The sequence below is a fragment of the Cnephaeus nilssonii genome (genome assembly GCF_951640355.1).
Source record: "Cnephaeus nilssonii genome assembly, chromosome: 17".
Lineage (NCBI taxonomy): Eukaryota > Metazoa > Chordata > Mammalia > Chiroptera > Vespertilionidae > Cnephaeus > Cnephaeus nilssonii.
The window spans coordinates 671,847-778,577 of NC_137088.1; the positions used below are offsets into that span (position 1 = coordinate 671,847).

The 106,731-nt window shown below is 51.8% G+C and overlaps 2 protein-coding genes across 2 annotated transcripts; both read right to left on the reverse strand.

The window, feature by feature from the left end:
- Positions 1-1,308: 1,308 nt before the first annotated feature.
- CSPG5 (chondroitin sulfate proteoglycan 5) lies at positions 1,309-11,227 on the reverse strand. The gene is made up of 5 exons (XM_079794950.1): positions 10,969-11,227; positions 9,183-10,275; positions 5,820-6,008; positions 3,581-3,656; positions 1,309-1,826 (listed from the first exon to the last, which is right to left on the reverse strand). The coding sequence occupies exons 1-5, from the start codon at positions 11,060-11,062 to the stop codon at positions 1,665-1,667; spliced, it is 1,614 nt and encodes a 537-aa protein (XP_079651076.1). The 5' UTR covers positions 11,063-11,227; the 3' UTR covers positions 1,309-1,664.
- Positions 11,228-15,084: 3,857 nt separating this feature from the next.
- On the reverse strand, positions 15,085-99,165 carry SMARCC1 (SWI/SNF related BAF chromatin remodeling complex subunit C1; the record flags this gene model as incomplete). The annotated part of the gene is made up of 28 exons (XM_079794846.1): positions 15,085-17,292; positions 19,437-19,613; positions 23,814-24,066; positions 28,434-28,568; positions 35,071-35,225; positions 35,823-35,937; positions 37,342-37,397; positions 48,390-48,551; positions 49,236-49,494; positions 52,020-52,079; positions 55,587-55,700; positions 57,300-57,453; positions 57,987-58,100; positions 60,520-60,591; positions 61,613-61,734; positions 62,868-62,905; positions 63,850-63,909; positions 65,631-65,755; positions 67,910-68,031; positions 69,932-70,057; positions 73,047-73,122; positions 75,558-75,627; positions 80,069-80,138; positions 83,111-83,203; positions 84,307-84,388; positions 85,040-85,125; positions 91,886-92,005; positions 98,971-99,165. The coding sequence occupies 28 exons, from the start codon at positions 99,163-99,165 to the stop codon at positions 17,210-17,212; spliced, it is 3,294 nt and encodes a 1,097-aa protein (XP_079650972.1). The 3' UTR covers positions 15,085-17,209.
- Between the last annotated feature and the right edge of the window lie 7,566 nt (positions 99,166-106,731).

The following is a 106,731-nucleotide window of genomic DNA, read 5'->3' on the forward strand; positions in this document are numbered from 1 at the left end:
TGAACCCTTAGTTCTCTCCCTAACCCATCCTCGTCCTTCGCCCATGTTGCTGCGATCCCCTCTGCCTCACCAGCGCCCAGAGGTGTCTCCTGCTCAGCCGTGTTCACGGCCTTCGAGGCCCTCCACAGGCCATGCTAACGGGCCCTGCCCAGCCTGGGCCCCGGGCCGTCCCTCCCACAGCCTGTCCGTCATAGCACGACTGCCCTAAGTCTTATTCAGCTCGAGGGCCTGGCCCCAGCATGGCCCCTGGCCAAGTGCGCGCTGAATGAATACCTAAGAAGGCAGGAAAGAGGAGTCCACCTCCTCCTGCCTTCATTTCATTTTATTTTAAAAATATTTTTATTGATTTCAGAGAGGAAATGAGAGAGAGACATAGAGACACCAATGATGAGAGGTCGGCTGCCTCCTGGATCAAGCCAACGACCAGGGCATGTGTCTTGACCAGGAATCGAACCATGACCTCCTGGTTCATAGGTCAACGTTCAACCACTAAACCATGCCAGTTGGGCTACTTCCTTGATTTTAGAGACAGAAGAAGAGGGAGGGGGAGAGAAACATCGATTTGCTGTTCTGCTTACTTGGCATTCATTGGTTGACGCTTGGATGTGCTCTGACTGGGGATCGAACCCGCCGGCCTGGTGTGTAGGACGATGTGCTGACCAGGGCCAAGAGTGGGCTTGATAGTCGGTGCTACAGACTAAACTGGCTGACTTTGTGTCCCCCGAGCCGTGTGCTGAAGCCCTAATCCCCAATGTGATGGTATGGGAGACAGGCCCTGTAAGGTTAAATGAGGTCATCAGGGTGGGACCTGACCAAATAGGACTGTGTCCTTATCCGAAGAGAAATACAGACCTCTCTCCCTCCCACCCTCTCCCTCTCTCCCCTCCTCTCTCTGTCTTTATCTCTCTCTCTCTCTCTCTCTCTCTCTCTCTCTGTCTTTCTCTCTCTCTGTCTGTCTCTGTCTGTCTGTCTCTGTCTGTCTGTCTGTCTCTCTCCCATGCACAGAGAAAATGCCACATGCGGACACGGAGAGAAGATGGCTATTTGCAAGCAGGAGAGAGAGGCCTCGCCAGAAACCCGCTCTGCGGCGCCTGGGCCGTGGACGTCCCGCCTCCAGAACTTAGAGGAACAGTCCAGTCCCCTCGTCCAGGCTCCAGGGCTGCGGTGTCAGTGACGGGAGCGCGCGGACGCCTCAGACACCATTTCTGGGACTCGCACGTCTGCAGACACGCCCCGTGGGAGAGGAGACTCCAACTCAGACGGACAAGAACGGGAGGGAGTGGACACAGGATGCTGGAAAGACGGCTTTTTAAAAAGTTTTATTTCAAGAACTGTTGTTGTTTTTACTGGTATTTCAAAAAAAGGTGGATCCAAGTACAAAAAGAAAAAGTCAGTTGAATGACAGCAGAGGCTTAGAAACCACAGCAGCAGAAGCGATGGACGGACAGACGCACAGACAACCACCCACGGACGCGGTTCTGCTCGGGCTCTTGGCTGGCTGTGTCTCCCTCCCGTACAACACACACGAAGCATGCCATGAGACAGAAAAGGAAAAGCTGGACGAACAGCTACAAAGGAGCGACCGTGACCTCCTCCCCCGAGCGACCTTGACCTCCTCCCCCGCCCCGCCCCCTCTCCTCTCCCCTCGCGCCGGCTCCGCTCCCTCAGGTCAAGTTGTTCTGAAGACAGTTGGCCTCCAGCTCCGCGGGGTCGCCGCGGCCGCCCTCCAGCTTGGGCGACAGGGAGTTCTGGACGATGAAGGGCTCCTCCTCTTTCAGGCAGGACTTGAGGACCTCCTGGATTTTGTGGGGGGCGCTGGGGTCGTCCTGCAAGAGGGACAGAGGTGAGGGAGGGGCAGGGCGGAGACAGAAGGCGGGAGAGGGACTGAGTGACCCGCTTGAACTTGACGGGAGACTGGATCGCAAATACCGTTCTTTCTTCCTTTGTAAAAAGATATATTTGTATTGATTCAGAGAGGAAGGGAGAGGGAGAGAGAGAGAAACATCAATGATGAGAGAGAATCACGGACCGGCTGCCTCCTGCAGGCCCCCCGCTGGGGGTCGGGCGGGAAGGAAGGCTGGACCAGGACAGGATGCTCGTCAGGCAAGGGGCCGGGTGAGGTGGGGGTGGAGCCCCCAAGAGCAGCCACCCCTTCGCCCCCAGGGCCTGCATCCTTGGGCTGGTCCATGTGGTCAGGATCCCAGGACCGCCCGTCTCCTTGGCTCTGATGCCCACCTTGAACTTAGGAGTGTCTTGGTGCGTACCACGTCCTCGAATCCCTGTTCTTCCTGTGCCCTTCGGAGCAGACTGCTCACGGTCACCCTCCGCTAACCCCTTTCCTTTCCCCTTCGCTCCCCCGCCCCCCCCCCCCCCCCGAGGTTTTCTTTTCTGGGTTGGTGAACAAGGACTCATCACTCATTCTCTCCCCACCTGGGCTACCCCCCCGCCCCCCGTCCGGAACACGGGACCGTGGCCTAGATCTGTGCCCCACACGGTAGCACGGCCCCTTCCCGAGCACCCCGCGGCCCGGGCGCCTGGTGGCGCCTGTGGTGGGCGTTGCAGCGATGGAAGCTCCGTGGACGTGGGCAGCTCTGGCCTCCGCGGGGAGGCCCCAGCGAGCGCTGGCGCTCTGTGGTCCATTATTTCAAAGAACGTCCTCCGGTTTCCTCCGCCGCGGCTCCATCGGAGAGCTCCCTAGCTCCCTGTGTGCGCGCTGGCGCCTTCCCCTGGCGGCACGGAGCTCGGCGCGTACAGAGTTCCGGGATTGGGTGGCTTCTGTTTTACTTTTTTTCTTTTAATTTTTTAAAATATTTTTTTAATTGCTTTCAGAGAGGAAGGGAAGAGGGAGAGAGAGAATCATGGATGGGCTGCCTCCTGCACGCTCCCCACTGGGGATTGAGCCCACAACCCGGGCCTGTGCCCTTTTCCGGAATCGAACCCGGGACCCTCGGTCCACGGGCCGACGCTCTGTCCTCCGAGCCGCACCGGCCGGGGCCTGGTCTCTGACCGGGGAGTCTGGGAGCACACAGTGGCAGGGTCTTTGTAAGAGCCGGGTGGGACGTGCACTGGTTTCAGCTGGTGTTTAATGAGCCCACCCACCTCCGAACAGGACTGACCCGGACCCATGGGCCCCCCTCAGCCCCAACAATGGCCTAGAAGTCTGCCAGGATTTAGGGTCCCAGAACAGCGTCAAGACGTTTGCCCAGTCCCCCCAGAGGGCAACCCCTCTGGCTTCAGTGACCCCCAGGCATCCCCCAGCAATGAAGGCCGAGCTGCCTCCTCGACAGAAAGAGCAGGAAGACAAAGCACCATCATCCCAGGAAAACCCCTCTGCACCCCCGCAGCTCCGCGAGTCGGGGAGAGATGCTCCATCAAGCCCCCCTCCCCGCGCCCACGGCCCCAACCCCGCCGGTAGCCCCCCGCGGACCCCCGGAGCTGAGGGGCGGCTCCGCACCGAGACACACGCAGGCCCAGCAGGGCTGAGCACACACGGGGAGGGAGGCCTGAGGAAGGCGTCACCTGGCCCATAAGGTTACAGGGAGCGAGGCGCGGGCGGGTGCGGGCGGGCCCGTTTCCTTACGTTTGGGTGCGAGCCCTCGGCAATGGTGGAAAGGGAGAAGTTGTCGTTGTGCAGCTCAGACGGGGTCCGGAACTTGCTGGTGGGGAGAAGAGAGAAGGGCCACGTGAGGGAATGACGGCGGCACACTCGGAGGACGCGCAGGGGCCCAGCGCGGCATCTCAGCGACGCCGTGGCCGGCAATAGACGCGCGGCTGTTCGCTGCGCCGCCGAGGGAAACGCCTGCCATTATTAATCTTTATTTTTAAATATATTTCTATTGATTTCAGAGAGGAAGGGAGAGGGAGGGAGAGAGAGAAACATCAATGAGGAGAGAGAATCAGTGATCGGCTGCCTCCTGCACGCCCCACACTGGGGATCAAGCCCACAACCCGGGCCTGTGCCCTTGACCGGAATTGAACCCGGGACCCTTCAGTCCGCAGGCCGACGCTCTGTCCACTGAGCAGCACCGGCCAGGGCTCCCTGCTACCATTTGAACCGTGATCCAGCAGCGTCTTTATTACCGACGCCACGTAGCTCATCGAGACGTTCGATGGAGAACTGACAAGGGGATGAGCAGCTGTGGCCAGGCGGTTACAACCACATCGTGCCGCCATCTCGCCAATGGTGATCGCAAGATGCCAGCGATGGTAAGACACAACCAAAACCACCCCGTGTTTCCCAGAATTAACGAACCGCGCAGTCGGGCACGGGCAGTGGTCGGAGTGGGGCCAGGCGGGGGAGGCAGGGGGGACGAAGAGGGAGACGGGGGGGGGGGGGTACAGCAGGCGAGCTGACGGGGTGGCAGGAGCCAAGCTCTGTTCAGAACACAGCCAGCTCGGGGCAGGCCTAGGGCGCGGCTCTGCCCGTCACAGCCCGGCTTCTCCACACCCAGGGCAGCCAGGGCTCCCCTCTCCCCATCCTCAGGGCGCTGGCTGTCCTGGCAGGGGGCCCCCTCCACATCCCCTCGGGGGAGGCCTGAGGAGCCCAGGGCCTGGCTCCTGGTCGCAGGCGCAGACGCTCCACCTCAGCGCACAGGCACAGTGAGAGGCCCGGGCCCCAGGGCAGGGCTTCAGGCACATTCTCCTCGGGAGCCTCGGGCGGGGGCGGGGGCAGGGTGGGGACTGATAGGGCAACAGGTGGCAAGGGCAGTGGGCACAGTTCTGCGTGAATTGTCTCCTGGGCCCCAAGGGAGCTGGACTCCCATCTCCTCCTTTTGTTTTTTGTTGTTGTGAATCCTCACCCGAGGATGTTTTTCCATTGATTTTAGGGAGAGTGGAAGGGAGAGGGAGAGACAGAGAGAAACATCGATGTGAGAGAAACACATCGATGGGTTGCCTCCTGCACGAGCCCCCCAACCAGGCCCGGGCCGGGGAGGAGCCTGCAACCGAGGTATGTGCCCTTGACCGGAATCGAACCCGAGACCATTCGGTCCGCAGGCCGACGCTCTAACTGGCGAGGACTGGATGCCTTTTCTCTGAGCAGCCTCTGGGGGGGAGACAAATGGTGCTGGACAGCGGCAGTGCGCACGGGCGCAGCCTCTGCTGCGATTCCGGCACTTTCTGTGTAGGAATGGATATGCCCGGGAGGGTCTTTGGTATGAAAACACAATTGGGGCCTGGCCGGCGTGGCTCAGGGGTGAGTGTCGACCTATGAACCAGGAGGTCAGGGCTCGATTCCGGGTCAGGCACAGGCCTGGGTTGCCGGCTCGATCCCCAGTGGAGGACGTGCAGGAGGCAGCCGATCCATGATTCTCTCTCATCATTGATGCTTCTCTCTCTCTCCCTCTCCCTTCCTCTCTGAAATCAATAAAAATATATTTAAAAAAAACACACAAGCCCTAGCCGGTTTGGCTCAGTGGATAGAGCGTTGGCCTGCGGACTGAAGGGTCCCAGGTTCGATTCCGGTCAAGGGCATGTACCTTGGTTGTGGGCACATCCCCAGTGGGGGGTGTGCAGGAGGTAGCTGATCAATGTTTCTCTCTCATCGATATTTCTAACTCTCCATCCCTCTTCCTTCCTCTCTGTAAAAATCAATAGAATATATTTAAAAAAAAGATTCTCCCTCATCATTGATGTTTCTATCTCTCTCTCCTCTCTGAAATCAATAAAAATATATTAAACACACACACACACACACACACACACAACTGGGGGTGGAGAGCTGGGTCCCAAAACCCTCAGGAGAACATCTGGTCAGGAGGAGGGCGTGGCCGCGGGTCCGGGCGGGGTTGGGGCCCAGGGGGCGGGCGGGGCAGACTCACTGGGTCCGGCGCAGCTTGGTGTTCTCGGTCCGGAGCAGGTAGAGCTTCTTGGCGAAGAACACGGTCATCATGAGGAGCAGGAGCAGCACCAGGGCGGCGGAGCCCACGGCCACGCACAGCACCTGGAAGTCGGTGATGACGGACTCGCAGCGCGCCCCCTTGTGCCAGACGTAGTCCTGGGTGTTGCACCTGCAGCAGCCAACGGGCGAGGCCAGGTGGTGGGCGGGCGGCCCTGCCAGGGTCCTAGGACCGCCCGCCGGGTCCTAGGGCTGCCCCGCTCTGGGCAGACCCCACCGCTGATATTCCGGCCCGCCCATAGCCATCCAGGCGGCGGGTCAGGCCGCTCTGGGGCCCATGACATCAAGGTGACCAGGGCCGGAGACGCTGAAGGAGCTGGCCGTTCGCTGCCTGTGAGGCGGCCAGGAGCAAAGGGAGCCTGGTCCCACCCGCAGGGTCCGCTCAGCAGCCCGCCCCCCGCCCCCCCCCCCCCCCCCGGCCTGGGCTCCGGGGGAAAGAAGACGAAACGCAAGATGAATCGGATCCCGGCTACCAAGTCGTAGGACCCGCCCAGCACAGGCACCTTCTCGTTGCTCTGCAGTCCCATCTGGCTCCTGTGGCGAACCAGACCCTGACAGGCACGCGGACGAGGGTGCCCTTCTCCCACCTCTGCCCCCCAACGCTCTGCCCCCCAACGCTCTGCCCCCCAACGCTCTGCCCCCCAACGCCGCCGGCCCGTCCCCGTGAGAACCGCCCCCGGTGGGTTCCTCCTTTTGTGGAGTGACTTTCGCCTGCCCTTGGGGACATTCCCAGGCTCCAACTCTTCCAATGACATTGCTGTTTCCATGGGAACCAGGCTGCTTCAAAGAGGCAAGATGGGGAAGGATACAGAGGCAGGCAAAGCAGGGAGGACAGGAACCTCAGGGTGAGCGCCAGACCAGAGCAAGGAGGACGGGCTACGCCACACCCAGAGCGGAGCAGGGTGGGGAGACCGGGCTAACGGGGGATCCCTTCCCTCCCCGCCGACCCCGGGGCCGCGGGAGGCCCATGGCGTTAGCCCGCTGCTCGGGAGAAGTTCTGCCCGGCCCCCGGGCCTCTGCAGCGGGTCGGTGGCAGAGACAAAGGCGCGCAGTCTGCAGCTGCAGGCTCAGCAGCCTCCTGTGCGCGGAATGCAAAACCGTTCCCAAGCCTCAGCCAGCCCGGTGTGCGCAGCGGGGAGGGAGGCTGAGCAAGGGGACCTGGGTGGCCTTGACCCTTCGGAGGGAGGACCCCCGGGGAGCCGTGGCCACACAGCCATGCAGCCCAGGGAAGGGACCAGGGAACCCCGAGAGCTCCAGGGGGTGCGGGGACTCTGCTAGGGGTCCCCTCCATGGCGCTCTCTGCAGGGGAGCTTCCTGTGAAGGTGAAAACTCAGACCTCCACTAGGATGGGGCCCGCCTCCCGGGCTCAACCCATCGCTATGGTCTCCCCAGTGACGTCTGAGGAGCAAAATCCAAGGTGCCCCCATTTCCAGTGGCCCTTAACCAACCACATGGCCTGGTCACCGTTATTTCTTTCCTTTTTTTGTTTGGTTTTAACTATATTTTTATTGATTTCAGAGAGAGGAAGGGAGAGGAAGAGAGAGACAGAAACATCCATGATGAGAGAGAATCATGGATCGGCTGCCTCCTGCACGGCCTGGAATAAGCCCGCAACCCGGGCGTGTGCCCTGACCGGGAATCCAACCGTGACCTTCCTGGTTCCTAGGCCGACGCTCAGCCCCTGAGCCACCGTGGCCGGGCCACCATTATTTCCTGGTCACAGGTGCCCCTTTTGGCCGTGGCTGGTACCCCCTCTCAGACCGGTGTGGACACACCCTCCCGCGAGTGACCTGAGCGGCATGATCATGTGCACGAAACCACTTCACAGGAAGGAACTGGGCGTCAAGTGTTAATGCCAAAGGCACAACATTCATGCGTTCTACATGTTACTCTCCTGTCAGAACATCAAGACCTACAGGATCTGAATTCTTCACACGCCTCCAAAAAGACCAAGGAAAAGACACACTGGGAATGACACTTAAAGACGTCCAGGCCCTGGCCGGTGTGGCTCAGTGGATAGAGCGCCGGCCTGCGGACTGAAGGGTCCCAGGTTCGATTCCGGTCAAGGGCACATGCCCCGGTTGCGGGCTCGATCCCCAGTGGGGGTGGGGGGGTGTAGAAGGCAGCCCATCAATGATTCTCTCTCATCATTGATGTTTCTCTCCCTCTCCCTCTCCCTTCCTCTCTGAAATCAATAAAATGTATTTTTTAAAACGACACCCACGCTATGGAAACGCTCCTCCCAGGACCATCAGAAACAGGTCCCCGCGGAGCCTGAGGCTCTGCCGCACGGGTGGGGCTGGAGAGGACGAAGGCGGCTCACCGGCCACATCGGCCGCCTCACGGATCTTCCAGGACAAGCCCGCGCTCTCTAGCAGGTTACCCACCTCCCGGGGAGGGTGGGACAGAGCAGTCACCGAGGAGGCATGGGGTGGTGCTGCCGGCCACGTCCTTAGAGGCACCGGCCGCTCGGTGTCTTTTCTGGACGGGGTTCCGAGGAGACAAAAACCAAGGTAGAAGGGGAAAAGCCACGACCCCAAACCCCACCACCTCTGCTGCCGGGGAGACGGCCTCTCGGCCCCAGTGCCTGCTCTCTGGCTGGCCTGTCCCCGTGAGCAGGGCCTCCCTCTGACGTGACACCCCACCCCCGACTCGGCCCTGCCGGTGGCTCAGAGGGCGTGGTCCGCAGTGCTCTCTCCTCTGAGTAGGTTGGAGGGCACACTCTTTGCTGGTATAGACAGAACTCCCCCCCAAAACGCCTCAAGCCAGCAAAGGCCCCATTCCGAAACCCTTCCCTTTGCCTCTATTTAAAAATATATATTTTTATTGATTTCAGAGAGGAAGGAAGAGGGAGAGAAAGATAGAAACATCCATGATGGGAGAGAATCATTGATCAGCTGCCGCCTGCACGCCCCACACTGGGGATCGAGCCCGAAACCCGGGCATGTGCCCTTGACCCGAATCGAACCCGGGACCCTTCGGTCCACAGGCCGACGCTCTGCCCACCGGGCCACACCGGCCAGGGCCCTTTTGCCTTCAGAGTCAGTGGTTGGGTCAAGGACACAACCCTTAGAGGAAATACAAAATCTCATCCCCGAGGACGCTCTCCCAGGGACGGGGTCGCGGGCAGCGCGTTCAGGCAGGACTTCCGTGACGGTGCCTGAGCGGACAGCTCTTCCCGGGAGGCCGGGAGCTGGGCCTGGGCCTCCCCCTCGGCTGCGCGGGCCTCACACACACTCCTCAGGGGCTCTCTCCCAGCTCCCGGCACCTGCCGGCCACCCCTTACCTGCAGAAGGCCCCGAGGCTCTCCACCAGGTAGCACTGGCCGCCGTTGTGGCAGTAACTGGGGAGGAGGTCGCACACGGACCGGCAGGAGCTGTTGTGCCGCACGAAGCCGCTGCGGCACGCGGTGCCGTTCTCGCCGGGGGCCAGGTCCCTGCCCGGCTCCCCCGGGCGCGGCCTGAGTGCGATGCTGCCGCCAGGGGCCGTGCCCAGGGTGTGCTGAGGGGGCACGGCGTGCCACCAGCTGGTGGGCTGGCCGGTGCCCGGCCCCAGGCCAGGCTTCCTGCTGGGCCCCAGGCCGTCCTCGTCTTCCAGGTCGGCACCTGCATCCCTGCCCTCCTCCTCCCCCTCCTCCTCCTCCTCCTCCAGGTCGTCGTAGAAGGACGTGGTGGGGTAGAAGTCGGACTCGTCGAAGGGGGTGAAGTCGTCGTACAGGTCCAGCAGGCTCCAGGAGGGGGTCTCGCCCCCGTCGTCGGGGTGGCGCTCGGAGGGCCCCGGCGGCTCGGGGAAGCTCCCCAGGTCGGCGCCGCGGCCTTCGCCATCCAGGCCTTCGAAGTAGTCGATGTCAATGACCTCGGACCCCGGGGGGCGCTCCGGGGCGCCCTGGAGCGGGTACGTGGGCTCCGGCCCCGGAGGCTCAGGGGTGCGGCCCCCCAGGTTCAGCCACACCTCCGCGGGGCCCCCCTCGGGGCCCTGGGGGCCTGGGCTCAGCGGGGGGCCGGGGGCGGGGGAGGGCGGCCCACCGGCCGCTGTGGCTTCAGGAAGGGCGGGCGGCAGGGAGGACGGCCCAGGGGCCCCGCCCGGAGCCGGGGGCGTGGCGGGCAGAGCCTGCGTGTCCCCGCTGCCCGCCTCCGCCGTGGCCGCGCCCAGGCCCGGGCTGTCGGCCTCCAGCCAGGCGGTGCCCGTCACGGCGGCCGATGCCTCCAGCGCGTCCTCCGGCCCGACCCCGGGGCCCCCCGGGGGCCCGTCCACCGTCCAGGCCTCCTCCCCGGCTCCGGGCGGGCCCGCCTTCTCCCGCGTGTCGTTGGCACGCGGCTCCCACGCCGCGGTGGTCTGTGCGGGCTCGTCCGCCTCCACGGCGCTGCCCGCCTCGCGCGCTGCGGGGCAGAGGGGCGGGGCGTCAGGGCCCCCCGCCTTCACGGCCCCGCCCCGTCCCGCCCCGCCCGCTGTTCTCCTGGGCCCCCAACCCCACCGCGAGGCCACGCCTCACCTGTAAGCTCCGCCCGCCCCCGCCCCAAGCCGGGTGCACCTCCCGCCAGGTTTCCGGACCAGGCCCCGCGCCCACAGGACACCAGTCTAACCAGGCCCCGAACTCGCACCCAGGCCCCGCCCCAATGCACATCCTCAGGCCCCGCCCCGAACTCGCACCCTCATGGCCACGCCCACCTCAGGCCACGCCCCAAATGCACACCTTCGGAGCCCCGCCCACTCCAGGGCCCCGCCCCCGAACTCGCACACTCAGGGCCCCGCCCACCTCAGGCCCCGCCCTGAACTCGCACCCTCCTGCACCCCCTTCACCTCTAAGTCGGGCGCTCAAGTCTCACCCTCAGGGCCGCCCACCCCGGCCCCTCCGCCGCCGGCACCTAGGCCAGCACACCCAGGGAGGGGCCGCCCACCCTTCGGCCTCCCCAAACCCCCACCTCTCGCGCACCCCGTCCCCCGCGCGGGCTGCAGGCCAGGCGCTGCCCCGCCCCCTGGCCTCCCGCTCGGGGACCCTGCTGCACCCGAGGCCGGGGTCCCTGGCTCCCGGGGAGGGCGAGCCCGCTGGGTCCCGGGCAGTCGGTACCTACCCGGCGCGGCCCCGGCGACCAGCACCAGCGCGGCCGCCAGGAGCAGCAGCGGCGGCGGCCCCCGGCCCGGGCCCCCGCCCCTAGCTCGGCCCATGGCGCGGCCCCGAGCGCTGTCCACGGTCTGTCCCGCTCGCTGCGCCTCCGCTCGCGGCCGCCGCGCTTCCCGCCCGGACTGCGGCGTCTCAGCCCGCGATGGGCAGCGCGAGGAGCCGCATGCCGCCGCCGTCCCGGTGCCCGCCGTCCCCGCCGTCCCCGCCGCGCCTCCCGCCTCCCGCGCCACCGCTCCGCGCTCGGCGCCGCCCCCACCCCGCCCGCCGCTCCCGCCCCGCGCACGTCGCTCTGACGCCGGCCGCTCAGGCCGCCTGCGGGCGGGACAGACAGACCCCGGCTCGGCGCTGAGACCCACGGACGCCGAGTGGCGGGCAGCCAGGCGCACAGCGCCGCGCGTGGCGGCGGCCCACAGGTGCGCGGGCGGGAGGCCTGCGGGCGGGGTCGCGGCCCCGCCTCTCTGTGGAGCGCTGGCGGGACCCCACCCGCGAGGAGCCCACCCGCCACGCGGCGAGCACGGAGGCGGGGGCCAGGCACCCGCAGACTCGGGGCGGGGCTCCGAGGGGCCGCAGGGGCGGGAGCCCGAGCCGCGCGGTGGCCACGAGCCGAGCCCGGGGTGCGGGGCGCCTCTCGGTGTCTGCGCCAACCGCGTGCTCGGGCGGGAAGGGTCCGGGGTCTCCGGGTCCCCACGAGGGCCGGGCCAGGGGCGCAGCGGCGGCGGCCCGGCTCTAATCGGATCAGCCCTAATCCGTCGCAGCCGGAGCCCAGACTCGCTCAGCCAGGCCCCCGGGAGTGCGACCCGGGGCAGGGGAGACCTTCCTGGTGCCGTGGCTGCCTCGCCTCCCCTGGCAACCTGGGGAGGGTCCCGTCTATTCCTCCCTCCCGGGAAGCATCGCCCCACGGGCCGGGTCACCGGAGCTCAGGTCCTGGGTGGACCCAGGGGCCTAGACCGCAGCCTGGGGACGCGCGGACGCCGGGCCAGGCATCAGTCCGCCCAGGACGGCTCATCCCGGAGCCCTGCTGGGCGGGGCCGTGGCCACCTGGCCCCTTGGTTTATCCACCAAATCAAAGCCAACCTCCCGATGTGTTACTGACCCGCGTGACACTTGGGGTCACAGCCGAGAAGTGGCAACTGTTACTGAGACCCTCCCGCGTCTGTCCCTCGGGAAGGCATCGGTGACTAAGAGGAGATCCAGCGCCTGGGAGGGGGTTGCCTTGGCTCAAACCTGTTTCTCTCACTGGAGCACCTACTGCTGCAGGGCTTCCTCCTCTCAGCTCTGCCTGCGAACCCCGCACCCTGGGAGCTCAGCTCCCAGCTCCCTCCCCATGAAGCCTTCACAACCTGTGGGGCAGACACCATGCCCTCGTCCCTGCGAGCAGTGCCAGGGGAGGGAGGGCTCCCAGGGCTCCGAGGAGGCACAGGTGGATGAATGGCAGCATCCACTCTCAGCCCAGAACCATGGGTCTGGAGCTTCCTGCAAAGGGACTTTTTATGCTTATTTTTTTCATTTGACTTTTTATTGAATGTATTGGGGTGAAATTGGTTAATAAAATTATATAGGTTTCAGGTATACAATTCTACGTCATCTGTATATTGTGTTCACTACCCAGTCACGTCTCCTTCCATCACCTTCCCCCTTTCCTCTCCCCCTCCCCCCACCCCTCTTCCCTCTGGTAATCACCGTCCCGTCCCGTTCCTATGCGGCTTTTCCCGTAATCCCTTCACCTTCAGCCAGGCCCTCACACCCTCCTCTGACAGCTGTCGGTCCGTTCTCTGCATCCGAGTCTATTTTGGTTTATTGTTTAGATCCCACATAGACGTGAAATCACACGTATTTTTTCTGACTTCATACTGCCTCTGGGGACAGAAAGAGGACCTTCTCTGAGCAGAGGCTGGGGGGGGGGGGGCTTCGCACTCCAACCCCGCTCTGCCTCCCCCCACGGCTTCTCTGTCTCCTTGACTCGGGCGGTGGTCAAGGGGAGGTGGTGAACATGCCTGCCTGCCGCCTCCTTCCTGCGGCCGCCTGCGCGGGAGAGGCCTCGTGGATGGGCCTTGGCTGTCGTCTGGATGGGGTCCTTACACCCACACCTTCCTTAAAACTCCGACCTGCTCCCGCGTCTCATTGATCTTGTCAAGATAAGCAAGCGCCCGGTATAAAATAGGGCGCGTCTCCTTCCCGAGCCAGCCCCTTCCCTTCCGCGGGGACAGGTTCTGCTAGGACTTCCATTTTGGGATTTTAAACCAACTGTTGCCATTCCGTTCCACTCTGATCCTCCCTAGCAGGTGCCACAGCAGCTTCAGAAGGGAGGGCAGCACCCTGGCTGGGCGAACGGGAAGAGCAGCTTGGAGAGCCAGTGACCCGGGTCTCCTGTGCGAAAGGGGTGACACACTGCATCAAATGTATGAAACGTTTTCTCTGGGCACAAGGCCGGGGTAGCCTGAAGAAGGGGAGAGAAGATACAGGAAGTGGATGTGAAAGAAAAGGAAATGGTCTACCAGGTCCCCACGTTCAAGTCCCCGCACTCGGGCACCAGGGGTGCTTTGCGAGGCAATGCTTCTGCGCGCCTGAGGCTCTCTCTCACTGGGTTTGGCCTCCTGCCCCAGCACCAAGGCCCATTGCCATGGCGATGGCCAGCTTCCCTGTGCAGACACCCCTGGCTTCACCCGGGGCTGCTGTCCGGGCAGGAGCGGGTCCGGCTGCCAAGGCCGGGACACACCTCAGGCGGCACAGGAAGACGTGGTTCCTGCGTGACGCCTCAGGCGCGACCACGAACACCTCCGAGTGCTCTCCCGGGGTCTGGCTTGCCTCATTCATAGCCGCATACGCACGTCTTGCAGACGGACACCCCCCTGCCGGTGGGAAGGCCTGGACTAAGCTTTAGACTTCACACCTTTTCGTTACGTGTCTTAACGTCACAAGAGGCTTCAGGACGCAGAGGTGGGGCCTCACTCAGAATGGGGGTCCTGCCCCTTCCCACAGCACCCCTCCACGGGCACCTGAGTTAATGCCGTGATCTCTAAATCCCGACGACGTCCTAGAGCCTAGATCCGTGGTCGGCAAACCGCAGCTCGCGAGCCACATGCGGCTCTTTGGCCCTTTGTGTGTTCTAACGCCACTTCTTCAAAATAGACTCGTCCAGGCCGACTTCTGCGCATGGGCCACCAAGTTTCAATCGCACTGTACGTGCGTGCCCGCACGTGGCATTTTGTGCAAGAGCCACACTCAAGGGGCCAAAGAGCCCTGGGACCAGAACCCTGGGAGCCCGTTAACCACGCCGGATTCCAGAACGCCCGAGGGCCGGCCCAGCAGCCCGTGCGGATCCTGCAGGGGATCCGGATCCGCGTGCAGAGGATGGAGACCCGCTGTTCCTAATCGCACCTGGGGGAGTACTCCACAGCCAGGGCCTCAGGAACCGGAGACTGACTGCGCTGGAGAACTCACACTGAGAGCTAGGAGCCAGGCTTGAGTGCAGTTTACCTCCCTGGGAACCCGCAGGGGAGCAGGCGCTCCCGGCCCGCGGCTCTAGCACTCTTCACCACGGGCGGAGCGGGTGGGGTCAGGAAGCAAAGCACACCAGCCCGTGGCTTTCCCCAGGGGCCGGCGCTCAGCGCCTGGCAGACAGAGTCCACTCCTTTTGCTTCCCGGGTTCGTGGCCTCTTGAAGACCATGGCTTCCGTTTCCTGAAAGGGCTTCTCAAAGGCTGTCCTTAGGAGTAAGTACAGCAAGGCTCGAGGACTCATCGGCCCACGAGGCCTGTCTCCACCTTGGGGCCGCGTCTAAGCTGCGCCCTGATGGACATCCTCTAGCTCAGCGGTCGCCAACTGGTGGTCCGCGAGGCCCGAAAGGTGGGCGACCGCTGCTCTAGCTCACGAGCAGAACTAGGCTCCCCTGCGGCTGCCAGCCACCCTCCTGGGGGAACTCCCACTTGTTTCACCTCAACCAGGAAACAAACAGCAGACGAGCCCCGTTTAACTGTGTTGCTCAAGGACGAGGGAGGTGGTTGGTGTGCCGACCAGGACCAGCTGGGGCTGCATGTGTAGGCTCCTCACAGAACCAAAGAAGAAACGGGTGCAGAAATGCAGAGAACGGACTGGAACCTGGAAGTGATGTTCCATTTATTCACCGAGAGGGAGGGCAGCTAGGCCTTCTCGATCCATTTCCTCCAACCTCCCCAAACTCCCTCTTCATTTTCCCCAAAATAACAACACAGAGAAACATGTTTGTACAAAAACCACGTATTATTCCCCCTCACAAAATCGAGTGGCTGTATTACAGGAACGAAACCAGATCAAAGACATGAAAAGAAAAAGCCACTACTTAACTGAAACACAACAGTGCGGAGTTTGGGTTCTGTGTAGAATTGTCACCAGCGCAGTAAAAATAGCCCCACCCGGATCTTTTAAACTTGAAAGTGATCACATTAAAAACCTGAGGTTACAAGGGACCACAGTATGAACCAGAATTTCATTTTCCTTCTAAGACCCCAGTGGAAAGGTAGGTATTTGGAATGAGTTTCCTTTGGGAAAACGGGCGGGAAATAGGGAAAACCCGGCTACTGTCAGAAGGCACGGGGGCTGTTCTGGAGGCAAACGCACGGGAACGGGACGCCAGCAACAAGCTCAGTCCCACTCCGAGCCCCGAACAAACCCGAGGAGCAAGGTCCTGGCTCCAGTGCCGACGGGACCAGGGCCCCCGTCAGAGGCCACACTGAAGGCTTGAAAGGCAAATCCTAACTGGTTTTCTCTTGTGTTATTTGCTTTCTGATATGAAGGGGAAGTTCTAAGGTGCTTTACAAACACCTACCTACACCTCTCATACGTAAAGCCTTATACACTGGGTAGAAAGATCCCCAAAAGGTGGTCCACTTGGCATTCTGCTGACACTGCCATCCGAGGCTGTGATGGAGGCAGGGGCTCTGGGCATCGGATGGGGAACACGTTCCCACACGCACACAGGACGGGGGGCAGGGAGGGTCAGTGGAGAAACCAAGAGTCTCAAGTCATCTCGAGTCACTCCTCAGCGGGGGCAGGAATGGGCTCAAGTGAAGGCATCTCTGTGGCTCTTCCTCTGGAACGGCGTCCCTCTCCCGGCCGAGCACCTGACCCTCCAGCTCGATGCTCTGTGGCCATGTGAGCTCCGTGCCCGCCCCCCCCCCCCCCCCACCTCCTCGCCAGAATGTGAGATCTCAGAGAGGGAGGGGAAGGTATGAGGCTGCCGACCCGGCTCCCTGCTGGGCCCCACCCCAGCCCGAAAGTACCGCTCCACCAAGTCCCTCACCTGCTGCTGCCAGAGGCCGCGTGGGGACCCGCTCCCGGCAACCTAGCCATGAGCTCAGTGTCAGCACTATCTACTTCCTTTTTTTAAGTTTTCTTCTTTTTTTTAAGAGAAAAAGCATGCACACAAGCAGTGAACAAGTGGGCTGGGTTCACAGGGCGGCCGTGGCCCTCGGCCCAGAACCGTCCTGGCCCGCCCCAGGGACGAAGGGATGCCTCCCAGGCCAGCCCAAAGCTCACTCGGCTCAGAACACAGAAACACGCACCGCAGCCCAGCAAGCCGCCGAAGGACAGGGCGGCGGGCCTGTGGGCCGGAGGGGAGGGCGCGGCCCGCGTCCTCACTAGAGGGAAAGCCCAGTGGGGTCCCTTCCCGGTCCTCTGATTCGGGCGCATCTATGGGTGGCCAAAGCCTCAGAGACGGCACCATCAGCACCGTTCTTAGCTCAGATGAGCAGGAATAAGGTCACTTGTAATGCCTTAGGGCCGTCCCTGCTGGCTATCCCTCTGTCCATCACCAGTTTTTGGTTCCTATTAACTTTGAATGCTCTTCCTTAAAGCAACGAAGGAAATAAAGAGAAGTGATTATAGAACATTATCCACAGAGGCGTAAGACAAAGCAAGACCGCAGGACAACAGAAATGATGGAGCCTGGAATACCCACACCAGGACAGAAACAACTAGAATGCCCAGGGCATCCTGTCACCAGGGCACCCGAATGTGGGCCCAGGACCTAACACCAGGGGTGCCAGGGCTGGGGCGGGGAGGCAAGAGGAATGGGGGAGAAGGGATATGGGACGCATGCTTGGGCCGTGAGAAGAAAAATCCTGAAAGAAACCCAGGAGGCTGAGGAATGTGTCTGTCAGTCATTCCCTGCGGCTGGCGGTGACGCGGGGTCAGGTGCTCCCAGCAGCCCCCGGGCTAGGGCGCGGCCGGGGCGGGTGGGCCTGGAGCAGGAGGCGGAGGGACTCCGTCTGCAGGAGGCGGCTGCGGCGGCGGGGGATCTGCAAACACATCCAAGAGTCACTGGTCACTGAGGAAGCACAGGGCTTGGGAGGAACGTGACAAGGAGGGCAGGTTCCCCAGGCAGGCGACGAGGCTGCAGGGAGGCGTCGAGCTAGCGCCTGGCCTCTGAGGGCCACAGCCTCGGGCCTCCAGGCCCCTGCTCCCACCCCAGGCGGCTGGGTGGTGCCTGAATCTGTCCCGCTGCTGTCAGGCCCAGCTCTCCCGGGAATCCCCCAGACCCTCTGAGAGGTTAATTACATTTGGTTTGACTGTGTCTTAACGGTTCTAATTTTACTTCTTTAGTTGGATAGCTACTCCCTGGGCAAGTTCTCCTTCTGTTCCTCCCCCAGTGCTCGCCTAGCTGGGTGCAACGCAGGGCTGTCCCCGGCCCCCAGGACCAGAGCGCCCCTCAGCTGCCGACAGCTGGACGGTCCTGCAGGCCCCACCGCGTGGACCGCAGTCCCTGGGCTTGGGGCCCTGTCTCGATGGGGCCTGCGCGACTGAGTGCGTGTCTGGGCTCCCGCCCATTTCAGCTGCAGCTGCCTGCTCGCACACAGGAACCCACAAACCACTTAACCGGGGCTTTAAACGTCTAGATTTCACCAGAAATGAAAACTGAGACAAATAATTAAAGTGCAGTCTTGCTCGCTAGTCAGTTCACCACCCTCCCCAGGAGGCTGCATCCACCCGCCAGGGCTGTCAAAGCATGAAGCCCCCAGATCCGGTCCCTTCCCATCTTCAGGGGAAAATACGGCCGGAAGAGGGGTGCACGCGCCTGCCGAGGCCTGCCCAGGACCAGCAGCCCAGGACCCCGGAACACTCATCTGTGGAAGGAAGAGGGGAGGGGGCTCCACCGGGGCCCTTTGGGTCACAAATCGTGGGGCCGAGTAAAGACCAACGGTGCCATCTCGGCAGCACGGACGGCAGACTGGGGGTCCCCTGGCCGCACATTTGCAGGGTGCCTGCCAGCGCAAGGCAAGCATTTTCCGCCAAGGAGACGGAACCTGCTCTACCCTCCAACCACAGCCTCCAAGGGCCTCTTCTGCGTCAGGACGCTGTCCGCACACCCAGCTCAGCTGCTCCTGCTGCTGCGCACCTGCTGTGTCCCGGCTGCGGGGTCTAGAGAGGAGGCGTGCCTTTATCCACGCTGCGCCCTGGGGAGTGGCCACTCAGGCTCTTCAGGATCGCATGGACCCTGGGAAACCCTGTACTACCAACCAACCACTCATTCCCACGCGGCTCCCGCAGGCCAGGATCCCTGCCCAGCCTCGCTCTCCACTGTGAACAGGAGCCAACCGCCTGGCATGCGCGCGAGCTTCTGAATGACCCGGGGCAGGCGTGGCGGGGCACCTGGCCACAAAAGGCTGCCGTTTGGGGCTGTCTCACTGGTCCGGTCTATAGGGAGAAAGGGGAGGCCAAGGTGAGAGCCAAGGTGACCTGGCCCCCCACACCCTCAGAGGGACCGGCCGCCAGCACCTCTCCTGAGCCTGCTGGGGCCTCACCTCCTCCTGAACCAGGCTACGCAGCCCCGCCAGCGGTCAGAGCGGCTGTGAGGAACTGCCTGTCACTCCTGCCCTAGACTGGTTCCTGTCCTTTTCTTTACACCCACTTCTTTAAAAATATACATGTTTACCGATGTCAGAGGGGAAGGGAGAGGGAGGGACAGACAGAAACACCAATGATGAGAGAGCATCATGGATTGGCTGCCTCCTGCACGCCCCACAATGGGGATGGAGCCTGCAACCTGGGCCTGTGCCCTGACCAGGAACGAACCATGACCTCCTGGTTCATAGGTCAACGCTCAACCACCCACTACTTCTGAACCTGTGTTGATCTGAGGCTCCTGTAGGGAAAAGAACCACCAGCTGCGCTGTCTGTCTACGAGGCGCACACTGACAGGCTCAGTGGACAGGAGGGTCAGGGAGAGGAGCGTCTTCCCGGCTTCCTCAGACCTCGGGTCACGAGCGCGCCAGGAAGGCTGTGCACCGTCACCTGCCCCAAAACTGACTTTCTGACCCCACTGTCCCAGGCCGCACTGTCCTTCCAGGGACCTGCCAATCACAGAGAACGAGCCCCCTCCCCCCACCTTGTCCGAGTCCTCCCAGAGACCCCGGGGAACGCACCCCCAAAGCGTGCTACTTACACATGCCGTTGGGGGCCGTGAGGGTGACCCGGGGTCCTAGGATGCTTCCTGGCATCGGCGGCATCCCAGCAGGGGCGGGGCCACTCCCGGGGGGGTGGATGCTGGCTGCGACGGTGGGAATCATGCGGCCTGGCAGGGGCTGCCCCGGCATCATGGGACCTGGGCCTGGCATCTGACCTGGGAGGGAGAGTTGAAGTGCTGAGGTAAGTGCACTGGGAAGAAAGGGATCAACTCCTACCCAAGACTAAATACAAACACCCAACTCCCAAGAGGATCTGAAATACCCACGGAGCAATGTCTGCAATCATCTCTTTGCCCAGTTTTTATTTTTTTATTTTTCGCGGCAGAGGGAATAATGGAGCAGGTCTGTGGAGTGAATGGCCACCCGAAACCCGGTGCAGGCAGGTGGCCACAGAAGCAATTACCAAAAAGCACCCAGAGCAAGCATTCATCCCGGTGAGTCAGGGTGAGCAGGGACTCAGGATCGCCCTGGGACAGACACCAGGTGCCCCGCAGAGATCTGGGGGCTGGAGAGAAGGGTGTCAACAGCGAGTCGGTGTGCAGTCCAAGGCCAGCAGCTCAGCCAGGACCGAGCTTCTCGCACGGGCTTCACGGGAAGGTGTGCTGAGAGGGTGTAGGTCACTACTGTGAAGTCACCATTAAAAAGGGATTGGAGTGGAATCCCCAGGTCCTGGTCACACACCAATCTCTCCCTCTGTCCCACCAGGAAGAACCCTGCAACCTGGAGCACCAGGGGTGGGGGCAGAGGGGACAGACAGACAGCACTCCGTCACCGCCCCCTGGTGCTGGGAACTAGCGACAGGAGCTGCTGGCCCAGGACAGGAGGACACCTCCTCCTGCACAGGATCCCTTGGAGCTGCAGCACTTTCCGGAAAGAGCCAGACAGTGAACACGTGGGCTTTGCAGGCCACAGAGTCCCAGCTACGACGACTCAACATTGCCATGGCAGCGTGAAGGCAGGCAGAGAGGATATGTGACAGCAGGTATGCTGTGTCCCCATACCCCTTTATTTATGGACTCGCATATGGGAACTTCACGTCATTTCCATGGGACATCCACCTTCTCCCTCTTTTGAGGGCTCCTCTCCTATGGAAACTGTTAACCATCCTAGCGTGTGGCCACCTGGAGCAGGAGCGGCCGGGGCCCACAGGCCGGAGCTCGCCATCCGGTTCTAGAATGATGGGGCCTATTCGCTCCTGAACTCAGTGGTGTGGCTGTGGGTCTTGGCTGTGAAGAGCTACAAACAGAGGGAAGGGGAGTAACAGGCACACACCAGGCTGACGCTTTTATGTAAGGGCACGTTTTACTCCACAGCAAGCATGTCAAACTCGTGGCTCGTTTATTTAAACAGAACTTAAAGTCTGAGACAGCTGGCGATCGGAATGCTTGCGGTCCGATCTGGAAAAAATGCAGCTGCCGGAGACTGGACCTCTAGCTCCCAGAACTGCGAGCGTGAACTTTTCGTTACTTGGTCACCAGGCATGTGAAGGGAGACACGACGGCTGAGGAACCCACCAACGTCATCAGTGTGAAGGGGACCCTGTGGATGGAGGCGAGCAGGGCCCTCCCTCGCAGCAGCCAGCGCAGGGCGAACCGTCCCCGGACCAGCAGCTGGGGGGTGTGTGTGGGGGAGGTGCGTCCAGGAGAGCAAGCGCCTGGCAGAGGAGCGCCGCGGCGATGGACACAGCCGCAAGGTGGCGGCCACACGCCCGCACCGCCCAGGGTGGCCTGTGGCTTCTGCTCCAGGCCCAGGCCCCGTGCAGTTCCCAGCGGCCTCAGCGCCGTGGCCATTTCCCTACTTCCCTGCATCTTCCCCGCAACCGGCTGGACAGGACAGCTTCAGGGCTCCTAGGGCGGCCAGCCCACCAGCCGACAGAAATCTCTCCTTTCTCGCTGTGAACTCCAAACCTCTGGACAAGGAAGACCTCTCCTCCCGTCCCCAACGGCAGCACCTCCCTGGGACGGGCGCTGAGTCCCTGGAGAGGCGGCAGCAGTGGGGGGAGCCGGGCAGGGGACCTTGCGCAGTGCTTCTGGGAAGGCAAGGCGCCGAGCAGGAAGGGGAGCCGGCCCTGCGCCCGCAGAGGGCACTGCTGTCCCCGCTACTGGACTCGGGGCGGGGGAGCCGCGGGCAGTGGTGCAGAGAGCAGACGCGGGAGGGACAAGAACCTCTGCCTCAGGGCGTGCCTTGCCAGGCGACAGCTGCTCCCTGCCCCCTCCAGTCCATCAGGAAGACTGCCTGACGGGAAGGACCAGCGTCAAGGCACGGGAACCGCGTGTCAGGGGCCCAAAGTCACAAGGAAGCAGACTGAGCTGAGGCTCACACCCAGGCCTGCCTGACCGGGAGGCGCACTCCCTTCCCCGTCGCACCCCCTGCCGTAAAGGAGCGTCTCTCCTCAGAAAAGCTGATCTCAAGGGTCAGGTTTGATGTGGGGCAGAAGGTAAGAGGATTGGGGAGGCTACAGATCCATTTCTTGTAAAGCAAGCTCTATCCTTCTGAAGTCTAAACATCCTTGTGCTTTCTCTGGAGTCTGATACTGATCTTGCCACTTCTAAATGGATGACAACGTCTGAGGGCGCTTCCATTCACCCTGCTAACCGTGAAGCAGCCTGGCCCGCCTCGACCGGAATGCCCAGGAGCAGCCTTAACCAGCAAAACGAGAGTGTCCACGTGTGGCCTGGCGGCGTGTCAACCAAGGAACCAGGAGGTCAGTTTGATTCCAGGTCAGGGCACATGCCCGGGTTACGGGCTTGATCTCCAGTAGGGGACGTGCAGGAGGCAGCCAAATGATCAATGCATCTCATCATTGATGTTTCTATCTCTCTCCCTCCTTCTCGGAAATCAATAAAAAAATATTTTTTTAAAAAGTGTTCACGTATATATTTTCCATTAAAAAACTATTCAGGTATTTCCTTCCCCGGCAGAGAGGGAGGTGAGAGAGCAAGCTGTGGCTTCAAAACAGCCGTGTCCCAGCCCAGCTGGCGGGAGGCTGACCTACATACAGGATTTTTTTTTTTTTTTGAACAGCAGGCATCCGAAGCCTAGAAAATGAAAACGTTTGCTAAAATTAGGAGTAGCCTAGTGGAAAACCCCCTCACACTCTCGGGTTTATTAGCTCTTTTACTAAAGCGTGACGCCCACCAAGCCTAATGGAACGTAGGGAAGGACGGGATCTTTATTCTTTAGGATGGGACAGCAGGCAGGAAGGAGCGTGAGGGGGAAGGAGGGAAGGAAGCCGACTGCCAGCCTCCCACGGCACATCCCCGGCCGAGCGCCTGGAGAACAGATACAACAGGATCAAGGCCAAGCGAGGGGAAGCCCAGCCCCCCGAGACTGCCTCCGGGGCGCCTGTGAGGGACCCTGCGGCCCGGCAGCCCTGGGGCACACGACGACAGATGAAACCCTGGCTGCCGGGTGAGCGGGCCTTCCCGGGCTGTGTGGGGCCGAGGCCGCGGTGGCGGGCGGCGGTTACCCTCCCTGCAGTCCTTCCCACGGGCAGCCTGGTGAAGCGGCCCACCTCAGGGGCTTAACGGCCGAGCGCCAACGCCTTGGTTAGATTTCCCCGAACCACCAACCTTCAACCCAGTGATGCAGAATGCCCTGGTTCCAGCACTCACACCTTCTCCACCACGTGTGCGTTCCCATCAGATCAGCCCGCTCTGACTTGTAAGGCACTTCCAAACTCTTACACACGAGCAGCAAGGACGCCCTACGGCTACCCAAGCCACTGTGCTTCCCTCCACTTTCCCACGAGGCCCTGACGTGACAGCTCACAGGATCTGGGATCCCCACCCGAATGCCCCCGGGCTGGGCTCCACTGCACCCCACACTTCCCTTTGCCCCACCGACCGACAGTTCCTCTTCCTTTAAACAGGTGCCACGGCCACTGGAGGACTGACCGCCTCGCCTTAAAGGAGACGCCCAGCAGTCAGGGCACCTCTTGAGAGGCAGCCAAATCAAGGGCACCCAGGAAGCAGCCACCGCTACCAAGCCACCCGCGACTTGGTGCCCATGTGCTCAACGACCCTGGCCTGGGTGAGGTCAGGGATGCTGGGCACGTGCTCCAGGACCATGCCCTCCTGCCTACTCACCCGTGCCACCCGGAGCTGGGTCAGAGAGTCCACTGTACCATCCTTGTGTGTTTGTCTCGTTTTGAAAATTTCTGTAAGTTTTTTAAAAAGCGCAGACAATCCAAGGATGCGTGTAAGGCACTCTGGGATACACTGGCCGCGCAGGGCCGATCTACCTGAAGAAAGGCATTGTGCCAGGGACTCTGGGGGAACATGGGAGCCTGAGGTACCCATGGCTACGACGCCCATCTCCTGGGCGACAAGTTCCTGCGGGCAGAGCCTCCTCACCTGGCTGGGGCGGGTGGGGCGGCGGCATCTGGTGCTGCATCAGAGGGTAGGGAGGGGGCTGCTGGTGAGGCAGCATGCCGGGGTGCCCTGCTGCTCCCAGCGGCGCCAGGCCCGGCCCCCCCGTGTGCTGGTGGCCCTGGTTCTGCCCGTGCTGCTGCTCCATTTGCTGGCGGGCTCGCAATTCGGCGTATTTCAGCTGCTCCATGTGGAAGTTCTGGCGCTCAGTGAGCAGCTGCTGCCTCTGCTGCTCTAACTGTTACGGAAGGGAAGGGAAGGGAAATGACGTCAGAACAGGGTCTCGGGAATGGTGACACAGGGCCCCCCTGGCCCCCAAGTCCCCCCAACATCCAGAGAGCAAGAGCAGGGTTTCTCGAGGAGCAGGTTCCCATGTGGACACCTGTCCCGGTCCGAGGCCTTCTCCGAGTCAGGTACAGGCCTGCCCTCCTCAGGCCTTCGCCGGGGGCTATCGTTCTCTGGGTCCAATCAGGACACACGTCACCTGCCTGACAGGCCTCAGGTGGTAAAGGTCCCCACACCCGCCTCCGTCTCCCCAGCAGGGAAAGCCCCTCCTGCCTCCCATGGTCCCCGACGGAAGGTGCACGAGAATCAGTCCACAAATCTGGTCTGTGGCAGAGAAGTGCCTGTGACCCTGAGTGAGGGGCATCGCGGGTCATCAGGAGGGGGGACCAGGGAAGGTGCGTGGATGGGTGGGGCAGGAAGCAGGCCGTGGGCAGCGTTCGGTCGCGCAGCCAGGTGACGGGAAGAGGTGGGGTGCTAACGGTCCTAACAGGCCGGGCGGACTCTGCCTTTTCTAGGGAAGGGCGACCCCAGGAGAGCCTGGCCCCGTACCTGCCCCCGTTTGCAGGATGAGGAGGGAGCAGCAAGCTGCAAACAGCAGAGAATCCTGTGGAGGCCCAGTCTGGCAGGAAGACTAAGCGGTGAGATAGCGTAAGAGGCAGACGGATAAAGACGGGATTTACAGATTCGCACCGCAGGCCCGGGCTCTGCTCTCTTCTGACCCTTCTTTCTAGGAAGTACAGCGCTTTGCCGAGGCTGCCAGGAAAGGCCCTCCCACCTGGGCTCCTGCTGAGCCCCTCCTGTCTGCACAGCTGGCTCCGGCCCTGCGTCAGGTAGAGCCGGGGCTCAGGGCGAGGCCAGCTGGATGAAGATGCTGCAGCCACTGGCGGGAGGGCCGGCGTCTCGGAGGGGGTTTTAGCCTCTGCATTACCTACCTTAGCCGTTTGTCTTTTTAAAATTTGTTTGCTTTTAACTGAACCCGCCTTTCTTTGGGAGCTGACCTTAATATCAAGGTATTCACCCGGGGGAAGTATTGCCCCCATTCCTTGCCACAAAGGAACTAACCGTAATTATACTCTTTTTTCCTGAGTTTCTTTTGTCATTTCAGAACAGAGAAGGTAACTAAGAGAAAGTAATTAGAATTAAACAGGATGAGTGGTTAAACACACACACACACACACACACACACACACACACACACACACGCTGGAAGAGAGCCCAGTCTAAGCTCCACTGTGGGACGACCAGGTCCCAGAAGCGAGAGCGGCGCCCAGAGAGCAGCCCCCAGGGCACAGCTCCGCCTGGGCTCACCAGCCATGACCGGCTCCTGCAGCAAACAGAATGCCACGAGCTGCCGAGGTATATGCCACAGACACCCCGTCTCCCCTCTCCCTTCTCCACTTCCTGGGGCGGAGGCTCAAGTCCCAGTAGCTGAACTGACAGTGCAAACGGCTCCCCCAAACCGGCTGAGAAGGGATCTGCCCGCCCTCTTCATGGCTCCACTCTGGCTCTCGGACCGGCTGCAGAGCTGCCTGTGCAGGTTCCAAGGCACATCCGCCAACGCCCCCCCGCCCCCTGCATGGGGTCTGCACCGGCCTGAAACCAGACACAGCTGCAAGCGCAGCTGAAGTTCACACAGAGCCTCCCCAACCTCGTCTGCATAAGGGGAGGCGGGGGGAGGAGTAAGAGAAGGCACGTGGTGGGGGGGGGGGCGCCCACAAAACCCACCCACACTGCCAAGAACTGGAATACCAGCCGAGACGCGAAGCCCCCACGACGCGGCTCAGAACTGAGGTGAACAGTCACCCTGTGCGGGAAGGTGTGGGGCCAGTGAGCAGACCGCCACTGGAGAGTGGCCAAGTCCAGACAGACACGCGTTCCTCCTTCCGCCCGAGGGGACAGCACAGCCTGCCTGCGCCCCACGGGGATCCGTGGCTCCAGGCAGACCGGGAGGCCCGGCTGCACCGATCACTGTCCCTGGCAGTGGGCTGCCCCAGACGCCGGGCGCGTTCTCATTCAGAACTAAACCTGCTGCCGGTCCACTCCTCCGTCTCAAATGAACCCCGTAGCGTGACGGTGCGTGTCCAACAGACTCATTCCACGGCAGGCAGCACAGGGATGAGTTACTACAAACCAGAAAACAAAGCCGAGCTCGAGCCTCCTGCGGCGTACGCACTCCCTCTGTGGACTTGCTCTTGCTTCTTGAATTTGTCATAAAGTGCAACCAACTTTCCTAGCCCTACACCCTGTCGGTGTGACAATACCTATCAGCAACCCTTTCAGCTCTGCCCAGAGCTCGACCGTCTCTTCCCTCGGGCCGCCGTCCTGCACAGCCACCACACGTGGGCTGCCTCGGCCTTGGCACAGCAGGTGGCGTGTCCCTGCTACCCCGCGAGGAGGTCGCACCGGTTCTCCTGGCTGCGCAGACCGGCCCTGCCGTCCTTCCGCTTCAGAGTCAGAGGCCATGGAAAGGCCGGAGCAGCCTGGCAGGTGGCTCTCACCCTCGGCAATCACGCCATTCCCGCCACGGTTCGGGATCGGGGCCTTTCCTCCCGCGCAGCTCAGCCCCCCTCCACAGGAAGCCTTCCCTGACCGGCACACCACACGGCCCCCTCCCGACTCCACAGCCCTGCTCCCGCAGAGCACGTGGCCTGTGTGTCCGGGTCGCCCCCTTAAAGACAGGTCGGGGAGCCCCAGCTGTGTCCTCGATGGCTGGGGTCTGAAGGTGAACCACTCCCACACGCCAACCCCCTTCCCAGAGGGCAGGAGTGCCCAGCGACTCCTCGATCGGCTCACAGACCCTCTCTGGCCTCAGAACTGTTGGCAGGGCCCAGCCCTCCACGTCTCTCCGGCGGGCCAGCCCCCAGCACAGCCCACTCTGCCCGGCATCCTCCACGGCCTCTCCCCGTCCCTGGTGGTCCTCCTGCCCACAGGAGCTGAGCTCACGGTGCTGCGTCTGTTTCCTTAACCATTTCAGCAGCTAAACGAGGCCCCACAGGCCTTTCCCAGGGTCCCAGCTCGCCTCTGACTGGGAGGCCGGCCTCCATCCATTCAGGACAGTCACACAGGGGCCTGTGATGGGCCAGCTCTGTGCTAAGAGACACTTGGTGGATTCTCCCCAAAGCGTCCCCTGGGCATGGGAGTGGGCACGTGAATTAGCAAGTACCACACAGCGAGTGCTGTTAGGCTGCCATGGCAGCAAGTGGAGGGCTGTCATTCAAGGTGCAGGGCGGAGGGAGCAGGCACGGAGGGGCATGGCGGGTGCGCAATGGGGTGGGGGTCAGGTGGGGTGGCCAGCAGCCTCGGGAGGAGGCCCAGCGATGCAGGGGACGCTTCTGAGGCCAGGGAACTGGGTGTCGTGCAGGGTGTGGACGGGGCGTTGCGAGCGGCTCTCGGTGCTCACAGGGCCGTGCTGTCCACGAGCAGAGCTGGTGGTGGGACAGAAGACCAATGAGCTATTCTGGCCGTTGGGGGCGAGGCGTCATGAAGGATGTGCCAGCACTAGGGGCAGCTTGACAAATATAAGCAGATCCTTCACTCTTCTCATCTTAAGATTCTACCATTCACAGACACCAATGTCTCGTTGTCTCGTATACAGATGGAAGTCAAAATAACAAAAAAGACACCATCCTAACTGATCCTCACATTGAGCCCGTTGCTTAGAGTCACCAATTCCTTCTCTAGTCAACTCATTAAAGAACTTCCCAATGATCTCAACCCGTTTTTCCTAAACTTCCCTCGAGACACCACACGTTCCCTGCCCGTTCCCATCATGTTCACGCTTCCTGCCCCACCCTCAGCCCCTTTCATCCTCCTCTTGGTCCTGTTTGGACCACGTCCAAATGGGAGAAGTGTCAGGTCAGAGAATCTCCGTAGGGTCAGCATGGACGACTGCACCCGCCCTCCCCTCCCCTCTCTACCCTTCCCCCAGAGGAGGGAGGAGACTGAGCCGGGTTGGGTCTGAGGAGGGTCTGGTAAAAGGGTCGGAAGCAAAGCTCCTCACACAGTGAGAGAAGCGCCTACTTTCTGACGTTTAGGTCGAAGGGACAGGGACTCGAAACTAGCCTTGAACCAGGTAGCAAGCAGGCAAGTCAGTCTGGGGGCCTGAAGCCCCCCTGGGCCTGGAGAGCTGGGGGCTGAGCAGGGGTTCGAAAGCAGTTCAGGATGTGGGAGCGCCCTCCCCCGCTGCCCTCCCCCGCTGCCCAGACCGCCCTGAGAGGGCAGAGCAAGGTGCAGGCCAGAAGCCGGCCGAGGGGCAGGCCACCACCGTCTGTGGTCCTGCACTGAGCTCAGTGGCCCCGAAGCCCCTGCCAGCGCACTCACCGCCTCTTTCTCTCGGTCCATGATCGTCTCCAGCTCCTCGAAGTGCCGGAGCTTGATCTCCAGTTTCTTCATCTGCGTCTCCACCAGGAGCGCGACCAGGGACTTGATCTTCCTCTCCTCCACGGCAGCCAGGTGCTAAGCACAAAAGAGCATCATATGATTAAACATCTGCTTACAGAGTAACACAACGTTGTAGCAGCTGTTCCTGCAACGTGGGATTAGTCGTTTACAATGGTGCCCTACATGCCCTCTTTGCATGTTTCTATGGAACATTTATTTCAACTTACATACCAACTGTCCACATTTCTGGTCCCTATAGGTACAAACCAGCCCTTCCCCAGAGGAAGGAAACTGTGCTGTGGCGAGCTTCTCCCTTCACAGCCCATCAGGGAGCAGAGGCTGAACCAGCGCCCTGATGGGCAAAGAGGAGGACGCAGGTGGCCTGGGTGGCACGTCCATTCATCACCCCATCTGCCACCCTCACCTACAGCCTGGCCTCCCTCCCCATGAACTGCACGGGCAGGAAAGCACCGCCCGCACTCCCTCGTATTAAATCTGCTGAGCATCGGCCCTTCTTGCTTCTACCCGAGGTTTGGGAAGTGATGGAGGGTGGTCTACCGATCTCTGTTTCTTGCAGAATCTAGACGGAGCTACAGGCAGGAGGGCTAACTGCAGGCTTTTGGGAGAAGTGATAGACAATATTTAAACAAGAGCCATGTCTCCCTTTCACTGCTGAGAAAGGGCGGTCTTAGGAACTCTCTCCAGCTATTAATGTCTGCCTCCTCAAGGACTGCGTCACACCGGTAACACCCAGTCCAAGGGAAGATGGGAGTCCGAGCCTGCCGCGGGGCAGCGCAGGCTGTATGTGTTCCTGAATGAGAGACGCACGCACAGGACGTAAAACGGGAAGCTCACAAGGTGCCCAAGAGCGGAGTCGCCCTCTCCCTTGCGCTGTCTCCTTCGGGGGAGACCATGCTATCAGTTTCTACATGTTTCCATGAGCCTGGGGCTCCTAGGCTTCTGCTGGCTTTGGCAGGAAACATTCTATTTTCTTGAGAATTATGCAGGAATGTGGGACATCCCCAACTAGTAGGAAATAAAGACCACGAAATTTCAAAGCAGAAAGGACCATCAAGTAACAAGAAAAGAAAGATTAAAACAAGACCACAGCTTGAACCATCGGGGGACCACTATGTAAAGCACGTGACTGTCTAACCACGATGCTGTGCACCTGAAACGCAAACAAAATCATATCGAAGGTCAACTGTAATTGAAAAATAAAAATTAAAAAATATCGGAAAATGATAAAAATAAAAGACCCACAGCAAGGGACAACTTTGGAAATGTAAGAACATGAGACATCGTGAGAATCCTAAACGAGTTCAAGATCATTATGTTTAAGAAAATGTAGAAAATATGGGTAAAACAGAATTTCAACAGATTTAGAATATATATACATATATATATATATGTAAGAATGAATAATTGGCTAGAAAATATACTAAATGAAAAAATAACTCAATGATTAAGTTTAAAAGCAGAAGATTTGACTAGTGAAGTGAAAGATAAGCCAACAAAAATATTCAAGCTGCAGCAGAGGGAAAAGAATAAAAAGGAAACCAGAACCAAAGATAAGAGACGTGGGACACCCGGCAAATGGTGTAACGTTTATGTAAATGGAATCACAAGAAAGGATAGCCCTTGCCGGTTTGGCCCAGTGGATAGAGCATCGGCCTGCGGACTTGGGGGTCCCGGGTTCGATTTCTGTCAAGGGCATGTACCTTGGTTGCGGGCACATCCCCAGTTAGGGGTGTGCAGGAGGCAGCTGATTGATGTTTCTCTCTCATCGGATGTTTCTAACTCTCTCTCCCTCTCCCTTTCTTTCTGTAAAAAATCATTAAAATATATATATTTTTAAAAAAGGATAGAAAATGAGAGAGAAGCAATAAAGAGATAATGGGCATAATAGGAACCTACATAATTTTATTAACTAATGTCACCCCAATAAATAAAAGAGAGGTAATGGGTGAGAATTTCCCACAATAAGTGAAACAAATCAACTGAGATATTCGAGAAGCTTAACAATTCCCAAGGAGAGAAAATACAACAATAAAAATTGTATTAAGGTACAACCCAGCCAGAGAAATAAAGACAAAAAAGAATCTTAAAAGTATCGACTGGAAAGAGCATACCAGCCTCGATTGGCTCCAGTGGCACAGCATTTGTTTAAAAGTTGGGGAAATAACGGACAGCCTTGCCCTCTATCCCACTGAATATACACTTCAAAAATGAAGGTGAAATCAAGTCCTTTTAAAAGAAACAAAAGTCATTGCTAGCAAGGCTGCACAGCAAAAAGTTCTAAAAAGAGTTCTTTAAACAGGGGGGGGGGGGGGGGGAACTAGTCCATTAAAGAAGACGTTGGAACTGAGAAAGGAACTGAGAAGCAGTCAATAGAATTGTGTTCTACCATTAAAATAGCAAAAGAATTTAGATTAAATAGCAAAATTCAAGAATGCCATCATGCAATCATTGGAAAAACACACTAAAAGAATAACCTAAGTATGTGTAATTACCAAGATCACAAAAGAGAAAAAAGAATTAAAATATTGGATTAAAAACAAAATTTTAACGGGAGGAAATTGGTAAGTAGTACACAGGATGACTCTGCAATAATATTTTTGCAACGTCTCTGAATCTAATTATTGTTAAAGGGGTGGGGGAGCCTGCCCAGACTACACAAGGCCACGCGGCAGGAAGGGGCTGAAGCTGTCGGAGGCTCCACAGGGACCTGAAAGTGTGTGGGCAGGAGAGTGAACCAGTGGCCAACTAGGCAAATGCTATTGACTGGCACACGCACCAAGGGCGGCGAGAATGTAAGCGAGTCCTTAATGAGATGTTTAAAATGCTCTTTGAGTTCTGTATGTGCTCCCTTGTCTCCTACACGGAGCTCTCTGACACGGACACCCTGTGACCACCACGTCTGTCCTGCAGGCTTCACGCCAGAGGTTAGTACAGTGATGGTGAACCTATGACACACGTGTCAACATTGACACGTGTAGCCATTTCTGATAACACGCGGCCGCCTCAGCGGCCGCATGCCGAGGATGAAACATTGCTGTTCCTGAGGATGAAACATTTGCGAAATAATGTTTTTTCCTCAAAGTGACACACTACCCGAGTTATGGTCAGTTTTTTGGCGAAGTCTGACACACCAAGCTCACAAGGTTGCCCATCACTGGGTTAGTAGGAAGGGTGGAGGGGAAGCCGGCCGCTTACTGCCGGTATAACTGGCCTCGCGACCCCGCCTGACTTTCACCTGCGACCTGGAAACAACGGTAGCTACGGGATAGATGGAGGACTGAGTGCTTGCACAGGCCGCACACAGTGGTGCGCACCCTGAGCTGTGACCCCCCCCCCCGCCCCCGCCTCCACCTATGGCCACGTCAGCACACCTCCAGGTCCAACTGTCATTGGTGTGGTTAATAACATCTGGGTTTCTAGTGGAAACAGGAGGAAGAACTCATGTTGCACATTACATGTGGCTTTCTCCTATTTCAGTTCCAAGAAACGATTCTGACTTCCTTTGTACACGTATCAAAGCCAATGTCGGCTGAAACCGGTTTGGCTCAGTGGATAGAGTGTCGGTCTGCGGACTGGAGGGTCCCGGGTTCGAGTCCGGTCAGGGGTATGTACATTGGTTGCGGGTACATCCCCCGGTGGGGGGTGTGCAGGAGGCAGCTGGTCGATGTCTCTCTCTCATCGATGTTTCTGGCTCTCTATCCCTCTCCCTTCCTCTCTGTGAAAAATCAATAAAAACATATTAAAAAAAAAAAAAAAAAAAGCCAACGTCGGCTCCGTTCACCCTGGAGCGGCCAGGTCGTGTGCTGTGTCCTCTGGAACTTGCAGCCATGAGCTTGGGAACAAGCCAGTCTTGTCCCCGTGCTTCTGCAGCTGGAGGAAGAGCCTCCTTTTGTTCACGTCACTTCCTGACTCTTCAGTTTTACTGGGAAGAGGTTCTCATCCGGGAGAAGGCAGCACAGTCCTCTCTCCTAGAGAGCGTCCTTCCTGCGACCAAGGCCAAGACATTTTGCTAATTTATGGACTCGGTGACATACATGTACCATGTCAATCCAGCAGAAATCAGAGGCCTAGAAGCCGATTCTGAAGGGAATCCCACCCCTCACAGGGCCTCCAGCGACTGCATGGCACCAAGCACTGGGGCAAAGTCGTTAACCTCTCCAACACCACTCACGTCTGCTTAGGGGAAACCGTAGAGGGTGCTAAGAGTGAGACTCGCTGGGGCACACATCAGGGGACCAGAGGGTGCCACTAGGTCATCAGCACGTGTTTCACTCCAGACGCATGGTGCTGTCACCTGGCATTTCCATGTTGCTTCTACTGATAACTGCCAAGAAACCCACTGTCTCCATTCTGCGTAGCATCAAGTGAAGCTCAGAGCTAATGCCTCGCCAAGGTGGCATTTCTGAGGCGCGCCTGGAGGAAGAGTGGGCAGTGAGAAGGTGGCACACGGAGACAAGACTAGTTAGCGATGTTTATAAAACAGTCGGTGTAACTGCTTCCTTCATATTCCTGTTATTTTCTTGTTCTTAAAAATTAAAAACCTAAACCACAATTGGTATACCAGAGGTGCTTAAAAAAAAAGGCAGGTACTTCTGAGCAGGCTGCTGGGTTTGACGAAGACGCTGGGCGCATTTCAATGCAGGAGAACTTTACCGATGGTGGCCCTGGGCTGGCTGCGATCACCAGGCCCTGGCCAGGAGGTCGGGTTTGGTTCTGTCAACACACAAGGAGCTTCCCCGGGCCTGGACGGACTGAGCGGAGACCTGACCACAGCCTGAGCCTCCCATTCTAGACAAGGGGATGCCGCCTTTGCAAGGGGGATGGCTGACTGTGACCAGAGGCAGACCGTGGTGGGTGAGGTGACGCCCTCCGTCTTGGGTGGCCTTTGCTGTCCCGTCTTGAATTTGGACAGAACCTTTGCCAGCTGGTGGGGAAACATTATGCAGCGCCAGGGAGGGGTCCAAGCCACAGGACACCGGCAGTTCTCCTCCCTGTCGCCGGGGCCACTTGCTCTTAGTTAGAAGCTGCCACGAAGAAGTCCAACCATCTGCTACCCCCGGACACGAAGCAGCCAGGTAACTGCTGAGCTGGTCTGTGTGGACAGCGAGCAGCCAGCCCAGAGGGTCTCGGCTCCGGGCACACGAGCAGAGTCACCAGGCCCTTCACAGGAGCCCCGCCAGGAGGGCAATACTCAGCGAACCAGCCGGTGCCCCCGGAGCAGGATCTTCCCAGCAGAGCCTGCCCGAGTCTCACTTGTGCGATCATGAGGCAGAACACCGTGAGGATGGTTTAAACCACCAGGTTTTGCGGCAGCTACACAGCAACGGGTGAGCAGCAAGGACAAGGCTGGTGCTCGGGCTGTGGATTCTGGGGGTCTGGCAGCAGTAGCAAGCAGAGCCTCCCAAACTAAGGGCTAGAGAGCCCCCCTCACAGATCGGCTTCATAAAACCTAGGAGGAATGGTGAGGTCTCAGAGTGGGCCACAGATGTATGGAATGTAGGAGAATCAACCTAAAAATAATCAACGATAAGAAAAAAGTGGAAGTTCTGGTCCAGATGGCCGCACAGGAAGAAAGAAAGAAGTAACTCGAGGTGGGGTGGGTCTGTCTGGAACTGCAAGGAACCTGTCAGAATGACGCCTGAGAACTGGGAAGGGTCCTGAGCATGAAAACGCCTCAATTCCAGGCAAAGAGCTTGAATTCTGGCCTGAGAGACAGGGAGGTGGTTCACTGTCTGTGTCCCAGGCTCCTCGTCCTGCCTGAGTCCCTCTAGAGGAGGAGCTAAGGCCCGGTGCGGAGAGAGGAGGAATCGGCTGGAGACACGCGGTGGCCTGGGGACTGCAGGCCGTGAAACCTCTGCCAGGGAGGAGGGCTCAGGACAGCCCGGCCTGCCACCTGCCAGGACCGCTCTCCACGTGCTCACCTGCTACGGACGGAGCCTCCCCGAGGGCAAACTGGAGAAGGGGAAGGTGCTTAAATGACATATTCGTGCCTGGAATGTCTCAAAATGTTAAATTAACACCAAGTGAGGGGAATAACATTCTCCTTTCTTCTTAAAGATGCTGTGAAGCCAATACTGTGTTATAAATAGAGAAAACCACCCCCAGAAAAGCTGGCAAATTCAAGGAGAAAAAGAGCTATTTTAGGTCCCCCCGCTCTCCTTCCAGTCTGTAAGAGCAGGATGAAGTCTTTATACAAGGAAACAGATTCTGTCTTAAAAATCACAAATATCTCAATCTGGTAGAAATTGGAACCACAGTCCAGTCAAACTCTGCAGGCAAATTAAGAGAGACTGCAAATCCCACCTTCGACTGCAGCCTGCTGGGCCGCGTGAAGACATGGGCGGCCGCGGGGAAGGCAGTTGGTCACCGCAGGACCAGCCTGACCCGCATCCGCCTGCGCAGCTCCTCACCCAGAATACCGTCCAAGCCAACAGCGGCCTGCTCCCGGGTGCCCCTGCTCCCGGGTGTGGGGCTCCTTACACTAGACGTTCCCAACCAACGGGAACAACACGGCCATTCAGGCCGAGAGCGCGCGCGGGAAGGGCTGTCGGCAAACCTTGGCTTTGGTTGCAGCGGAGGCGAGAGCAGCTGCTGCGGCCGTGGCCACGTTTCCCTCGGAAATCTCGTGTTCTACTTTCTTCTTCCCGAGCTCGCTTTCTCTTTCTTTACAAGTATCAGTGAGTTCCTTGTTCTCTTCAGACTCCTTTTCCTCTGAAAGAAACCAGAAGCTTCCTCAGCAGTGTGGCCTTTCAATAGCCATCTCACGGCTCCCCTCCACCACGGGACACCCCGGCCTGGCGCACAAAGGGGCCTCAGTGCCGTCCCTGCCTGTGAGGTGTGTGCTGGACCGCGCGAGCCTATCAGTGCGCCTCTATCTGAGATGGGTTTGCTAAATGTGCCCTCTGTCTTCCCTTTTCTCTCAGCTCTGTGTGAGGTTCCCTTGGATAGGAAGGGAAATTCAGGGAGCGAAGCCCTAGGGCAAACATGTCTGTTCATCGGTCAATGAGGCGCTCGCGGGAGGAAATCAGGACCAAGGACAGAGCTTCCGCACCTGCTGGCCCTGAAGGGAGGGAGGTCGGTGTGGTGCCTCAGGGACCCCATCGACCTGTCTGTGTGCACGACTGTGAACACGGCAGCCACCGGCATCAGCACAGGTGCCGGCCACAAAGCGACATGCACACTGCACACTGATGGCCACATCAAGAAACCAACTCAAAATGGGACATCAATTCGACAATTAAACGGCCCACATTTCTCCCCCGGTTTTCAGCGTTACCTAATGAAGTCCAAAGAGTTTCCTCAAATTACCTGACTTGATATCCTCACTAACTTCACTATCCTGTTCCTTCTCGCTGGTTTTTTCATTGTCTCCATCCTGGGCTTTATCACCTTCATCCGTTTCGTTTTCCCCTTTGTTTTCTGCCTGAATAGGGTACGAAAGAAGAGAAGGAGAGTGAGGGGGAAAAGGCCAATTTCAGTGATATTATCATGGAATAACTGAAGGTTCTGCTATTTCTGACAAGCAGACTAGGCTCAGAAGGGAAAAACTGGAAACCAAATTAACAACTTCACAGAAATACATTTCACTGCCTCAACACCTGTGTGCTCACAGGACAATGCCCCCGGGGACACGGTCCCGGTCGCGTCTGCTGTGAGGCCACGGCCACAAGGCCCTAAGGAACGTCGGGAATTCATTTATGACTTACTGGCTGAATAGGGAAATATTTATTAAATAATCAAACTGTCCAAAAGGACCAAGAGCATTGAAAATGCACATCATCAGCCGAGAAGCAGGATGAAATGCTGCTGAAATGAAAGCTGACCAAGCCTTTCCATAGCCATTTGCTCACGGTTTGTAGGAAGAGCCACAACAGAGCACCAGCGAGCACGCTCTGGGACCAAAAACTTCAAGTCCTCTGCGTGGCATCTGGCACCACTTGCTGATTCTGAAATCCGTGACCCTGGACAAACGTTTAACATTGTCTATAAAATGATTTGATGAGGCTGTTTTAGGAATTAGGTGGATTCATAAATGTAAAGTACAAAGCACAGGACGGTAAGAGCTGGAACTAATCTTGCTGTCACCCTCTCCTTATCCACAAACAATCTAAAACAGCGCTGGTGATTAAAGCCCTGAGCCCTCCTGTATCTGTTCATCCCAACGGTGACTGCCGACTCACCAGGAGCCCTGGCCTTGAAGAGGCTGTAAACCCTGCTTTGCCCCGCTCACCCCGCACTCAGGATCTCTGATCCAAGACGGGGATCGGGTCAGGAACACCTGGGCCCTTTGATGCCCTCGGAACACTGAGCACTGGCTCGAGTGTCTCCCCGCCCCTCCCAGGTGGAAACTTCGATTCCCTAACCTTCATTCCATTCTTTCTCGCTCTACCTGCTCTTTAAAATCTACTTCAAATGTCACCTTCTCACCAAGTCTTTTCTAAATATTTTTCTTCTGGCAGTTCACTCTTAGAAAATCCCAGATATTATATAATTCTCTTCTGGCACAAGGATAGGACTTAAACCCCACAACTCAATATTCTTAAGAACGACAACTCTTATATTCACAGTCCCAGCTGTGCCTGGAGGGGCTGGCACAGAAGAAGAGCTTGGGAGTGGACAAATCTTTGCACGAATAAATGAGAAAGGCCCTGCATTATGCTTTGTGAGAACCATACCTTAAACCAGCAAAGTCCAAATGGCTGACAGAAGGAGAGTTACTTAGAGCCCCTTGAGAGGGACTAAGAGGTCAGAATAAACCCAAACCATGACGCTCTGAAAGGCATCCTCTGTGGCTTGTCTGTTGTGGGAGAACTCAAACAGAATTCACCTTTTCAGGCTGCTGACCATCAGCATCTGTCTCCATTTTTTCCTCTTCAGCTCCTTCTACAAACAAAAGAGTAAGAACAAGTAATACAACCTCGACCAAAAGAAAGGCCATCAGATAGCTGTGCGTGTTGGAGACACCACTGCACACAGCACCATGGATGAACCTTACAGCCACATGGTTGGCATAAAAACCCTGACATAAAGCAACACATACTTAATAACTCTGTTAACTTAAAGGTCAAAAACAGGTGTTAGAAATCAGAGCAGCCGTTAAGCAGGGAAGGGTGCAGACAAGGCAGGCTCAGGGGGCAGGCCCGGGGACTGGTCTGTTTCTTGATCTTGAGGCTGCTTCGCAACGAGCTGCCCACTCTTCTGTTTGCATAAAAATTAAAAGTTCAAAAAATTTTAAGTAAAATAAGCCCCAAAATGTTGTTTTTATCGAACGGCCATGAGCACAGCACATTCGGAGGCAGGCGCTGGAGAAGCGGCTGAGCTTCGCCCTCTGGCTGGAGGACACCCGCGGGTGCGCGTCTGGATGCTGTGGGAAGCAGGGGCGCCTGCCTCGCCAGGAAGGACACAGGACCGCACTAGCACTTCCTAGGCCGCCACGGCGGGGCGTGTGCCTGTGGCGGTGGCGGCACATGCAGAGACAAACAGACTCGGGGTGCAGGGAAAATGTTTGTCACTGGTGATGCCGAGAAAAGGGAGGACAGAGAAATCAGAGTGGGAGAGAGTGGTGCTAAGGTGCCATACATCCTGTGGAGAAGGTGATGGGCTTTTTAACTTCTCAGTTCCAGCTGCCATTCAATCCTATCTTAACGTGCAGAGTGCAGCGCAGTGGTCAGACTTCACACAACGCGCGGCGTGAAAAAGTGCAGAAGGCTTCCAGACTCGCTGTCGGCCTTGCTCAGGGGCCTCACTAACCCTCTGTGCACCGTTCCAATTTCAGTGCCTGTGCCGCCGAGGCCAGCACAGCTGCAGGACTTCACACAAAAACAAGTACAGCCCACATGTTAAATATATCTCCCTCTTGTAAACAATGAGACCAGTACAGATACTTAAAACAATCTAGCCTATCTAATAAAAGAGTAATATGCAAATTGACCATCACTCCAACACACAAGATGGCTGCCCTCATGTGGTCAAAGATGGCTGCCCCCATGTGGACACGAGATGGCCTCCACAAGATGGCCAGCAGGGGAGGGCAGTTGAGAGGGACCAGGCCTGCAAGGAAGGGCAGTTGGGGACGATCAAGCCTGCAGGGGAGGGCAGTTAGGGGTGACCAGGCCAGCAGAGGAGGGAAGTTGGGGGTGACCGGGCCTGCTGGGAAGGGCAGTTGGGGGGGGGGGAAACCCAGGCCTGCAGGGGAGAGCAGTTGGGGGGGAGGAGACCAGGCCTGCAGGAGAGGGCAGTTAGGGGTGACCAGGCTGGCCGGAGAGCAGTTAGGCATCAATCAGGCTGGCAGGGAAGTGGTTAGGGGGTGATCAGGCTGGCAGGCAGAAGCAGTTAGGGGCAATCAGGAAGGCAGGCAGGGAAGCAGCTGGGAGCCAGCAGTCCTGGATTGTGAGAGGGATGTCCGACTGCCCGTTTAGGCCTGATCCTACTGGGATCAGGCCTAAACGGGCAGTCGGACATCCCTTGAGGGGTCCCAGATTGGAGAGGGTGCAGGCTGGGCTGAGGGACACACACCCCCGTGCACGAATTTCGTGCACCGGGCCTCTAGTCTGTATATAAAAGCCCAGCGACCGGAACAGCAGAACGCCCAGAACACCCGGTGGCTATGACGCACACTGTGGCAGCCAACCAGTCTGATCCGCCCCCGATTGCCTCCCCCCAATCGGGGCAGGGCCAGCTGGCCAACTGCCTACAGCCCCTCCTCCCCTCCAGCCTGGCCTGATGGGCCCCCGGCCGGCCAGACCCCACCTGTGCACTAAACTAATTTGTGCACCAGGCCTCTAGTGTTTAATATGGACTAACACTGTTAATGAATAGGAAAATCCCCTTTTCTCTAATCCTTGGGAATGAATGATATCAGGTGATCTTGCCCCCAGGGTTCAGGCTGGCTAGGAGCTCCCAAGTCATACTATTTGGGACACCGAGTCTCACAGGAAGCTTTATGGATCATCGCCTTCCCCCAATGCCTGCAATACCGGAGGTGGGGTGAAGTGTGACAGGAGGAGGGCTGGTCACCTAACAGCTCAGCACCAGAAAGCGGAGCCCTGGCCGGGCCCGGTGCAGGGCAGGGCAGGACGCCGGGAGGGACCCCCACAGAGCAGCCCAGTGTGATCTCGGACCAGGGGCAGCCCTGGGCTCCCTGAGGCAGAACCCTCTGCAGGCAGTTTTCTCCGTCTTCATTTCAGCCAAAACGAGGTCCAAGCGATGACTCACAGAGAGCGAACACCAAGGAAGAAGCCCACTAACACCGACACACTGACCGACAGATTCGGAATCCAAGGCGCGCCAATAGGATGCGCATCAGATCCTGCCTCTCCAACCGCCGTGGGTGCAATATGAAAATAAAGATCTCTAACCAACAAGAGAATGTAAGAGGTAATCAAAGATTTAAAAATAATCAAAAGATCAAAGCAGTGCAAACAAGGTGAATTACAAAACTGTAAACCATCCTAAAGAAATGACCCATACGTAGGACAAGATGAAAACTCCGCAAGCATGGAAAACGTAGGGCAGGAAAATGAATCCAGGGAATGGGTGCCTTCCCATGGTATTGGCCAATACAAGTAAGAACAGAGCATTATCAAGCCCGGCAGCGTGGCTCAGTGGTGGAGCCTTCACCTATGAACCAGGAGGTCACAGTTTAATTCCTGGTCAGGGCACATGCCCAGGTTGCAGGCTCGATCCCCAGTGGGGGCGTGTAGGAGGCAGCAGATCCACGACTCCCTCTCATCATTGATGTTTCTATCTCACATGTTCCCTACCTCAGGAGCGGGCGGGGGGGGGGTGGGGAAGGAGGGGAGAAGAATAGAGCATTATTAGAAATAAGGGTAACAACATAATGAAGAAAAGGTTTAATTACTAGAAAATTATTAATTTTTTAGACTTTTAAGAACCGAATAAAAGAATGCCAACAGAATGGCAGGGAGAAAATGAAAATGTACATCATAGCGGGGGTGGGTGTGTGTGTGAAGATCCTTCTCTCAATTACGATACAGGGCTTGTGAACACAGCATGATGGTGCAAAGGCACGTGTGCAGAATTCTACACCCACCAGTGAGAGAAGGCACGCATACACATCACTTTCAGCTCACACGAAGTGCTTAATAAATACTGGCCACAAATTAGGTCATATAACAAGTTTTCGTCTTCTCAGGGAAGGAGGGAAGAGGCCATGCTGGGAGCTCCCTCAGCTCTTGTCAGGCCACTCCCTGCACCAAAGGCCAAGCACCCCACAAAGCCGCCTCTGCATCCACCCAGGCCCACGAGCCCGGCAAACACCTATCCGGCTCCACCCTACCTTTGCAGGCTGCTCCTTGCTCACCTTATTTGCACTTCCTGTCTCGGCCAGCCTGGGTTACTTCCCTCCCTCTACAACCTCCCATTTCGGACCCTGCTCCTTCGTGCATTCTGCTCTACAGAACCGAATACGTCTCCGATCTGGCTCAGTGACATCCCAAACCTCTTTTTCAACATTCAGCTCAAATCCTACTTCCTTTGTAGCCTTCCTCAGTCTAGAGTTACATGTCCCCTTGTGTTAATTCTTACAGCACTTCCTGTGTACAATCCTCCTGGGACAATTAAGACCATGCTTCTTCATTATACCCCCAACCCTCAAATACTGAATTATTTCTCCATGTACTTATGTATAACTCATCACAAAAACAGCCCCAATTTTTACTTGTGTTTTGTATAACTGCGGACCAGCACAAGATCTATATAAAGGAACCAAAATGCCTGATTTGATCAAACAGTCCCCAAAAGGCAGGAAATTGTATGATATAATGGAAGCCAGTTTCTTCCTAAAAATACACATCCTACAATCTAATAGAGTGTCCTCAGGCAAGTCTCTGAAATCCTACCCAGCATCAGCGAGTCTTTAGAGGTTAAATGCCCATTCCGAGTTGCTCAGAAGTTTGACTGTTTTAGTGCCTCTTGAAACAGATCTGACAGAGCCCTTTGGAGGCGACGTGACAAGAGCAGCCCGATCCACAGGATGTAAGTCTGATGCACGAACACTGCCCCACTGTTTGCTTAGGTCCACAGCCTAGTGTGTCGCCACACGTGGGGTTTGAGAAGCGCCTTATTTACGGAATGTTATGGAAATCCTCCTGGTGAGAAGAATGAGGCCGTTTATACGCTATGAATAGCATCTGAGGCAAGAATTACAACAGTCACTGTTGGGCTTTAAGTTCCTAGAAAATGACCTTTTCAACACTGTGACTGTCAGCATGCTCTTCCTCTCCCGAAGGACTAGAGTTCTTCACCTCCTTGAACACTAGAGCCAATTAGTGGCGTTCCTCTAGGGCTGTGGTCGGCAAACTCATTAGTCCACAGAGCCAAATATCAACAGTGCAACGACTGAAATTTCTTTTGAGAGCCAAATTTTTTAAACTTAAACTTCTGACGCCACTTCTTCAAAAGAGACTCGCCCAGGCCGTGGTATTTTGTGGAAGAGGGGCCAAAGAGCCGCATGGGCTCACGAGCCGCAGTTTGCCGACCACGGGTCTAGGGCAAGCATGTCAGACTCACAGGCTAACACAGGCCAAAAAACAAGGTTTAAGCTTATGTGGGCCACATACAAAAAGCTTCCATTGTCATAGAAACATGTTTATTTCGATGGAGATATGCTGAGTACTAAGGGCTGAAATAAATGAGTCATCATTAACATAAAATAGAACATTTTAATAAAAATGAATATTTTTTTCTTGAACATTAACTTGCCAGATACTGAATAACTGCACAAACTAATAAGCGTAATGCAAATAAACCTATTTTTCTTGTTCTCCGAAAGCAAGATATTTCCTGTTGGGCACACCAAACAAGTCAGTCCAAGACTAATGACGTGGCCATCGGCTGCTAAAATATTCGCTGCCAGTATTAGTGGAGAGAAATGGTGCGCCTGCATGTAAGGCGCGTAAGGGAAATGCATGCAACACAATTATAGTCATTAGTGAACGTTGTAGTTTGTTACAAATAATTATGTATAATAGGATATTGTAAAATTAAGTTACAAAACTTTCATTAAAATGTTTCTTACAGCCGAAACCGGTTTAGCTCAGTGGATAGTGCGTCGGCCTGCAGACTGAAAGGTCCCGGGTTCAATTCCGGTCAAGGGCATGTACCTTGGTTGCGGGCACATCCTCAGTAGGGGGTGTGCAGGAGGCAGCTGATTGATGTTTCTAACTCTCTCTCCCTCTCCCTTCCTCTCTGTAAAAAAATCAATAAAATATATTTTTTTAAAAAAAATGTTTCTTACATACTGTTATATTGGCTGGGCCGCAAAAATATTCATTGTGGGCCACGAGTTTGACATGCTTGCTCTATGGAGAGCTGGGGCAAATGGCACCAGATGCACTCCATGGAGTTCGGTGGACAATCCACTCATTGGTATAAAAGCATCAATTAACTTAATCTCTCAAATTCTCTAAACCAGAATGAAGACAGGCAGTGTATCTATTCCATACCGAAAACATAAAAATAAAACCAATACCCGAGGCCAGAAAACATAAATGAGGGTTTTAATAATAAGTCTTCCCGGACTCCTGACAGGCCCTTGAAATCATGCACATCCCACCTGGAGGTGGGGGTGGGGGTGGGGGCGGGGGCGGGGGGACCCACAAAGGGGCTAAGATTGCTCGTGTTATGATAGTTTTGTAGGAAAAAGTCCTTATTCCTAGGAGATGCAAGCGGAATTATTTTGGGTGCAAAGAATCATGATGTCTCCAACTTACTTTGAAATAATTCATGAAAAATAAAAAACTAAAAGTCATTAATTTAGATTGCTTAGATAGAGTACATGGCAAAGCTGGGCCTTGCCGGCAGGCATAGCTTCCCCTGTGCTTACCCTATCAACATGTCAGATGTTTGGCCACAAGCAAGCAGGTTATCAGAAAGGCCGTTTTGTAATGAGTGTAAACTGTAATTAAAAAAAAAGAAAGGCTGTTTGACTCCAGGTCAATTAAAGAAAAGTTTAGTAAAGCTCTTGAATAAAGCCCTCAGTGACAGTGAAAACATTATCTTCTACATGTAAGTATGTGACATGAACTTATTTAGAAGTAGGTACCAGTTTAACAACTCCCAGATGGGCCTATCCTCACCCTAACAGAATGACGTGAACCACGTCGTGAGCCCTGACACTCGGGGCTCAAACCCCTCCACTGGCCCCCTCACCTCGAGTAAGCATCACAGCCTGACCACAGCCCACGGCCCAGCAGCTCCCATGACCGCCTCTACCACAGTCCAGCTGCTTGCCTCCATCCCCTTGCTGCCCCTCAGCTGTGCCAGGCAGCTCCCGGCAGGGCCCGCGCACCCCAATGCCTGGACACTGACCTCCGAGGGCGACATGGCTCCCGCCCTCGCCTCATTTACATCTTTGCTCAAACGTCACTTTTCGGTTAACATTCTCTGACCATTTAAAACTGCACTTGTATCCCCCCAACCCCTAGTTTATTTTTCAAAACATCACTTCTCAACCAACATCCTCTTTCCACATATTTAGTTAATACATCCTACAAGTTTTACACATGGGGTGCCCACACATCGCTGCCTCTCAATTATAGTCTATGAGACAGGAACTTGGATTTTCTTTGTTCACAGCCCCTGGCACGATCCTGAAAACCAGGACAACACAGCACATTTACCGCCTTTTGTCCTGGGAATTACCTGGAAAGGAGAGGCCATCCTCAGTCTGCCCTCTGCCCTCCTGTGTGTCGTAGGCTCGTGCACTGAATCAGACTCAACGCTGCTGTGGGTTCTCAGCACTTGATCGCCTATAGATGAGCCCCCGCGGCTCTTCCTGGCTCCTCTGCCTGCTTTCTCCTGCAGAGCTCGGTGTCGGGGCCGGGTCTTCTTCTCCTGTGTCCCCACAGCATGTCCGGCAGCCCATGACAACGGAGCCGTCTCACAGGACTGTCATCCTTGCTCAATGAGTGGGAAACACACAGACATGCCTACGTTGTGTACTTCCGGGGCGTGCTACGTGAAAAGAGGTCGAGCTCTGGGGTCCGAGTGACTCAGTGCCCGAGGTAGCCCCGATTTTCACAAGCCTATGGAACCTGCCGACACCTTGGACGCCTTGCTTTTACAACAAACAATGCCAGTCCTTCCCAATGGTTCTCCTGAATAGAAATTCAAATTACCAACCAGAAAAGCCCTGTGTGTGATGACAAATGTGAGCGCTCAGAAAGGAACTCTGGGGTCCACGACTTCTGAGAAACACTTCCAAGTTCTCTTCCATCTTTTCTCTTAACTCCTCCCACCTTCCCCTAGGACCAAGGGCACACAACACCCAGCAATGTTCCTAGTTAACTGCAAAAGGCCTCAAATAGCAATGTCACCTTTTCTATCCACAGAGTGGTCTCTGGCCAAAGAAAGCAAGCACTGTACAAGTTTAGAGAAATCAGCAGATACTGGTGAATGATTAAAGTTAGGTCGACTGAAGAAGCCCCTTCTGTTAAGCTAATGCTCATTTCCTAAATAATTCCCACATAAAAAAAGTCCCCTGATAAAGGCAACAAAGTGTTTGAAGCCTGGTGCTTACATATCTTTACCTTTTTGTCACCATATACTCCCTCCAATCCAAATCCACAATGAAAAGTTAAGATAGGCTAATGAGAGAAATCCAAAACAGTCTTGTATTTCATGAGGACACTTTTTTCCTATATTATTATTATTTGACCTTTGTAAGAAATTACAGGTGTGACATCGTAAATTAAGCATCACAATAAAAAGTATACTCTGCAGTGTGCAATATTCAAGTACAATCTTCTCTTGATAAGGAAGAGTCTACATCATTCTATTTCAAATCAGCGCGCTATCACGTAAGGCGCAATTGTAAGTTGATGTGTAAATGTAGTACTTCCAGGCTTTGAACTCCCTACGAGTGTGCTTCTGAGAGAAAGGAGGTGCTGACTGCCCTGCACCCTGAGCCTGCACAGGGAGTCGTTGGCCACACCCATGGAGTCATGGCAAGGACCACCGGCAGCACGAGCTCCAGGATCTGTTTGCAGCTCCTTCAGCAACACTCATGTCCTGCTGTCTTTTCCTCGGCCCATTCTGCTGCAACAACTACTGAGCGCACTGCGCTGTGGGGGCTCCCTCATGGGCCCCCACAGTCCCCTGCAGCCTGACCCGCCCTGCATACCCCAGAAACCACACCTTCCCCTCAATTGGGGACCCTGCCCCAAGGGACTACGGTGGCTACATTTTTTTCCTTGTAAAGCATTTTTTCTTTGTTTTAAATCCCACTAAACCAGAAATGGCTCGATTTACAACCTGTTTCTTAACCACTAATGCTCCTGGCATCGTCTACCAAAACTGTTCAGCAGATTCACAGGGAAAAACACCTCCCTGATTCTGCAGAGCACAGACGCTTCTTTGAAGTAGAGCAGCAGCTCTGCCAATCCTGCCAATCCCATGCCCACAGGGAACCCAAAGGCCCTGCAGCAAAGGAGCCAAAACACACAAACGTCTGGGAGGAGGCAGGCTTTTCCCAGGCGCTCAATAGCCCGGGCTCCCGCCTCCTCGGGCCCGCCTCGTGGTGCAGAATCAACAAGCAGCAGAGATGTGGCCGGGCTTGCGAATGGCAGCCTCCACCTCAGAGAGGAAAACCAGTGAGTTTTCAAACGAAGAAATACGGTGAAAACGCTAAGTTGATTTTTAATCGAAAGGCTGGTATCGGGATTAGTAACCAAAGCTAAAAACACTTAGGCCAGTAATTGGTCCCGAGGGATCGAGTGAGCAGTGGAGTCCCTCTGAAAAGCTGTTCCTGTCTCCACAACGAGGCTGCTGGGCGGACACTTCTCAGAGGGAACCCCAGGGGGAGCCCCATGAAACCCCCAGGAACCCCGAGGCTTCAGGCTTGAAGAGCCTTCACTGGTATCTGCTCACGTCGCCCAGAGCAGAGCACCAGGAGATCAGGCTGTGCGATGGGTCAAGGGCTGGCCAGCCATTTTATTTTTCATCTCATATTTTCTTTATTTTAAAGAACGAAAAAGACAAAAGGAAATTATTGCAGCTGAAGTACACAATGGAGACAAAGATGGAGCTAATTAGGCAAGATGCCAGCAACTCTTTAGCTTGAGTTACTTATCAGAAATCGTTTCATAAGGAATGAAAAGAAAGAACCACAAACAACGTAAGAAACACGGGAACGCACTACTGCTGACCTAACTAATCAAGAGCTAGCGTGCACGTGGTCGTCGTGCCCTCGTGCTGGGGGCCGAGGGAGAGGAGGGCTGGGGGCCGGCCGGGTCTGGGTCTCTCGTGATTTTGAGGTGTGGGCGAGTGGGCGGGGACTTGACTCTGGGTCCCGAAGCATGGCATGCCCAAGACTCTGGCAGGAGGAAGATTTTCATATACATCTAGTTTTCTTTCTTCTCTGACACTTCCATTATAGCAATATTATAATATTTCCTATAATTAATTCCCTTTTAATGTGTGCAAATTTGTGCACTGGGCCACTAGTTATATATAAAAAAGTATTTTTAGCCCTGGCTGGTTTAGCTCAGTGGATAGAGCATCAGCCTGCAGACTGAAGAGTCCTGGGTTTGATTCCGGTCAAGGGCACATTGATTCCGGGTTGTGGGCTCAGTCCCCAGTAGGGGGCATGCAGGAGGTAATCGATCAATGAGTCTCTCATCATTGATGTTTCTATCTCTCTCTCCCTCTCCCTTCCTCTCTGAAATCAATAAAACTATATATGTATATGAAAAATAATATTGTTACCTGGTTTGTAAATAGCCTCTTAAATAAGAACACTTCCCATTTGAAAAGCCAGGTATTGCTTATGAAGCTACTGAATTAAAATTTCACTTCTCTTCAAGATTGATTAAAAGAAATAGATAATTAAAAGTCCTTGTGTAAAGAGACTAAAGACAACCTAAATCATGGAAAGACATCCCATGTTCACTGACGAAAAGAATATCGTTGAGATGGCAATACTCCCCAAACTGAATGCAAATAAAAGCCACCATGAGATGCCACCTCTCACCCAAGGCTGTTATTACAAAGAAGGGAGGGGAACAGCGCTGGCGAGGATGTGGGAGAAATCAGAACCTTTCTAAGCTGCTGGTGGGAACACAGCGCTACAGCCGCGATGGAAAACCGCTGAGTAGTTCTCCCACAAGTTACACGGATGACCCAGCCACTCCAGCCCGAGGGCCCGAGAAGGGAACAGCCGACACAGATGACGCCACAGACGCTGTGGCAGCATCGTTCACAACGATGAGGGGAAGATGTGGCGCATCCACTGGAACGCACTTTGAAAACATCACGCTGAGCGAAGGAGTCGGATAAAGGCCATGCGTGGTGGGACTTCACCTAGAGGAAGTGTCCAGAAGAGGCAAGTCCGAGACGGAAAGCAGGCTCCTGGTCACCAGGCCGACAAGAGGAGGGAGGGGGAGGGGCTGCTCATCTTAATGTGGGATTTTATTTTGGGAGGACGAGAAGGTTCTCAAACTCGGTGATGATGGCTGGCAATATTGTGAATATGCTAGAAGCCACTGGATCACATACCTTTAAGTGGTTAACATAGGGGATTTTATGTTGTACGAATTTTGCCTCAATTTAAAACAAAACAACAATGAACTTGAACCTACACAGCAACATATGAATTCAAATGACTTCAATCCTTTCAGCATTCTCGTGTCTGTATTCTTAAAATCTACATCTAGAAACCGAAAATCAGAGTTTGCAACTGTGACATTATTAACAGTTATGAGAGAATATTTTAGTTCTATCTACCACAAAGGAAGCCAAGTGAGAGAGAAAAAGCTCACACACTCATGTTAAGCGACAGGCTTGCACTGACCACAGCACTCCCTTGCAAGCAAGCCCAGATTCCAGCGAGCTCACCGGAAGCACGCAGCGACTCACCAAGCTTCTCCGGCTCCTCGGGGCCCGTGCCCGCGATGCAGCTGCTCTCCAGGCCGTAGGTGGGGTCCACTTTCCCGGAGGCTCGAGCTGCTTCTTGTACTTTCTTGACATGAGCTTCCACCAGCTCCAGGGGCACCTCCTCCCGGACCCGGGAAAACTCCTCTGTTCAAGACAAACGGGACGGGGACCTGGTTTCACACGAGGATCTGCTTCACGTAAATCCCCCGGACACCCAGCACATATGGGGTCTCGTGTGCAGTGACCTTTCCGGGGACTCGGTCCCGCCTTCCCAGGACAACAGGGCAAATGAAAAATCGCGCACAGTAATGAAAACCTAGGTGCGTGTCCTAGTATCTCGCTATATAATAAGACAGATCTTTGAATCTGTATCATCAACAATCAAAACTGCTGTCCAAATTTCATCCAACTGCTTGGCTAGATGGATAATAAAGAAAACAGCGAGCACAGACCCCAGAAAGCCAGGGAAGGGTGCTGTGTGAAGGTCTCATTCTAACTCGTAATGCAGTCCTAGGGGTCACAGGACTCCTTTGGCCAGTCGTGTCAAATGTCAAGTGAGTCACAACATATACCGTAAAAGATATTCTGACCCCCCCAATCCTTAATGCTTTTAATTATAAAACTATTACATTCTAAGTGCGTTAGTTTAAATTGTCATCCCTTTAAATACAACAGTATCGCATGGGGCAATGCCCGGTTTTTGTTATGTAAGCAGCGGAATGAATGTAGCGCAGGAGGACATGTGAATGGGAGAACACTGGTGTGAAGGGGAGGAGGAGGCCGCTATCTGGACGTGTCTGCGGTGAGATGGCTCAGCAGAGTCCATACCCAAAGCCGCTTTAGCTGCAGCAGATGCCACTCGGGGGTCCACCACGGAGGCCAGAAAGGCTACTGTGCTCATGACGGGGTTTCCTGACTGGCTGAAGGGGACCGGCTGGTAGGCCAGGGGCCCCAGGGAGGCGTCCGAGTTCTCCAGGTACGGGTCCTCGATGGGGAGCCGCAGGAAGTGGAGGATGCACTCGTCCTGAGTCCGACTGCCCACGTGCTCGGACACTTTGTTCCAATCGTCCTTGTACATCTCCAGGGCCTAAAAGGAACAAACAGCTTTCGTATCGGGTAACAAGGAAGCGCTCTGTAACGACATCACAAGCCTGTGACTATTTTTCAGATAGTTAGTTTTAGAAACAATAATGAAAATGGTCATACTCTGTATTAAAAGGTATGCACATTATAAAGGAAGAAAACCTGTCTTTTATTAATACACACGATTGTTTATATAGAAAATCCTAAGGAATCTATAAAAAGGGTACCAAAGCTGGAAAGTATTGCAAGGTCACAGGATAAGAGGAAATAGGAAAGCTTAATTATGTTTCTATATACACCAGCAATAAAAAAAAGTTTAAGTTGGGGGAAATTAAAGTATTTAAAATAGCACACAAAAAAAATACTAAGGAATAAATATATGAAAGAATATGTAAAGTCCACAAATTGAGAAAATAAAACTTTGAGAAAAATCAAAGACCTAAATAGAGATACTGTGCTCATTGCTAAGAAGTCTCAGTACTGTTAGGTGTCAATTCTCTCCAAATTGAACTAGATCCAATGCAATCCCATTCCAGTTCCAAGCTTTTTTTGTTAGAAATTCAGAAGCAGTACTAACATGTATGAAGTACACAAATCTCTAGTTTTAAAATTTGTCATTTTTCATAGAAAGTGCTGAAAAACTTAAATTGAACAACAACAAAAATAGTAAAAGCCATCTCCACCAAGAGGGAGGGTGATAGGATGGATAAAAACCAGAAGTACATGTGAAGCCGTGAGTCGGGGAATCGCTTGGGTAAAAAGCATCTACTCAGTAGCTCCCCAAAGTTCTCTCTAGAGCCGTGATCCCAGGGGCTTTCGCGAAGTCGGGAGACATCTTTGGTTGACTAACTGGGAGCTCTACTGGCATCTCGTGGGCAGAGGCCATGGGTGCTGTTCACACTGGACAATGCACGTGAGCGCCCCATCGGCCCACGTGCCAAGAGCGGCTGGCTGCACATCCCTGCTCTAGACCATTACAGTCACCTGACTCCATGTTCCCGCTAAGCTATGAATCGCTGACAAACACCCGCAGAAAGAGGGTGTTGGTGGTAAGCAAAGCTGCTGGGAGCCTTTGTTTCTCGCTGTGTGAGCGCGGCACCACCTGCTGATTCAATTGCATGTTTAACAGAAAAGCCAACCAGGCACGGCTCCACCTGCAGGAGAGGACACGCCCTGTGTGTAAGGCTGCGGGGCTTTCTTGCCAGGTCAGGGTCAGGGTCATTGGTGGCCCAGCCTCGGACTCCCTTTGTGTTTACGCCTGCTCGTCTTCCGCGGAGAGGAGGAGACGTTTTGGTATCAATGTGCAGAGGGAGAACTGATGTGAGACTAAGTTTCTCTGCAGAACCCAGATTCTAAAACAGCAACACAACACTGAACTACATCCCCCACACGTCCTGAGCCCTTTTAAATTACCCTCCATGGCAGACAGGACTGGACAGAACGGTCCTGAAATTTAAGAAGCGGCTCAGAAAAGCAGCTCTCTGTGTATCACTGATACTGAATGGGCAGATGAGCATCAATTACAACAGCAGTCAAGACTCAAAACGAAGAAATCTTTTTGGATTTTGATCCAGAGAGCGAGCAGTGGAAGGAATCTTGGAACTGCCCATCTGAAGAAATCTAGTTGACCAGCCACCACCAGCGTCCTTGCGCTTGAACCTGCGGCAGCCGCTGTCCTGGTCCGTGCAGGCAGAAGCACTGCTAGCACGTCTGGCGAGAACGCCCTCCGGGTCCTGCGTCAGCTCCCTCAGCCCATCTACACCCACACGGAGCCGTGTCCCGCAGCCTTCAGCTCACCCGGCGACCGTTGTTCTGTAGCTCAGGACAAGCGGTCCCTCTTCCGAAATGGCCGCTAAACACCAAACCAACCGTCTCCATGTCCTGCCCGTCCGAGCAGACATGGTCGCCAAGACCTACTTGTGCGGCACTGTGAGAGTCTTAAGTCAGAAGAAACCCAAACGCGGATTCAGTAAGACTGACTAGCACGATGCTGGTTAATGCCCGTTTGCCAGTCTGCTGCTTTCATAAACAAACAGTGCTGTCCATCAGGGCTGGCATCTTCAGCTGCTTCTCGGAGTCCTTCTGGGAAGGAGGCGGCCATACACCCAAATGCATAAGCACTAGGACTCCTCTACATGACTCAGGGGGCTGAGCTCAGGAAAACTGGATCTAAACAAAGGCTCAGCCTCAAAGGCACACCTGCTGCTCCGTGAAAACGAGGTCCCAGAATGGCCAGGCCTTCCAATTTAGGAGGAAAAGTTAGAAAACTCGAGCAAAGCTCCAATACTTATTTAATGTTGGCAATGGATTTTAAACAGAAGAAACCCAACCTGGGCCAAAATAACACATATCCAGGCTTGATCTCCTACTGAGGGCCAGTGTGTAACCTCCAGGTTTGATACTTACATAATAAAGACCCACTAACACTCATTACACGGATATAAGCATTTCACAGGAAGTTCCAAGGTCGATGCCAGCGCCAGTCCTGGGACAGCGCCCCCCACGGCGGCCAGGCTCCCGTGTGCTCACCTCCAGCAGCAGCAGGGTCTCCTGCTCCGTCCACTCCCTTCCAGCGCTGGCGCCTTTACTCTGAAAACAAACCAGAGTTACTTCCTCGCCCTGCGCCCTGCGCCCTGCGCCCTGCGGCGGTCCGAGCGCAGGCTCCCAGCAACCAGGGCGGCGGGGAGAGAGCAGGCGAGGAGCCTGAGCTTCTCGCAGAAGATCTCTTTCTTGCTTACCGAAACGCCGATGAGTTAGACATGTTATTTCTACTAGTTTGATACTTGAAAATACCTCTTGAAGCTACAAAGGCACAGTGTTTGGATGTTTATCCCAAGTCAGCTACACCATTATAACCACAGCAGATACTGGGTGTAGCTTGAAGGCAGGACTTTAATCTCTTGATGAAAATCATCTCCAAACAAGCACCTTTTTCGTGAGAATCCCTCATACCTTCCAGTTCATGTGCGCACTGAAGTGTAAGAAAACCAATTCTGTGTTCCGTAAGAATTAACGATTACCTGTTGATTCCTTTTAAAAAATATTTTTTATTGATTTCAGAGAGGAAGGGAGAGGGAGATAGAAATATCAATGATGAGAGAGAATCATTGATTAGCTGCCTCCTGCACGTCTCACACCGGGGATCGAGTCCACAACCCAGGCATGTGCTCTGAGTGGGAATCGAACCATGACCTCCTGTTTCATAGGTCGACACTCAACCACTGAGTCACCCCAGCTGGGCCAATTCCTATTTTTTATTTGCTTCATTCATATTTGTAGGACTGAATATGTGGAATAACTGACATTTTTTTTGGCTTAATACTTATTCAAGTGATTAAAAACATTGAAATGCTACTTTAACGAGTTTCAGTTTCTTGAACACTATAAGCCTTGTTGAAACAAGGCCACCAAAAATCTTTATTGCCTCCCAAAAAAGTTGGGCGAGAGATATTCTTTACCTACAGATGTTACTAATTCAAAATAGACATTCTAACATTCTCTCTCTGAAAACTCTATTTTGGAGATTACAATTTGACAAATGAAAAATATGTGGACAGTTCGTGATGTCCTTGTTGTTGTCTCTAAAGTTTCTTAATTTATTTCACTCAGCCTGCAAACACTCTCCATGGTATTCAATACGTACCATTCTGAAATATTTGCAAAAAACGTACTGAAAATACCAGCCCTTTGACTAGACGCAGTGATGGGCAACCTTTTGAGCTTGGTGTGTCAAACTTCGCCAAAAAACTGAGCATAACTCAGGTAGTGTGTCACTTTGAGGAAAAAACATTATTTCGCAAATATTTCATCCTCAGGAACAGCAAATGTTTCATCCTCGGCATGCGGCCGCCTCAGCGGCCGCGTCATCAGAAATGGCTACGCATGTCAGTACTGACACGCGTGTCATAGGTTCGCCATCACTGGACTAGAGAATAAAGAGGACACTAAGCCCTGCAGAAGCCAAGTCCTTCAAGTCCTGCTTGAGCGAGAGGACGCATCATTCAGACGCCTGGAGGGTCCCGTTCTGATCACCAAAGGTTCACCTTGGACTCACCAGCGTTAGAAGTGCCAGGGATCAGATCTGAGTCCCCAAAGGAACAAAACTCAACATTCCATCTCAATTCTGAGGAACCAAACCCAATGCAGGCCAGAGCTGTGCCACCTGGCACGGATGGCATTCACCGACCGGTCCTCAGCTGCCGCCTTCCCCTTCTCAGCCGACGATACAGGAAGCGTTTCTCCGTTCCCTCGGCCCCAGTCAGTGTTTCTCCTCTTGTGGAAACTGGCTCACAGCCCTGCTGGTTCGGCTCCATGGTTAGAGCGTCAGCCCACAGACTGAAGGGTCCTTGGTTCGATTCCGGTCAGGGGCGTGGACCGTGGGTGCAGGTTCAATCCCTAGCGCCGGTCGGGGTTTAGGCAGGAGGCAACCAATCAATGTGTCTCTCTCTCACACTGATGTTTCTGTCTCTCCCCTCCCTCCCTTCCACTCTCTCTAAAAACTAAACCAAACAAACTGGTTCACAGGAGAGTACAGAGCCTTATCAGGGCTGAGAGGTGCTTGCTGGGGCTTTTGCATACTTCAGAACATTTCCTTTTGTACTTAAGGAGGTAAGATATGCACAATAAAATACACAAAGCCTAGGTGTAAAATTTGATGCAATTTTACGTACACATCCATGTAACCACCACTGAAATCAACACCCATTCTTTTACTTTCATAATTGAAATATCTTCATATTTAAAGTGAGTTTCTTATAAACAGCATATGCTTGTACTTGATTTTTTATCCAATTTGAAAATCTATGCTGCTTAACTGGAGTATTAAAACCATTTACAGTTGTTATTACTATCTCTGTGGTCAGATGTAAATCTACCATTTTGTTGTTTCTACACTTCCTGTGTGTTCCTTCTGTTCTCATTTCCTGCCCCTTGTGAAGTAGCTTTGTTGTGGAGTACTATTCTGTTTTTATCTCCATGACTGGCTTAGTCGTTATACATCTTTAAGTCGTTGCTCTGCCCGGCGGGTGTTGCTCAGTGGTGAGCATCGACCTATAACCAGGAGGTCGCAGTTTGATTCCTGGTCAGGGCACAGGCCCGGGTTGTGGGCTTGCTCCCCAGTGTGGGGCGTGCAGGAGGCAGCTGATCCATGATTCTCTCTCATTTATATTTCTATCCTTCCCTCTCCCTCTCCATTCCTCTTTGAGGTAAATAAACAAATATGTGTGTGTGTGTGTGTGTGTGTTTATTTATTTTAAATAGGTGCTCTAAGATGTAGTCACTTCTAATTTGTCACACTGTACCTTCAAATAATATTTATGCCTCACATGTAAGAATTTCAATACAATATACTTCCATTTCCCCCTCCCATCCTATGTGTAGTCCTTAATGTCCACGTGCTGTAAACCTAATGATGTACTGTTATCATCTTGGGTATAAAGAGCCTATTATCACCTTTAAAACTAAAAATAAGGGGAAAACGCCTTTCACGCTGGCCCACATGTGACTTCCTGGCACTCTGTATTCCTCCAGTGACCTAGTCCCCTCCCAAAATGCCTGGTCAAATCACCACACCACCCCGAACCAGCATTTTTATCTCGAGTAAGAAACGAGTTCTTTTCACTGTATCTCATGTGCCTCCTGTTCTCTGTTGTCTTTGTCCCGTCGCATCCAATTTCTTCTTCTCTTGGTCCTTTAGTTTCAATAAATCTAACCTGCCTAGTTCACTGGCCCTGCTTTTTGCTCTATTCAGCCTATTGAACTCCTGAGTTAATTTCAGGTATATTTTTATATTATACAATATTCATTTGATTCCTTTTATATATTCCAATTCTCAGTTGAAATTCTCCATTTTGTTCTCTATTTTACTTAACATATCAATCATAGTTATTTTTAAATACTTCTCTTCTAACCATGTAGAAAAATGGTAAAAGTGACTGTTCTTTTACAAAATGCCATCAGATTAGTAGAAAGCTCACCTCCTTACACTTTAGACAGTAAATTAAGTGTCTTATGGAAAATGACATTTCACAGAAGGAAGAAGGACGAAGAGGACATGCTGGATTGTAGTCAGTGTCTATCTAGGAAAAACATCCTTACCTTCGCCAAGGTTTTTTTGGAGTAAATGTCAGTTCGGAGACCAAAGTTCTGCAAATCAATTGGCTTTTCCTTGTTCTTCTCAGGAAAATTTAACATCTGCTGAGCAGCAGGGACCTGTGAGTCACATAAAGGAAGGAGCTGCATTAACCTCTGAAGTCCAGGGGCCATCGGGGAAAGAGGCCCTCTGCAGCGCGAGGGACTGGCTCAGCACAGGAGACCCGCTGCCCTCTGAGGTCCAGCCCGGGACCCTCCTCACACAGCTCCAGGCCAGTCTGCCCTCCCTTTGCTGGAGCCCAAGAGAGAATGGAAGGGAGCGGGGAGGCAGAGAGAGAGAAACATCAACGCGAGACACACAGCAACTGGCTGCCTCATGCTGCGACCCACCAGTGGAGACCACACCGAGAGGACACACCTGGGGAGCTGCTGCACATCCTACTGGGGTCTCCCCCTGTGAGCTCCCCACAAACTCTGATCTAAAAGCCCTTAGGATGGGGGAGGGGTGAGCAGCCAGGGAGAATTCAGTGGGGAAAAAAGAGACATACGTCATGCTTTCAACAATAAAAAATTTAAATTACAAAATAACCACCACCCTTAGGATGGAGGACCAAGTTGCTCTCCCTCCAGGGAGCATGCCCTCGCCCCCCCCCCCCCCCCCCCGCCCGCGCCCCGGGCACATTACCATGAGCTTCTTCCTCCCGAGCCCATGGGCCCTTCCTTTGCCTCTAGACCTTGTCTGCTAAGCCCACTGCTTCTAGGAACTACATTTTCTACCTCTGTAATCTACCCAATAAATGTCCTCTTACAAAAAAATAATAATAATGAGTTAAGGGGATTGAAGTTTTTAAAGAATGGTTTAGCCGTAGCCCATTTGGCTCAGTGGATAGAGCGTCAGGCCTTCGGACTGAAGGGTCCCAGGTTCAATTCTGATCAAGGGCACATGCCGGGGTTGCAGGCTCGATCCCCAGTAGGGGGTATGCAGGAAGCAGCCAATCAATGATTCTCCTCATTGATGTTTCTCTCTCTCTCTCCCTCTCCCTGTCTCTCTGAAATCAATAAAAAAGTTTTTGTTTTTTTTAAAAAGGAATGGTTTAATAGCAGAACCTAATAAAACACTCACTCCTGGTAGAGACTCTACAAAAAAAATAAATACTAACACTTCCACACCACCCTTCTAGCAACATTTTAACACATAACACTTTCCTGTCTCTATTAAGTCACAGAAAAAGCAGACAACACATTTTCCTAAACACGATCTCCCGTTTCCCAATGCAGGGCAATGTAAAGCTCAGCGTCACGCTCTTCAAGTGAACGCTGTCCACAATCTGACAACGTTTTCAAGAACACGTGTGTGAACGCCCTCTTCCCAAATGGGACGAAGGGGAAGGAGTTCAAACACCGTGAACAGCTTTGGACAACCTGCTCGTCGCGTTGGCGTCTTGGATGCCAGAGGGCACGGAGTCAGGAGTGGGAGAGAGCCTGCACCGCGGGGCAGGAAGGGCAGAGCCCGGGGGTTGATGGGAGCATGACCTCAAACACCGAACAGACACACGGCTCCAACGTGCCCAACAGACAGAAGCAAACAACACCCGCCAGCTAAAGGGAGCGCTGCCCCATGACGACGACGACGACGACGACGACGACGACGCTGCCGCTAACGCCTGGACAGGAAGCTCGAGGGGAGCGTTCCCTGAAGAGAGGGCAGAACTCACGTACCTGAGGTGATCGAAGGTGCAGAGGCACAAGCCCAGAGGGGGTGTCAGCCAGCACGTTGAAGTGAGGAGTGGGGGGGGGCCCCATCGCCATGGGCCGGCTCTCGGGGTCCACTTGGTAATTAACAAGGCCCCACTGCTCTAGGAAGGCGTGAACCCTGAAGAAGCAAGCTCTGCGTTAAAGCTGAGCGCACGCCTTTTCATTTAAAAACAAATAAACAAAAAACAAGCAAACATCTTCTCTCCAGGCGATGAGCCGTGAGGAAGTAACGGACAATTCTGGTTTGTGGAAGGAGGGATGACTTCTACAGGCGCCTCAGGCCTGGCATAAAGCCTAACCTTCCCACCAGCAAGGATGGTGAGCGCTCAGCTAGACCCGGGGAGGGCTCACCCACACCAGTCAGGGCCCCCCTCCCGCCATCCCTCAGGCAGATCTAGGGCACAGAGCTTATCCACTCCCCTCCCCGCCACTCTCCACCTCGGGGCATTTTACAATTTGACTCTAAAATAAAAGATTATAAAATGTTAAAAGAGGAAAAATTCCAAAGCATCACCTATATTCAACCCCTGAGTGAAAGACAGGAGACTGGGCTGATTTTATCGAGCGAGGAAACATCTGGCCAGTCGATCGGCCCTCAGGCAGCAAGTCTGGTCAGTGCCGCCTGCAGGAAGTCGGGCAGCAGGCGCTTACCTCATCACAGCGCACACGTCTCCAGTCAAGTTCCTCCGACACGCGGTGCTGGTCAGATATTCTTGGGGGTTCAGGCGATATGTGTCAATCATAAAATTGCGATACGCCAAGTATCTAAAAAGCAATGGCAAAATTCTTAGTGTGGACACACATCCTTTCAGAAAGTCACTCACGGAGCGAACAATTTGCACATTCCTCACAACTAAATACAAGAAGTCCACGACATTCCAACCCGTGAGTGACATGCATGGGTCTTCACAGCCCAGCGGTGTCACCGGGTAGGGCCCTCTAACATGCAAAACAACTCCTGACTAACGTGCGCACGAAGGAAGCTGGCCAAGTTAATGTGAAGCGACATGGAGACAAGCTGGTGAGTGGAGAGCTGCCTGCGGCACCCTTACCCAGATGCCCTCCCTAGCACTCAGCCCTGTGCCCAGATTCCCTCCCAACCGAAGGTGAAAGACTGTTCCCGATTCCCAGTTTTGGCTGACTCTACAGAGACGAAGCTCTCAGACTCAAAGGCTGGCGGCACAGGGCCCAGCAATGTCCATGGCTGCGCACGCGCGGGAGCCTCGGGGCCACTGCGCTGCGTCTCTAGGCTGACTGTGCGCCGGGGCTGGTGCCGAGCACTCCCCCTGCACGCATCGCTTAGCCCCCACCATGCACGGCTGTTAGCGCCCCATTTTCAGAAGCGGAGACTGAAGCACCAGGTGATAAAGGTCTGTCCTGGACCTCAGACCGGGGACGGGTGACGCTGGCTTCAGTGCGGACGTGTGGGGCTCTAGGCCGTGCTGCGTCTCATCGCTACACTCTTCCTAGAGCCACGCGTGGCTTTCGCTCCGACCTGGCTGCTGTACACCTGCCTGGCAGTTTTTCAGGCAACAAGTAGAAGCCATGAGGCCAAACTCAGAGGTCACACAGAACATTTTTTTTAAGAGAGAAAAACAGATTGGGGGGGGGGGGGGGTCAGAGGAGATTCCACAATGTGCCCAAGCATTTTTGCCACAAAATACTTAGAATAAGAGTTCTAAGAAGCTAGAGACCTAGCAACAGTTCTTGCAACCAAAGTCAGACAAAAGCCGGGCAGCCCGATTCGAGGGGCACAGTCTCTAGAAGGGCCTTAAAGGCACAGGTGGGCCAACGCAGGCTGAAAGGTGAATCCAAGTTCAACGGACTCAAGTGCTAACGGTGCTTTTGAGCGGAAGACTCCCAAGGACGGTAAGAACTTACAAACGCTGGCAATTAGCAAAGTAGGTGGCAGCATAGACCACGACTGCGCAGACGAAGACATTATCAGGGAAACGCAGGGTTTCTCATGGGGAATCTTCGACTCTGGTTCCAAGTGATTCCTGACAGTGTTGTTCCAGCTTCAAGCCTGCGTTTCTCTGACATCTAAGCTCAGAACCTCAAACTGCCTTTCACAGGCTGCCCCCAGCTTTTCCGCACGATCCCATCATCCTTCCCTAACTACCCCCAGTATATCCGCACGATCCCATCATCCTTCCCTAACCATTTAAACAAGAGACATCTATTTTGCAGTCACAAGTATCTAACAGACAATGGATTAACACTATGAAGATAATAAATGGAAAGATAGTGATAGTATGATAGGTGAGGATTTATTTAGGGCGAGGGTTTCTAGAAGTGTGTATTTAACCGTCACCAGGCAAAGGCAAAACATATGTCCTGACAAACGTCCTCCTCCCAGCAAGTTTCACTACTTCCAAGGCAAAAGCACATAACACATCACGCAGCGAGGAGTGATTCCTGTGCAGTTGCATCCTCCTCTCTGGCATCCTTTTAAGGACTAGTCATTCATCAGAAAAACAAGGTGAAAGTTCCATTTTGTCCTCAATTATTACATACTAGTGACCCAGTACACAAAATTCATGCACGGGATGGGGGGGTGTCCCTCAGCCCGGCCTACATCCCTCTCACAATCTGGGACCGCTGGCTTCTAATGGCTCACCTGCCTGCCTGCCTGATCACCCCTAACCACTCTGCCTGCTGGCTTGCTCGCCCCCAACTGCCCCCCCCCCACAGCCTGCTTGCCCCCAACTGCACACACCTCCGCCGGCCTGATCACCCCCAACTGCCCCCCCCTCCTGGCCTGATCGCCCCTAACCGCCTCCGCCTCGGCCCGCGACCATGGCTTTGTCCAGAAGGACGCCCAGAAGGTCTCCCAGTCTAATTAGCATATTACCCTTGTATTAGTATAAATAAGTATCTATAGCTCATACCACATATGTACACACAATGTGGGTGGGAACTGTTGGAAAGTAACCTGAACTATTTTAGTGAAAAACCATTACTGACTCAAACTTTAGTTGCAAGAGCTGACATGTACGTTCAAGGTTGAGAAAGAAAAAAATGTGAAGCCATTTCCTTTGAGGGAAGGAATTCCGAGCAGCAGAGATGTGAACATTAACTCGGAAGGAAGCGTTAGGAACCCCGCCAAACACACAATTTCTCTGCAGACCAGCCCCGCCAAGTACATGGCAGTATCAGCATCCCATCAGCACATGGCACTCACATCTCTGGAGTCTTGGATTTGTTTTTTCCATTGAAAAACTCAGGAAGCGCACGCCGTTCAATCACGTGAATACTGAACAGAAAAAGAAAAAGACTGGAGTAAGTACTCTTTGAAACATAAAAATCTCAAAATGTGAGCTAAGCTTAATTTTCAAAGTAAAACTGACGAATCTAAAACGTGAGCACTACTCGCAAAAGCGAACTGGCTGCGCACAGCTCCTGCGCGCTGACAGTAGGTCAGAGGGTCAGGGAAGCGCTCCCTTCCTCACCCAGTCCTTTCTGCAGTTTTTCCGTTCCTAGAACCAAACTCGACTAGATGAGCTACAAGACAGAAAGAGTTCTTTGGAAATTGGGTGACAAAAATCACAGTAGTTGGCATGGCAACAAACTGGTAAAATGCATGACAAAATGCATGACGGGCCAGAAGACAATGGACTTCACACTAATCAGGTCCTCAGGCTCTTCACCCCCGCCCCGTCTGTCCAGCCCTCAGAAACTCTGTGGTGAATTGAATTTAAAAATTATGTGAGAGTTTGCTGCTTTTAGAAAGATCGCAGAACCTTTCTATTTTTTTCTTATTGACTTGTTTTATTGCTCTATTGGGGTGCCATTGGTTAACAGGATCACAGGTTTCAGGGGTACAATTCTCTATCTGTATAGTGCATTGTGTGTTCACCACCCAAGTCAAGTCTCTCTTCATCACCACTACAACCTAACCGTCTCCTACCTCCTCCCACCACCCTCTGGAGGTCACCCTCCTGTTGTCGTCTATGAGGTGTTTTTTTTTTTCCTTAATCCCTGCACCTTTTTCACCCAGCCCTCCAGTCTGTTCTCTGTATCTGTGAGTCTGTTTCTGCTTGTTCATCGATTCCACATGTAAGTGAAATCCTATGGTCCTCGCCTTTCTCTGACTGGCATATTTCACTTAGCATAATGCTCTCCAGGCCCACCCACACCATCGCCAAAGGTATTCCATCGTGTAAAGGTACCACAGCCTTTCTTTTTGTCAATTCCCACCGAGGATATTGCCCCATGGATTTCAGGAACGTCTTCCCACTCCTAAGTGCCCTGTGCACAGAGGGAGGGCTACTCACCAGTTATAATCAAACCAGGATGCGTAGCTAGGAATGATGATGTGATTGGTCTGCTCTGTCACGTTATCTTCACCAGGGTCCACTGACCGACTCTGATCACCTTTGCTGGGGTCGTCATCTTCCTACAAAAAGAAGCCAAAGTGAAGAGAAAGAGACAACTAGAGACACTGAACAGCTAGCTTTCAAACCGCTCATATCACGTCCCAGAAAATGAAGCTATTTGTTCCCATTTCAAGGACCAGGAAAATAAAGTCCAAGTGAAACAGGCTTTCGCGCTCTCTAAGGCACCTCACCAGCTGTCCGGTGACACGCAGAGCACGCCTGCCTTTCACACGAGGGAATCCGCACGTACAGGGACGTGCCTCGCCGCGAGGCTCCGCCTCAGGCCGGTGAAAGAAGGCTGTTCCCATAGTGAGGAACGCAGCTCCCTGCCCACCCGTCTCCAATAGCATGTTCCTGACTTGTCCAGGTTTACGCTTTACCTGCATCGGATCCCACGCCTAAGTTATGAGCTCTCAAGTTACTGGTGAGGAGCGGACTCCAGGACACGAGTAAGGCATAGTGACAAGGCTGCCCATCCCGAGACGGAGCCCGGGGACCTGCTAACAACGCTCTGTGCACAATCTCACCGTCTCCCGACGAGCAGCAGGTGCTGTTCCTCACCTGCTTCGTGGTGAGACTACGATGCAGAGCTAAGAAGCTGGAATCAAATATAACTCCAGGCCGAAACCGGTTTGGCTCAGTGGATAGAGCGTCGGCCTGCGGACTGAAGGGTCCCAGGTTCGATTCTGGTCAAGGGCATGTACCTTGGTTGCGGACACATCCCCAGTAGGGGTTGTGCAGGAGGCAGCTGAGCGATGTTTCTCTCTCATCGATGTTTCTAACTCTCTATCCCTCTCTCTTCCTCTCTGTAAAAAATAAGTAAAGTTTATTTAAAAAATATATATATATATAACTCCAGGGCCCAGGTAGAGGGCCTACACTCTCAGTCACTCCCACTAAAAGCTCCCTGATTTGTATCAGAAATAAATTATGGAGGCTCTGCTAGTGATTCCACCTAAACACCTGGTTTTTCTAACAGTAATTTCAAAATCATTGCTTCCCCAGGCACACTGCTGAGAAGATGGAAATTTCCTTTTGGTAAAACTTTGGGGGTCAAGAAGCACAAATTATTTGGGGGGATTTGTTAAAGAAGACATTTAAAATCATAAGGGCCTCAAAACAGAGTATTTCTAAGGACCTAGCGGAACGTTACCTTTCCTCCTGTTGTGACTGCTTCTTCGTCCTGCTCATCTGTAAAACCAAAACACACCCTTACTTACAGAGCAGGCAAAGCTGCTTGCACTTCTTGCAAAGTTCAGGTTTCAGTAACTGACACTGGACAAAGAAGAGAGAACGGAGAACTAAAGCAAACCCGCCTCAAACCATTCAGCGAGTGGGGATTGTACACAGAACCACAGAGGTGAGGAGAAATCCAAAGCATAAACCAGTGGTCGGCAAACTGCGGCTCGCGAGCCACAGTTTGCCAACCACTGGCATAAACAATTAAAAATTTCCAACACGAGGGAATTCATAATTAATTACTGCTGGTCATGATCTTACTTAATAGGACAGGGGCTTGACTAGGCTCTTTCCTCCTGAGGCTGTGAAGTAAGCAATGGCGGTCCGGATCCGGGAGGCAGTGAGTAAGGAATGAGGAGTGAAGAAAGTGGTTACGCTCACTCCCCACAGACCAAGTCCCTAAGAGGGTCGGTACCTTCTGAGGAGAGGGGATGCAGGCCCTCAGTGTGCTCACAGAAGCACGGGAGCAAACCCACGCGCAATTCCACTGGGGAAGGGAAGTGCCAGTGTGATAAAGGGGAGAGATTCTGGCACAAACGTTACGTTAAGTTTCGGTAACATTTTGTTTTCTTTTTAATTATGATCACCGTTAGCAGTGACTAAGGCATTGCGAGTAATTTAACTACCAACAATTTCTTTAAAACTCAGAAATTCTGATTTATGTATAATATCAGAACATAATATCAGGATTAAAGACTGAAAAGAATGGATCACAGAACATCCACGTTCCTGGTCTGGTAGCAAACCAAACCACCATGCTGCTCCAGGGATCGGCAATCAGTATCTGTTGGAACGTATTGCAACTGAAAGCAACCTCTCCCAATAAAGACAGACATCCGAGGAGCTGACATTAAGACAGAAAACACCACAGATTGGGCAGGTTTTGTTTTTTTTACCTAGATCAGCTACAGTTCCTCCTTTAACAGGCGTATTCTCGCTATCTTTCTTTGGATTTACTAGAAGGAAAAAAAAGCATTGTTTTAGGGGGAAAGTTCTACTTGTTTTTAAGAGAAAAACGGAATAGATTTAAAAACACACGAATCTCCCTGCAACTGCCCCATCACTCAGCCCTCACCATCCAACCACAACCCCGAGAAGCAGCCCACGTGATGACACTACATTTGTAATTCATCATAAAAGTAAACAAATAGAGCAAAACAGAAAAAGAAGCTTTTAACCCCTTTCCTAAAAGAAGCATGTTGTTAGTTTCTTGTCTTTGTTCATTCACGTTTTTGTGCCCTTCGTTTAGAAAACCTGAGGGAGAAATGGTACCTTTTATACACCTAGGGGACTCTGAGACATATCCTGAGGACGTACAAATCCTCTATGAACGGTACTCAGACTGTCCTTAGCTCTCTACCTTTCTCCTGGGACTGTGTACCTGTGTGACACTTCCAGGTAAGAACTCCCAGTTACATTACGTCCCTTCCATTCTCAATAGATCCAGTGTGTCTGTGCGTAGATGACAAAGTAACTAGCCCTGTACTGACTGAAACCTGATCTTGAGTGTTCCACTATCCTATCATCAACATTCCTTTCTCCGTGTCGTCACGCATGTTAATGAGTGCATGTACATGGGCCTACATTTGAGCTGGCCATTCAATTCCACTGATGCATCCAGCCATTCCTGTGTCCAACCACACTATATTGATCATTATAGCTTTACCAGAGGCTCGAGGCACGGAATTCGTGCAGGGGCTCGGCCCTCACAGCCCTAGCTTTGTCCGGAAGGACATCTGGAAGGTCGTTGGGCTGTCTGGTCTAATTAGCATATTACGCTTTTATTACTATAAAAGGTAGTTTAGGGATCTGCAAGGACTACCAGCACCTTCCCAGCACTTTTATCTCAAATGAATCTGATGACTTTTATGAGGATGATCTCCCACGTGACCTCTGCGAGGTTTGTAGAGCCCCATTTCATACAATGTGATGATTTTAGAAATGCATGTAACATATTACAGGTGACTGCATTTTCCGTTACAAAAGACAGGAAAGGGCATAAGTTATATTATGGTAAATTTCACACATTCCTCTCAACTAGACAATAGTGATTCTAAATATAGTTGATAAATTAAGGATACATTTAATACCTATAAGAAATGACAACAAATTTAGATAGAAAGCAAATAGAGAATAGAAAATCTGGAGACAAAGAATAGCAGTGGTTGCAGGGTGGGGGAGGGGTAATTTGGACCCCAATAGGTACTGGGGTTCTTTTCAGGGGAATGTCTAGGTGCTGGAAGGAAGAGTCCAGCCATCGGGAGGACAGGATCACCCTAACCGTGTGCGCCCTTCAGAGCAGAGCTTCAGAGCACACGGAGAGACACGTGAGCAGGAGGGAGGGGACAATCTCCAGACCCACAGGCAGCGAGAGGGCATGCCGCAGCCTCGGCCCGTAACTGGCACGAGGACACACACTCCACTTTTCTTCTTCCATACTGATTCTGTTGGGATTTTTAAAACATGAGTTTTAAAATATCACTAAATTTAGACAACATTTTGGTCAGTGTATATTCTCAATAAACAAGAAGCACCAAAAGACGGGGAAAGAGGAACTGCCTCAGTACGGACATTAAAGGGGGTCTAGTCGTCCCTGAAGGCTGAGAGGCGGGGGGGGCACAGGCAGAAGGCAGCCCGTGGCATTGCGGGTGCCTCAGGCCCGCAGCAGAGCACACACCGTTTTTGGGGAGCACCACTTCCTCGACATTGGGCACAGGCGTGGGGTCCTCCATGTCCTTGGTGAGGTCTTCCTGTTCCTCTTCCTCTTTCTGACTCCTGCGCTTCCCATAGAGACTCGCTTGGCTAAAGCAGACAGAGCATATGAAAAATAAACAAGGCCATTGTAGCTACTTATAGCAAGCAATCTCAAAGGCTTCACCTTCACTGTAATTAGAATCGATGTCCAGAACCACCTTAAAAGACAAGTGAAATCAAATTAGATACATCCCCCAAAGTACAGCCGAAAGGAAAATATAGTCACTAGGCATAAAAACAGACACTAAATCCTACTATACAAATTGCAGACCACACCCTAAAAGAGGCTTAAGCTAGTGTAAGAAAGAACATCTGCTATGGAAATGTGACAACACGTATTTGCTCAGGTCATAAACAATCACTTACATAAGATGTTTGGTCAGAGATATAAAACACTGTATTTTCTCGCTGTTTATATCATTCAAATACCAGGAGGTACAAAGCAGAATCACTTAGGATGGTACTAACCTGGTACTCATGCTTTTTGTAAAAACTGTCATTGCTCTTTCACCAATTCAATCAAATAAATACTTATTGTTAAAACTAACACATGCCAGAATGCATGTTGAAGGTCAAACAAGAATGGAATGATTCCTTACCCTGAGGAATTAAAGGGGATACGGAACAGAAATCATTACCTAACGCACAAACGTGACGCATGCCGTAAGAGAAAGGAATAAAGGCACCAAGAAATAAAGCTCGGAGAAACAGTCCAGATCGCAGGCGACAGCTCAGCGCAGCTCAACAGTGACAATTCACGAAGAAGCAGGCAACGTTTCAGGATGATGAGTAAAGGCACAAAGATGGGAAAAGAAAATAACTTGCACAGGAGGGACTGGGGAGTGAGGATGGAGACACAGGACGGACCAGCCTGAGGCCTCACCTTCCCTTCTAAGAGGGGCAGCATGTCGCTATCGGTGAGACCAGTGGTCGCCAACCTTCGGACTCACGGACCACCAGTGATCCGCGGGCCACCGGCTGGCGACCGCTGGGTTGGACTGAGGGATACAGGTTAAAATTTTCAAACAAAAATTACATGACAGCCGAAACTGGTTTGGCTCAGTGGATAGAGCGTCGGCCTGCGGACTGGAAGGTCCCAGGTTCGATTCCGGTCAAGGGCATGTACATTGGTTGCAGGCACATCCCCTGGTGGGGGGTGTGCAGGAGGCAGCTGGTCGATGTCTCTCTCTCATCGATGTTTCTAACTCTCTGTCCCTCTCCCTTCCTCTCTGTGAAAAATCAATAAAATATATTTTTTAAAAAATTACATGACAATTTTTAAAAGGCCTATGAACCTAAAGGTGGTGGGGAGATTAAATATGCAAAAAGGGAAGAAAAGATGCAGGGAAGATGAATAAAACAAACATTCAGAAAACAGATTTTGGTTAAATACAGGATCCTGAGGGGAAACTTCAGTGAGCCAAGGCCCGTTCACTAGAAGACAGAGCTGGCAACTGAAGGACACACAACATTCTTTTCAGGGAGCTCCATGTGGTGGGTTCTGCACTCAAAGGAGAGGCCGAACGCACCACCGTGAGCCCTAGGCGGCCGCGCTTCGGCTCAGTGCTCACGGGTGCCCGGACCCCCGCTCAGCCCCATTGGAGAGCAGCACACGGACGCCAGGCTTCCCTCGCAGGATCTCAGGTGGGTCCGAAATGTCTGAACATCAAGATTCAGATCCGATACTTAAGAAATAAGGTTACCCTCAATAATACCTGAAGAAAAATCTACTTTCACGGTATTCACTTGGGTCCACATTGGGTCTTCCATGTCCTTGATAAGGTCTTCACAATATATTTATACATGCAGCTTGAGAAAATAGTAAAATCATTTTTATGACTGTAGCTGGTTCATGAGTGTTATTTATAAATGTTATCAAGATACTTTGAGCTAACTATTGGAAGTATTAAGTATTCTCTGCCATTTATTAAGTATCTACTTTAGGCCATGCACTATACAAGGACGTAATTCACAGGTTCATAACCTGTAGGAGTCATTTTGATCACAAATGGGACAGGTGACAAAATCAGAGAGACACTGACATTAACGATGATGAATATAATGTCCTAAACCCTTTAGCAACCATTCTCAATATGCTTAGATGCGGAAGAAAGACTGTGTTCACACAACTTGGCTGTGCAGGGCACCCGAGAGAGCCCTCGGGAGTCTGCCCGGATGCGCGGCCCAGGCTGCGGTGCTTACCCTTTCTTCCCACTCTTCTTCCGGGACTCTGTGGGCGTGGGGGGTGGCGGGGAAGGCGAGTGCTTCCTCTTCCGGGCACTAGCTGATGCTTTCCTGTCTCTCCTCTCGGGACTTCGGACTGGCTAGGAAGAGGCAAATGGAGAGGAGTATCAGCCAGCCTGGCCGACTCCTCCGTTTCTACAAGCCCTTGCCCCAAAGTACCTTTTCACAGACAGTAGCCAGCACACGCGCTCAGAGCAAACGAGGCCACACTACAAGCCCCTGGCCACAGCAGTCACGAGACTCCCCGCGTCAGGTGAAACCCAGCACTAGCTCCAGGACCCCGCCACGCTACAGACCAGAGCGGCCCAAGCCTATGGCGAGAACTACCCCTGCTCACAGCCGGGCTTCCAGGTTGGAAAAACATGTCCAATAATTAGAAAAATATAAAACGTGTTATTAATAAAATACAAAGACAGGCTGAATAAGCTTGGGGAAATGTGCCAGAAACTACTCCTAATTCACCAGAAAATAAAAACAATAGATAACTTTGATACAAAAGATGTGAAATAAGATGGCAAAGTCAACCTATAAAACTATCCCAACTTGCAGGTGGCATTAAACCTCAGGAATCCACAGAACAACTATCCCAGCTAACAGGTGAGGTCATCAGAGCGCAGGGCACAGATCCATACACAGAAGCTGACCTGCAGACGCTCACTGCCAATCTAACGAGACAGGCCGCAATAAAGAAACCCCGAAAGGACCCAAAGAACTGGACCTGAGGTGTCCCTCGCTCCCAAAAAAGCAGAGCTAAAATATCAATTAAACTTCCATCTCCTCGGCCCCTCACACCCCTTGCACCCAGGTTTCCTTTCAGCAGCTCCACAACCTCAGGTGGGACCTGAGCACCGTCAGAGCTCACAAGAGAAGTCTGGAAGAAAACCTAAACTGCCCACGCCTTTGATTAGTATGTAAATCTGACCTTCAATTTTTTAAAGGCATATTAGATCAATTTTACATAATCCCCCCTAAAGATAAGTGAATAAGTAAACTACCCATCTAAATCTATACAGGGGTGGATAGGACAGGCCAGGTCAATAATGTGATATGGAAATTAGAATATTCCTGATGACACAAAGATTCGGTTTGAAATGCATTAAGGGAAAACAAATATGTAAACATATTAAAGGAGGCCAAAATAAAAAAATTTAAAGTGATATTCTAAAGCAAACAGGAACAAACTAAAATTGAAACAATATAAAAAAGACCTAGTTTTAAAATATTCTTAAAAACAAGGAACACACCATGTGACAGAGAAGAAAAACACAGGCTGAAAATAGTACGGAAGACCTGCACTTTCTAAGTGAATGGTTAAAGGTGTATTTGTCTCAAAGATTTAAAAAAATAAAATAAAAAGCAAACCCCCAAATTTGACTGTCCCCCCTGAAAAGGACTCTGGAATCGCAGGTCTCGGCCTAAGGCTGCCACACAACCCAGCCCAGACACATGGCCGCTGCCTTCTCAGCTCAGGGCTTTCTGGGGGGCCTGGAAGGAACACGGGCACGTATTTAAGGGGTGGGCTTGTGAAATGCCCAGAGCGGTAAGTAGCAAGTCTTCTCACCTCAAAAAGGACTCAACTGTCCCGAGACCTCGAAGGCCGATGCTCTGTACGACCCCCTGCATGTGAGTAAAGCCATTCGAAACAGCAGAACTAAGTGAGTCTTCCCTTGGGAAACCAACAGCGCAGTTAAATTACGCCGGGATGTATTTGGTACGTCACAACGAAAACCCAGCTCTAGAGAACGTAGTCAGCTGACCGCTGTCATACCGCACGGCCACTTCTCATCTCAGTGACCCCGAGATTTGCACGGCCCTCCTTGGAGGTGCCAGCTCCTGAGACGGTAGTCCCTTTCCTATGATATGTACTCGATGGCTGATGCGCCTGGGTTTCATGTGACCGTTTGTCCGTGAATATCTGAGAACGTTCAGGCCAAGAAAGAAGAAACACCTAGTGGAGTAAAATGGTGCCGAACCAAATACCTCTTCATTCTTTGTGGAAATTCGCTGTCGGAAACTCACGGGCTTCCTGTTCTCATCCACCTCATAGTCCTCCTCATTCATCCATTCATTGAACACATCGGTGTCCAAAATCCATTTTGCATGAACCTAAAACCACATTAAAGCAGAATACCTACATAAATAATAAAATCACTCGAATCTAAAAGTATTAAAAAGGAAAGAGGCTTTAAAAGTACTTAACAGAAAAGAAGCTGATTTATTATCCCCAAATCCTCAACTGCACATTACAAACTTAAAACATAAGACAATGACAGCCTGGCCAGTGTGGCTCAGTGGTTGAACATGGATCTATGAACCAGGAGATCACTCTTTGATTCCTGGTCAGGGTACATGCCCGGGTTGCAGGCTCAATCCCCAGTCAGGGGCATGTAGGAGGCAGCCAAACAATGATTCTCTTCATATCTCTGCCTCCCTCTCTGGAATCAATAAAAATGTTTTTTATAAAAGATGAACAGTGACACGCGAGTGGCCACTTTACCATTTTATTCCATGTCTTTCCCCAAATAAACAAGAGGAAGAAAGCACCACTGGCTTTGTGTACACTGAGGGTTTGATAACTCAGAGCTCATCATGTCATCTTCTTTCAAAATACAATGAGGAGAAAGGAAGGACGCTGAAAGCCTGCTGGCAGTGCAGAGGGAGGGCTGGCGTGGACATCACTGCAGTGCAATCACCAAAGAGATGGGTCAGCAGGAGTTGGGGGTGGATGCTAACGGGGCGGCTGAGGGATTTTCATGAGAAGCAGGATGTCTGCCTGGTCTAAGAACCCTCACAGACAGACCGCCTCCAGGCTGCACGTGGGGGAATCACGTGCAGAGAAAGCCACGACCTCACCCCGCAGTTCTGTCTGGGCATAAGCTGAATTACCCATGAGAAAAGAGCAGAAATTCCAAACGAGGAACACTCTTTTGAAATGAGAACACATCCTAAGAGGCTGTGGTGCTGTCAGCCGTTCAAGGGCATCAGGCCCGGGGCCCCGTCAGGAAGGCGCTGGTGTTACAGGGAAGCAGTGCCATGCCTCCAGGACTGACAGAGCCTCAGGTGGCTCTGACCCTGAGTCTGAGGCTTCGCTTGGGGAGCCATCACTGTGTCCTGGGGCTGGCAGCGTCCTAGCAGCTGGGTGTGGCTGACCCACCAAGAAGGCCCGTGCAGGTTTCTACACAAGTTATAATTCCATGAAGGACGCTGCGGGGAGGAGGAAGGCTGGGGTCTCAGAGTGCAAAGTGATCGTGGAATGCAAAGCATTTCTTTGGGCTGAATTCCACGGAAGTTTGTCACTGACCTGAGTTCCTGAACTATGAAACATGAATATTTGGGCTAAGGAATAGTTTCTCTTGATAAACAAACAATTAAGAAATACTGTGAACAGTAATAAAAAAAAAAAGTTAAAGAACATTAAAGACATGGCATAGGAATCCAATACCTGATATTAGACAGGATTCTGTACTAAAGAGAAAAAACTGCTATAAAAATATCGAGTCAAATGGCAAAACTGGAATGCAGATAGTAGCTTAAAGCATGTGTTAATGTTAAATTTAATAAAGTTAAATGTACTAAAAACCCGTACTATACAACTATGTAAGAATTCCTTATTCTTAGGAAACACACATTTATATTTTGGAGTAAAAGCCCATCATGTACGCATTTTTATCTTAAACAGTTCAAGGAAAAACACACACACACACACACACACACACACACACACACACACAGATTATACATGAAAATTCAAAAGGGGAATAAAATGTTAACTTTAGGCAAATCTGGATAAAGGTATGCCATGTACTATTCTTATTCTTGCAACTTTTCTGTGTGACATTATTCCAAACAAACACTTTTTAAAAAACGGACTAGTTTTTGTTAATCCCATTTCCTTATATGAAATCTGAAGCTCAAAGGCCATGTCTTTCTGAAGATCACACCATTAAAATTGGTTGAACCAGACCTAATATCTACTATTTTGATTCAATTGAGGTGCTCACCGTCTATAATAATAAGTGTAATATGCAAATTGACCGAACTGATGAACAGCAGAACGACAGTCCAGATGACCTTTGGGACGAAGCCGGGCTGCGAGGGCCGAGCCCCTGGCACGGATTTTGTGCCTTGGGCCTCTAGAGCTATATAAAAGGGTCAATAAAAATCATGGCTCGCTGCCCCTGCTCCTGGGAGGGGCCAGACTCTCTGCTGAAATGCTGGCTCCAGGGCTGGGACACAAAAGTGACCAAGCGCGTGGGGAGCATCTTTTTGTCCCAGGAGGTAGGGAGGATGCCAGCAGGCATCAAATCATGCCCAAAGGTCACACGAGGCAGCCTACACGTTCCCATCAGCCAAAGTTCAGACAATTCATTGGAGTGGAGCAGGACAGGCCCGCCACGGCTCCACAAGTGCATAGGGACCCTATGAACACACGTGGGAGGAAGAGGGATGCCAACTCCACATGCAGAATGGACGGCTGGAGAGGCGCCAATCAGACTGACTGAGTCAGGCAGGAATTGCTAATGCGCCAGGGGAAAACTCAGTACAAAACTTACTATGTCACTGGGACAATTGGAGGAAATGGAATATGGGCCCTGTGTAAGGTAATAATATTGTTTTAAGAATTTCCTGAAATAATTAACAACAGGGAACTCTGGAAGAAAACTATAAAGTAATACCTTTTTATTACTCTTACAACTTTCCAAATTATTTCCACATTGAAAGCTGAGAAATACACAAGCTGATGCATAGACTCTCACCATCATAACAGAAATGAGTAGTAAAAGAGGTCGATTGTAATAAGGCTATGTGGGCACTGCTTCTAGCCTTCCTAAGTGACACCTGCAATGATGCTCAACGCCACGCCTCACACTGCTCTCTCGGCTTCTCAAACCCTGGGCTTTGGGTCTCCTCACACATCACTGCGGACACTGCACCTGAGACCTGGATAGTAAGGCCTTCATGCCACGGGTAGCTCTTGAAGAATGGTAAGAAAGGAAGATCACCATTCCGTGTCTCCTTAAAAACCTTGGGGAGAACAGCTGAAAGGGGCTATGAAGTCACATAAGAATAAATTTCTTTAAAAAGAAGCTTTCACCTTCCACGGCTTTTCTGGAATTGGTGGATCTTCAATTTCCGCATCAACATCATTACTATGGACCCAAGTATCATAGCTATAAAGGAAATGAGAAAAGGAGAAATTAATTAGATCCCAAATTCATTCACTAAAAAGACTTTGATCAAAATGTAAAAATATATTTTAGAGACTATTAGGAGACTATTAGAAATTTATCATACACTTTAAAAAATATCTATTTTTATTACTGATTTCAGAGAAGGGGAAGGGAGAGAGATAGAAGCATCTATGATGAGAGAGACATGGATTGGCTGCCTCCTGCACGCCCCCCACTGGGGATCAAGCCTACAACCCAGGCGTGTGCCTTTGGCCAGAATCGAACAGTAACCTCCTGGTTCACAGGCTGACACTCAACCACTGAGCTACGCCGTCTGGGCTATCATACACTTTTGTCTCCACCACTCTTGACAGGAAAGCTGCTCTGTAGGGTCTACAGTAATCTTCACGTTGCTCAACCTCAAGTTCAAGCCTTGTCCACAGGATTTCAACAAGTTCATCACTCTCTCCTCAAAGCGTTTCCCTTACTTGGCCTCCACGACGGTGCTCCCGATGGCATTCCTCGGCACCAGCCTCTCCTCAGTCTCTACTGCGTTTCTCCTCTTCTCCCAAACCCCATCAATACTGGGAGCCCCAGCCCCGTTTTAGTTTTCGAACAACCATCTTCTTCTCTCTCCTTCACTTGGTGTTCTCCTGCAGCCCACGGCTTCAAATAGACACTGACCCCTTAAAACCTTCCAGCTGCCTCTTCTCTGAGTTCTGGACTCAAGAATCCCACTGTCCACTCACATGTCCCCCTACAGGCCTAGTAAGGCTTTCAAACCTCACGCACTCAAAACTCGATGCAATGCCTCCTGACTCCAACATGTGCTCCGGCCGATGTTGGCTGACATCCTGTCCTCCCTCACCCGTCCCATAAGCAAGCCGTCAGAAACGCCTGCCAGCTCAGCTTCAAAACATGTCCAGAGCCACTGAGCCTCACCGGTCCTGCTGCCCAAAGCCCGAGAGGCCATCTTCCACACGGCAAACAGTGGTTCTTCTGAAAACCAAGTCAGTCCGCGTTGCTCCCCTGCTCAAAACTTAACTCGGAATGAAAGTCAAAATCCTCTGAGGCTAGTGCTCTCGTCTCCAGCGCTCTCCGCTCACTCGATGTACCTGAGCCGCTTCCTGGGGCTCTGGGCCACTCTTTACACATGCCAGGCGGTGCCCACTGCATGCCCTCCCGCAGGCCCCTCACCACCCGCTTATGCATCGAGCACTTCCCTTATCTTCACACCGCTTAGCTCAAAGCCTCACCAGCGAGGTCCAATTCACGGAGATGAGTCATTCATTCCCCCGTGCCTCCACCACTTTGAAATAAGAAAAAAGAACCTTCCAGATTAAAGCACGGTCAGTGCTACTACCCTGGCCAACAGCGGTACTAAAGGGAACCCAAGTATGGTAACAAGCACTGGCTTCCTGTAGCCGCTGCTCCCCAGTCAGTCCCAAAGCATCTGGACAAGCAAGCGCTCCACCCTGTTCACAGCACTGCCGAGCGTCCAGGACACGTCACCACGAGGTGAGGGAAACCGCTCCCTCGCCAGGAGTGAACCGCCCCAGCTACGGGAGGCGATGGTAAGGAAGTATCGGGGACCTCTATTCTCTACAAGTCCTGAGTAGAAAACGTTGCACAGGTAGGAGCGAGGGCACAAACTCTCGTCAGTAAGTGAACTAACAGGCCCCCTGAAAAGACAAGACTCGAGCAGCCAGTGCATCTTATTTGATACGTAGAAAATGCCCGCAGAGAGGTGACCTGTCTTCTGTGATGATTGACAACGTAGTATTTCAGCCCTTTACTTCCAATGCCTGTCATACTCCTGAGTTTCCATCTAAGTGTTTTAAAGGACAGCTTGATTTCCTATAATAGTTCCTGTAATACTGAAAGACTTTAATAGTGCCAAGGGCTACTCGAGGCCTCAAGACTATAAATGTATAGAAAGTATTATTTTTAAAAAAACCTGTTCACTTAGTCAATTGTGGTTTGAAAGAGGCTGATTAGCAAGCTTACTGGATTTGGTCCTGATTAACTCAAATGTACAAAGACTGCACACACTGTTAACATTTTGACACAACTAAAGGTATATTTACTTCTTTAAGAAATGTATCTGCACGTAAAAGAACGTTACTCAAACAGGTCACCCTAAAATCGTCATAAACGCCAGGAAGGAAATCATTCCTTGGAGCAAACAAATGTAGACCGGCCGCTCACAGCACACGGAGGCGCTCTGTGGCACCGCGGCGCACGTGTCCGTTTGTTAAGAAAAGTAAGGCCACGTAGCTCAGCGCTCCGACACTGAAGTGAGGACACAGCCAGGGAGACTTAAGAGGGAGGTCAGTAACCAAAACCATCAACCAAGTTGCCGCTCTTCATAGAGGGAAACTGCGCGACTGGCTCGCACAACAAACCTCCGCACGGCCTCGGCCCTGCCGGCTTACCTGTCCGGGTACGAGCCCCAGTGCACCAGCACCTGCTTGTCCTTCCTCATCACGGGTCTCAGCCACTCCTCTGAAAGGGAAAAGAAGACACGTCAGTCAAGCTGACCAAGGAAATGAATAGACCAGTGATGGCGAACCTATGACACGCGTGTCAGCACTGAAAGGTCCCAGGTTCAATTCTGCGGCCGCATGCCGAGGATGAAACATTTGCGAAATAATGTTTTTTCCTCAAAGTGACACACTACCCAAGTTATGCTCAGTTTTTTGGCGAAGTTTGACACACCAAGCTCAAAAGGTTGCCCATCACTGGAATAGATTATTGTTTAGACTTCATTTTACTCAAAGTTTTGGGTTTACTAAGAAGCTCCCCCAAAAGTCTTCTCCTAGTTGAATGCTGTCCACCATCACCTTCTAAGGGGAAGTTTTTCAGCCGTGCACTCAGACTTACTCGATTCCAGGCCCAATGAGCCCTCCCTCTTGACAGAACCAACTGTCCATCACAGAGCACTCCCCTCCCAGCCCCTGCCTGCTCCGCGGCCACCGCATCAGGACCTCCCCTTTGACGCCTCACTTCCGGGCAGGACCTCCCCTCCCTCCCTTCTGTGAGGCTGTGCAACAGCTACTGGCACTCTCTCCAGTGCAAGCCAGGCTTCAGCGCCTGGCGGAAGTTTTACCAGCACCTTCTTCCTCAGATTCCCTTTATGGCGCTACTTCCGAGCGTTCACCCACAGCAGTGTTTTGTTGTTCTTTAGCGGCTCCTGTGAGCTCAGCCCTCCAGGGAGGCTGCCAGCAAGTGACCATGTCAGACGGCTCTTGATTCCGAGTGCCCTCACCAGAGGAGAAGGCGGGCACCCGTCCGTGCCGTCAGATGGCTCCTGCAATGTCAACCACAGTCACATGCCGCCTACCGCCGTGCGCCGCTGGTAGCCTGACCTCAGCTCAGAACACGCGCTGCTAATACTCGTTTCCCATGAAGCCTCTTGACACCCAGGAAAAAGCAAAACTTACCTACGTGACACCAGCTCAACAGAGTGGACTGTCCACGCCAGTTCCACGTAACAAGCCCCGCACGGACGCCGCCACGAAGCCCGCGTGCCCATGGCGGCCTTACTGCGTCCAAAGGGAAAAGGAAGAAACCAGGCCGTCCCTTAACCTGACACCCCAAAGCGGCCACGGACACAGTGAAGAGGAGCCCCCGGGCCTTCCACAACTCAATCCGCTTCAACAAACCACGCTGAGCGTCTACCGAGTCAGAGCCGCCTCTCAGTGTGCTGATCCGCCTCAGCTGCACGCTTCTCTTCACCGAAACTCTCAGCACTGTCCGCCCTCTCCACCTCACCCCTGCCCAGCACCCTCTCCACCTCACCCCCCTGCCCAGCACCCTCTCCACCTCACCCCTGCCCAGCACCCTCTCCACCTCACCCCCTTGCCCAGCACCCTCTCCACCTCACCACCCCGCCCAGCACCCTCTCCACCTCACCACCCCGCCCAGCACCCTCTCCACCTCACCCCTGCCCAGCACCCTCTCCACCTCACCCCTGCCCAGCACCCTCTCCACCTCACACACCACCTGCCCAGCACCCTCTCCACCTCACCCCCCTGCCCAGCACCCTCTCCACCTCACCCCTGCCCAGCACCCTCTCCACCTCAACCCCCTGCCCAGCACCCTCTCCACCTCACACACCACCTGCCCAGCACCCTCTCCACCTCACCCCCCTGCCCAGCACCCTCTCCACCTCACCCCCCTTCCCAGCACCCTCTCCACCTCACCCCCCTGCCCAGCACCCTCTCCACCTCACACCCCTGCCCAGCACCCTCTCCACCTCACCCCCCTGCCCAGTACCCTCTCCACCTCACACCCCTGCCCAGCACCCTCTCCACCTCACCCCCCTGCCCAGTACCCTCTCCACCTCACCCCCTTGCCCAGCACCCTCTCCACCTCACACACCACCTGCCCAGCACCCTCTCCACCTCACACCCCTGCCCAGCACCCTCTCCACCTCACCCCCCTGCCCAGCACCCTCTCCACCTCACACACCACCTGCCCAGCACCCTCTCCACCTCACCCCCCCCCACCCTGCACCTTCTCCTTCACCCACCAAATAAAACAAAGCTCTTCAACCCACACTCACATCTCCTCGCCTCCCCTCCCTTACCTCCTACTATCCTAAGACATAAAGCCCAACTCTGCCATTTGCTTTTCCTCAAACTTCATAATGTATTACCTCTCTGCTTTTTCCTATTTTGTACCCCTTCTAGCATCTCATACTCAAATTCTTACTACTATCTTAAGACCTCTTAAGTATCAGCACCTTCTATTTTAAATGTTCACGGATCCTCATAAAAGGCACGCTGCGTTCGACACGGCTCTCACTGTGCTGTGGCTGCAGTGTGACCACTGCCCTCACCTGACAGGCACAGGCCAGGAGCCCGCCAGGGCTTTGCTCAGCCAGCATGTACTGACAGCCACTGGTTCTAAGGAAAGCCCACAATGTGCAGAATCCTGTTTCATATTTAAAAACAACCTTCAGTATATTACAAATTAAATTTAAATGCTACCATCTAACGATTACTCCAACTACTAATAGCAATACCTAGCAAACATCAGTGAACTAGTTGGTATTAAAAGAAAGACACCCTCACATGAGTAAGAAATTACTAAATAGCTGAGATGTAACAACTGCAGTTCAAGCCTTTTGTAAAAGGCACTGTCTCCGATACGTTCACAATCTAAGCACCTATACCAACCTCATTCGAGACCCTTCCTAGAGGGAGCCAGCCACAGAACCAACACCCACACACAGCTGCCAGCACCTCCACCTAGTGGCCACCAGCTGCTACTACCTCGGAGGAAAGAGCTGAGCAGAGCAGCGCTGACGGCAGGTGAGGTTCTGTGTGTGCAAGCACAGCGATCACAGAGCGACCCTGCCTGTTAGAGGAAACTCAAACTTCAGCTATGAGAGCTAACGCCGACAAGGCCTCAGGGAACAGCGGAAACGATAAGACTCTTAGAAGTAAAGTCGGCGTAAACTTCATTCCCGTCGAGGAAACACACACACAAGCAACCAACCCGCCAGCCCACCCACCTCCTGTCACAGCTTCCAGTCTCTGCACAACCGAGCAAGGCCCTCCTTCCACTCCCGACGGTCTTCCTTCCCGCCGCTCAGACGCAGCACCCACCGCGGCTAGTCTAAGACAAGTCCTTTCTAAGGACCACTGGATACTGCTGAGCACCTTGCTATAGACTGTATTCATTAACTGCCCTCTTAATTACTTATTGCCTTTATTCTCTAGCTTTAGTTTGATGTCATCTTTCTAATTTCTTGAGAAAGATGTGTGGACCACTGACTTTTCCGTCTTTCTTCTTCCCCGATATACACATTTAAAGACCTAAATTTCCCTCTGGATAAAGCATCAGCTGCATCCTGAAACGTTAATTTTCTTATACTTTCTTAATTTTGTAATTATTCAGATCCAAAGATTTTCCATTTCCATTGCAATTTCTTCTTTCATCCATGGTTTACATGGCAAGATGTTTCTTAATTTTCAAGCATCTGAACTGTCTGTAATCTTGCTATTGACCTATAGCATCTCCACACTGGTAAGAACAGTGCAGGTAATTAGCGCCTCAAGTCTCATATAATTTGGCTCCTTATATATTATTCTATGGGGATGTGTTATGCTTAAGAATAGATCTCCAGCCGAAACCGGTTTGGCTCAGTGGATAGAGCATCGGCCTGCGGACTCAAGGGTCCCAGGTTCAATTCCGGTCAAGGGCATGTACCTTGGTTGTGGGCACATCCCCAGTAGGGGGTGTGCAAGAGGCAGCTGATCGATGTTTCTCTCTCATCGATGTTTCTAACTCTCTATCCCTCTCTCTTCCTCTCTGTAAAAAATCAATAAAATATATTTTTTTAAAAAAGGAACAGATCTCCACATAGGCGAACTATTTCTCAATCTAAATTACTAGTAATTAACTTGGTTAATTAATAATTCATATTTTGATTCCCAACTTTCCAGCCTTTGAAAGAATGGTTAACAGAAATCAGTTGCCATAGCTCTGATGAACTCTGGCTACTGACCAAATCCACTTTCAGAATAGCAGGGCTGAAAGCCAGAGTCGAACCCATTATAAATCCCCAGACTAGTATTTCTGAGGGGCCTGTTTATCAGAGACGTTCTATCTCGCAATGTCTCTTAATTTTCAGAACACAAGGGACACAGGAAACATTAAGTGAATACACAGGCACGCCTAGACGTAACACCCAGATGATAATTACCAACAAATAAATAAAAGCCTAATGATTAGAAAGTTGGACATTACAGAATTAGTTTATTTTTCCCAATTCAAAATAAATAAAAAATTATAAATTTAAATAATCTGTGGGATTTAATGCTTGTGACTCTCTTTCTAAAATAGCTGGTTGTACTATTTAACCCTCCCTCTGCTGATAGAACTTAGAATCCAGTGAAGTCTGAGCTCATCAGATCACAACCAAAAACTAACTCACCGTCCTCTTGTGAGGAAAGATGTGGGTAAACGTGGTGGGAAGCTTTCGACTTCTCGTCAGTGAATGTGCCCTGAAAAGACAACGAACCAGTAAAAATAAAGCACGTGGCCAGCCAACTGTGAGATGCCAGACACAAAGAGCCTAAGAATTGTCAAGGCGTTATTTTATTTATATAAATATATTAGAGGCCCACTGCGTGATTAAATCATGCACGTGCAGGGTCCCCTACACGCTTTCGCTTTCGATCGCGGGGGAGCTGGGTGCCTGTCCGCTGGTGCACCAGGCCTTTCAGAAGCCTCCGGCGCGGCGGAGGCTTCTGAAAGGCCTGGTGCACCAGCGGACAGGCACCCAGCTCCCCCGCTTTTGATGGTCCGCGGCGGGACGTGAGCTCACTGCCCCAGAGGCCCCTTCTGTGCCGCAGCACAGCCATGGCGCTGACGCTGAGCTCTCGCCGCCGCTGGCTACGTGAGCTCAGCGTCCCGCCGGCCCAATAGGCCACCCTGAGTCCTGCCCCCCGGCGCCTCCTGGCCAATCATGGGCATAGCGAAGGTACGGTCAATTTGCATATTTGTCTATTATTAGGTAGGATTTTTTTAAAACATATTTTATTGATTTTTTTACAGAGAGGGAGGGAGAGGGATAGTTAGAAACATCGATAAGAAACATCAATCATCTGCCTCCTGCACCGCCACCGAGGATGTGCCAGCAACCAAGGTACATGCCCTTGACTGGAATCGAACCTGGGACCCTTGAGTCCGCAAGCCGACGCTCTATCCACTGAGCCAAACCGGTCAGGGCTTATTTATATTTTAAAAGTATTATTTTAAGACTACAATATTTTTATTATTTTTAGTCAAGGTAAGAGATAGGAATTAACAAGGACAAAAATTATCAACAGTTTATACTGTTCTCTAAAAAAATAATACAAGTACCCTTAGCTAATTCTCTATGTACCTCTGTCAGGGTAACCTTATTCTCAGTAATATCAGAGGCCTAATGCATGGAATTCGTGGGAGGGGGCGGGGGGGGGAGGGAAAGGGGAGGAGTTTGTCCCTTAGCCTGGCCTACGCCCTCTTGCTCCTTACCACTCAGCTCACTGATCCTTAGGGCTGCTGCAGAGGCAGGAGAGGCTCTGTGAGCCCAGCTTATGGCTGACCACCACAGGGCGGCTCCTGCATTGTCTTCCCCTGGTGGACAGTGTGCGTCATAGCGACCGTTCGTTCTGCTGCAACAGTCGCTTAGGCTTTTATTATATAGACGACAGGCCCAATGCACAAAATCTGTGCAAGGGCAGGCCTTTGCAGCCCCGCCCCCGCCTTGGCCTTGTACTGCCCATGTCTGCCGCCACATACCCCTGGTTCCCCAGAGCCCCCGATCGTTCGCCCCGCAGAGGATGGCCTGGGCCTCCTTCTGCGGGGCGATGGCGGGCCTCCTAACCAATCACATCACACCTGCCTTGGCTGGCCTGGCACCAGTGTGTGTCATAGCGTGGTCGTCCAGAAGGTCGTCTGGACAGTCGTTCTGCTGTTCGGTCGTTTGGTCAATTTGCACGTTACACTTTTATCATTATAGATGAGTACCCCTAATTCTTTTTTTTTTTTTAATGCTCACCCGAAGACATATTTTTATTAATTTTATTTTTTAAATATATATTTTTATTGATTTCAGAGAAGGGAGAGGGAGAGAGAGATAGAAGCATCAATGATGAGAATCATGGATCAGCTGCTTCCTGCACATCCCACAATGGGGATTGAGCCTGCAACCCAAGCATGTGCCCTGAATGGGAACTGAACTGTGACCTTCTGGTTCACAGGTCAATGCTCAATCACTGAGCCACGCTGGCTGGGCTATTTTTATTAATTTTAGAGAGGGGGAAGGGAAGGAGGAGGGAGAGGGAGACACATCAGTTGCTTCCCGAAGGTGTTCTACCAAGGATCATACTTGCAACCTGCGTATGTGTCCTAACTGGGAATCAAACCCGCAACCTTTCAGTATGTGGACATAGTTAACAGATGCAATGAGCTAAGCATGGTGAGATACACTGTGACCAATCAATGGAGTTGCTAATGCACTTTAAATGCTTGAGCAAAGGTTTGATCAAGAGTATTCAGCCCCCAGCTGGTTTGGCTCAGTGGCAGAGCATCGGCCTGCGGACTGAAGGGTCTCAGGTTCGGAATAGGCACAAGCCCGGGTTGTGGGCTTGATCCCCAGTGGGGAGCGTGCAGGAGGCAGCCGATCAATGATTCTCTCTCATCACTGACATTTCTCTCTCTCCCTCTCCCTTCTTCTCTGAAATCAATAAAAATACATTTTTAAAAAGGGTATTTAAAAACGTTGCTAGTATTAGCTTTTAAGGTCTCCTCTCTAGGAGTCTATGAAACCAGAAGATCTGTTACATCCCTCTGAGGTCGTCCCTAAAACAATCACTAAAGTCAGATTTCTTAAGAACTGGGACAACTAAGTGTTCAGTATAAACTGTATAAACTGTAGGCAAGCCCTAACCAGTTCTGCTCAGTGGAGAGAGCATTGGCCTGTGGACTGAAAGGCCCCGGGTTCGATTCCAGTCAAGGGCATATGCCAGGATTGCAGGCTTGATCCCCAGTAGGGGGTATGCAGGAGGCAGCCAATCAATGATTCTCATAAATGATGTTTCTTCTCTCTCTCTTCCTCTCTAAAATCAATAAACATATATTTAACAAAAATAAATAAATAAACTGTAGGCAAATATATAAACTTTCCCCAGGATGCTTTGGTAGCAATTAAACGCTACTCTAGGACATATATGTGTATTAAATCATCCCATAATACACCTTAAACTTACACAATATTACATGTCAATGACATCCCAATAATGCTAGGAGGAAATGCTAGGCTCAGCTAAGAACCGGAGGGAGTGAAGAGGAAGAACTTGGTGCTGTAAGAACCCAGAAAGAGGAGCGCTGTCATCTAACGCAGACAGAAACACACATCAGGAGACACTAAGGCGGGGACTTACAAGACCTTCACCGCTGCCCAGTGCTTCTGAGGGGGCGTGTCTATTACCTGATGCCGTTTGATAATATCTTTCAATTTGTTAGCCAACTTCAGGTCAATGTCTGGAATGAGGTAGATGTTGGGTCTGGTCAGGCAATTGCTCTGAGAAAGAAAGAACAGATTTTTAAATTCTCTTGGTTTTAAAATAATGTCGTATTATTTATGCATCATCCTAATGGCAAAAGTTGGCACTCAGAGCCAGGCTGCTTGAAATGGGAGATGTGCTCTGTATGGAAAGGAAGTTTCATGTCCATGTAAAACCCAGGTGTTCAGCAGCCTCCCTAGGACATCTCAGGTCCCTTCTCTGCAGCCAGGTACACCTGGACAAAAAGATGCTGAGAATTAGGACCTAAAGAAATTCACCATCTTCTTCATTAAGGTACCAAAGTGACATATCAATGCTCCTAGCCAATTTCACCCAAACACACCCTGACAGTCTAATGTGCTGTTTTCACCTACACCTCCTGTTGGCCGGGGAAGGTGTGTATTCATTTTGGCTCATCATGTAAATTACTTAAAATTATTCAAGACTGTGGATTACAGTTCTTTTTCCCCCATTTCTAATCTTACATACAGAAGTGATTCAAACATTCCTATTAACTCCCCAAACCATCACCAAAAGTCAACCAACCAACAAAAAACCCTCAGTTACTCCTCTAGCTAATGGTCTATGAGACAACTTCCGGCATTAAGCCACTGATAAGACCCAGCTACATTTCTGCCACAGGCCACCCACCAGGAAGGTTAATTCAATGGCCATCACAAATTACCACTCAATAAAACACTAGGAAAGAAAAGAAGAAAATTAAGTGTTCTCTCCAGGTTATAATCTAGTAGGTGAAACAAAACCTATATTCATGGCACAATCATGAAACAAATCCAAAGAAAATCAATGTATAAACAAATGACTAGTAGAATGTGAGAGCATTTATATTAAATGTGAGAGATTCAAACAATGGGTTTGGTAAAATCAATAAAGAAAAATATCATAGATAATTTCACCACAAGTTTAAGGTCAATATTCTATAAATGACAAGTTTTAGTCATATTTTATATCTCTAATCCCCCTAAATCCAAGAGTAACAGAACAGTAGATTTCAGAACATTTTTCTTCCTTTGATTTTTTGGCAACCTAATGAAGATAATCTTAGAACTGAAAGTATATCCCAGGGAAGAAATTGTAATAATTTAACTTTCCCAGTTACCTGCACCAACGTCTTTTCAATATTCATAAACATCTCAACATTACGATCCATTCGGGACGGATTCTGTAGATCAAACCTCCGCCTAAAAAACAAGATAATAGTCAGCTTGTCTCCCGTCTTAAACAAAAGTAAAAGCTTGGCTGCAGCATTCAATGCAAATGAGCTGGATGGGTTTGGGATTATGATAGAACCATGAGGAATGCACAGGGTTTCTCTCAGTCCTATGAAGGAGCATGTGAACACCTAAAAGGTCCAATTTTGACATTAAGATCCACTCTAGCAAATGGAAGTATCTGTTCCATGAAGTATCCTGTTTTCCTTAAACCTAAGATACTTTACATCAGACAGAAAGTAGTCCCCAGAGCCAGGGGCAGTAATCTTAAAAGTATTTGTTCACATTCAACAGTGTCTGTTCTCTTTGAGATTACTGTTGTCCTAAATGTGGTAAAACTCATCTTTTCACCTTTACTTTAAATCTTTCCCCAATATCTTCACACCGTATGTATGTAAGTACACAACATATTTGGTGCTGTCTTCGCTGATTCGTAGTCATTTCAAATGGTTAAGTCGTTACAGGTTTGAATGCTTTCCCGTATTTTTCCTCCAACAATTACTTCGCTTGTGTCCATTTCAATCCCAGGGAGGGGGAGGGCCCAGTGACTGAGAGTGGGGCTGTGGAGCCGAACTTCTACGCCGCAGCAAAACATGCGAATAAACTCCAAGACTTACTTACCAGCCCTGGTCATTCTTATACTTGTAAGCAGCCCCAAGAATGTGACACAAGGCACCTCCAGCTTTGAAATCCATGAAACATTTAGCCTAAAATGATACAAATTATACATGAAAAAAATAAAAGTTCTGAAAAAATTACTTATGTCTGAATTCTATAAGTAAACTCAGAGATATAAACAAATTCTTAAATACTTTCTGGAAAAAATTGCAATATAAAGAAAAATTTCCAAAACTGCATAAAAATATCTCTTTTCAAATTCAATTAACATATTACCCTTAAGTAAACTCTATAAAATACAAGATTTACAAAAAACACATCAAGTTCAGCCAGTGTGGGTCAGTGGTTGAGCACTGACCTATGAACCAGGATGTCCTGGTGGTTTGATTCCCAGTCGGGCATTTGCCTGGGCTGCAGGCTCTATTCCGGGGGTGGGGTGGCGGGGGGACAAGGGAAGTGGTGTGGTGGGGAGGGGGGAGGGACGGAGACGGCTAATCGGTGATTCTCTCATCATTGGTATTTCTATCTCTCTCTCCCTTCCTCTCTAAAATCAATAAAAATGTATATATTTTTAAAAGATCCCTAAAGATGTAGCAGAATAAGGAACAAAAAGGAACCCTCACCATACCTTGAGGATTCTTACAGCCTGCATAAAAATGGACTTGGGGTTCTGACCCTCAGTATCAGAATCACCCACATAAAAAAATTAAGAGGCCAGAGTCAGGGGACCAAGAGCTGGAGGCAGACAAGAGACTTCTCAGGGACACCCACTGGGCCCCAACTACTTCCCAATTCAAACCCCCCCCCCACGTCCACCTGAAGACGCCGCGCTCTAAGTGACACCAGAAGTGCTTGCAGGACAAAAGCTCATGTTCCTAAAACACTCTCTGAAGCAGAAGCACTGGTTGTTATGGCAAATTCCTCGATTAGTATTTAAAAAATTAAAGAATAAAAGGACAACAGGAGTCCTGGCTGGTTTGGCTCAGTGGATAGAGCGTCGGCTTGCGGACTGAAGGGTCCCGGGTTCGATTCCGGTCAAGGGCACAAGCTTGGGTTGCTGGATCCTCAGTAGGCGGAATGCAGGAGGCAGCCTATCAATGATTCTCTCTCATCATTGATATCAATAAAATATTTGGGGGGGAGGGGAAAAGACAAGGTACCAAAACCTGAGCTTCCCAGAGCGGGCGAGACCCTGCCTCATGTATGGTCTTAGCAGCCGGGGCCAGGGGAGCTCTAACAGCTGCTTCGATTCCCTGCTGCGGGACCACACTGCTGCTGATGCGCTGGTCTCTCTGGGCAGCTAAGCTGGAATTCAACCTCACCTCCCTGTGGATGGATAGAAGTGTGCCATCCTATTTATCGCCCGCCTATAATTCTGCTGAGCAGAATGAAACCTAGAACAGCTAAGTCAACTGCAATACCTAAAGCGCTTTAAATTTGTGCCAGTGTCACTATTTCTTTGACTTAGGAACGAATGACTAGGTAGCGCTGACAAGTGGTAAAAAGGAGGGATGCCCTGGCCAGATAGCTCAGTTGGTTAGAGCATTGCCCTGATTCGCTAAGGTTGTGGGTTCGATGCCCAGTCAGGGCACATACAAGAATCAACCAATGAATACATAAATAAGTGGAACAACAAATCAATTTCTCTCTCCCTTTCTCTCAAATCATTTTTTTAAAAATACTTTTTTATTGATGTCAGAGAGGAAGGAAGAAGGAGAGAGAGATAGAAACATCAATGATGAGAATCATTGATCAGCTGCCTCCTGCACGCCCCACATTGGGGATCCAGCCCACAACCCGAGCATGTGCCCTGATCAGGAATTGAACCATGGCCTCCTAGTTCATAAGTCGACGCACAACCACTGAGCCTCGCCAGCTCAATTTTTAAAAACTAAAAAAAGCTGGGGGAGGGTAGATAACCTGTTTGTAATATGTGTGTGGGGGCTGAGCACACGCGTTAATAATGCCACTTTTTGGCCTGTTCACCAAGAAATGACTAGGTCAGAAAATGAATGGGAGAAGTGGATCGAGGAGCAGAAACTGCGTATGTCCAACAAACCAGGAACTTCAAGGGAATTCCGGCAGCTTCACACCCTGAAAACAATTCTGGGGGAAACACATCACTTCGACTCCAGAATCTTTTTACCTCACAAATATGTTAACAATCAAATAATTCCCAAGTTTATTTGTGTATTTTAACTGCTTTCGAGTTTAAAATAGTGCTTTCTAGACGTAGTTCCCAATTTTATTAGTAAGAGAAATTGTAACAGTTGATCCTTGAACGTGAGGGTTAGGAGCACTGACCCCTAAAGCCCCCGTTGAAAATCTGCATATAATGTTAGACTCCCCCCAAGCTTTATAGCCTACTGTTGACCAGAAGCCTTACCAACAGCATAAGCAGTCCATTAGCACACATTTTGTATATGTATTACATGCTATATTCTTACAATAAAGCAAGCTAGAGGAAAGACCATGTTATTAAGAAAATCATAAAAAAGATAAAACCCATTAAAGTTTTTAAAAAATGTATGTTTATTGATTTTAGAGAGGAAGGGAGGAGAGAGTGATAGAAACATCAATGATGAGAATCATTGATCGGCTGCCTCCTGCACACCCCCCACCAGGGATCAAGCCCGCAATCCTGGCATATGCCCTTGACCGGAATCGAACCCGGGACCCTTCAGTCCGCAGGCCAATACTCTATCCACTGAGCCACACTGGTCAGGGCCATTCACAGTGTTTATTAAAAAACTAGGGGCCCAGTGCACAAATCCGTGCATCTTGAAAGGAACTGTGTGTGGGCCACGAGGCTACGGTGGGCACAGGGGCAGGTCTTGGCCCATCCTCCATGCCCCCCCACACGGCCCCTCCCACTGTGGCCCCCAGTCCCGTCAGTGGGCAGCCCCGTTCCGCCGCTGCCGCAGCACTGACAGCGCAAAGGATTGGGGCCGTCAACAGGTGCCAGTGGCGGCTGCTGCCTCGATCGCCCCTCAGGAGCAGGGGGAGGTGGAGAAGCCCTGAGGAGCGATCGGGCCGGCAGCTGCCTCTCACTCCCGCTGACAGCGCCGAGCGATTGGGGCTGGGGCTGGGCGCTGGCAGCGGGTGCAAGCACCAGGCGGGACTGTGGCGCGCAGGAGCAAAGAATTTTCAGTAACCACCAGAGGCTCGCCTGGATGACAGTGACCAGTGCCCCCGCTCACCTGCTTCACCATCCCACCGCTCCCGATGCCAGCCATGTTCCGCGCGTGCCCCCTGGTGGTCAGTGCATGTCATAGGGATCGGTTGTTTGGGTCTATTTGCATATTAGCCTAGATCAGTGGTCGGCAAACTGCGGCTCGTGAGCCGCATGTGGCTCTCGAGCCACGGTTTGCCGCTCTGTTGAATAATGAGTTTGCCGACCACTGGGATAGGGGCTTAATCACAAGGAACAACAGCCTGTAATTACTGGAATCGAGAGTCTAGGTAAGTGGTCAGCAAACTCGTTAGTCAATGGAGCGGCAAACCGCGGCTCACGAGCCGCGGTTTGCCGACCACTGGCCTAGATACTAGAGGCCCGGTACATGAAAATTCATGCTCTGGAGGGGGGACCCTCAGCCCGGCCTGCCCCCTCACACAGTTGGGAGCCCTCAGGGGCAGGAGGCGACCCAGCGATCAGGGGAAGGCGATGCCCCCATCACACCTCTGCTGCTGCCACTGCCGGCAGCACAAGCCTCAGGCGGCCTGGTTACCTGAGCCTCGGGCGGCCCTGGGCAGCTGGGGGGCTGAGGGGACTGGGAGACTCTGGAGGCAGGTGCCCCGGCGGGGCTGAGGGGACTGGGCATCGCCATCTTGTGGCTGTGGGTGCCGCCATCTTTGTGAGGGTGTGATGGTCTAGGAGCATATTCTGTCTTTATGAGATAGGGTAAGTAGATCCATGCAGTGCAAACCCAGGTTGCTCCAGGGTCAACTGGAGGCCTGTGATGAGCACCTGTAACCACAGGTCACCGCTGCTGCAGTTCCTGTCTTGGGGGGAACAAACAGCACCCTCCTTGCTGCCGATCTCTGAGGAGTTACCACGAGGCGCTTGTATACGTGGCCTCCTTTACTCCTCAAGCATCCTATGCAGTTGATGCCTTTCAGCCCATTTTACAAATGAAACAGGAGCCAGCCATAAGGTGGACTAAATAGCCAGAAAACCCTACCACTACCAACACATGCTGGATAAAACATATGTTATATGTGAGGCTGAGTTTCTAGAAAGGCACATCCCCAAGTGTAAAAATCAAAGAAGAAAAAACGTCAAAGTTTGCTTGTCAAGGCTGACGGGATTGCCTATTTCATGTCCTCATGTCCCCAGCCCCACAGCAATCTAGGGCTGTATATCTTACCTCACAAGCAAGCTATCTGACTGGACCTTTTCGTGGTGTTCTAGGTTCTCAGAGCTTTGTCTTTGAACACAGATGCTTGTGACGTTTTTAAAAAGGCAGAACGCAAAACGGACGCTTTTCCAACACGATGATTATGTCTGTGCTGGGCCTGCCCATGTCCTGAGCCTGGAGGATTATGGGAACGAGTTTTTACCATTCATGCGTACGTCTGCCTATGTGATGTGTTCCGAGCCTTGAGCAATACGCTTTCCTGTCTTTGTAACTCCCCCGTTAGTGCTAGACAACACACACCTATGCTGAGCCAGCTGTTTACTACCCGGCGTGACTTAGAAAGGTAGTTACCAAGTTCCACTGGAACTCTTACTCCAGTAGTAAGCTTGAGGTAAACAGCTTCCACGTTTCACTCAAACCTTCTTCGCTTTATTGTCTTACACCACCACCACACCAGTCCTTCCACGTGGGACAGGCTGCACGCGCCCGCGGAGGACGAGGAGGACACCTGGTGCTCTGGCGCCGAGCTGCGTTATTTGTAAATGGGTTTTGCCTGAAACACTCCTCCTGGCCCGAGTGCGGACAGCGGGGCGGCTCCGAGCGCCTTCCTCAGGAGCCTCGTCCTCTGGCTTTCCCCTCAGGGCCCAGGTCCAAGGCGCGGCAGTCACCCTCGTCAATTCGTTCTTCAGCGTCTCCCTGTCCTCTCGGACCCCCCCCCCCGCCCCCCGCCCCGCGGCTGTGTCACAGCTCGCTGGCATTACGGCAGCAGCCTCTCCGTGGGAAATCACTGGCGGTCAGAGCCTCAGTCTCAGCAGCTCCCATCAGCCTGTGGCAGACCCGAACACCCAAAGCTGAAGAAGCCACTTCTACTCTCTGCCTCATCGTCCCCGTGACTTGCAGGTGAAAGCCACCCTCTGGCGCAGCACAAGCAGACTTGGCCTTTGTGCCTGGTTTTAGCCCCTCTCTGCCCGCTGTCCTCAGTTCTCACCTTGGGGTGCACCAGCGTTCTCAGGCCCCGACGCTGTCCCATGCTGACGTCACCCCTGCGGATCCCGTCCTCGGCATTCCCGAGGAACTCACCCTCACCTTCCCGGACTGGGTTCCAAGGCCCTTTCCCGGGAAAGCCTTTCCCGAGGTGGGGAAGTCAAAGGCTCTTTGTGCACAGCTCACCGATGTGAGCCCCTGAGGACACACAACGCCCTGTATTATTCTGTGAATTCTCACAACTTGGGACATAATCAAATGCTTAGTATTCCCTGAGCTCAAATCAGTGACGAAAGCAGTTTTTAGTAAGTGTTGCTGAGATAACCAGATAATCACATGGAAAAAGATAAACTAGCCCTGACCGGTTTGGCTCAGTGGATAGAGCGTCGGCCTGCGGACTGAAGGGTCCCAGGTTCGATTCCGGTCAAGGGCATGTACCTTGGTTGCAGGCACATCCCCAGTAGGAGGTGTGCAGGAGGCAGCTGATCGATGTTTCTCTCTCATCGATGCTTCTAACTCCCTATGCCTCTCCCTTTCTCTCTGTAAAAAATCAATAAAATATGTTTTAAAAAAAAGATAATCTAGATCCATTGGGCACACTGAATACCAAGATAAATTCTAAATGGAAAGAATTAAATGTAAAAAATGAAACCAAACAAATACTAGGAGAACGCATGGCTGAATTCCTGTATCACCTGCAAGTGGAAAAAGCCTCCTAACATGATTCAAAAAGCCACCGCTATATTTGACTAAATAAAGATAAATGTCTGGATGGCAAAAACAGCTTAAGCAGCCATGATAAGCCACGACTTATCACAGCTTGACATATTTCTACATTTCAAAGAGAAAAAGGAAGTTTCAAAGATCAGCATAAAAAAGGGGGAGCCCTAGCTGGTTTGGCTCAGTGGAAGGAACGTAGGCCTGCAGACTGAGGGGTCCCGGGTTCGATTCCAGTGAAGGGCACATGCCTGGGTTGCAGGCTCAGTCCCTAGTAGGGGACATGAGGAGGCAGCCAATCAATGGTTCTCTCATCATTGATGTTTCTATCTCTCTCCCTCTCCCTCCCTTCTCTGAGATTAAAAAAAAAAAGTATATTAAAGAAAGGGGGGGAGGCGCAAAATCAACATTTTTTTCTACAAAATGTTGAGAATAAAACCTACAGATTCCAAATGAAATTAAAACAATCCAGTATTTCTATACCAAGCCAAATTATCAGTCAAAATACCAATTGCAAGAGCAGAATTATATTCTCACACAAGTGCAGGAGAATTCCACCTACAAAATATAAAAGCTCCACTAAAGAGTGGTCTAGCCACAAGAACTGAATCGGAAGAAGGAACGAAGACCTGGCACAGCAGAAACTACAAGGAAAGGACAACACAGCAAAATGTCAACAGCCAAGTCTCCATGGTAACCGCAGTGATGTTTCACCAACAGTAAATGACCCCGAAGAAGAGACGCGCCCCCCAGGTCAGCAGCCAGTTCCCAGCTGAGGGCGGGTACTTACAGGGAGCTTGGTGAAGGCCGGGTTGGCGACGTGCTTCCCGAAGGCATCTTCCTGGAACTGCAGGAGCTGCACCACCAGCCCAGCCAGCGTCTTATTGGTGGGCGCATCCGCGTGGACGTACTGCAAGGCAGAGACGGGGGCTCAACACCTGGCACCGACCGGCCGGCCGGCGCACAGACAATGCCAGCTTACTTCCTATCCCCGAGCCTGGCATGGGCAGAGTTACCCACGTCCCACAAGCTCTCTGCTGGAAAGGAGCTTACAAGACCAAAGGGATTCCCTGGTCGGTGTGCTCAGTGGTTACGGTGTCGGCCCGTGCACCGAAGGGTCGTGGGTTTAATTTCCAGTCGAGGGCACATACCTGGATTTCAGGTTCACTCACCACCTGGGTCAGGGCGCATGCGGGAGGCAACCCAGTCAATATGTCTCTCTCACATCGATGCGCGCGCTCTCTCTCTCTCTCTCTCTCCCTCCCTCCCTCCCTCCTTTCCCTTCCCCTGTCTGAAAAGCAGTGGGAAATATCCTCAAGTGAGGATTAACAACAAGAAACGGGGTCTGTGCCCTCTTCTATTGCATCAGGACCATCCTGTGGCTCATTCGTAACCAATAAAATGCCCAAGTGATGCTGTGAGACTTGTGAGAATCAGTCACACAAGGTCCACAGCTTCTAGTCTCCCGGGACACCCGCCCGGAATGACGAGGACGAGTCCACTCGCCTGACAGCACCACACCTGGGAGCCCAGGCTCCTGGCGATGCGATGGCACCAGCCCAGCTGCCCAGGAGGCTGAGAGCCAGCCCCAGACTCTGAGAGATGGTTCCCGACGACTCTGCCCTCAGCTGCCCGGTCACCCCACCACGCAGTCCCCAGCGGAGGCCCGGTGATGACCGGGCAGACACACTGTCCCAGGACGCCCTTCCAGTTCCTGACACAGAACTCCAAGCTCAACAACACAGTCGTCTTATGCCAGTAAGTGAGCATAATAAAGTGGTGGTTTCTATGCATCAAAAATACATGTATGTGCATTTAAAATTATTTTTTGCTACAATTAAAATATTGTTTTAAACAAGTTTACGTAAGAAGTTATACATGCTAGCAGATGACTGGATCAGAAAACTGTGGTACATCTACACAATGGAATACTATGCTGCCATAAAAAAGAAGGAATTCTCATCATTTGCAGCAACCTGGATGGAATTGGAGAACATTATGCTAAGTGAAATAAGCCAGTCAATAAAAGAAAAATACCACATGATCTCACTCATTTATGGATAATAAAGAAAATTATAAACTGATGAACAAAAAGATAGATACAGAGACAGTAAAGCATCAAACAGACTGTCAAATTACAGGGGGAATGTTAGGGAGAGGTGGGGGAGATAAGAGATCAAACGAAGGACTTGTATGCATGCATGTAAGCATAACCAATGGACGCAAAACTCTGGGGGGTGAGGGCATGTATGGGTGTGGGGTGGGGGAGGCAATGGTAAGATATGTACACATATAATACCTCAATTTAAAAAAAAGCAAAAAAGAAGAAGAAGAAGAAGAAGTTATACATGCTGAGGTGAGTAATGTCAAAAGGCCAAACCAGCAGTAGGCAGCAAGCAGCTTCACAGCAAAGGAAGACAATGGGAAACATGACAGCGAACGCATAGATTAGTGAGTGAAATTAAGTGTAAAACTTTAATTTGGTATTAAATGTTCAGTATCACTTTCAGAAACCAATATTCAATTTTTTTTTAAATCTCCAATTTTGAACAGAAAAAATATCTCTACTTTCTTGACAAAAGACAAAAAAAAAACAACACTAAATTTTTCTTCCTGGAGCAAACCTCTTTCCCAGTATCATCCAACATTTCAAGATGAAGGAAGTGTCTATTACAATAAATAACATCTAAGTCATTTCTATACGGCACGGTCCTCCACTGCTGTACAGTATGCCGAGTGGCTCTCAGTTCAGTCAGTGCCAAAGCCAGTCACAGAGCAGGGCAGACAGGGCCGTTCTTAAAAGTTCAGCCTCCTTCCAAGTGTTCATTTGTTCAACAGGTGCATTAGCTCTCCACGCTGAGTGGAACAGCCAGCGTGCGGTTAACTTTGCTGAAGGCTAGTTTTTGTTGTTGAAATGTCTTGTTTTACGTGAAACCTTCTTCATAAATGAGATTTGACACTAACGCATTACTGTAAACTATATCTTGCACCCACTCAAAAGGCAGCCAATGTCTGACTTTCCAATGATTTTTAAATCAACCTTAAAAAAAGTAAACATTACAACATCCTATTTAACCAAGAATGAAACAGGCTCACCATGGGGTATATGGCATAAGTATCACACCCTCCTCAAATTTCTATAACCCAGCTTTAAGGACTATCTCATTTCATCCGAACAACAGTCCTATGGGAGCTGCAGTCTTACCTCCAACTTACAAATAAAAAATTAAAACATCGAAATAAAACCATCGGTTCAAGGACACCACCAATTAGCAGCCTAGAGGACTGAACTCACATCTTCCAACCAAATGTAATACTCATTCCACCGTTCCACACTGATATAACTGAGTTCCTTTCAACTGCTTCTAAAGATCTATCTATATATATAAAAGGCTAATATGCAGTGTCCCCTCAGGCAATTGACCGGGAGTTCGATCACTCGCTATGACATGTGCTGACCACCAGGGGACGGCACAGAATGAAGGAAGGCCCTGATAGGCCCTGATCACCCGCCAGGCCTAGGGACCCTACCTGTGCACAAATTTCATGCACCGGGCCTCTAGTATAATATAAAAAGTTCTTAACAGCTTTCAAAATAGTAACTCCTGAGTATGAAAAAAAAAAAAAAAGTAATGATATAGACCAGTGGTCAGCAAACTCACTAGTCAACAGAGCCAAATATCAACAGTACAAGGATTGAAATTTCTTTTGAGAGCCAAATTTTTTAACCTTAAACTTCTTCTAATGCCACTTCTTCAAAATAGACTCGTCCAGGCCGTGGTATTTTGTGGAAGAGCCACACTCAAGGGGCCAAAGAGCCGCATGTGGCTCGCGAGCCGCAGTTCGCTAACCACGGATATAGACTATTTCAGTCAAGAATTTTATCCTTTGCCGAAACCAGTTTGGCTCAGTGGATAGAGCGTCAGCCTGCAGACTGAAGGGTCCCAGGTTCAATTTCGGTCAAGGGCATGTACCTTGGTTGCAGGCACATCCCCAGTGGGGGTTGTGCAGGAGGCAGCCGATTGATGTTTCTCTCTCATTGATGTTTCTAACTCTCTATCTCCCTTCCTCTCTGTAAAAAATCAATAAAATATATTTTAAAAAAAATTTTATCCTTTGATCAAAAAAATTTCAACACCACGTTTTACCTAAGACAACCATGTTTTAGTCTCAAAGTATTTTGGTTAAGAACATTAGGAAGATATGTTTAGAAAACTTTATCAATAAACTTTTTCTTTTTTTTTTTTGGTCTTTTTAATAAAGTTTCTTTATATTACCTAGAGCATTAATAGAGTATAAAGTTTAACTTGTCCCTAAACAATCCTATTGCAGCAAATATCCCATAAAAAGAAATAACTATCTTTAACTGTTCATGATTTATGTAAAGGGCATTTAAATGACTTCCTTAGGCAACCTACTCTAGTTTAGTGATCATCCCTAAATCTGAAATCTTATTTCAGGAATTAGCCAAACTTTGGAGAAACTAACCAGGAAACCTAACGGCTTACCGATATACTTCACCTCGAACCGATCTGAGTTGAATCAATGTGAGATCAGTAAAACGTTACAATCTGAAAACCACCCAGAAACTATGGACAGGAACACAGCTCATCTTCATCGAGTTAGGATGAAGGACGTGTCACCACCACAAAGGCGCAGCTCAGGGAGGGAGCGAGCTTCCCACCGGCTCCTCGGCCTGCAGCGGCTTCCTCTGCGGGAAAGTGGTCGCCTCCTCGGGACTCCTTGGGCGACTGGAGCTCTTTCCAGGTTAAAAAGGATTCACTCTCGTCTGCAACTGGAGACTGAATCCGAAACCCAGGCATCTGACCTGATCGGGGAATTGAATCGAACCGAACCTTGCAGTGCACAGGACGACACCCAGCCAACTGAACCACACCAGCCAGGGCTGCAAAACACCCACTGACCCTCGTCAGCACTTACTGGTGCCAACCTTGTTTTTATTGCTGTGCATTAATTGCTGCCACTACTGGAAAAGTTTTTAAATGGGTCTGAAGTCAATACAAAGAGCCCTTACAAAATATAATTAAAGCACCTGTAATACCTTTAAAAAAAAAGAGGAGGGGACTCACTCTCGTGTTGCTAAGCCAAATTTTATCTGCAAAGCCTAAGTGAATAGGTTGCTATACTAATCTGTTCCCTCATTGAACAAATATTTACTGAACACCTCCTAAGGGCATTTAGAAAATGAAAACAATGCGAAGTTCTCTTTTCACTTGCCATCACCTGGGTTTTTCTGGCAGGTGTCTATGTTTATCTTTTCCACAAATTGTGATTTCCTTAGAGAGAGGGTGTGTAGCCATAAAAAAAAAAAAAAAGACTAGAAAATAAGAGGGCGGGACTCACTGAATCCCAGATCTGCCACCCCTAACTGTAATCTTAGAGAAATTACTACGATCTGGAGCTTTGGGTTCCTCTCACATGTAAAACGAAGTAAATAATGTCGATCCTTCAGGACTGCTGTGAGGACTTAGGTGAGTTATGTTTTAAGTGCCTGGATGCGGTAGATGCTCAGCTGTTCACTGGGTGCATGGAAAGACCCATCAATAAAAAGGGGACTACCAATGGGGGGATAAGGACACATATGTAATACCTTAATCAATCAATCAATCAATAAAAAGGGGCCTACCAAGGTCATGTTTATTCCATACAGGTGCTGAGATTTATCAACCTGAAAATGCAGTATCAAATGCAATAGAAAAGTCTGTTAAAACCCATCAATGTGTCCAAGTAAAGACACAGTGTGTACAAACAAGCAAAGAACCTTCTGGCCAATGCTTTCACCACTCCAACATCGCTCTCAGAAACCGACAGGATTTTGGCTGTCAGATTCAGTTGTGAACCTGAGGAGGCCCAAGAAATATGCTCTGCTTTAAGAAACCCCGAGAAATCAAACCTAACTTTGACTGTGTCCTTAAGGCCGCAGGGAAACTGAGCCAGCTTTAACCTATTAGCCTCAACACTCTGGTACAAACCCTTCAGGCAGCCTCACCCAATCAAATCTCTGAAGGATTATCCAAACCTAAGCTACTCGCTTAAAACTGGAATCAAACAGATGCTCAGAGTTTGAAGAGGTAGAAATTATTACTTGTTATTTCCCTTTCTTTTCCCCTTCCCTGATATTTTATTTGAACAACAATCCTATGGGAATCACAAAGAAATAACCTAAAGAAATATTACTCAAGTCTTTTTATTTGTTAAAGCTACACTGACAAAGTAATGCATTATATATCAATTATATCTCAGTAAAATGGGGATGGGGGAGAATCTGGGGAGAAAAAAAAATCAAGGAACATTGTATTTAAGACCCAAAGCACTGGCTGCAGGGCACATGATTTTAAAAAATTAATATTTTAATAATATATATTCAATTCCCTTAGCCACTTCCAGAAACTCTGGTGCCTCCACAAAAACAGTGGCCAATTTATCATTACACAAGGGAGAGCAATATTCTTGTCTACTTACATGTAGATTAAAAAAAAATCTACAATTCCAAATGTGACTCCAAAATTCCAGGAAAGAAAAAAAAAATTGAGGCATCTAAAAACATACTGTAAGTAATAACATGTATATAGTCTGTCACTTCCTAAAACTTCACCTAAGAGGCTGTCATTTCTGGAAGCACCAGTGTCATTGCTTCAAAGCACACCCAGGGTCCCTGCCCATGCCTAACACCTTCAAACACTGAAAACCTTCCGTATGCTGTGCACCGCAAATAAATACAGGGTGTCCCCCAAAAATGTATACACACTTTGAGTGTTGATAAGGTCGGTGATTTATTAACTACACACTTTGAATGACTATAAAGTCAGTGTTTATTACCACACAGTTCATTTCCAAAATGAAGTGAGTTATCAGCTGCGAAAGTGTGCATACATTTTGGGGGGACACCCTATCGATTCCTAGAGGGCTTTATCTTTTCATTCATTCAGCAACTATTTACTAAGCAACCACGCGGGGAGAGGCAGCGGTGCCGACCCGGTCAAGGACACTGGGCACCGCACAGGCCGGAGGGAGGGGATCCTGCCCGCTGCTGTGGTCTCCGGGAAAAGGTGCTCCGGAAATGTGGGGGCAGAGGGAGGATTTCTGGCTGTCTGCTTCCTTACACCTTCCGAGGGCGACATTCCTAAATACCTACATAAAGGAGAAGTTGAACACTGGTTATAATCAAGGCGTTAAGCCACTACTTTCAACACCACTGACTCGCATCCCAAAGGTAAGAGAAGGCGATCAATGAAAAAAGCAATTTCAAAAACTGGGGCGAAGAAGACCAAGATAGGAAGTGGGGTGACCTCACAGCAGCGGGGTTCAGGGAAGGCCTCGCTGAGAAGCAGCAGGTGCCAGCGCACACCGGCCCGGCGCTCTGCAGCACCGAGGTCCTCCGCGGTGAACACCGCCCGTTCCCACTGTCTCCCCAACGCCGCCCCGCAGGGTGTCCCTCAGCCTGCGGTCACCGCCTTCCGGCCGCAACGGAGGCTCGCGCTCCCGCCGGGCAACAGGTAGGAGCCCCGTGGCTCCCTCCCGCCCGGGACGACTCGGCTCCGAACAAAAAGCGGCCGCTTTCCCCTCCGGCCCGGAGTTCTCAGCCACCTTCGTTCCCGCCTCACGCGGCCCCCGGAGCCGGACCCACTGCCGCGGGGAGCGAGCAGGGCTGGTGGGCCCGGGAGCCCCGGGAGCCCCGTGGGGCCCGGACGCGCGGGCTCGGAGGCCCGACCGCGGGGGCGTGGCGAGCCCGGCTGCTGCCTTTGTTGTCCCTCGTGGCGCGCGGGGGGAGGGGCGGCCCGGGGCCCGCGAGGCCAGCAGCCGCCCCGGACCCCCGTCGCGCGGCCCCCCGGCCCCCGCGGCGCGCGAACCCACCTTCTTGTAGTGCTTGCCCAGCCACACGCGCACCGAGTCCAGCTGGGACACCGTCTCCGGGCTCTCCCAGAACTTGCCGGCCGGGCCCCCGTCCTTCCGCCGGTACGCGGCCAGGCCCGCGGCCACCGCCGCGCCGCCCGCCCCCGCGCCGCCCGCCGCCGCCCCCGGCCCGCCGCCGCCAGCTGCCGCGGCCATCGTCGCCGTCCGCCGTCCCCACCGCCCGGCCCGCCCCGGCCCGCGCGGCGTTCCCCGTCCGCACTCGCGCGCGCGCGCAGCCGCCGCCACCGCCTCCGGCCCCGCCCAGCCAACCCCCTTCCGGCGCGGACCTCGGCCCCGCCCCTTCCCCGACCAGCGCCCTAACCGCCGGGGGCGCGCGCACGCGCAAACGCAGCCCTCGCGCCCGAGGAGGGGCGGGGCCTCGGGGAGGGGCGGGGCCTCGGAGCGGCCGGGCTTCCGGCGCCTTCCGCTCGCCGGTCGTGGCTGCGTTCCGCTCCGCCGCCCGCCCCGGCCTCGGCGGGACCGGCTCCTTCCGGGTTCCTGTGTCGGGTCCTATGTCCGCGGCTGCATGGAGGTCTTCCGTCGTCGCTGGCCACCGCCAGAGAGAAAAGGGCTGGGGAAGAAGCTCCGAGGGGACAGCCCGGTCAGGCAGTCGGGTGCTGGTCGGGGAACCCCCTCGAGGATGGAGGTCTTCGCCCGCCCCACTCGCCCTGGACCCTCTGCTCCAGGTGGCCCGTCGGCCGCTGTACGCAGCCATCTGGGGCGACCGGGCTTCGCGCCTTCCTCTCCTCGTGGCTGCAGCCACACCAGCTTATGGTGCCTCAGGGCCTTTGCACCAGCTTTCCCAGACCTGCCGCTCTTTCCCTCTGATTGTCACTCATGCTTTCAAACGCAGGTCCCAGCCCTACAATCTTTTTTCCCTTTTTAAGAGAAAGTGTATTTAGAAAGTTACAGGCCAGCTGGCCTGGCTCAGTGGTTGAGCATCGATCTAGGAACCAGGAGGTCACGCTTCGATTCTGGTCAAGGGCACGTGCCCCTGCTGCAGGTTCGATCCCCAGTATGGGGCGTGCAGGAGGCAGCGATGGATGATTCTCATCATTGATGTTTCTCTCTCTCCCTTCCTCTCCGAAATCATTTAAAAGATGTTTTTTTTTAAAAGTTACAGAGGTAGCAGGAGTGAGCCAGCCATAGGTTCCGGAAACAAGTCACAGAAGCAAAAGAAGGGAGCTTGGGGCCTAGGAGAGGGAAAGGCAAGGGTGAGCGCCTGGGGGGGACACAGAGGGCAGGGGAAGGCCAGGCCCCGCTCCCGGGGGGGGGGGGGGGGGGGGGGGGGGGCGGACCACACACCTGGAACAGCTGAACATACTCCACATTCTCCGCTGGCACCGCCACATTCTGGTCTTTGTCTTCTTCCACGTAAATTACATGAGACCCTAGTCTTGACTTGTTCACAGGTGTGCCCTGGTGAAGACGAAAATGCAAAATGGGACAAAGGCTCAGAGCTGACGGGTGCTCCCATTTATGAATCGTTTCTCCGCTTCTCCAGCAGGGGTTAAGACCTAGTCCAATAAGCCTTTGAAAACAAAAGGCGGGCCTCCCAGAAAGCATCCTACCTGGTAGCACAGCTCCAAGAGATTGTGAACAAGCCGCGTGGTTTCCAAGGTTAACTGTTAGTCAGAAAGATGCACAACAGTCTCTCAGCAGCAGTAAGACATTAGCTGTCTACATTATACAGGTGACCCACGAAGGCTCTCTAACTTCTATTTTTCTTTTTTCTTTTTTAATATATTTTATTGATTCTTTACAGAGAGGAAGGGAGAGGGATAGAGAGTTAGAAACATCCATGAGAGAGAAACATCGATCAGCTGCCTCCTGCACACCCCCCACTGGGGATGTGCCCGCAACCAAGGTACATGCCCTTGAACGGAATCGAACCTGGGACCCTTGAGTCCGCAGGCCGACGCTCTATCCACTGAGCCAAACCGGTTAGGGCTAACTTCTATTTTTCTTAAGTTTATATTTCTATTGATTTCAGAGAGGAAGAGAGAGAGAGAAACATCAATGATGAGAAAGAATCGTGGACTGGCTGTCTCCGGCACGCCCCCTACTGGGGACTGAGCCCACACCCGGGCATGTGCCCTTGAGTGGAATCAAACCCGGGACTCTTCAGTCTGCAGGCTGATGCTCTATCCACTGAGCAACACCGACTAGGGCTCTCTCAACCTTCTGCTGTCCTGCCTGAACCCTCATTCTGTAGCTATAGCAGCCATGTTCCTAGAACAGCTAACACATTCCCATCAGTGAAGTGTAACCCATAAAAAACCCTAGCCTCCACGTTCACTTGCTAGGCCTACTAGGCAGTTATATACATCCTTGGCATCTGTTTTAAGTAGCTGAAATTCTAAGTGCCATCAAATTGTGTTGTTTTTTTTTTAAATTGGGAACATCCAGTATTTCTTTTAACTATTATTTCTAGAAAGAATCGGTATCTCCTGATGAGTCCTTGGAAAACTGTACTAAGTTGTGACATTAATATGCAGCAGGGTTAATATCTGAAGTCTCAGACGACTGTACCTTTGTAATAAAGGGTGAAATAAAGTTTGTCAGAGTGAGATCAAGATTACTATATCCAGCCGAAGCCGGTTTGGCTCAGTGGATAGAGCGTCAGCCTGCGGACTGAGGGGTCCCGGGTTCAATTCCGGTCAAGGGCACGTACATGGGTTGCGGGCACATCCCCGGTGGGGGGCGTGCAGGAGGCAGCTGATCAATGTTTCTAACTCTCTCTCTCCCTTCCTCTCTGTAAAAAATCAATAAAATATTTAAAAAAAATACTATATCCAGCAAGACTATCATTCAAAATGGACGGTCAAATAAAGAGCTTCCCAGACAATAAAAGGCTAAAGGAGTTCTCACCACAAAGCCAGCATTACAAGAAATGCTAAAGGGACTGCTGTAAGGCAGTGGTCGGCAAACTGCGGCTCGTGAGCCACATGCGGCTCGCGAGCTGCGGTTTGCCGCTCTGTTGACTAATGAGTTTGCCGACCACTGGCCTAGACTCTCGATTCCAATAATTACAGGTCATTGTTGTTCCTTGTGATTAAGCCCCTATCCCAGTGGTCGGCAAACTCATTAGTCAACAGAGCGGCAAACCGCGGCTCGAGAGCTGCAGTTTGCCGACCAGTGCTGTAAGGGATTGCTGAGAAGAAGAAACAGAGAGAAACCTAGCCATACAGAATTAAAATGGCTATAAATAAGTATCTCTCAATAATAACCATAAATGTAAATGGATTAAATGCTCCAATCAAAAGGTGTAGGGTAGCTGAACGGATACAAAAACATGACCCAACTGTATGCTGTCTACAGGAGACCCACCTCAAAACCAAAGACACACACAGGATGAAAGTGAAGGGATGGGAAAAATTTTTCCATGCAAATAGAAAAGAAAAAAAGCTGGAGTAGTAATACTCACATCCGACAAAATAGACTTTAAAAATATCATGCTAAGCCAGTTGGAGAAAGATAAATATCATATGATCTCACTCATATGTGGAATATAATGAACAACATAAACTGTGAACAAAAATAGAGCCGGGGGGCGGGGGGAAGTTCTAGAATATAATAGAAGCAATCCTGTTATTTGCAGATTTTTAATATTCCCTTCAACTTTTGTGATACCACATTATGTAAGTAAAGTTTTGATATTATTATACTTAAAATCCTTTTATTCTTGAAATATTAATGTTTATTGCATGTAATATTATTACATGTAAGATCATCTTTCTTAGATGGTGTTTATTGCATGTAACATCATATTTAAAATCATTTTTCTTGAAGTAAAAAATACTGAAAAAAAAGTTTGTCAGAGTAAGAGTCGTATTGTGAATTGTGATAGTACGAGGGTTCTATGTGTTTTCGTTGAGTGGAGTTCTTTGCAGTTTTAATTTTTAAATGGGGGTTGGGATCCTGGGAATGTTTAAATAAAATTATTAATAAAAATAAATAAAAATTGGGAATGAGCCTCATCAACATGTAAGCTCTAAAAAAAACACTGATTGGTCAGAACCTGAGATACAATAAAATATCACAGGGAAAGGAATGCTGTAATGGACGTTGCTGACCTCTAGTGCTGGATAGAAGAATTACATTTCTTTCCCCTCAAAAGACCCCAAGCACAGAGGCCTGGCACCAAAAAATCGCTGGCTGGCTGGCCACTGATTCGTGAGGGGAACAAGCGGGCAAGTTGAAGCCTTTTATATTCATTTTGATCACCGATGTGTTTTGTTTTTTTGATCACCGATGTGCTGATGTATTGCTATCATCTTACATGTTTATTCTCTGTGTACCATGTTTTTTCTTTGCTTCTCTTTTCTCCTAATTTCTGTTCTGTTCAATTAATACTTTCCTTGACAGGCTCAAAAGCTATGGATTATATTTCTGTTTGTTTAGTAATTATACTTACATTGATTTTACACATTCTAAATAAAATTTCTAACAAAATCCTAAATTATTACTGTGGGTGTTTGTTTTTTCAAATTATAAGTTTATTTAGAAAGTTACATAAAAAAAAAAAAAAAAGAAAGTTGCCCTGACCGGTTTGGCTCAGTGGATAGAGCGTCGGCCTTCGGACTCAAGGTTCCAAAGTTCGATTCCGGTCAAGGGCATGTACCTTGGTTGCGGGCACATCCCCGGGGGTGCGGGGGGGAGTGTGCAGGAGGCAGGTGATCGATGTTTCTCTCTCATCGATGCTTCTAGCTCTCTCTCCCTCTCCCTTCCTCTCTGTAATAAATCAATAAAATATACTTTTTAAAAAGGAAGTTACAGGGGCATATAAGTGAGCCCCCTGGGCTGTGTAGGCTCATGAGCTCATGAGACCAGTTACAGAAGCAAAAGAAGGGCCTTGGAGCTTAGGAGAGAGAAAGGCAAAGGGAAGTGCCTGGGGAGGGGAGAAGGGGCGGGAGCGGCTCCGAAGGGGACAGCAGGCCTGACACTGCTCCACCTTCCTCCTGAGGCCTTCACCTGAACCCGGGGCACGGCATCGCCCCGAGAGTGGACTCTTTTCCCATTGCCAGGGGTCAAGTCCCAAAGTGGGGTCCAGTGCCGTCAGTGAAACACGACAAGCAGTCTTTTAAGACTTTATTAGTTGGGTAATATAAACATCGAGGGGAACACTAGGTAAATTCTGGTTGTCTAACCACTAGGCAGTTACACCCAAAAACAATCCAAAATGTGATTTTCTAAATCCTCACCTGAGGATATTTCTCCATTGATTTTTTAAAGAGAGTGGAAGAGAAAGGGGAAGACGGAAATATCGATGTGAGAGAAACACATCGATGGGTTGCCTCCTCCACGTACCCCCACCTGGGCCAGGGAGGAGACATGTCCTTGACCGGAATCGAACCCGGGACCCTTCAGTCTGCAGGCCGATGCTCTAGCCACTGAGCAAAACTGGCCAGGGCTCATTCCCAGTTTTTAAAAAGCCTGTATGTTGGTCCTTTGGTTAACAGCGTTGGCAGAAAAACTGCCTGGAACCTGCACATTCTCTTTCCAGTTTTGCTAATAAATATTTTATAAGGTTGAGAATAGCTGACTTGTACAATTTGGCCCGTGGCATAAACGAGAGCTTCCGTCAAAAAATGACTGACTTTATAACCTCGTTTCCTGCATTCCAGGAAAGGTGATCCTCTGTCACTCCAATTCTCCTACTTCTGCAGAAGGAGCAGGTAGCAGAGAACGAAGGCCTAGAGACTGGACCCAGGAAGGAAAACTAGGCAGCGCTAAGGGCGTGACCAGGACAGAGAGGTGAGCATGTGGGAGGGAGGGGAAAAGATACTCTGACGGGCACCCACCTCAATACAAGGTGCATCTGAACAGACACAACTGCTCGCTAAAAAGTCTAAGGCTCAAGAATAAGGAAAAGATCTGAAAGAAAACTACCAACATAACACGTGCAAAAAGCTAAAGTAAACAAACAAAAAGAAAGAGAGAGAGAGAGAGAGAGAGAGAGAGAGAGAGAGAGAGAGAGAGAGAAAGCTAAAATACTGAGAACGCTCCACTGGAGCCTGTTCTGCAGGACTTCCTGTGGGGTTTCAGACTTCGGTGAAGCTCTTCTCATGCTCTCTCCAGGCTAGGATTTCCTTCGGGGTGAGGACCAGGTCTTTACCACTTAATTCACAACAGCATTGCAAACGTAATGTGCAAGGAGCTGAATCCGTCACCGCCAGCCCCGTCTCTCTTAGTTACGGTAACAGTGTAGAACCCTTCCAGTCACCTGGTTCAGAGCAGCCCAGAGCTCTGCGATCCTTCTTTTTCGCCTTTTTCTCTGGCGGGTGGAGTCCAATCCACTACCTCTGATCTAATTAGTACCCTAGCTTCTATTTTTCTGGCTAATTCTACCCTCGCACACTTTCAGAACAACCTTCCTACAATTAGCTATTTTAGCCCTGGCCGGTTGGCTCCGTGAACAGAGCATCAGCCTGCAGACCCAAGTGTCCCAGGTTAGATTCCCAGCAAGGGCACACACCTCCGCTGCAGACTCCTCCCCGGTCTGGGCCCTCGTCACCTCCTGCAGGAGGCAATCAATCAGTGTGTTTCTCTCCCATCGAGGTTTCTCTCTCTCTTCCACTTTCCCTGAACATCGACGGAAAAATACCTTCGGGTGGGGATGAAAAAAAGTTAGCTATTTGACTTTCTAAAAGCAGTTCTTTTACTCTCCTGCTTAGAACTGAAAAAAATTTTTTTTTGTTACAAATAAAGTCAAAATCTCTTGGCACAGCAGTCAAGTCTACTTTGTCGGTCTCCTCTGAGCCTGTACCAGCGCACATCCAGCCGTCAGGGCAGCCTGTCCTGCGCCGTCTGTGTCCGCAGGACGGGCCCACCTCCGGTGTCTTGCTCACATGGTTCTTTCTCCCTGTTGTGTCAGGAGTATACTCCTTTTCCTGGAACCCTCTAACACTTCATATGTCATCTCCAGCATTTATCACTTTAAAATATATATATATATATATATATATATATATTTTATTGATTTCAGACAGGAAGGAGGAGAGGGAGAGAAACATCAGTGATGAGAGAGAATCATGGATGGGCTGCCTCCTGCACGCCCCCCACTGGGGATCCAGCCGGGAATCCAAGCGGGACCTCCTGGCTCCTAAGTTGACGAAGCTCAGCCACCCCGCCCTGCACTTGGTTTGCTTCACACCGTTTTCTTCTCCTCCAACCCAAAGCCCCTGGGGGGGGGGGGGTGTCCTCTGCGCACACCTGCGTGGCACCCGCCATCCCTCACCGCGCGGGGACCGCCCCACCCCCACCCCCACCCGGGCCGCTCGCAGCGGGGGCGCAGTTGCTGGAATGAAGGATGTTCCGTGCCCGCCTCTCCCGCCCTCGGCCGTGCAAAGAAAGGAAGTAAAAAGTCCGTGTTGAATTGGCTTGGACAAGGACGGGCTGCGGCACTGATGCTCCCTCTCCGGAGAGGCCACATCTGGGGAGCACGCTCCCGGCTTTTCCGGCTGCAGAATCCGCACGCAGCCTCGGGGCCGCCCACCCGGGTCCCTCCTTTTTTTTTTTTTTTTTAATTTTATCATCTATCCTTTTCTCTCTTTTTAAAAAAATATATTTTATTGATTTTTACAGAGAGGAAGGGAGAGGGATAGAGAGTTAGAAACACCGATGAGCGAGAAACATCGATCAGCTGCCTCCTGCACACCCCCCACTGGGGATGTGCCCGCAACCAATGTACACGCCCCCGACCGGAATCGAACCCAGGAC

Excerpts from the sequence above, each read along its gene's own strand:
- CSPG5 (XM_079794950.1), bottom strand. The coding sequence starts at position 11,062 with ATGGGCCGAGCTAGGGGCGGGGGCCCGGGCCGGGGGCCGCCGCCGCTG. Across the intron at positions 6,009-9,182 it reads AGCCTCGGGGCCTTCTGCAG|GTGCAACACCCAGGACTACG; the intron begins GTAAGGGGTGGC and ends TGGCTGCTGCAG. Across the intron at positions 1,827-3,580 it reads CCGAGGGCTCGCACCCAAAC|GACGACCCCAGCGCCCCCCA; the intron begins GTAAGGAAACGG and ends TCCCTCTTGCAG.